The sequence below is a fragment of the Apus apus genome, chromosome 12, assembly GCF_020740795.1.
Source record: "Apus apus isolate bApuApu2 chromosome 12, bApuApu2.pri.cur, whole genome shotgun sequence".
Classification (NCBI taxonomy): domain Eukaryota; kingdom Metazoa; phylum Chordata; class Aves; order Apodiformes; family Apodidae; genus Apus; species Apus apus.
Genome location: NC_067293.1, coordinates 5,122,985 through 5,260,459, shown reverse-complemented (window position 1 = coordinate 5,260,459; position 137,475 = coordinate 5,122,985). Strand labels below are relative to the sequence as shown.

Here is a 137,475-nt window from a genome sequence, read left to right as displayed (position 1 = left end):
CTGTGGAGTTTTGCTGCTCATTGCAAAGTCACAAGAGGAGGGGAGGAGAGAGGGAGTTTGTGGATGGGGAGGGGGACTCTCCGGCAAATTGGGATCCTGACGTCATGGCTGACAACATTAACCCCTGCTGGCTTGCAGAGGGGATTTTTTTTTTTTTTTTCTTTTTTCTTATTTCCCTGGGAGGTGGGAGCAGGGGAGAGGATGGGAAAGGTGATGGCATTTTGGCAAGCAGAGGGATGCGTCTGGACAAGTGCACAACTTGCTCAGCTGCAAGCACTGATGAGTGCTATGGTTGCCTGAAAGAGTGTGATCAGCAAAGGCTGAGCTTCTTTTTCAACCACAGACATAAAAAAGAAGGTAATTTACTGAGAGGCTCTTTATGCTACAGGGCAGAGTGGCCTGGTGGCCTCCTCCTGGGGAGCTGGGGAAGATCTGAAGCCACTGGTGGGGCTGGAGACTTCCCCAGGCCAGGGAAGCCCAGCTCAGCAGGGATGCCTGGCTTTCCCTAGAGGGTGCTGTGCTATGGGTACAATAGAGTCTGTGGGAAAAGGGAGCCTGAGCTTCCAGAAATGATGCTGAGGATCAGCCCCTGGTGCTGTGGTTCTGCCTGCTCAAATTGTGACAGCAACTGCAACCTTCACAGTCACAATCTCCTGTTCACCACCTTCTGATCTGTACCTTAAAAAAAATACTAGAATTAAGGAACTCTATATCTCTACATAAGGCACGCAGCAATTTATTTCCATAGAGGAGTTTTCCTAGGAAAAAGCAGAGACACAGCAGCACTTAGAATGCAGAGCAGAAGCCATGGCCCAAGGAGGAAACACCCAAGCTCTGATGTCAGGACTGTCCCAGATACCATCTCCTCTGTACCTGCCTGGCAGCTCAGAGCAGACCTAAGCAGGTATGTTTCCCTTCCCCTGGTGCTGGCCAACACTTGTGTGTGGATGGTCACTTGTGAGCAGCTGGTCCTGCTGTTTCCAAAAGGCAGTTTGTCTCCTGTGTGGTCAAGTGTGGCTCACCCAGAGTGCCTGGCTCCAGCCAGCCATGGCACAGATATACTAGGGTCCTGCAAAATGTCCCCATGTGCACATGTACCACCAGGAGCCCTGAGCACGGGGGGAGCTGCCTTGGTTCCCCTCACCACCGGCTGCTGTACACATAAGGCATTTACCTCATCTGCTGCTGCCAGAGCACAGGTCTCTTGGCAGCAGTGTGTTCCTGAAGCATTTATACTGAATTAAGCTGCTGGGTACCAGGGAGAAGCTCTTGGGGAGCTTGGCATTTGCCTCTGCCAAGGCTCTGGGCACCAGAGGCCTCATTTTGCCCCTCCCAGGCCCTTGCACTCCTCCTTTTTCAGGCCCCTTCGCACTGCTCTTTCCCACCAGCTGTGATTGTATGTTACTGGCAAAAAGGTAAGTGGAAAGCAAATGTCAGAGGCATACATGAAGAGGAAAAATTATACTCACAAATGTGACATTTGTGCTTTCAAGTTCACCCAGTCAGGAGCAGAAACCGTGTCACATGAATTATCTGACCACTCAGCCACAACGGGAAACTTTGGGAAGCCGATTGCTGAGCAGTGAATGCATTCAAAGAAGCTGTTGTGTGCTCCTGAATAATCTACCTGAAGCCATGTTCATGAATAAAGGACTGCTTTGGAATTAGTCACCCGTCTCTGCTGAGCCTCATTAAGGCTGTTGCACGTTGATACATGATGATGCTCACTGAAGTGTTTGCTTTCTGCTCTCTGGAAGATGGGCATCCTCAAACCCCACTCCAAATGCTGGGTCTCCCTCCCCTGCTGGGGGCTGTCTGCTCTCCTATGAGCTCCCAGCAGTACGTTTTTCTCCAGTTCATATTTTGAGTCTGAAAAGAGCTGTGAGAGGCTGATGGAGATGATGTGCTGTGGCTGTAATCACCCTGAAGAGGCCATAGAGGATTTTGTTCATGGCCATTTGCTGTCCTCCACTATTAAATCATTCATTTTCACTCCTCTCTCACTTGTTGCTATGCTGCAAGCTCCACACACTGACCTCTCTTCTTATCCTGTAGCCACCACTGACTCCAAGTTGCAGTCAATGTGGAAGTGATGTGCCAAAAGCCTTTAGAGATCATGGCCCTCAGTCTACAACCAACAGAGACAGTGCCATTTCCTTTTTTACTTTTTATTTTCCCCCTTCATTTTTTTTCTCCACTGTGTCTAACAGTTGAGCACTTTCTGGGCTTTCATCTGTGTCATGCCTCCATCTTTGGGTTCATGGCAAGGAAGAGAGGATCAGTGGTGTCCTGAGGGGTTTGCATGAGTGAAGCAGTGAGACAGTGAATCAGATCGTCTCTACCTTTTAGCAAAACCAAGGAAAAAGGTGGAGGCTGAGCTTTTCCAGCACCAAGGCATGCTTTAGATCTCTTCTCCAAGCATGAAAAGGTATTCAGCAAATGGATTCTGGCTAGATATTTCCGTAGAAAGTATCCAACGTTAGGAAATACCAGAATTGGAACAAGCACTTGGAAGCATCCAAAATACAGCTCTACCAGTACCACTTAGATGTGTCACCTCCTGCCCTGGGGAAGTGCCATGTGTCCCTCTCACAGCAGGAGGGAATAGGGAGCTCTTTCCCTTGCCATTACAATTATCACAGGTGCTGCATTTTCCAAGGGCTTGCCATCAAGGTGGAAAATCTTCCCAGTCCCCTGTCCCTGCTGGCAGGATGGCTGAAGCTTCTGTCAAGGCAACAACTCCCAGCAGAAGATGGTTGTTCTTCTGAAGAAGAAAAAGGAGAAGAGAAAGCAAAACAAATCAGGCACTAAACAAGAAGTGCTAATGTAATAGAAGATCTGCAGGAAGGGAGAAAATAATCAGCCTGAGCTGAGACTCCTGTGTTCAAAGTGGAAGACACCTGAAAATAAACGAAAAACTCATGAGGCAGAAACAGAGAAGGGCAGAGGCAAGGGAAGCTTTTCCATCTGGTGTAACACACAGCCTCTGCCTCTGCTGCAGTTGCATCCAGGACTGAACTCACCAAGCCAGAAACCCTTTGCAATTCCTGCTCTCGGATCCAGCAAGAAAGGTTTATCTTCCAGCTATCCTCCAGGACAAATGTTCCATCAGCAACAAACACCTCAGGGCTGTAAACACAAACTCCTGGTCTGTGACAAAGGCTGCTCAGGTTTGAGCTTAGCCCATAAAAGGCCCTAAGTGTATTTCTCTTCACATTTTCCAATGGAGCGGTGATGTCCTTTGGAACTGGCATTTCTGATTGTATAATGACTGGCAGTGTGAAGGGCCCAAGGCAAGGAAAAGGCCCTTCAGCCCCTGAAGACAATTAAGAAGTGCCAAAAAAGGCCTCCCTGCTCATTATGATTGATGATGGGGATCTGCTCTGACACAGAGCGTGTCTGTTGGGCCCATGTCTCCCATGAGACATACCTGTTTTAGAGGGTGTAGGACCTCTCACTCCTAGGGATGATCCTTCCCATTTACACCAGCAACTGAACATCCTTCTGAGTCAAGGCTTCAGGTCTGAGTCGTGGCAATCCAACAAAAAGCACTGGAGCAGCAGTGAAATTAATTACAAGGATCTAGGTAAAAAATTCCACTCCTGACCACCACATGGAGGTGCGGATGGTTTCAGGTCCTCTTTCTCCTTGCTCTGAGGATGGCCAGGGCTCAACAAAATGACACAGGAGTCAGAAGGAGCTGAAAAACCCAGTTGCTGGTCCCCGCTGGCCACAGGGACAATGTGTTCCCAGAGCAGGTGCCACCTGGAGCTGTCTCCTCCCAAAGCCCTGCAGCATCCCCCACTTGTGCTGAGGGGCCACAGCAAATGTGATGAGAGAGACCATTCCTGCACACCATGGGGCACCTGCATTTGATTCCCTCATTAGCCTCAGGGAGGTCAAGTCCATGTCTCCTGCATCCCAGACACGTAGGAGAGGGCAAGTCCTTGTCTGTATTTTATCCCTTGACAAAGCTCATGATGGTGTCCTCCACAGTCAATGCCCAGGTGGATGGAGACAGCTGGGGCTCTCTCCTGTGTCTTTCCTTCTCAGCAAGGGCTGGTTGACTTACCAGCTCAGGACTTGCTTGCAATAAGTCCCCCTTGCACAGGACAGGCCATGCACAGGGGTCACACTCTGGACAATGGCAGGGAAAGATGGCCAGTGATGTCATGGGTGAAGGGCAATGTCAAGTGATGATGTCATGGGGGGAAACACACAGAAGGTGCCTGAGTAAGCACATTGCTGAAGGCAGAATCCCAAAGATGTGAGCTGCAGAGAGAGAAGCAAATGCATCAAGGCCCGAGGCTGATGACACCAGTAAAGCACCTTGGTGTCACACACATCGGGGTGCCCATCTGGGCTTTCGACTCTGAGCTGAGCTGAGAGACTACAAAGCTGCCCTCCAAGTTTCCAAGACTGAATGCAGAAGAAACAACCCTACTCTTTTATTCCTTATAAATTCCTGTTTCTATTATTCAGGTAGGAAAGTGAGGCAGATAATAGCTTAGTTACCTACCTACAACACACAATTTAAGTCCTCTAAAATTCCTGCCTCCTTTTTAACTATTAGAGTATTCTCTTTGTAGACAATTTTAAAATGCTGGACCTTCATATGACGACATTTGAGACCAACAAGAAAAGAAAGACAGCAAGAAAGAGAAGTTTTCCCCAAGATGATGCCTTTAATCAAGAGCCAGGACGTTGTCTGTCCAGAGGCAGCTCTGTGAGCCACCAAGAATGCAGGACAGTGCAGGCAGAGCAATGTCACATTGCAAGAGCTTCTCAGCCCCAGACATGATGGACTCGTGCAGTCGAAAAGGCAAAGGTTAGTTCTTTGGGTCTTTCAGTCCCTGGGATATTTCAGCTCATTGATGATTTTATAGAAGTGTTTAATATGTAGCTCTGGTTCAGGATGAAAAGTTAACACTTCTGCTGGTCAGATGTACAAAATACTTCCGATAAGGGAGGAGAGGCAGGTGCCATGTCTGTGTCCTGGGGAAGGCTCTAATTTTGTCCTGAGCTACAAAGACCATGGGCATGGGTGATTATTTATGTGGGGAGTGCAAAACTGGGTGGAAAATCTCCATCAGTGTCAGATGGCACCAATCCCAATGACTGTTGCCTCCAAAGAGATTCATGCCACAGTTGCACCTCCTTGAGGGAAGGTCCTTCCTATGTCCCTGTGCCTGGGGAGCAGTAGGCAGGGCCATGGACAACACCACAGCAGAAAATCCTGCCCTGTAGCACCACTCACCTGCAGCTTCCCAGTGTCACACCATGGCAGGAAGCTGCTCAGATCAGTCAATTCCCTGGAGCAGACCAGGAGTTACGTGCTGGGTTAAGAGGTCCCCACTGGTATTACAAGTGTCCCATTCCAAGCTGGGAGGTCACTGACTTCCCAAATTTGCTCTTTCTTAATTTTGACTGGACACCTGAGCCAACTAGCAGGCTTGTTTCTGTAATGGAAACAGTATACTGAGTGGTTTTTAGTGTGGGAAAGAAGGAGGACATTTCTGAAATGTGCTTTCTGAAGGATTAAGGTGCTTTGGGAAAGGTGTGCTTCTTCTAGGACTTCTCCTGCCTGGGAAGGGGTGTTGTGCTCCTCACTAACCCAGCATTTTATGTGAGACAATATTCATGTGTGGTTTTTCATGGTGTTTAACCACTGCAGTGGTTGCAAGGGGCTTTGGCTGACAGCTCTAAAACAGGTGATTGGGAGCTGAGTGACTTTTACGATCTGAAAAGGGTGATAATTATGCCAGAATTTGCTTTCAGGAGTGTTATATGGCTGTCATGAAATGCAATTTGTACATTATAGGATGGAAGACAGTGAGACATGTCTTGTTCCTGAAACAGGTTGGGAAGTCCATCAGCCTGCTGACAACAAGCTCATGTCATGCCTCAACCTCTGAAGTAATTTTAGCATTCACTCTGTAGATGTGAAAACAAAACTCCCATGTCAGTCTGCAGACTGTTCTGTGCAGGCTGAAGGTGGGGCACCTGTTACACCAATCCCTGTGGGAGACAAGGATCATGCCAGTGTTTCCTTGCTCCTGAGCCTGGCCTGTTGGGCTGTGCCTGGAGGGAGCTGCTGCCTTCAAATCAAACTTTCCATGTGCAAAACTAGCAGATGGGGAGGTAAAAGGAGAGTTGCCTGTTGAGTATGGCTCTGCCTTGGAAGAGAAAACAACTGAGGTAGAGTCTGTGATCCCTCTTACACTGATAAGAAATTTGCATGATCAGAATCAGTGTCCCAGAAAACACAGCACTGGTCCCACAGGTTGGCAGAAGTCTTGTTGCCCATCCCTTGTGACTACAGCATGGGAAGTAGATGTGAAGTGCAAGCAAGCTGCTCAGGAGTGACAAGAAATCCATGGTTGGTCCCAGCAGGAGTTACAGGTGTCTTGTCTCTGTCTTCACCACTACATCTGTCCCAGTTTTCCTGCTGCAGGCAGAGCAACACCCCCAGCAAAACGAGAAGCCAACAGTGACTGCTGGAAACCCCTCATTGTCTCAGACCTGCCAGTCATCATGTCTGTCAAGTCCCTTTTGGAAGAACAGGAGGAAAAACCCCTGAACATACAGTTTGTTTGGAAGCTTGAGAGTGAAATCTGTGTGATGCTGTGTTGCCTGGCAACAGGCTGGGAGTGATGGAGCACAGAGCAAGTCTTCTTCAAGGCTCTTCTTGAGAGGAGCATCTGTGTTCAGCTCTGGGGCCCCTCTCCTATGAAGCACCTCTCTTAGGAAGACAGGCTAAGAGAGTTGGGGTTGTTCAGCCTGGAGAAGAAAAGGCTCCAGGGAAACCTTCTAGCAGCCTTCCAGTACCTGAAGGAGGCCTACAGGAAAGCTGGGGAGGGACTTTTTTTTTTTAGGGGCCTGGAGTGACAGGATGAGGGGAAAGGTTTTAAACTGAAAGAGGGGAGATTTAGGTTATACATCAGGAAGAAATTTTTTTTACATTGAGGGTGGTGAGACCTTGGCACAGGATGCCCAGGGATGTTGTAGATGTCCCATCCCTGGAAGTGCTTAAGGCCAGACTGGATGAGGCTTGGAGCAACTTGGTCTAGTAGGAGGTGTCCCTGCCCATGCAGGGGGGTTGGAACTAGATGATCTTTAAGGTCTCTTCCAACCCAAAGGATCCTATGATTCTGTGATCTCCAGCCACGGTGCCTACACATGTGTACATGTAGCAGAGAGGAGAGTATGATCCAGCAGAGAGGGACATACATGTCTTGGAGCAAAGGCACAGGCACAGAAACATGAGAAGAACCAAAAGGGAGATGAAAGTCTAATAGAGGGTATGGGAAAAGAGAAAAGTCGGAGAGGGAGAGATGGAACAAAAGCCCAGGGCACTCACTGAGCTGCAAGGGCTCTTAGCTGTCACCTCTCAGGTACAGCTGCAGTCTCTCTTCAGATGTGTCCTAGCTTTGAGCTGAAGAACTGCAGGAAAACACAGTTTTCCTCTGAGCATCAGTAGTGTTTCTTCACCTCTAAGGGATTCACGCCCTGCTGCCCTCACAGCCACCAGGGCCTTCAGACAAGTTTCAAAGTTGGTTGCATTGACTTGAGGTAAGGGACTTTCTTTCTGATCAAGGACCATCCACATGAGGCATCACTGGGAATAACACCACTTTTCAAACAACCCCCAAGCCCCAGTTCAGCTGTCCCAGAGGGACAACACTTGGGGTGCACAGAGAGTGTGAGTCTAACCTTCATTTCCTTTGTTTTTATTTTCATCCATGGTAAATGCTTTTGACCTGGTTAATCCCTCTCAAAGCCACTGGTCTTCCTGCACCTCTGTCCTCCCATTTGCACCTGCAACAACTTTTGGGGACATGGAGACCGGACAGGACTCCCTGCCTGAAGATGAGCTATGGCTCAGGGAGGGGTACAGCCAGCACCCAGGGAAGATCCCCAGGGAAGGCCACTGTGCCCACTGAAGTGACACTCAGTCCTTTCTTACCAGGAAATCCCAGCCAGTCAGCAGGTCACTCACTCACCTCCACTCATCCCTCCCCAGGAATGTCTGTCATCACCTTTACCTTGAGCATGGCACCATGAGTCCTACCTGCAGACCTCTGCCCCAAACATCCCAATGACATTTTCTGGAGTGCTCTTTCGTCCCATGAGTGAGGTTTCCCCACCTCCCTCTGCTTGCATTTCAGCTGGTTTTCTGCAGTGAACTGGACAAGAGCCTGAGAGCTCAGCCCTCCACACCAGTCCCCTGATGCCACACAAGACTGCCCCTGCACAAAACACCTCAGAAAATTATGTCAGCTGTCCCTTTGGCCACCCTCTGGCTTCCCCTTTTGCTTTTTTAGAGTAACCACACTATCTCAGTGTCCTCAGGAGGAGGCATTCATCCATGTTGCCTCTGGGACATATAAAACAAGGTATCTTGTTCACTCTCAGTCAGTGAAGGAGTAGTAGGGTTGTGATAGACTGTGGTTTTCCTGTGCTCAGCACTAGAGTCTTAATAATTAAGATAAACCTTTTAGCTCAGTTATTTCCATCCTGATGCTCTGCCACCCAGCTTAACTGAAAACTGCTGTAATAGGACTTCTACCTGGCAGGAAATCCCAAATCCAGCAGTTGATTTATCCCAACCAGGAAAGATGAGCAAAAATACTTTTTCTAAGTACAGATGCTTCTGAGACATTTGAGATAGAGTTTTGGTTTAGCTGCACATTTTTTGTCATTTCTAATATGAGGTACTAGTAAATTTAGACTGATAAGGACTGCAACACTTATCAAAACAAAGTCCATTACAATCTTCTGTCATGAGTATTGAGGGAAAAAATCATTCTCTCTCCACAGAACATTTCCATTTCATACCATAGGTGTTTTCTCAGAAAATTTATCTATAGCTTTCTCTTTAAAAATTCAGGTTCAACAGAGCAGCCAAGAGAGCAAGGGGAGGCAGCATTCCTTGGGGCTGGTGCTTGCAGGATGAAGCAGCTGCGAGACCAGGACATGCACTGGTCACATTGAGTCTTCTGTGTCAGCTGTGTTGCTGACCATGTCTGTCCTTGCCAGACCCTAAGCTTTGTAAGGAAAAGAACTTTAAAGAGCAATGCCCAGAGAATGTGACATAGAAGAGGTTTACAGCATATTCCCTTTGCAGGGTGGAGAGGAGCTATGGATCCTTTCTCAGTCATCCTCATCCTGGGCTGCTCTCCCCCTCACTCCGCTGCCTTTTTCTCAGGCAGAATAGTCTTGTGTCAGGAGAGCTATCTATAATTGAAGCAATAACTGAAACATCTGATTTTCCACCAGCCAACACCTCCTGCTGCAGCTAGCACCAGCCTAAAGAGAGTGCAAAGACATGACACTTTAGTAGCCTGTTACATTTGCTTTATGCTGGTGCCAGCTGCTGCAGAAGGTAGTAGAAAGTGATTGGAAGCAGGCAGAAGAGGTTTTGGGAAGCTATTAACATCAATTCAGCCATAGCTCACAGGTACTGTCCCCTGAGGAATGGATATAGGGGTGCCAGCCTTCTCAGTGCCTGCCCATTTTTTTCTTCACCAAGTTGCTTCAAATTAAATCCATTCAAGTTCCAAACTCGTGTTTTCTGTGCTCACCAAATCCATTGAGGGGAAATGTTTCCATCTAAACAAAGTCCACAGGGAAAACTAACTTTTCCAAAGAAACTGCAGGGAGGCAGAAGAACAAAGCAACTGGAAGGGGAAGCAGAAAGCATTCCTGTAATGCTGCTTGGTGCAAACCTCCTCTAGGAGGGAAAGACAGTTTCCTTTATGAATGGGAAATAAGAATGGCCACAGCATTCAGCCTTCTTGTGGAATGTGCAGGCAGGGGCTTGCAGGCAGGAGAAGCAGCCCAGGCAGGGTCTCTGGGCTGTGCTTTCCTGGGACCCAGCAAACCCTGGCTGGGTCAGTGATGGTTGCTCACACTGGGGTCTTACTGGCCTCTGCCACATTTCCACTGACTGCCATTTGACCCTGAACTCCCACTTCTTGGAAACTTCATCTTTCTCTTTGGTTGCTTTGGACTTCCTGGTCTTCATTTGCAAACCAAGAAGCTGTAGGAGGTGACCTGAGGATAGGCTAAAAAGCAAATATGGTGTGGTACATATTTGGCTTGTCATGACTTTCCAAAGCCAACAGCTAGCCATACTGGGCTTTCAGATACCAGCCTTGCATTTTGTTTTGTGTCTTTAATTGAATAAAAGCAAATCCCACTGCTGCAATCCCTGGGGACCCCAGTGGAAGTGTACTGCGAAGTCTAAAAACCCCACAGCTCAAAGCTAAATCCAGACCTTCACATCTTCTTGCATCCTCCTCAAAGGAGGACACAGCACAACACTGCCCACACTGAAGTGTGGTGACCTGTATTTCTGCTATCCCCTTCCTCCAGTCTCTGTTACCTAGATCAGGGGCCACTTTTCTTCCGTGGTTGGAATGGACAAAGCACTTTGTAGGCATAACCCTAAGGGACAGCCTCCAGAGGCAAGCCCAGGAGCAAAGACAGGACAGTGTCCACAGGGAATCTGCACCTGGTAAGCAACATCCCAGGAGAAGCAGCAGCTTCCCAGCCTGCTTCCCAGCCCACCAGCCCAGCTTCTGGATAGAAAGGAAGACAGCCTGGTGTGAGCTTGGGACTAGGCACCAGATCCACTGTTTCCCTGTCCTTGGAGCCAGCCAACACCCTGGAGAGGCTGTTACCTCCTGGTGGTGGCGTTCACATTTACATCCACAATTCTTCCCCATGCATCTTTGCCCGAGGGGAAAGAAGCCAAGCTCATCAAACTTCCCCTTCTTTGTTTCCTGACAAGCCTTGCAGGACACCTCCCTGGGAAGCTGGTGCTTCAAACATGGTCTAAAAGAAACCATGCTGGCTGCAGGCTGGGCAGCCTGGCTCCACAGTGCCTGGGCTCCCCACTCCTGGGGAGGAGGAGTGCACAGAAATAAGCAGGCTTGGCCTGACCCAGGAACTCCCTCCAGCCCTGCACGCTCCCCTGCAGCATCAGGGAGGGCACAGACACGGTGAGGCCCTGGGGGGAGTGGAAGAGCTCTTTGCTGTATTGTATCTAATTCACAGTGGAAGCGCAGGGGTCAGGAGAAGGCTGTTTTTCATGCTAAGATGTCCTGATTAAGTCAAGCGCTGATGATGACATCTTAAAGGGGCTGACGAGGGGTAAATCATCTCCTAGAACTGGAAGCTCTGGGGGAAAACTACCAAAAAGTACCCTGGTGAGGGGTCAGCATCAGCCAGGCACCCGCATGTCCCTCCATCACTAGCCTGCTGCCCCCAGGAAAGCAGAGCATCCCCTCACGACTCAGGGATGACAGCCTCTGTTGACATGGCAACGTGGGATGCTGCAGCAGGGACAGCCAGGCAGGAGTTTGCAATTGGCAGAACGGGGAAATGTTTGATAGATTAAAAAAACAGCAACCACACGCACTCTTCCTCTCTCCCTCACTCCCTCACTCACTCACTCCACCTTGTGCTGTCAAGTTGAATAACGATGTTATTGTGGTGGGAGAAAAACAGTATCACTTGTGCCCCGGCTGCCAGGAGAGGGGCAGGAGAGGGTTTAACCACTCCTCTTCTTGGTATCTCCCCATTTTCTTCCCAAAATCTCTCCTGGAGAGGCAAAGCCAAGTAGCCAACAGGAGAGCTGGGGTGCAAGAAGAAGACCCAGGCTCTGTTTGTGCAGTGACACCCCACGAATCTCATTACCACCCTGGATTGCTTTACCCTCTCCTTTACAGGATGGGATGGGTGACTCTGAATCACATTTTCTTTTTTTTTTTTTTAGTGATTCCAGATTCTGGGCTTTTCAAGCATTAGGTAATTCTTGTTCACTGTTAGAAATCATGTGGAGTATTCCCCGAGGAACAGAGAGGAGTGAAGAGGTGGAGGGGTTAAAAAAGCAGGTGTGTCTGCGTGGCCTGAACCTTCACTGCTTCCACACAGGATCTCTGAGGTGCTGGAGAAGACATCAAGTCTCAACATAAATGGCAGCTGCAGCAGTCCCTGTTCCCACCCTGGAGGTGACCTCCCAGCTCAAAGGGCTTTATCCACGTGCACTTAACTTGGGACTCTGTGACACACCACTCAGTTTCAGTCAGTTTTGGCTAGTACCAAGATAAATATGCTGCTGCTTCTTGTCTGGGTATGTCAGTGGGATGTTTCAATCTGGTTCTGGGGTCTCTCTGGCCAGGACTGCATTTCAGGTCTCTTGCAAGGGTTCACTGAGGTTTTCTTCTAGCCTCTGAGCAGCATCCAGCTCTCTAACAGCTCTATGAGTAATTTGTGTGCTGCTTCTTCTCAAACCACAGACAACAGCAGAAAGCAAGATGTGATGAGAAGAAAGTCACCTGTGACACCTAAAAATGCCCAATTCCCAGGACACCCACCCCTAGAGGGTTTTGCCTTCTAAGTTTTTCAGTGTGCCAGGTAGCCAAGAAGGTCAACAGCATCCTGGCTTGTATCATGGCCATGGCCAGCAGGACTAAGGAAGTGATTTATCTCCCTGTACTCAGCACTGGTGAAGCTGCACCTTGAATCCTGTGTTCAGTTTTGTGCCCTTCACTACAAGAAAGATATTGAGGTGCTGGAGTGTGTCCAAAGACAGAGAATGAAACCAGTGAAGGGTTTGGAGAACAAGTCTTGGGAGGAGCAGCTGAGGGAACTGGAGTTATTTATTCTGGAGAAAAGGAGGCTCAGGGGATATCTCATTGCTCTCTACAACTGCCAGAAAGGAGGTTCTATTGAGGTAGGTGTTGGTCTCTTCTTCCAAGAAGCAAGCACTAAGATGGGAGGAAACAGCCTCAAGTTGTGCCAGGGGAGGTTTAGATTGGATATTAGGAAAAATGTCTTTACTGAAAGGGTTGTCAGGCACTGGAACAGGCTGCCCAGAGAAGTGGTTGGAGTCACCATCTCTGCAGGTATTTAAAAGATGTGTAGATGTGGTGCTTAGGGACACAATTTAAAAGTGGAGCTGGCAGTGTCAGGTTTATGGTTGGACTTGATGATCTTAAAGGTCTTTTCCAACCTAAACAATTTGCTGATTCTATGATGTTGCACCTGTGTCAGGGCCCTGAGTGCACCAGGCTCCAATTGCCCCAACCAGCCCCACCTGGGATGTCCATTGATACCCACCCACTCATTGGGCCACAACTCCATATAAGCTCAGGTCCAGAGGGCTACTCCTTGCTTTGGGTCATGCTGAAGCTGTCTCTGGGTGTGTCCATTAGAGAGCCCTCATATGTGTTTTGCAGCCTTGTCCTTGGCTTGACTCCCTGGACCTGACCTGTTACCTGGCCTTGTGTGGGAGCCTGCCCTATGGTGCTCAGGTACAGTGGGGCTGCACCCTGGTTGGTAAGAGTACTGCCTGTGCTATTGTCACCTTTGCCTCCTGTTTTGCTCCTCCTCATGGGTCAGCACTGCTCTTGCTGCTTTCCCAGCACTCAGTGGAAGAAGCTCTCTGAGGACCTTCCAGTTGCTTGTACCCAAGGAGGAAGGTAGGTAACAGAGGTTCTCCTGGAAAAAAGGTACTAGTTGAGTCCCCTGCACTGCAGTTTCTCTTGCAGTACTTCCCAGCTGGGCATAGCCTTCCATGGGATTGTGCAGAGCAGGAGCCACTTTCTGCTCCTAAGCAGCTCTCAAGTGAGGCTCCTACCTTTGGCAACAGGGACTAGAAAAGAAGAGTGTCCCAAGATCACTCAGGAGGTTGGTGTTGGAGATTGGTGGTTTGTAACTAAAACTTGAAGTTAAGGTAGGGTTTTAGGCTGTATATTTTGCCCTTAGGCATGGTTGGGTGTGATGCTGAATAGGTGGGAAGATAGTTGTGCCCCTTTTTCACAAGTGGGAAAAGGCAGAAGGACTGGTCAGCATGGAGCCCAGGTTCCCCATCTCCTGAGCTGCTTTGCTTGCACTTTCTGCACATGCAGAAGCACAACAGCTTTGCAAAACTAGCTGATGTCCGTGTGTCTGCTTCAGTGTGGACAGACAGGACCCCAGCATGGCTGTGGGGTTGGGGGAGGGAGGTGTCTTGGTGCCAGCAGCAGATGGAGATGTGTTGGCTCTCACCAGGGACTGAGCTTTTGAATCCTTTCCCCAGTGCTCTGCTGGCACAGCACCCTTTCCCCCTGCATCTTGCACTCAGGCTGAGCACAGACCCCAGCCAATTTCCTTGAAGACAGGTCAGTGGTTTTGTGTGAGTGCTCAGCCCTGGCACAGAGCACCCAGCAGTGGCAGAGGAAGGAATCCTGCTTCTCTGGAGGGGAGCAGAGGAGGACGGGGCTGCTGTTTTCATATACCTCTACCACATACGCAGGGAAGAGAAATTCACTCCAGCAGCTCGTCACTGCACCAGGACCAATAGCAAGCAGCAGAGGGAATCCCTTTGCAGGGGGAAGCACTGCTGAGCTCAGCCAGCTCCTGACAGGGATCCTCTACAGAGCCCCAGTGAGCAGCATCCTACCTTCCCCCCATCCTCCCGGGAGAAGCCTTTTGAGCTTACACTCTCCTCTCTTCTTCTGTCTTCCCCAGCACAGTCACCTCTCTATCCTGTATTTCCTCTGCCTCATTTCACACTGCTCTGCAGCTTTCTCTGCTCAAAATAATTTCTGCTAAGGGAATTCCTCTCCCTCCCTCTCCACCCTTCTGCAGTATTTGTCCCTGGCCTTTGCCCTAGGAGATGTAGTTGAGTATTAGCCCAAACATCATCTCTGACAGGTGATCTGTGGCAGGCTAGATGACTTTAAAGTCCTCCTGTAAAAACACCTTGTTATAAAAACAGGGCATTCGAGAGGAAAGCTTTGCTCTCCAGGTGAGTTGTTTGCTGAAGAATTATTTTAAGCACTGATTAGCTTAGCAAAGTGCTGTATTCACCCAGGGCACTCCCAGCCTAAGCAGGAACAGAATCTGAGCCTGGTAGCAGCAGCCTTGGCACTGCTGCCAGCATCCAGTGTCTCTCCAGCCACAGGCAGGTGCCAGCCTCCAGCAGCAAACATGCCCACCTGTGATACTTTAGGGAGCCCCTGTATCCCCCCCACAGACTGCAGTAAAATCATCTGCAATTATTCACCTGCTGATCACAATCAACATGTTTACTGATGGCTAGGTGCTGTGTTTCTGGGGGAGGTCTCACAGGTTGGGTGTGGTTCGTGCTTGCAGCAGAGCTGTAGGGCAGCCAGAGTGCTCTGGACTTCGGTGAGGGACCCAGTGTCAGCAGAGCAACCAGATGTCCTCAGAGGCAGGTGTCTAAGCCACTAGAGAGCTTGGGATGTTGTGGGTTTTTTGTTGTTCTTGGTTTTTTTCATTCCCTGCTCAAATCAGGTGCTGTTTCTGGCTTCTGCCTTTTATTTTAGCTGGCTTCTTTCTGCAGTGCGTTGCTGAGTTTTGTGATTCCTCTGCAGAGGGGACCTGATCTCCCACTTTATTTAGGGGACCCGAGTAATTACTGCCCCATAGCAAAAGTATTAGGTTTTACCTCTTGAGCTGGACCTAAGACTTGAGCCCTAACTGCAGAATGGTTGCCAGGGTGCTGTGCATGCTGTTGTGTATGTACTGCAGCTGCTGGTCAGAAATGTGGTGAGGTAAGAGAAGGAAGCCCAATGTATGACTTTTCTTTTAAAATAGTGTAACAAACACAAGCTTGTGATGGGGGTAGAATAGCTCTTTTTTAGTAAAATGCTTCAGGTGAGTTGAAACTTCTCCCTTTGTTGCCTGTGTTTTCAAAGCACCTCTTTCAGCCTGAAGAAACAAGGCTAATAAGCACCCCTTGGTTTCCAGAGCTTCTGGCAGGGAGTTTACAGGCTCTTAGATGCTGCTGCAAATCTGGGCATGATGTTCCAGGTGCAGCCTACACTGCTCTGTGTCACAGTGCTAAGTAATAAAATGAGGGGATAGAAAACTATCATGGATGTAAGAAAGTTGGCAAAGCCTGTATTGGTCTTTCCCTGAAAATGGGCTGGGTTGTATTAGCAGCTATTTTCATGGTTTCTATGGAGAATGACTTGGATTAGCTTAAGGCAAAGCAAAGGAAGGTGATGCTCAAGCTGTAGCTGCCATCAAGATGTGGGCTGTGGAAAGGGAGTGGTGGTATGGCCACCCCCAGCCAGGATAATGCACAGAGGGGCTGGCAGTGCCTTCCACCCAGCTAGTGCTCCCAGATGAGGAGGAATACTGGGTTGGTAAAGGGCCATGATCTTAAATACGTTGGGTAATACTGAGGATTGTTTGTTTTTTCTCTAAAAGATACTTCCTCCCCCCCGGTGACTGGCAGAGCACTCCCCAGGGAGAGCAGGCCTCTCTAACCCAGTTTCATAATGTGCACTTATTGCAATGAATCTCCTCACTTTTCTCAAAGATCTTCACTTACAACAAGATCCCTTGGCACCCTTTTTGAAGAAGAAGCCTTGCTGATGTCTTTATTGGGCTGCTCTTAAACCTAGCACAAACAAGCAGCCCAGATAAGAGCTGTTATGCAGTTTGCATTCAGTTAGTAAATATTAATGCTGACTTTTTAAAGGTGAGTGGTGGGTTCCTATGTTGTTGGCAGTTAGCTAGTCAGGTGTAAGAAATGGCTCATAGTGCCTCAACTTTTGATAAGGGTTCAAGAAGTTTTGAGCTTCTGGAGCTTGAGGCCAGAAGGAGTAACTTGGTAAGTTGTTCTATCTAGAGTGTCCTGAAGTTTCAGCTGGTCAGCAGCCCTCAGCCCCTTAACTTTAGCTGGAGAAAAGCAGAGTGGGTGTTTGGCAAGGGCAGTTTGTTAGAAGGGTTGCATTTTGATTTGCAGACCCCTTGTGAACAGAAGCTCCAATGCAACCAGATAGACAAGGAATGCAGTTGCAGGGAATGCAATACTTAATTACCCTTGCTATTAAAACAGTTGAGCTTGTGACTTTTTTCTTTGCTAATTTCAAACCCTAAAGGTCACTCTTCTGATAGAACTGAGGCAAGCAAGGCACCCTCTTCCCCTCTGCTCTTGGCTAAACTCAATCTGCTTTTTGCTGAATTTAGTGCTTGCTTTGTAATGATGGTGAGCACCTGTGGTCTCCTAACATGGGTGCAAGGTGTGGGAGCTGCTTGGCTGGGAGAGCAGGTCTACAAACTCCTAGGAGTGTTTGGCATTTAAGCTCTCCTCACTGGTAGTTGATAAGGATGTCCTGTGTTGGACTCAAGTCCAAGGGATTACAAATGATCCTCTGGCAGACTTAGGGTGAATGCCAAGTAGTCTGTGCTGTCAGTGTGATGGGTTATTACAAATGCAGCTTATTTTCACTCCAAGGCTCTGTCTGGGCATAATGTGTTACCATTTTATGTTAGTCCCTGAAACATCAAATAGGTCAGGTAAGCACAAAAGGGCTGAGGAAATGTGTGGGTAAAGCTCTAACTGGAAGGCAGATGCTGGCTCAAGGCTGCCACGGAAGCAGGTCCTGACCAGTAGCAATCCCATGCCCCATTTGCCACATCTCAGCTTGAGGCTGCCAAGGAGGTCATGAAGGTTTCTTGGCCCCTCTTTGCAACACATCTTCAGTAAGCTCTGCCTCTAGAGAAACCAATGTTACTTGGACCCAATCAAAAACTCACTGATCCAGAAAAAGTGATGTTTGGTGAGACATTGTGTTGTGACACTTTTCATGGAAATACATAATGAAGGCAATTTATGCACCTTGCTCACACCTGATAGTGTATACACATCTAGTGTGGCAGAAATGGCCTGCTCCACAGGTACTGAGGGCTGTGTGGCAAAGAAAGCTCTCTGCCATCAAATGAAGAGATCAGCTATGCTTCCTGGAGACAGCAAGCCTCTGATATATTTAACCCAGCAGTTTTCTCACTGGGAGAGTAAGTAGACTCTTTATTTCTCATTTCTGTGCTGGGTGCCACACTGACTGCAATTGTGACAGAGGTGATACGTTCCCCATTAACACATTTACAGGCTGCTTAGCATATCCGAGGCTCCTGGAGGGTAGGGAGAGGAAAGGGAGGCAAAAGCAAGTGCAGAGCCTGGAGCCTCTGGTTTATAGGCTCTCCTCCCTTGCCTGGCTGGCCTTCTGACCTCCTTCCGGGCCTGCAGGCACTGGAGCAAACAAAGAGGTGAGGTCAGGCTTGGATGTTAGTGGGTGAAGGAAATAAGCAAATGGAGGAAAAGGTGCAACATCCCCATCCAAGAAGTCTGGGATAGCTCTGGAGGTTGAAGTGCTGTCTAGAAGCAGACACTGAGAACCATGCTGTTAATTTCAGCAACGCAGCTACTTAGAGACTTAATTGAAAAGTAAAATTACTAGAAAGAAAATTGATTCTGTCCTGGCAAAAACCAGGGCAGCTTTGATAAGGGTGGTGACTGCTTTCTTTTTCTCAAGCCACCTAGTTCAGACTGGGAGTGACCTTGCTAGACCAAGGCTGATCCAGAGCAAACTGAGCAGGAAGCACTAAGCCCTGTGGTTGCTCTTGTGTTGGCCTGTGCTTAGCAAGGTCAGGGTTAGCACTGCTTCTCTTGGGAGCACTTGGGCTCTGCTCAGGGGCTACTTTCCCAAGAGCATAAAGACAAGAGGGGTGTGATGACTCAACCTGGAAGAGGGAGTTTTCCAGGCCTGGGTCTGAGTGCTGCAGCAGGGAAGGGAGAGCAGTGAAGACACGGGGATGCTGAATCCCCTTCTCACCCCAGAGGTGTGTTGTCCCCTCGGTATAGCCTCAAATGTTACATTGCTCGTTATTTCTCTGTACCCTGGAGGAAGTTGTAGCAGCTGAAGTCTTCAGTTAACATTAATGAATGTGCCATCTTCTCATGGAGAGAACCATGAGTGGAAGCTGACAGGGAGCAGGAGCAGAGCTGGAGTGTTCAGAGTGGCTGCACTGAGCAGTGTGGAGCAGGGGCTTTGCAGCCCAGTCCCTGGGGCAGGCAGTGAGGAAGTCCTGACTGTTGCAAGATTTCTACTGAGCTAATAACATTGCTTTCCATCCCTGGCAGAGTACACAGTAGTCCTTGCAGTTACATCCTGTCACTCCTGCCTGTCAGTCCCATGGGATATCCAGCATGAGCTACTCTGTAGGTGTGTATGGAGAGCTCAAAATGCTTTACAGGAGCAGGCTTATAGCACAAGACTGTTTTTAAAAAATAGGGGAAACTGAGGCATGCTTTATAGCAACATGTTCAATATCTTAGCAAGTCTTGCAGGCTTCCCCAACCTAAGTGGGCTTAGGGTGGCAGTAGTTTTATGGACAGAGTATTTTAGGGTAGGGTTGGGGGAGTTCATGGAGGTTAAACTTGTCACCTGTACAGCAAAGGCAGTATGCCTGCCTGCTGAGGCTGAGGAAAGGGTGTGTATGCAGATGTGGAGAAGCAAGATAGAGTTTTGAAATGACTAAGTGGGAGGCTGCCCAGATACATGCTGCAGAGAGGACAGCATGTGTCCTGGCTGATGGAGAATAGCTATGTGAGAAATGGGATTTGGGGCATGGGGTATAAAAAAGGGGGAATGCTGGCAGTTTCATCTCAGGTTAATGAAAATATGATTAACAGTTGTAATTAACTGATGAAATGGTGGCTAGTTGTCTGCCCCCTCCTGATGATTTATGAGGTGCAGAGACTGCCTGTGTCCATGGTTTCTGCTTATGGCAGCAATCTGCAGCATCTCAAACTTTCTGCCTCTAACTCAAGCCTGGAAGGGGTTTTATGTGGCTCTTTCTGCTGAGACTGGTGTGTGGGGCTGCCCTGTACCCCAGTCTTGCTGACCCTGATCCCAGCCATCCCTGAAAGGAAGGTTTAATAGCAGTGAAGAGAGTGTTGAGGCAGGATTTGAGAGGGAATATTGATCTGTGACAGAGCAGCTGCTCAAAAGCAAGACTGAGAGATGCAGCCTTCACTGCAGCTCACCAAGGGCTGGGGGCTGAGCTGATCAGGCACCTGGGTGGGATGATGTTTGCTGTCACCAAGGGCTGCCTATGGATCTTACTGTGTGCCCTAGAACAGTTAGGCTGTGCCTCAGAGACCAGAGCAGATTGGGGTGTGTTCACAGGTTGGAGCTGATGTCCCAGATTCACACTGTGGCCTGGGCTGGCAGAGCTTTTGTAAGTGATTGCCTCATCAACAGAGCTTCATCTCTCTTCCTCATTCCCCCAGTGCTAAGGTGGTATTGCCTTAGGGGGCGTGTGACCTGGCACATGTGGGTGACATCTCACCAAAGTGCTGAACTGATGCTGCATCATATGCTGAATTAGTGCCCCTCTCCTTTTGGTGGTATGTTTGTGGCAAGGTGCCTACTGCAAAGTACCCAGGGTGACCCTCCCTGCTTCTGTCTTGTCCAGGCAACAGTTAACAGACTGTACAGGAATCAAAGTACCCTTGGAGCTCAACTTGCCAATCTAAATCTAGCTAAATTTGTACAAATATGTGAGAACAATACTGGAGGAAGGCACTGTATGCATGAGCTCCTGATATGAGTAGAGCAACTGCATGGGTGACAGGGAAGCAACTTTCTTTGGTTTATTGTGACATGAAGGTAGCATTTGTCCCTACAATGAAGATAGATGGCATTTCTGGAGCATGTTCCTGAGGCATGTCAGAAGTGGGTGCTCTGTCCCATCTGAATAGCTATTGCTTTCTCTGGAGCAATTGTTCAAGATGTGCTTTTTGTTGTAGAGGGGAAGAACAAGGCAGGTGAGCTATATTTTGTTTGTCTGATTGCATATGCATGATCTAAAAAAGTGACTATCCATTTCTCTAAGGATACCTGAGGAGCATTAAAAATACAATTGCAAGAATAATCAGGTCAGACTTCAAACAAATGCAGTGAAGCAGATCTGTTGAAGAAACAGATACCCTGTTATGTCACACTTTGAACAGTTCTTAAAAGATGATCTTCCTCTTGGAGATGAAATGGAGGTTTTTCAACTTGCTTGCCCACAAGTTGTGAGTAGCCAAGGAGTCCTAATGGGAAAGAAGAGCAAACCCCATGGTTTTCTGGGGCATCTCCAGTAGTGCATGGTTGGTGCAGGTTTTCAGAGAATCTATGGCTTATGATGGGTGCAGACATAGACTTAGGACCACAGTGGGCTGATGGAGGGCACTACCCCAAGGGCAGTGAGCTGACCTGTCTGCCAGTGGGCCCTGCTGCCTGCTTGGCAGGAAGAGTTTGAAACAGAGGCATGAGCCAGTTGCAGTGAGCCCGTGGTGTGTCTGCAGTGGCATAGGCTGGAAAATGCTTAGTGCCAAGTTGCTGTCTAGGCATGGTTGAAAGCTGCAGGGATGAAAAGCTTCAGGGATGAAGTTTGTCCTGAAGCTCTTTCTTCCAGTAGAGCCAGGGTTAGAGGTGCTGCCAGCTCCCTGTGGGGTGTTAACAGGTGCAGGAAGACTGAGTTTCCCTACTCCTCAAAAACAAAACAAATTATTTCTCAGATTTCTGACTGGGCCAGTTGTTTAGGCAGGGAACTTCTGCAGATCTGCAGTTTCTGGGTAGGGGTTTAGCCCCTGGCTTTGCTCCTTACCTTGCTGGGTAGCTTTACAGCAAGCTTTACAGCTTGTAGCTCAAACCCCACCCATGCTGAAAATCAGTAACTTGAAAAAGGAACTATCCATAGCTCAGCTTGTTTAAAAAAACCCACAAACAACAAAAACCCCACCAAAGAAAGTCCAGATACACAAAAATGTCATCTTACAGCCACATTACCTGCAGAGAGGCACTTTCATGCATCCCTGGGATGTAAATGCTTGAATAAGCTTTATTTTAAAATGGAATTTCATCTGGTAAAGCAGAGGCCTCCTGTGGACATGTCTGCTTGCCAGAAATGCACTGGTTGACCTGAATGGCTGAGGCACATGTCTGCAGGTGAAACTGTTATTGCTTTACAGATTTTCTTAGCATGGGAGCAAGCGGGCCTAGCAAAGGCACCCTGGGAACCACGTGCCAAGGGCTGCTACAAGTGCTGTATAAAACAGGCAGGCCAGGTGAGGAGAAAGTCTCTCTGAGAAGACAGGACTGTGTCCATCTAACTAGAGAGCTTGGGTTTTGCTGGAGTCCACAGAGTGGCTCTTGAATCAGTCTTAGAAACAAGGTGCTGGTGTTGCACCGAAATGCCCAGGGAGCTCCCTGCCTGCAGTTTGATCCCTTCTCAGCAGGAATAAATATGCATAAGTAAAACAAATTGTATCTTTGCAAACCCAGATCACTGTTGCTTCTGCTGTGCCATGCTCCCCTGGCAGCCTGGCCCCACCAGTGGAGGTGCAGAGGTTTCTAACAGGTGCTTGATTCTGAAAACTGCTGGCTGAGCGTTTTGTGGCCCGGCTGAGGTGTGGTTCTGGGGAAGCTCCAGCACTTGCAGGGTGGCTGGGGAGCTCAGGGGTCTCCCTGCCGGGTGCTCTTGGAGAGCCTGCTCGTATTAAACGGGGGGATGTTTACACCTGCCTGCGTGACCCAGCCCCGCACCCGAGAGCCCCGCACCCGAGAGCCCCGCACCCGAGAGCCCCGCACCCGAGAGCCCCGCACCCGAGAGCCCCGCACCCGAGAGCCCCGCACCCGAGAGCCCCGCACCCGAGAGCCCCGCACCCGAGAGCCCCGCACCCGGCCCTGCCCGCAGCACCGGCGCTTCCCGCCGAGGCTGCCAGAGGGCAGCAGAAGCCGCGGAACCGGCGGCGGGGCCGGGAACGGGCCGGGCCGGGAGGGCGGAGGGCGGTAAAGCCCCCGCACGGCCCCCCTCCCAGCCCCGGGCCGCTGCGGAGTCACTTGGTTGTGTCAGGGCGGTGGGGACTGGTCGGAGCTGCGGAGATGGGCAGGGTGTGATGCGGGTAGCCCCTTCTGTTTGATGAGCTCCTCCACTGGGTCCATCCAGGCTCCTTCTTCGGGCAAGCCTGCAGGCAGATGCCGTTGCCGCCAGCAATACCTCTTGCCCTGATCTCCGTGCCTGCTGAGAGGGTCTGTGCTATCTGCAGGGGGCCTTCTGCTGGTGTGTAGGCACAGAAAGCAGTGATATCTCAGCTGGAGCAAATGCATTCCTATCCCATGTTAGGAATCCGCCTCATAGCAGCATCATTCAATGGAAGAGCTGTGGCCTGGCTGGTCCTGCAGGTGTATCTGTTACTGCCATTGCTTCTGATACAGCTGTGATTTAGAGAGCTTTCCTTGCTATACAAGTCTCCTTTCCAGTCTTGTCCAAGACTTGGGAGGGAAGCAGCTGTTTTGGACTAAACAAAATTCTAAGATGCTGGTCAGTCTGTGCAGGGATGTCCAGGGGGGCTGCTGCAAGGGCAGGCAGCTCTGCAGCTTGCTGGACACAGACTGTGCTGGGACCAAGGCACAATCCTGCCCCAGGCATAGGGGTGGGAGTGTGACCAGCAAGGGCTTTAGGTAGAGCCTGAGAAAATAGAGGAAGTGCAGAAGGGAGGTAAGCAGGGGAGGAAATCTCAATGCTGTGGTGAAGGGGAAGCTCTGGGAAATGTGGTGCAAAGCCCTGGGCTCCCCTTGGTGTGCTGTTCCCTCACTGCAAGCTAGGCAGGGCCCTAGGACACTGCCTTTTGCTGCCAGGGCAGCACAAAGAGGCTGACTTGAGCTTGCTTTGGGATAGAGCTTTTTCTCTCCAGAGTAGTTGACTCCAGCCTTTCATTGATTTGCATTTGAGTCAGACACTTAAAAGCCACAGAGGGAGCTTGCACAGCATCTGTATCTCTGCAGTTTCCAGAGAAAGCCTCTTGCCAAGTATCTTGGTGTGTCAATAGTTGAGGGAATCCCTCAGTAACCTCCTTTTTATGGATGCCTCTTTGTAGGTCTCCAGAAACAGGGTATTCTGGTGCTAGTCATTGCCAAAGGACAACAGTCCCTTCTGGAAAGAGGTCCTGATGTGCACAGCTCAGTGCCACCCCAGCTGTGGCTTTCCTTCCTTCTGTTTTAGTAAAGTGTGAAGCTGTTCTCACACAGGCTGTAACCTGCCAGTATCTGAGTAACATTCATGGGTGTTTAATCCCACTGTAAAACACCTTGTGCAGATTGTGGTGATGTTCCTTGGCCAGGACCAGCTCTGGGTCTGTTCCTTGCTGTGCAGCAGTCAATGCACTGCTCTACCTGGCTCTGGAGTCTCTAAGGTTTGTCTGTGAAGGGGTGAAGGCAGCATTGCTGCTTCTCTTTACTGTCTCATCACAGGGCTCTGTTTTGCAAACTAGTTGATATCATCAGGCTAATTCAGCAGCAAGTATTACATGCTGTTTTCTTTAGCACAAGTGTGTAAGCTGCTTCAAATGGGTGGTTTCTTGGTGAGAAAAAACCTTCTCTTTCTTTCATTTTTCTCATTCATTTTCACCTGGCAAAGCTGCTTTGTTCTTGTTTAATTTTTTATTTTCTAATGGGAAGACTTATCAGGCTCTTCCACCTTTTTCAAATAATGAAAACTTCTCATTTCTTTTCTAGTTGGTAAAATGGGAGTGAAGAAAGGGACTAAGGCAGTAGCTACTTGCTCAAATATTCCAACTTTTGTCGCTCAGGTGAAGACAGAACAGTAAAAAGGAGAAAAGAACTGAAAGAGATTGTTCTGTTTCCTCTGAAGAATTAATCTTTCTTACTGCTGTTCTGGCTGGTAGAGAGCTTAAGATGGAAATGTGAGACCTCAAAGAAAAATGTAGATTTTCAAACATTTCATTTTACATTTTTTAAAGTAAAAGATGTTTTTTTTTTTTCAAAAAAAAGTAGAAAATCCAGCTGAAACTTTTTTAAAATGTAAAGGAACCAGCGTTGCATCTTTAAGTCTGGATCTTACTAGCAGGGCAGATCTGAAGCCTGGTCCAGCTGATGTGCAGGGAGGTCTGTTTGGTTCTTGGCACTGGCTTCTCAGGTCCATTGTACCTTTGCACCATGTTTCTTCCTACTAATTCTCCTTCATCTCCTCTCAAGGGACTTGGAGCACCCTCACCTGCTAGCCTTGTCTGTGTGCCCCAAAAGCAACAGGAGGGCTGACCACCTGCTTCAGTGCCACCCCACAGGGGTGCTGGGAACATGGAGTCAGGACAAAATGAAAACTAGCACAAAAAGTCATCTAAGTTTTGGAAACTCAGTTGAAGGGGGGTCAAATAAATCAGTTGTACCTTCCCTCATGCCAAGCAGAAAAGAGGCTTCAGATGATCCTGTTTCTAAATGTGTTACACAGCATCCTAAGTGTAAGCTTGAATTCCCTCATGCTAATGGGTAGCACATGAGACTAAGGCAAAGAGCCGTTGCTGGTGACAGCTGTAGGTTGTGCTGCCATTTTATAAATGTGAATGAGGACAAGGCTGCTGTTGGTTTCCAAGGGGTAAACTTTATATAGGAGAAAACACTGGAAAAGAAAGTGGACTCATGGGCAAGGTCCTCTAAAGCTAGGACATAAATTCAAAAAGCTTTGGCTTGCATCAAATCAAACCACCTGCCATTGCTGGGATGGAAAGCAGTCTGCCTGCAGCAGTCTCAGATAGGAAAGACTAAATTCCTTGAATACACCAAGAGCTGCAAGTGGACCAGCCTGGCCTGCTGCAGTGGGTCAGGGGCTCCCAGGCACACAAACACCATGTCCAGTGTTATCAGCTGCCTGCATAGGTGATGGCAAGTGTGGCTGTCTTACACTTCCGATTAAAAACATCCCATGGAAGGCAGTAAAGTAAAACCATATGATGAATTCTTTCTTGGCCAGCAGCAGCAGTTTGCCATCTGCAGCTGTTCCAGATGTGTTGGCTGGAGGCTGAGGATGGCTGGCTGCTGATCTGTGAAGCTCAAGACAGCAGCAAAATGCAAGCCAGGCGAAGACATCAGACAGCTGAAAATTACTCCCCAGAGTCTATGGTCAGACTTCATGGGGGTTGCAATTACAGGACAGGTTAGCAGTGCTGGCTGTGTGCTTTGCACAGCCTTCAGCATGCCTGGAGTCACTCTGAGAGCCCTGCTTTCACATGTCTGAAAGAGACCCACCAAGAGACACAAACCTTTCTACTTGCTCACCTTGCCTTTCCCCTGACCTCTACACTCTGCATCTTGCCTTTTATAGCTGTGGTTTTAAAAGTAAATGAAGTACTGGGTTGCAGATGAACTTTTTCATGCTTTCTTGCAAGCAGCCAAGCTTTTTTGCCAACCTGACATTCTCTACCTTGATTTCATTGGGCTTTTTGGCCAGACTTTTTATTGCTTTGTTTTGTGTTTTTTTGTTTCCTAGCATTGTTTTTAACCTTCTGTGCTTTAGCAAGCTTCTCTGAACCATTTATGCTATGTTACTGAAATGTTCAGGCAGTGAAGCCTGATGTTCAGGATCTGGGAGATGAAAATTCAATCTGCCTCTCTTAGCTTACACTACTCCATATTGTGCATGTGCATTGATGCAGCCCAATTACTTGACTCCCACGGATTTCTCTGAAGCACCTCTGCCTCGCTGAGTGCACAGGACACCCAGTGCTTGCATTCAATGTGGCTTTTAGGTATTTTCTTCTTGCCTGTTGTAGGATCTGCTCCTTTGCTGCACAGTAGTACTCGTCACTATTGTATCAGACTGCTTCACACATGGTAATGAATTTAATTTCACACCACTACCACTACTGGAAGACAGGCTATTTTTAACCTCTCTTTAAATTTGTGAGAATTGACGTGCAGAGCTTAAAGCAGAAAAGCAGTGAATGCTTTTGGCTGTTGAGCTGAAGATATCTATGGTCATGATTTTGGAATACTTAACCCCAGAGGGCTCTCTGCAGTGCAGCTGCTCCTGAGTAACAGAAGGGGGTGCCTGGCACATCTGTAAGGCAGACCCCGGAGACCTTGCATTCCTCTGGGAACCAAACAAGTGGCTCCCTATGAAAACTTGGGTTTGGGTGGTTCTGTTGGTACTCTGTAAGAGCCAGAGGCAGCACCTGCTCCCACAGCTTGCCTTCACAAGATGAGCATTTTCCATCTTTCTGTATCTTTATGGCTGTTTGCTCTTTGTCCCTCATTATCTGCAACCAATAGCAGTTCCCTGTAAACAGGAGTGCTGCTACTTTATTGTGCTCAGTCAGTCTGGGATAGATGCATCTGGCTAGCTGAGAAAGCTGGAGGTCCTGTAATGAAATAATAGGATTATATAATGAAGCAGTATAATAATTTGCTGCTCTTGTATCTGTATGTAAGGGTATCAGGGCTGCTCTGAATTCTGACACTCCTGATATGAGTGCTTGACTCTACAACCTTGTGGGTATTGGTTCTGGAGAAGTTTCACAGACTATTAGCAGCAGACACTTGTGGCCAGAGCAGTGTTTATGAACTTTGGTTCCCTCCCCACATCCTTTAGCTGCTGTTTATGGTTCAGGGTCCTATGTCTTCAACTCAGCATTTGATCAAGGTGGCCTTGCTTCAGTTATTCCTACCTCCCCAGCCAATCTCAGCATCCCTGATGTGACAGGTAGAGCTGACAGCCACTGAATTCCCTCTTGTCCCTTTTAAGCTGGAATTCTTACTGTGCATGTTCAAGAAGTTCTTGTTTTTTGAAGGGCATTCAGAAAGGTTGCCTGGGGGCTGAGTTGTGCCCAGCTCTCTGCAGCAGTATGGGAAATATTTGGGGTTTTGTCCTTTGCTTTCTATTTTTGTTAATACTGATGTTGGCCAACAGTCTACCAGAGATGATGATTGAGACAAATACAGACTTCCTATAACACCATGTGATCGTTTTCCTTGTGGATAGATGCTTGGGTTGGCTCAGAAACACAGCTACAGAGCATCTCTATGGGCAAGAAATGGGAGAGGAATGTAAGAGAAGGAAGGTGGCAACTCCTGCTGGAGTGTGTGACCAATTGCTGTGCTTTGAATTCAGGGAATTATAGAAATGCTCAGGACAGAGGCTGATTAATTAGTGGTGATGTCATCCTGTTAGCAATTCCAAGGCGTGTCAGTTGAAATATCATCTTTGGATGAAAATATACTCTTCCACAAAGTAATCTGCATTAAAGACATTTATAATGTGTAGCAACTGTCAGGCAGCCATAGCAAAGCTGGAAATGCTGCTGCTGGCAATGCAAGGGAGTTAGCCCTTTTATTTTGCAACTTAATAGAGGATGTGTGTGTCTGTGCCTCTCTGAGGGGCAGTCACTTGGGCTCTCTGAAAATCTCTGTCCTGGAGAGGTTACAGATTCGTCCAGTTATTTTGCTGCTCAGCGAAAGTTTTCCTGCAGTATGTCCCTCCCTGGCTTCCTTGGCAGCTGAAGGCTGCTTCACTAAAAGCTTTTTGTGGCTTTTGAACTTCTCAGGAAAACCCACACCAAAAAAAAGACCAAAGTCCTGCATTTTCATCTTTAGGAAGGGGTGAATTTTTGCAAGGATCTTGTGCTGGTCTTGGTGCAAGGCTGTCATGCTGTGCTTTATTGCCATGTCCTGCAGCAGGGGACTTGAATTTGGATTAATCTTTGAAGATTCCCAAAATGCCCCCTTGGTAAAAGTGAGGAAGTTTCCCATCTTCTCTGGAGACAGAGCTTCCATCATTCCCTCCTCATAATGTTGAAGTAAAAAACTTGGGAAGACTGGTGTCCATTCCTACAATGGTGTGTCAAAGCCCTTTCTACCTTGGAGCTGCTTTGGCTTTATGAAAGAAAGTAGAGATATACAAGGGACTTGTGGGGCTATTGCTGTGAGACAGGGTTGAACCTCCTCCTCACCCTCCAGCCTCTCTTGAGTGTCTTTTCCTTTGCTACTGGGTTCTGCTTTCTTCTCAACTGTTTTGGATTTGGTTTTTTTAACCTCCTCTTTATATGCTTTTTTCAGTTTTGTTATTGTCAGCTCTTCTGTTTTAGATCCTCTTCAAACTTAATGTGCTGCTTATTCCCTCTTCCAGCTGGGTAGTTATTATAATAAGACCAGATCTAATCCTGATCTGGGCATTACCTCCTGCTCTCTCAACACTTTTCAGCTTGCCATGATGTTACAGCTTACAGTAACACAACTGCCTGTCAGTTCATGCAAAATGTCCCTACCAATCTGATCAGAATGGCTTTCTTTTCAAGAAAAGAACAAAACCAAAGCAGACCTAAGAAGAGGAACCTCTCTGCTGCTAACCAGAAGGTGGAAAGAAAAGCTGTTGTAGTGATGCTTTTCCTGCTGCAGCTCCTGGCTCCTTGGATGGCTCCAGATCTGCAATCAACAGAGCAAGGTCTGCTCTGCTGCTCCTGGCAAAAAGCATGAGCCTGCTCTCTCTGTGAAAGCTGATTGTGGGCTCTTGGAATCTATTAAAACTCTTATTTCTGTCTTCCTAATGAATATCTCAGCATCTGCCAGTTGTCAAGTTTTCACCACAATCTTGGGAGTTTGTGTGTGGAAAAATTTCCACTTGTGGAAAAAAAAAACCAAAAAACCCTATTGCAAACCTCTGGCTGGGGACCTTTCAGATTTGCTCCAGATTGTGGCTTACTAAACACCATCTCCACAACCTCCTCCAGCTAAGGGAAGCAATCTGGGGGTTGCTTACCTAATGCCTCCCACTGATCACTTACCCTTTTATGTAAGAAATCTAACAAAGTAGCCTGATTAACTGGAATTGAAGGAATTAAGCCTGTGTTTGTGAAGAATAACAATCAGTGAGGTCTCTTTTAACACACTTGTTACTCTGGGCTTGCTTTGATTGGCATATCAGCAGCTACAGATCATCAATTACTTTGATGGATTCTCCTGTGCATCTGAATTTAAAAGAGATGAGGCAAAGGGTTTAGTTAATATTCCAGTGTGTGATTTGCCATGTGCTGTGTGTGCAGCTTCTGTCTTGACTTGTAATCTCTGTTCCTTCACTTCTAAAGTCCTGTCCATGGAAATAGCACTGCAGCTGTCCTTGAACCTGCCTCCGGGCTTTCTGTAGCTCCCATATTCCTTGACCCAAGAGTTCTTTCTGCCTGGACCATTCCTTAAACAGTGTATGCTCACAATGCCTTGAGGAGGGAGCAAGTGCTGTGAGACTGAGGCAGTTTAATTACTGACACAAACTCTTGGCAGGATCTGCCAGGTTCTTCCAGGTGACTGGCTAGGGCTGTTGGTGTGGATCCTAGAGAGAATTAGCTAAAGAACTGTTCCTAGATGCATGTGGGTCCACAGCAGAAATTTTGGTACTCCTCCCTGCAGCCCATTAGGGATGAAGTGAGAGGCTCCCTTCCTTGGATTAGAAAGCACTTGAGGATGTCATTTACTCAGGCAGATTTCCCTGCTGACTGATCATTCTTATTCCACTAATTCCAAATCAAGAGGCTAGTGTGTGCAGTGGCTTCCAGACAGGAGAAGCTCTTCTCCCTAATGGTGGGGCTGACTAGACTGGGAAAAGCAGAATGGATCCTACTAATCATTAACTTCTCCCCTCCTATCAGTTGGAACAAAGTAAATTTTACTCTGGTAAATCCTGCAAAGTTTGAGACTCAGATGCTGCAGCTGGTGCCCTCTAATTCCAGCCCTGCAGGTGAAGTGTATCAGCATGGGGTGTAACTTGGAGCCAGAATCCTGGCTCAGCCTGGCTGCTGTTTTGGAGTCACCTGGGATTAGGTTGACATATCAAGGAAATAATTCACCTGAACCTTTGGTAGGTGTTTGACCAAGCCATTGTAGGACAGTCTTGTTCTGATTTGGGATATGGGGCCAAGTGGGAGCAGTGATGCTTATCCCGGTTCAACCAGCCTTAGAGCTTCCTTCTGTGTGGGGCGTTTCTGGATCATACAACCTGGTCTATTAAGTAATGCTGGTATGGGGGCAGTATCTCTTTTCTCATCTTGAGTGTCCTTTGATTCCCTGGACCTGTTTTTTCCTATCTGGCTGAGGCTGACTGCATTTCCAGAGGTTCCATGTCCCATTGCTATCTGTCTGTCTCTGTGCCCTGTGGCTCTTCTTCCTGTGCATATCTGCTTTGTTCTGCTGTGTGCCTTCCTATCATCAAATGCACAACTCCTCTTACTGCTTGTTTCTGATCTGTTTACTCTAAAAAACCCAAAAACCTCCTGAAGCAGACAGGCCCTGGGAGAGAATTGACTATCAGTGGTCCATCTGTAGTCATAACTTCAGCTGGATTCTCCAAAGCACTGTAGCAGGAAGGAGTCCCAGCTACCTGCCCTGGGACCCACAGCCCAATGTCTCCCATGCCTCAGTGTTGGCCCAATTCTGGCTGGCAACTGCTGTGGTGGTTTCCAATGCGTTTGTCTGAAGAAGTTTGAGAGTGGTAGGGGTCACGGTGAATCCTAATGAAGTCAGGGATGGAGGGGACCTGGACTGATGGGTAAGCCAGCCCTCCAGCATTCCTCTACCCCTGGTATCAGCTGTGCAGGTGGCATATGCATGAGAAGCTGCGAGAGTGACAGCGAGACGGCTCCTGGGCTTTGGGCAGCACCTTGGACAGCACTTTCGTTGTGCTGGACCACACGCAAGGACAAGGCCAAGACACGAACCGTTTCTGAGCAGCTCCTCCTTTCTTTAACTACTGAGTTTCTGGCTCAGTCTCAGCTTGCCAGGTGGGTGCCTTCAGCAGCCATCAGTTGGGATGTCCTGCTTCCCACAGCCACTAATCACCTTTATACAATGAAGAGCTCTTATTACCTGTGTCTCTGCTGTCTTGTTTCAGCTAATTACAGCTGATGAGATTCACTCAGTGTTTAGGCTGTTGACTGTCCCTCAGCTTCTCTGTGGTCCCTGTAAAGTTTAGCAAACATAACAAGATAGTAATCCTTTCAGGGACCACATAGCACAGGTGATGTGGTGGCATTTAGAGCTCTTGTTAAAGTAGCAGGTTCAGCTGTAGTCCTTAGGAAGCTCTGTCCTGCTAACAGGCTCTAACAGGCTTTATCTACAACCATACTGTGTGGCTAACTATCCTGCTTGACAGAGGTTTCTAAAATTGCTACTACAATGAAAGTACAGTCTGTCTTTGGATGTGGTAGGTTGCAGAGTGCACCCGGGTTCATATTTCCCTTGGGATTTATTCTCCTAACAGCCTTTGCACCTGAAGCTCAGCAACATCTTTGCACCCAGAGGCTCACTGTTGTTTGGTGTGTAACTGAGCTGAGCTCAGTTTATCATGCTATGATGAGATCATGGTCTCCTTTGAGTTGACAAAGCTGAGGAAGGAATTTGGACAGAAGGGAAGAACTGGGATAACATATTCTGTTTCATATGAACATAGGGCACTTTGCAAACACTTCAGCTAATGCTGTCAACTCCTGAAATTTTTTAGTGTGGACCTCCTCATATTTGGCCCTGTTTCAAGCCCCAAGTTTTGGCTTCATGCCATTCTCCACTTCCTTTTGAAACAAAAAATAAGTTCACAGCCTTGTGGGTGCAGAGACAAACCCAGAAGGACCCTGGAGGAGAAAAGCAAACAAGCAGAACTGTCAAAGCCAGTCTGCCTAAGCACTTAATTTAGATGAGCATTAGGCACCTAAATTACTTAAACATATTTGGACTTGACAAGCATGCGCAGTGTCAGGAATAGAAATGCTGAGGCATCTAAAACCTCATGGCTCCACAGGGGGATTTTTGAACTGATGATGCTGTTGTAACTGCAGCAGAGAAAAGAAAGAGTATGTGAACAGGTCTTTCTCTCCAGGTTTATTTTTGCCCTTGCTGAGGGACTGCAGGACATATACAGTCTCTTTCAGGCCCATTAGCTTTTATGAATTTGTTCCACTGCCAGCATATAGATTTTGAAATTCAAGACAGCTATCCCTGCTGAAAGAGGTCTGGAACTTCTCCATGTAGTTGGACCTGCCTTCTGGAGAACTGGATGGACATGTTTTGTCATAGAAACAAAGCTTCAGCACTTTGCTGTGCCAGGATCTGCTGAGACACAGACCTCAAGCTCTGCAGTGTCCAGCAAGAAGGGGTTTTTAGCTCTTTGTTGTTGTGTGGGTACATGTGCTGAGTATCTATGTGAAGTGAAGATGCAGTTATCCCAAAGTCCACTTCTGGATTTCCCTGGGTGTGTCTAAGCTATGCGTAAACCCCCAGATATACTGGAGCCCTTATCTAAAGCAGCAAGGATTATGTGATCTTGTATAGAAAAACTGCATTGTGCCTCAAGCATCCTTTGGGATTATATATGTAGATTGGTACTTCTCTGGGAATGTGAAAAGGGGAGGAAAAAATGATCATCTTTCCCACTAGTGCACACCAGGCCTGTTTTGTCATGGATTCTGACTATGATCTCAAGTGAGCCATTTGAGTCTACCTTAGCCCATCATCTTCCTCTTCCCACCAGCACAGCCCTGCAATGGCCCAACAGCTTCTGAAGATGGTTATCTCTTTTCTCACTTACCAGGCTTTTGTAGGCTTTTGGTGGAAGAAGCCACCTTTGCATTTGTGTTGCCAAGATCTAGCCCCAACATTGTTACATTCTTGCAATCTATGGATGAAGTGACAAACATGCACAATGTGGGATACAAAGAAAAATCTTTCTTTTCTAAGTCTCAGGTTTAGAGCTGGAGAGTTTCAGCAGCAAGAACACATTTTTGCTGTGTGTTTTGGCAGGGTGAAAAGAGCAGCATTTCCTGCAGCCCCTTCCCAGTGCCACAGGGAAAATGTGTATGGGGAAGTCTGCTCTTCTGGGGGACCAGCAGATTCTTACCAATCACCTGTTTTTAACTTGTCAGCACATGCAAGATAAGAGCCAGTGGGTTTACTGGTAAGGTGGTGCCCAAAGGACAGTCCTGATTGAGAGAACACTTTGGAGCCTTGCCTTTACACTGTGCTAGGGGAAGGTTGCTCTTGAGCTGTTCCTGGATGCCAAGGTCAGCACAGCGTTTTAGGTGGCTCTTTGTTCCCTTCTGATAGACTTTGAGGGCTTCACCATGGAGAAGGAGGGACGGGGACTGTCTTATAACAGGGGAAGGAGATGCTGCCTTTCTGCCCTAGCCCAGTGCTCTGTACAGGTGGTTCCAGTTTGCCTGTAAACTGGGAAAACCACCAGCATTTTCATACCATTAGGCTGTGCTTAAGGGGTGCAAACGTGGTACCACAGAGGGCAAATAGCTCTGCTCTGCCACCATGAGACAGCCCCAGCAGGGAGGCTGGGGCAGGGGCACTCCCAGCAATATGCAGGATGAGCAGTGACCCCTATTTCCGACCGAGGACAAGGCAGGTGGCTGATTTATGGCCAAGGCAAGATAGGGGTCTCTCTGAGTTAAGCTGTAGGCGAGTTGCCATGGAGATGTGCTAATAAAGCACCAGGCAGCAGCCAGCTCTGCTGCTGCTGCCATTGCAAGGAGCAGGCGGGTGGGCAGAAGTGGCACCTGGCCTGGTGGGGATGGAGAGTGAGAACAGAAGCATCAGTAGAGCAGAGCAGGAGTTGGGTCTGTTGGGCTGTTGAAATTGTCCTAGGTGCTTTGAGAGAGGAAGGGGTGATGGGAGAGAAGAAAGCCCCCTTCTCCCAGTGCTTTGGGTGGGGGGTGTCAGCATGGTGCACCTTGGTAGTTAGTGGGACCAGCATTTTTCAGGGAGAGGGTTGGACCCCTATGCAGCCAGTATATATTTTGCTCTGGTCTCCTGCCTGCATCAATCAGCTGTCTGCTTAGTGACTGCAGGCTGGCTGCTTTGGCCAGCAGCAGGAGAGGGCCTCAAAGATGACAGGGATGTCAGCTTGCAGATATTGCATCTCGGGCAGGACTGGTGCAAAGGTGTGTAGGGTTAGCTTATGTGTGGGGGAAAAGAGGACCTGCTCCATGCCAAGGCAGATGCCTGCACAGAAGGCAGTCAGGACCTTCCTAACTGCAGTACCTTCTCTCTACTGATGAGCCTCTGCCTTGGAGAAGGGGGCTGTGTGTTACTGGGGCATGTCTCCCTCAGCAGGATGCCCCTCTGCCTTTCAGCGCTGGGGGAAGGTCACCTGTTCTCATTCTCCATCCCAGCCACTGCAACATAACTGCAGCCAGCTCCCTTGAATGGAAGGTTTGGGTATTGGGTGAGATAAATGAGGGTGGCATGGACTTGCCTCCAAAGAGGTGGAGGTACTTAGAGCTGCACATCCCTAAGCTTTTGCTCCAGCCTGCGCCTTCAGAAACAACCCTCCTGCTGGGGGTTAAGTCTGGTTAAATTGAGAGATTACTCTTTAGTAATAAGGTGAAAGCCACATTTCAACCTTGGTCACAATAAGGAGAGTTTTGCCTCAAAGCCATTTCCTCCTGGAGTGTGCTAGTGTTCAAGTAGGTGTTTCAGCAGGTAAAGGAGAGTGAGGTGGGAGAGGGAGGAATGTTATATATTTTAAGAAGGAAATAAACAGGTTTATGATGGAGTGATGCCTTAGGAGACAACTGCTTAGAGGTTTCCCAAGATGTTTTTATGCCTCCTAAATGGATGGATGCAACCACAGAGGCTGATGCTCTTAGTGGAGGGTTACCTTTCCTTCTTAACAGAGCAGAGATCAAGACAATTCCAGCTAGCTAATGGCAACTGTCCCCTGTACCCCCAAAAAAAGGCTGTCTAAAGCTGTATTTCTTGAGCTAGCTAATGCCTTCTTTCCTGGCCAAATCCTCTCCTCCCTGTTGTTCAAAGCCATTCTGTGCCACTGCTGAATAGCTCCTGTGTCTCCTGCCATCATGCACTAGCCAAATGGAAGGAGTACTCCCCTCCCTCATGGGTGACTTGGATTTCATCATTGGTTGGGATGAAGGAGGACTTCCACTGCCTGTGTTGGAAGAGAGTCTCCTTTGATGTCTCTGCAGGGTTAGCTGGTGGGCTGAGCCAGCCATCTCTTATTGTTGCAGCCAAACCATAAGGGGCACAGATCACACAAAGCTTTGGAGTCTGTCTGGTGCAGCCTCCCTCCAAGAGGGATTTGACTGGTAGAGGTTTTGACTACTTCTGTTTGAGAGCTTGAAGCAGGCCTTGCTGTGGTACACAGGTGCCTGCTCTGCCAAGAATTTGTGCGAGCTGATGTGGCGTGGATCAGCACCCCTGGAGGGGTGGGAAGTGTTGTGATGTGCATGTACCTTGACCTTCTCATTTAGGGTGTTTTAGGTGCTGTATCTTGCTCTGCTCTTAAAAGCTCACTGTTCATGTGGCTATAACCTTGTAATTCCTTACTTTCTGCTTTCTTTCCTGTATGACCCCAATATGGCCATTTCCCCCACCTTTGTAAAAAGTGGTCGTGTGGTGTGGCTACAAGGGAAGGGATTTAATCTGATTTTTAGGTTCTTGGAAAAACTTTTCCAATAAAGGGCCTCATGCACAAGACTGTGTCAGTGTGCTGGCAGTGTCAGAGGAGGTCTCTGAGTGGAGGAGGATGCCTTTGGAGAAGGCATCTCAGAGTGGAGTGAGATATGGTGCTCCTGGGGAAGTCTGTACGGCTCTTGCTCATGGATGAACAGGCCTCCAGAGAAACACAGTTTCTATTGCCTGACACTATTGTTAGCACTACTTAAATCTGTATATCTTGGAGTGTTTGCAATGAGAGACATTTAAAATCCTGAGTCATTTCTGTCTCCAGATATGTTTGTCTCTACTTCTGTTTCATGCCCGTTCTCATATCCAAGGAATTTCATGCCAGCAACTGAGTCAGTTTGGAAAGGAGGAAGAACACTATTAGGACCTGTTCTGCTCTCAGCCTCCAGGTGACCAATGTTATTGAGTTAGCCAGGTCCTGTGTCTGGTTCCACCTCTGGGCATAGTCATCATGGTGATATTCTCCAGTGGAGTGTTACCTTCCAGTGGGAAGAGGGTGGACCAGGTCCTTGGGGCTTTTAGCCAAGTGAATGACTCTGCCTTGGGACTCCCTCTGAGCTCTTCCCTATTCTCTTGCCAACACTCCTGTGTTCCCAAGCATATGAATCAGGAGCAGAAGCTGGGCCTTGGAGGAAACTTAGATACAAGCAGAAATTCAATGTGAATAAGTATGGCAAATTTGTGTGGCTCACAGTTCTCTTCCTTAGCTGACCATGCTAAGGTAGGAGGTTGGACTAGATGGTGTCCTGAAATCTGTTCCAGTGTGAATTTTCCTATGAGTTGCCCCAGTTATGAAGACCACCAAATAAAGCTCCTCTGCTGGCAAGCACACACACAGCTCTCTTCTAGGGATTGCTGATGCTTCAAAATTGTCTTGTGAGTGTTTAATCTCCATTGTCTAGGGTTGGTTGTGTTCCTGAGGGCTGAAGAAACTTATCTTGATTATATATGGTTTGTGGTAGCTGCAAAGTCTCTGTAAGAGACCCAAGTGCAGTTAACACTAAGGACTGTTCCTCCTTTGGTTTAAGAGAAGCCAGATTTGATTGAGGGAGCACTGTGTTTGGACTAAGCTCAGTTTTTGCTCGGGATGTTGGTCTTCAGATCTTTTGAGGCTCATCAGGTCTTGCATATGGCCCCTATTCAGCAGAGGAAAGCAGAACTCTACTGGTATTCAAGCTGCTGCTATCAGATGCAAGACTGGTGACCTGGATTATTAAAGACCATGCCCAGATCGTGCTTTGATAGACAGCCTATGTCCTCTTCCTACCGTCCAGACACAAGTCATGATGAATGCTCCAATCTCACCACAGGATGGTTGTGATCTGTAGGGATGAGGTAGAACAGCGATTGCCCCCTTCTCCTGGAATAAGAACTAGGTCACTTTCTGATATCAAAATGCAGGGAACTGACAGTTAAACTGGATTTAATCATTCACGCCTTGAGGGCCCTTTGCCCTGAACTATGTTGATGTGTTAGTTTAAGGTATTCAAACCCAAGAGTATTTTAAAGGAATTTTGGGGTGGTCAGTAATGCCTGCAGTCATGAGCCTTCCTCTCATCCCTCCTCCTCAGTGATGGAGGAGTGGTTGTGTGCCTTGGAGTCACAGCTGCGGCTGAGTCTTGCAGTGCATGTTTCCCAAGGAGAGCTCTGCAGGGACAATATATTTTCAGTGCGCCCAACTGTCAGCTTTTGCCTTCCCGGTTCCGCTGCCGTGTTGCTCCACAAAACCTCCGAGCCCAGCCAGCTCTGCCCAGCGCACCTCGCGTCGCTCTTCCTCTGGGAACCCCGCATGGCCACGGGGAATTTGTCCTTGTTTTCTCACTGCCTGCTCCCCGCTGCGTCTTAACCTCTCTTCCTCCTCTCCCTTTCTCTGCGTGTTTTCCTCTGCGTGCCGTTTTATTGCGTTATCAACCTCGGCAATTCCAAGTTGCTGGCTGAACTTCCCTGCCCCATCGGCAGACCCGGGATACGGCCAGACCTTGCAGCGAGGAGGCAGGGTGGCAGGAGCTGGGGTGCAGCACAGCCCTTGGGGTGCTGATCACCTCCTTGCAGAGCACCAGAGCCTTGAGGAGCTTCCCCCCCTTCAACAGGTAGACCTTGGGACCAGCCAGCCTTGTTCTGCACATCCTCCTTGTCGGAAAGGATGGCGGGGGCTGCCGCGGGGCTGGGAGGCCGGCGTTTGCGGGAGGGCTCCGGGAGTCGCTCGGGGTGGTGGCCCCAACCCTGGGCAGGGAGGGCGGCAGCGCCCGGTCCCCGCCACCCGCGCTGCGGGAGGGACGGCTCCGTACAAAGCGGGTGGGTAAACCCTCCTCCGAGGCGCGGGGAGGAGGAGGAGGAAGGCGGGGGGATGCTCTTCCCTCCCTCTCTCCCTCCCTCGTCGCGGCCGGAGGAGCGCGCAGGCGGCTGCTGGCAGCTCCGGCGGGCGGCGCGGCCGGCTCGGGAGCGCGGAGCGGTGCGGTGCGGAGCGGTGCGGGCTCCGGCCCCGGCCCCCCTCGCTGGGGCAGCCGGCGCGGCGGTGAGTGCGTGCGGGGCGCGGCGGCGGCTCGTGTCCCGGTTCCCCCTCCCCGGATCTTGTCTCCCCGGCGGCTACAGCGAGCGCGGAATAACCGCCCCGCCGGGGGCCGTGTAGACCCCCCGGCTATTGTCTGTGGGCCGGTGAACAATAGGGGGAGCGGCGGGGGAAGGGGGGCTCTGCCCTGCGCGCACATCCCGGGCATGGGGGGGCTCGGGAGGGCGGCTGCGGGATCGGAGCGTTTTCGCTTCAGCGGCAACTCCGGAGCGTGTTGCTCCGGAGCAGAGCGGCCGCCCGAGCTGTGCGGGGGTCCCTCCCGCTGGGGACCCCCGGGGCTCCAGCTCGCCCGCCTGCTGCTGCCAGCTGGAGACCGGGGAGAGGTGAGAGCGGCTGAGATGGGAAATGTCTTGATGTGGGCAATATTGAGCTCTGCTCCTGGAGCCGGACGGTGAATGCAGAGAAAGGGCTGAGCAGGGGGAAGGGTGTAGTAAAGCAAAGTCAGTTTTCCCCCTGAATCCTGCAGCCAGGCCTAATGGGCTCTGATGCTCTTGTTGGGGTGGGGAGGGAAAGGAGTTTTGAGGGCTGCAATGTCTGAGGCTGGTATAGGAGGAAAGGAAAAAGAGCTCCAGATCTTTCCTCCTCCCTCCAGAGTTACTAGAACTGAGATATGGATCATTGGAAAATGAGTAGTGTAATGCAATTAAACATTAGGCAGGCCCTGCTGCAATGCTTATCTATTGTTCCATGCTCTGCCTTCTGCCAGAATGGTTCTCATCTGGACAACAGAAGTATAATTAAAGAAATAATTCATTTCCCTGGCCAATTGCATCTGTACGTAGTCTTTCCCCTGAATCTGCTGCTGGCTGGCTGCAAACACAGCAGTGTCCTCAGACAGAAATGGAGAACCAGGACCCTTTGGTGAGATTCCTGCAGTTGTGGTCTAGCTGGCAAGAGCAGCTCTGAGTGGATGCTCACCTGAGTTGTTCTGAGAGCAGCAGCAGAGCAGGTTTGCTTTCTCGCTTCTTGGTCCTCTTAGCTTCCTTGCGGGGAGAGCAGAGAAGAAAAATAACAGGTGGTGAGGCAGGTCCAGCCTACAACTAGAAGATGCTTAGTGTGGTTCAGCCAAGTCCTCTCCTTTCTGTAGTCTTTCTCTTAACTTTCTCTTTACCCTGAAGGATAAAGGATTTGAGGCTGTTTTGAGGTGATGCTGTTTCCATAGTTTGCCAGCCTGCCCTTCAGCCAGTGCCCGCGATGGCTGGCTGCCCTGCAGTACCTGCACATCCGTATGCACACAGGCAGGAGGAGTGCAAGAGCCTGATGCTCCTGCTCTTTCCAAGAGAGCTCGGAGCAGCTAGAGGGGTTGTGGCTGCACCTGGACCCCACAACACATGCTTGGCTGGAGGCTGCATCCTTTCCTCTGCACCTCTGTGAGACGTGGTCAGCACTGGGAGGCTGCTGGTTTTCCTTGCTTTTGGAGCTCCTTATCACAAGTCTGCATCATGCAGCTTTCCTCCTATTCTTTCTGCTTTTCTCTTTCTTCTTTGTCTGTAGACTGTTGCCTGTCCCAATTCACTCCTAGCTCCTTCACCTTTTCCTGCTTAATCCATTCTTTCATGTCAGTTTCTTTTTTTTTCTAGGTAGACCTTGTCCTCTTCAGCCTGCTCCTCTCAACACTGGAGAAGCAGCCCAGCCCCTCATCTCACTAGGAGTATTCCTGTCAACTGTTTACAAAAAGTAGCACAATACCCAGGCTGAACACTGACATAATTATACACCCAACCACAGAGTGTAGTAAATAATCTTGCCTTTTTAAGCTTTTTCCCAATTCTGAGTCTTTTGCCACCTCCTTTGCTCTTGGGCTAAATGTGTTATACTTGCTTTCATTTACTTATATGCTGGAAACACGAAGTCAGTGCACAGATCCGTGGTATCAAAGTGAATGTCTGTTGATGCCTTGCACCATGTTCTCTTACTCTGTCTGTATGGATCGTGTGCCTGAATATACCTCGTACAGCTCTGCTCCTGGGTTCAGGCTTTGACAGTCGTTCTTGGCAAGTGTGAGGGCTGTCGGGGAAGGAGCAATTGCTGAGGTGTGGGTATTGTTTCATCAGTGAAGGAAAGATGGCTGTGGGGTGAAGGACAAGAGTGCTAGCAAAATGCACAGGGCTTGGCTGGCTGTGTTTGCTTCATTTCGGGTGCTAGGTAGTCTTCCAAGGATTTGTGTCTACATATGACTGCAGACTGAGGGTATTGTCAGCACAGTTGTATTTCCAGTTGTGCTTGTGAACTTGATTCTGTCTGCAGTTGCAGTAGCTGTGAATCAGTGTCTGCCTGTAATTATATGGGTGAATCAGTGTTGGCTTGTTACACTTTGAGTGCAAATGGTTTCCTGTAGCGGTCGTGGGTGTGAATCACTCTACAGTCCCTCTGGATGTGTTTTTGACTAGTGAGACACAATACTGGGATTAATTTTGTTTTGATGAGGAAAAACTGTCAAGTGGCTTCTAGTTTTGAAAAATTAAAACTGGGCTGGGAGTTGGGCACAAAGCTTGTTTCTCTGTTACCAGCTTTCTACCAAAGAGATCCACTTTAAGGCTTGCTCTCAAGGTTTCCATGTTGAGCTGAACCTTTAATTTCTTTGCGTTGTGCTTCTCATTCTGAGTGTCCTCTTCTGCTGGCATGTGTTGCAGGATACTGAATGTGTTCGGTAACCATCACATATGTCTCATACCTTATGTGTGTGACAGGTTCATGGGAAGGTTGTTCGTAGGTTGTGCAGTGTGTGTTGTGGGGATGAGCCAATGTGTGCCCCTCAGGTCAGAAAGCACCAATATTTTCATGCTTGTGAGTTGAAGACTCTGGCTCCTCAGCCATGTGCCTCCTGCTGTGAGCCAGTCCCATTTCTTTACGTAGATGATAAACAGTAAGTTTGATTCAAATAGGCAGAGGTACTACTGCCTGTTTCTTGTTCTGATTCCTATAAAACACTGTAATAGCTTCTGTCCTTCAGCAGCATCTAGATTGCACAAAGCAGTGCTAAAATGAGGCAAGTCAGAGAAATCTGGGCTACCTCTGATGGAAACCTCAGTCCAGGATAACAAACTGAGGTTTCCCCTGCACTGGCTGGTGCAAGTAGAGCAAGATGCTGGCAGGGCTGGACTGCTTCCAGTACACACCAGCTGGGGTGTCTCCCCCTGCCTTATGCAGTGTACGTGTGCATCCCAGTTAGCTCATTTCAGAACAAAGGGATGCAAACAACCAGTGGGACCAGGGTCTTGTTAAACACCACAGAGTCTATTCCGTCATTTCCAGGTGTCCAGATGAACTATGTCTGCTCATTGCTGCCCCTGCCCTCAAATAAAAGGATAGCTTTAGGCCCTCATTTTTAGCTGAAGTGATTGAGTACTGAAGCAAAACCTCTCCAACAGGCACAGAAGGCAGCATGTGCGTCGCCTGCATTTATTGCTGCTGCTGCTCTGAGTGCTTGCTGCCTGCCCATCTCTGCAGAGAGAGCTTGGAGCTTTACCCAAAGAAGCACTAGAAGAGGTGCAGCAGTGATCACCACAAGGCTGGTGTGCTCACAGAGCATTGGGAATGGGTGGGCAGACCAGAGCCTGTGTAGTTTGGACAATTTTGGAATCCATGAGAGGTGTCAAAGGACCTCTTCTGATGCTTGGAACCTGTTTTGCAGAGGCTCCAATGCAGTGAGAAAGAGCTTTAAGGAGCTTCTTGTGCTGTGCAAACACCTGAATTTGGGGGTAAATATGCAGGTGTTGTGAGGTCACCCATAGTGCTGTGCTTGACTGCACTACTGTGCAGGTGGGTGGATGTGCTTGGCACCCACCAGGTCTAGATAACCTTCTTCTACCTGCATGGAAGTGCTTGTGTCTGGGCTTTTGGACTGAGGCTGTCTATACTTCCCAGTCTGTTTTCCAGCTGGCTTCCCAGGATCAGCTCCTCATTGCACATCCATCCTTGAGATACCTGACGTGGCAAAGACATGGAGCAGCTGCTGGTCCTGGGGGCTATGGTCTGAGGGAGAGCTGTAAGTGCTCAGCACTCTTTCAGCTGATTCCACTGGTGTAGGTCACAGAGTGTGGGTGTGCTGACCTAATGATACTGCAGGTACACAGCATCTCTGGGTGCATGATGGGGCAAATATGTGCTTTGGGCTTCTTCATAAATACAGCCCACACTGTGAGACTATTGCAAAGTGAATCAGGCTGTTCCCTTGGCTGTGTGTTTCAAGGAGGCAATAACTTGGGAGAAATACTGATTTAACTCTCACAAATGTACTGAGGTTTATGGGCCTCTTCTGTCTTCATTCCTTTTCTGATGCTTGCAGTCTACCCCTTCTCTGGTTTGTGCTCTCAGATTTCTATTCTAGCCTTACCTTTCAGTTTCCACCTCCAGAGCTCTCTCTGTCTTTCCCTTGTCAGCAGCAAACCTGTGCTAATCAGCCTTCCCTGGGAAGGCATTTTGGAATATATAGTGGTTTCTAGAACAAGGGTTTCTGAAAAAATCAGGCTCAGTATCTCAAGCCAGGAGATACCCTGGTCATTATGTTAACATTGGGTACCTTGCTGATCTGAAAGGTGCCAGCACTACTTTGGTTCCTGAACCCACCTCAGTAGGAGCAAGGGCTGGAGCATGGTGCTGTCTTGAGGAGAAGGAAGATTTTCCAATTACTCATTCCTGAACTGCACATCCAACAGGAAAGCTGTATTACTCAGGAGTGTTGTTATGCCGTGATGCTCCGGAGACTGGACAGCCTGCCTGTGTTGGGGAGGAGTGGGTATGTTCATGATGCCTTAAGGTATGCAGTTATAAAGAGACCTGCCAACATCCAGAGTGCACAGAATTGTAAATTTCAAGTATTGCTGGATTCCAGCTGCAAAGTGTTAGCAGGGCTCCTTAGAAAATCTGCATTTGATTCAGCTGTGGAGGTTACCAGCAACTGCAGAATTAGTGATGAATGCGTTTGCTAACTGTGCCATTAAGAAATGAGCAATGGGCAGATGGAGGAAGGAAGTGCAGAGCTGCTTTGAACATGTACCATCCCTACAGGCTCTATCTTGCATAGGTATAGATGAGAACCAGAAGCTATACGGTGATGTCCTATAAGTTACATAAAAGAGGGGTCAGTCTAAGGAGTTGTACCACTCTTTTCTGAGCTCAGAAATCTTTGCTTTCTGCTTTTTTTTCTTCACGAATACTATGCAGTTCGCTTTCAACAAGACCTAGTAAGAGATTTGAGGGCTTTTTCTTCTTTGAAACTGTTACCATCCAATTAGCATTCCTAAACCCTCACTCACTTACATGCAGTTAAATGCATGTTGCCTGCATCCTCCCTCCTGTTCCCAGAGGACCAAGGATCCCTGCAGGTATTCAGGTAAAGATGTTGAATGTTTCAGAGCCTCCCTGAGTGGGAGGTGACAGCTGAATAGCATTTTGTTTAAGCCTTCTGCAAGGACAGCACCAGTTTGAGCTGGAGGAACCCCAGTGTTACCCACGAGTGTGCCTTGGGAAAGGTGTTTCCATTCCTTGCCTTTGCTTGAGATGGTGCTGCATAGCAAGGGACCCCTTCCTGCCTGCTCTGCTGTGAGCAGCAGCTGCTGTGGGGCAGGCAGTCCTCTCCTCTTTTGTGCTAGAACCTGAGGGACTCAGTTACTTGGCTGCTGAAACTGGGATTGATTTTACAAACCTGCTAGGCCAGAAACATGGAGAGGCTGTGGCCAGTAGCCATTTGGCTTAGAAAGCACTCGCATGAGCTGTGACTTTGTGTGTCCCCTTGGTTGGTGCTGGGCCCAGCTAGCAAGAGGCCCAGGAAAGGGGAGAGATGATGCTGAGAACTGCTGTGGCATGGGGACCATACTAACTTCTGACTATGGGGAGCTTTGGAAGATCTCTTACACTGTATGAAGGGTGAAACCTGCTCTGCAAAAATCTTCTTGCATCCTCCAGAGACATGTTTCCTGCCTGGCAATAGGGTGATGAGTACCAGTGCTGGAAGGGGGTTGTTCCTTCTGCTGCTTCCCCAGCACTGCCTGGCCAGCCCTGGCTCAATGTCACAAGGCTACCATGGTTCATCACCAACAGTTTAAGCTCCTGTGTTAATTGGGAGTGTCAGCCACAATCCCCAGGACTGTGTCTGCTTCTCAATCCATCTCTAAAGGTAAAGCAGACAAAGATCAAGGGAAATGCTGTGCAGCTTCTTCTATCCAGTTCCCCAGGAAAAACACAAGAACCAAAGGGAAGTGGTAGAAAACAGTGCCAGCCTATTTTCCTTGCTGTGTTGTCTATCCATGTACTCTTACACCCCATTTTGGGGATGTTCTCTGTGCCAGCAAGCTGAGCTGTGGCTGGCAAAGTAATCACTTGGGGAAGCAGTGAAAACAGGTTTTTTTCTCCCAGCGTAGATATTTAAAACTGGTTCTGATGTTTAAAATGAGATTGAAGCATGTATTTAACTTCATTTGAGCATCCCTGTTATCCTTGGCTAGCACCTCCCTCAACAGAACTATCTGAAGCAGAAAATTAGTCCTTCCTCTCCATATATTATTGAAGGAAGCCTGTACAAACAGGGTTTGGTGGATATGCAGGTTTTGGGAGCTTTTTGGCACAGACAGGCTTACCTTATACACAAATACGTGGAAGGTGTAAATGCTTCTGGCTTTTGTCACTGTTTCTGACCCTATGTCTTTCTGAATTACCTTGCTGCCTCATTTTCTGGTCCTGTTTTCTTTACCTGCTCTGTCCCACCTTTGGTGTGTAATCTCCCCAGCCCACAGTCTCGCCAAACCCAATAAAGAGGGTCCAAATTCCTCTAGAGGAGTAAGAGCAGATCCTGCGGAGCCAGGAACCATCCCCGGCAAAACCAAAGGGTCCTCATTTGTGTGGATATCCCTGGTCAAAATCTGCTGGCTGTGCAAAATCTGCTGGAATAAACCATTTAGTGAAATCAGCAGTTGAACAGAGAAGTGTTGATTTCAATGAAAATTTTCAGTGGTGGTGTGGGTAGGGGAGAAGGAAAGCCAGCAAATTTTTTTGTGTGCTTTTGGCTAGTGTTTGAAATGGTATTAGAAAAAAAAACAACTAAAACCTATTGTATAATATGCAAGCTTGAGTAAAATTAAAGGGAAAAGTTGAAAGGAAATCTGTGGAGGAGCTGCTAATTGAAGGAGTTTTGAATTTGCCTTGTAAGAGACATCAACATTTTAGCTGTCCTTGTTGTGATTTGGAAAGAGTCCCCCGTAACTGTTGGAATTTCACACAGAACAGATGTTCAGCCTCTTAATTTGTGCTTCATCAGCAAATACTTGAATTTCCAAGACTGTGTGTCCCTTCTCAGCTGGAGGGTGACAGGAGCCAGAGGAGCTGTCCTGAATCAGGGCCCATCTCACCAGAGGTGTAGGTGTGCCTGTGCCAGAAGCCTCCTACAGCCTCTGGGGAGCATGTGCTCCTTTGGTGTGAAGGCTGTGCTTCCCTGGCTAGCATCCTGATTAGATAAGGCCTGAGCACACCAGCAAATGCTCACATGGACAAAATTAATCCCCACACTGATATTTGCAAGGATTTCAAGTAAGGCATGGGGAGGAAGATGAAGATAACACATCTGAAGTACACTCTCTGCAAGGCAATGCTAGGGCCCGTCAGGTTTGTTTCTTTTTTTCCCTGTGCCTGCCATTAGTGAATATCTTGCCAGAACAAAAGTTGAGGTGGTTGGATAAGAACTTGCAGTGTCTGGCTCTTACCTTCTGCCTGTGTGGCAGCTCATGTCCTCCTAGAGCTGTACTGAGCTATAAAGGAAAGATCAGGCACAGCATCCAGGGAGGCTGCAGAGCTGAGGTACCTGGGGTGACCATGGGTAGCTCAGTGCAGAATTGTGGTGGAACACACAAGCCTGGCCTTGTATCCGTTCTCTTCTTCCAGGGCTCTGTGGCAAGGTTAGCTACATACACATTGCTGTGTATACATGATCTCCTGCTGGGGTGAGCTCCTTGCTCTCCATGGGATTTCTGTTTGCTGTTCCCATCTCCCATGTCTGTGTGCAGAAATTCCTGCTCCTTGGTGGCACCTGCATAGCTCACTTGTCCCTTCGTCCTGATGCACCCTCTGCTAGCTGAGAAATACTGTGCAGCCTGTGGAGTCTGGCTTTCAACCCAGCTTCTCCTTCATTGCCAGAAGAAACTGCCTGAGGCTCTGTGATGTTAGTGCCTATTGAGTGGGGAAATCCAGAGGTCAGATTTGGCTGGCAACATTTTGCCCTGGTTTCTTCAGACTGTTATTGAAGTGAGCCTTCATTTGCAGCTTTTGGGACTCCCCCTATAGCCAGTTGTGCCTGACTGTCATGGTGCTGAACCTCTGCTAGGCTGAATCCCATGTGTGGCAAGAGGTGGTGTGCTGGGAAGGTGTCACGACGAGCTGTATTTATACAGGCTGTTGCTTGGCAGTGCTGTTCCAAGGTGCATCACCATAATGAGATACATAAAAGGGGAAGGCAGTTAAATGTGCAATAACATCACAATAAAAGTAAAACTGAGCATTAATGAAAAGTCTGAGCACACTAAATGCAGTACAGTTGAACACTCCCACCACCTTGAGCCTCAGTGCCCAAATAATAATAATTTCTGGCAGTGTCATTACCAGAGTAAAATGAAAGCCTAACTGTCCAGAGAAAAGATGTTTGGAAAAAAATAGGTCTTGAGAGTGTGCAAGTGGTTCTGCTGTATGGGTGTCCCCAAGGCAGCACAGATAGTTGGGGGAGGTGGGAGCTGCTGCAAGATGGGGTGAAGAGGAGGAGAAAATGATGGGTGGAAAAAGAACCAGTGCAGTCATTTTGGAAGTGGAGCTATGCACTTGAAGAAAGGTGCTGAAGCACTTGGGGGACTGCTTGATGTGGTATGAACATGGGTGAGGGTTTGTATCTGTGTATATGTGCTTGGCTCTGATCCCATGCTGTGACTTCCCCAGGGCCAGAGGTGGTGCAGGAGATGCTGCTGCTTTTGGTCTCTGGAGCTTCAAATACAGGACCCCAGAAATACAGACTGCTGGCTAACACGGATCAACTGTTAGGAAAAACTGAACTAAGTGCATTGTTTTCCTCCAAGTAAATAAAGTCTCTTTTCTTTCCTCTCCTCTTCCTCTGTGCCCACCCTGGCAGGTGTTGGAGGCTTGCTTGCTGGTCACCACGTGCTGAGGCCATGGCGCTGAGGCTCCCGGGAACTGGGTCGCTCTCTCTTGTTAGCCTTGGAGTCCTAGGCCTGGTTTTGGCTCTCCCTGCTGATGCCGGGTAAGGTGGTAAGCACTGAGGCTGCTGGCCAAGGCTGCAGTCCTCTTGCTGTGCTTAAATATCTCAGAGCTAGTACTTGCATGGAGTAGTCCAGGGCAAAGCACTAAAAAGTGTCTCTGCTGTATGTGACCCTGCCCTTGTCCCCATCCCCATGCCCTTCACCTGGGGACTGTTCAGTCCCTCGTGGCTAAGCTGACTGATTACATTAGCATTATTTGAGGTGCTCTCATTAAGGACAGTTGCCAGCATTTTGTGCATGAATCCCATTTCTGAATTTGGCCTCTGCACAATTCACTCTGGGCACGGAGTTGGCCTTGATGAGTTTTAACCTGGAAGAGGGATTCCCCTTCCCTTTCATTTTTTGTAATACTCTTTTCTTTAAAAGAATCATAGAATCATAGAATCCTAGGGGTTGGAAGGGACCTTGAAAAGATCATCTAGTCACTAGATCATTAAGATCATTAAGAGAATTAAACTGCTTCAGGTGTTTGGCTGTTTATGATGTAATGACCCACAAGTAGCACACCTGAGTAGCAGGGAGGCCAGCCCTGGCTGGGCATGCTGCTCACCCTCTGCCTGGGTTGGTGTTCCCAGGTGGGCTGTCCTGCCACAGAGAGTGCTGCCACCAGCCTCTGGGAGGTGTCAGGAGAGGACAAAAGCCTGTTAGTCTATGACAGGCTCTGCAGTCCTCCTCTGCATCCCACCAGAGCCTCTGCTGAGGCTTGGTGAGCTGGGGGAGCCCTGCAAGGAGGGGAGGCAGACACACCCCCAGCACAGCCTGCCAGCCACAGGGAGGGGGGAGCTCTGTGCAGAGGGAGGGGAATGCAAATAATACATGAATTCTATAAAAAATTTAGAAAAAGCCTTTAGAGTGCCAGGTACGGACACTGAGATGCTGTCTGCCGAGTTACAAGTCCAGCAGTGATCAAGGATTTTCATGCGTGAAGAACTGTCAGTGCTGCCGCTGCTGCTTCACCCACGCACCCCTCTGCCTGCAGCAGTTTACCCAGCTGCGCACACCTGCCCTGCCCACGCCGCTTCACCTGCCTGCCTCCAGCTTTGCAGAAGGAAATGCACCCCAAGGCTGCCTTGGCATGGAGGTGCTGACCCTCGTATCGATGCACGGCTCCCTGCCCTGCCCCTGCCCGCCCCAAGCGCTGGCCTCTCGCCTTCCCCTCCAGCGGGCTGGAGCAGGGTCGCCACCCTGGGCTGGCTGCAGGGGGGTGTCCCCCGGCCCCCTGGGCCCCCCGGCCCTCTGCTCGCTTTCGCCACCGCTGCCCTTTTGCTTCCACCGCAGTTTCCCTGGTGCTGCTGCCGCCCCCTCGCCGCCCGTCGTGCAGGTATCGGGGCTGCTCTGCGGGAGGATTCGGTTCCTAAATTGCAGAGGAGGGGAGCCGTGCTGGGAGGTCAGCACGCCGATGTGGCAGCCAGCTCTCCAGAGAGCGTGTGCACGGGGATGGCTGGGAAGGTAACTGCTTTTCCTCAAGCCTATCCTAATTAAATTGGCTGTAAAGCCCTGCCTGCCTTGTCTAAAGGCTTTAATTATTTTAAAACCGTGATCCTCATACCTCTTTGCCGTTCCTTAAGAGTTCCTCTCCGGGGCTTTGAGAGAGATAAACGAGACCTGGTTTTAACACCCTGCTAAGGGGCAGCTTGAGCTCTATGCTAAGGTTAGATGAGCCCGCTCAGACCTCGGCTGGGCTGGGGAATTAGCCAGGCAGAGGTGCTGCTGGCTCTCCCCTGCCTGCACCTTCCCTCACCCTGCCTGCGTTGCTCTTTCCCTGGTGCTTCCTGAGTGAATCCCACGCTGCTCACGTTAAAAGTTGAAGCCTCAAATGTCAGGCTAAGTAAAACTGCTTTGAAATTTATAAACTCGTTTTTCCCATCACTGCTGAGCCTCCGCCAGGAGTTCCTTCACAGAAATCTGTCCTCTTGCTCTTTGTATTACGGGTAATTTTTAAAGATAGCTTATAAAACATTAATGAATGAGCTTTCATGAACATGCCAGCTATTCATAAGTTATAGATGGTTATATACCCATCAGCAGACACTGGTACAGATTGCTTTTAACCATGACATCTATTGAAAGCTGCTACAATTGAAATCTCACTAATTACAGTAGGCATTTGTAAAATTCATCAAAATTCTTCTTACCTGCGGGGAGTTCCGCTATTTCAAATATTTCAAGTCCAGATGAAAAGCCAAAACCAGTGTTTTGATTTGCATGAGAAGTCTTGAAGGCTGTGATGCAGTTTGTAATAGCAGTGGTGCTTTGATGCTTCAGATCTGACAGGTTGCATTAGGACTGGGATGGGTATTTTCCCAACCTTGCCTCACCCCCTATGCCCCGTGGGAGCTGCAATTTAAGCACTTTATTACCCTCATTTGGCTCCTCTAGGCTGAGCTTCCTGGCTTGACAACTTCTCCCATGATAGCAGGTATTGGTTTGCTAAAAACCAGAGGCCAAGTGGCCTTGTGAGAAGTAGGATCGGATCCCTGGAGAAGCAAACCTCAGACACTTGAAATGCAATTTCCTGGACTGTTTGGTCATTGATGCTGATGCAAATTAATGCCCAAATTGCCCCAAATGGAATCTTTCAATTAGCTGCAGCCTGCTGAATAGTATTGATTCAGCCTGACTCTAAAAATAACCCATACACAGCTCTGTTTTTCCTCTTTTGTGAGAAAATAATTTTTGCTCTTTTATCTTACAGAAGCCAGGGCTTCCATTGGGAGAACAATCTGATAGGAAACTCCAAGCCAGCTCTGCTACTTGTCATCCTACTGACCCTTCACAGAGCATTTACAAATGAACCAGTAGTGTGAGATGTAGCTAGTCTAACCAGATGGGATGGAGCAGGATTAAGCTTTGAATTCCTTAAATGATATTAATCTTTCTGGGTTTCTTTGGTTGTTCCCCCCCTCCCAGTTACCTTCTGATGCATTCTTAAACTAGTGGCTGACACATCAACTGGAGCAAGACAAATGAGGTTAAGGAGAAGGAAAGGGGCAGAAGTGTTTAGGGCTTCTCTTTCCCCAGCTATAGGGAGCAGGACCCTGTTTAAGAGGGTCTTAGGTGCCTTCCCTGGTAAAGGCACCCATGTCTTGCAACGCCAGTGTCTCCCTTGTTTGCTGCATTCATGGGCTTCACCTGGGCAGTGCTCACCAGTCTCTTACCTCTTCAGTTAGTGACATGGATCTGAGTTGCCAGTTGGGGTTGCCTTGCTCCTGAGGGGCTCCTGATGCCACTGCTGAGGATCCCTCTGCTCCCAGAAGCCTTTTTTCCCCCCTTCTGGCTGGGCTTCCTCAGCTATGCTGCTGCCTCTGCACCTCTTAATCATTTTTTGGCCTCATTGGTGTCTCTTATTTCCTCTTCGTCTTCCTTGCTGTCTCTGCATCTCTATAGATTTTTTTGTTGTTGTTGTTTTCTCTTACTTAATCTTCTGCCCTTCCATTTGTTTTTGTCCTAACAGCTATTTTTGCTGTGGAAAGCTAGGAGCCACAGCACTGGTCCTCTGAAATCTTTTACAGACAGCCAGTTTCAGAAGGATTCACAGCCTCCTTTTCTGTTGATTGAAAGGGAGACACAAGATGCAAATTATGTGAACCTTTTGGGCTTGAAGATTTTGTTTGGTGAGATGAACTTTGAGAAATTTACTGCTTACTTTATTCCACCTGGGGCAGAAAATTCCAAGAGGAAATAATCTAATTTATCATAAAATCATTAAGGTTGGATTTTCAGGTCTCTAAGACCATCACATCCAACTGTTAACCCAGCACCCCCATCCAAAGTAACCATATCCTGAAGTGCCACGTCTACATGCATTTCGAACATCTCCAGGGCTGGTGAGTCCACTTCTTCCCTGGACACCCTGTTCCAATGCTTGACTATTCTTTCAGTAAAGACATGTTTCCTAATAGCCAATTTGAACCTGCCCTGGTGCAACTTGAGGCCATTTTCTCTTGTCCTATCACCAGTTATTTGGGAGAAGAGGCCAACATACACACCTTGCTACCGTCTCCTTTCAGGTAGATGTAGGGAGTAAAAAGGTCTCCCCTCAGCCTCCTCTTCTGTAAACTAAATGCCCCCAGTTCCCTCAGCTGCTCCTCATAAGACTTGTGCTCCAGACCCTTAAGCTTTGTTGCCCTTTTCTGAATGTTCTAGTACCTCAATGTCCTTCTTGTAGTGAGGGGCCCAGAAATGAACACAGGATTCAAGTTGCAGCCTCACCAGTGCTGAGTACAGGGGGACAATCACTTCACTCCTCCTGCTCATCACACCACTTCTGATACAAGCCAGGATGCTGTTGGCCTTCTTGGCCACCTGGGCACACTGCTGGCTCATGTTCAGCTGGTTGTTGACAAATACCTCCAGCTCCTTTTTCACCAGACAGCTTTCCAGTCACTCTTCCCCAAGCCTGTAGCATTGCCTGGGGTTGTTGTGACCCAAGGGCAGTACCAGGCACTTGGCCTTGTTGAACTTCATGCAATTGACCTTGGTCCATTGATCCAGCCTGTCTAGGTCTCGCTGTAGAGCCTTTCTACCCTCAGGCAGGCAGGTCAACATTCCTGCCCAGCTTAGCTTCATCTGCAGACTTACTGAGGGAGCACTCAATCCTCATCTAGATAATTAATAAAGATATTGAACAAGACTGGCCCAAAAACTGAGCCCTGGGGGCCACCAGCTGGATTTAACTCTATTCACCACAACTCTCTTGGCTTGTCCATCTAGCCTGTTTGTAACCCAGTGAAGAGTATTCCTGTCCAAGCCATGAGCTGCCAGCTTCTCTAGGAGAGTGCTCTGGGAGACAGAGTCAAAGACTGTACTGAAGTCCAGGGAAACAACATCCATAGCCTTGGATGCTTTTGGGACTTCCAGCTGAGCAAAGATAAGAATGTGAAAACTCATTTGATTTTATCAACAGGGAAAGTTCAACAAACAGCAGAAATGGTTCATAAAGAGTTTTAAAGATGGACTCAGGCTTCAAGCTTGCTTTTCTGGATTCCTGCTTTTCTGATTCCCTTCCTTCTTCCCAGGTGTAGAGAACTTGGAAATAGCTTGATATGGTAAATAACTGGCACCACTTCTTCTATGCTGCCTATAAGGGGATACTGGCACTTGAGTTACTGAGGTTCCCACAGCCTCTGTTCATAAAATGCCATTTGTTAGGGGGCAGGTGAGGGAAGCTGGGGCAGGGGAAAGCTCTCTGAAAAGATAGGGCTCCTAAACAGCTACTCATTGTGCCACTCACACTGAACGTGGAAAGGTGAGGATGAGGCAGCCTCAGCTGCCATGATAAGGGCTGTGGTGGCAGACCCCAGTGGGGAGTTGATTTAAGATGCCCTGTGGGGAGTCCTGCAAGTTGATCACGTTATCAACAGGCTGCATCCTGCACTTCAGGGCCCCCTGGAGCATGAACCAACATCCCTTCATTTCCAGTAGCTGTTCAGACCATGTAAAGAGTGGGTTTCTCTTCTGATGAGATTTTTTCCTTTTTTTTCCCCCATGTGTCAGGCTGTCTCAGAAGCACGTTTCAGATGTCGTTGATGACAGCAAAGACAACATCACCATTTTCACCCGCATACTGGACAGGCTCTTGGATGGATATGACAACCGCCTGAGACCTGGACTTGGAGGTCAGTTGGGTGGAGAGATGTTTTTTTTCACAGCTGTGTAGCTTTAGAAGGGAGAGGCTGCACCAATGGCTCTTTAATAAGTGTCATGCTGTCAGGAGGAGTGGCTGGTTCAGTGCCAGAGTCAGTCTGCCACTGGTTTCCCCTTTTTGAGTCTGTGCGATCTTGTTGTTTGAGATTTTGTAAGATGAGAGGTGCAAGTCTCCGATTGCTGTGGTGTTCTATGGCATTACATTGATAGGCCTGTAGATGGAGCAAATATGATTAAACTTATTCCTGCTACAGTTAGAGGCTTTACTGTTTCAGAAATGATGACACTACCAGCTTGCAGGACCTTCAACTCACGTTGGTGCTGCTTTTTAGACAGTGAGCTTTGATGCAGAGCCTCTATCTCGACATCTTCTCAGTTATTTCTTATGTAGCTCTTACCTGGCAAGCTCTTCTCTGTGTGCCAGTCTGGGCACTGGGTAGTCAGCCTGGCTCTATCTCCTGAGTTGCTTTTAACACCACTGCCATTATAACTCCTGCTGCTGAGATTCTCTCCAAGCACCTACAGATGTTTAAGGTGGTTTAGAAGGCAAAGCCATGGTTGTCTTCCCTCTCAATGCTTATGGCAGAAGTAATCGGGAGTGTCTGGGGAAGAGAGACATGAGCTTTCTTGGTGAGATGGATGGGACATGGGCCTACGTGGTTTCTTGGTGTGTTGTTGCCAAGGGACATTGCTGTGGCAGAGAAGGTGACCCCTCTCAGGTGCTAGTGACTGTGTGCTGTGGAGGCCATGGAGGTGGTGTCCCTGCACTGCTCCGAGCTCTCCTGCTTGGCTGCAAAGGTGTACTGCTGGATCATGCTTCTCACCCAAAGCTGGGGTCATCATGTGTGCCCCTGTTCCCTGAAGGTTCTGCTGCCAAAGGAGGTTGGGAATGAGTTTTCCTGAGCTCTTGCATGCTGATGGGGACTCTGGTGATCCAGTGCAAGCCTGGAATTACACCCTCCATTCCTCAGAGCAACCTCTGTGTCTCTTCTCAGCCCCATGTCCACCTCTGTGACATAGCCCTCTGCCCTGCACCTGCCCAGGAGTATTTTGATCCCAAGCAGAGACCATGCAAAATCTAGGAATAAGGGTTTCTCCAGTGAGCATCCTCACTTCTGATGGGCTGCCATGCTGCAGGACACAGACAGGAAAAGGTTATTGTGTCTGCATAAACCATCTATCAGTTTTATTGCTTTTGTTGCTTGTTTCTTCTCCCCAGAATTAACTGCAGCCCCTCTAATAGCTTTGCTTCCTCAAGTCTCCCTGATGGCTGTATTGATTTAACTGGAATGAGTTCTGAAAGGGGACTGAGGGGGCATTTGTGTTCACCGTAGGCTTGGTTGCAGACAACCCCGTGCAAAGTATTAACAAGAGGACTCCCAGGAGCCCGTTGCTGGGGAAGTTAAAACCTTTCTTGGAACAACTCTGCTCTGTTGCTTTAGATCCTTTAATAACGTGCTTAACATAATAAATTGCCTTTGCCTCAACCAGACATTGCATGTTTAAAGACTCCTTTCACCTCTGATTTCCCCTCATGGAAAGTTTTGACAAGGGTTGAAGGTTTTAGGGGCTCTTAGCTGACAATGAGTGTGTGTGTGTGAAGAGGGGGGACAGACCCCACCTTTCCCTGGACCTGTTTTCCCCAAGTTTGGGTTTTTATTCATTGGAGATCTGTCAGGGCTGCTATTAGAAAAAGTATTAGAAGGAAAGGGCTTACCTACTGCTACTGGTGGCCAGAGAAGCAGACTCAAGACTTAAGGGTTAATGAAATGGCTTGAGGTGATAGTCAGGAAGAGAGGTGCTCCTGCTGTGCCAGGTTATGTGGGATCTGGGAGAGGGATTGCTTTGCTTCAAATCAGCAGCTGTGCTGCTGGGTGATTCAGTGACTTACAAAGGTACATAGTTTTCCTGTGAAACAATATTGAGCATTCTCTGTAGACCCAGCACTGGATCTCCCCATTTCCCTCAGGAATCTCTTCCACTTGCTTTTCTGAAGGCACCAGGTGAGAGGGTCCATTAGCACCATGCAGTCCTGCTTTGGTGTCCATGGAAGGGCAGATGTGGTGGCATTGTGCCCCTGCACAGGCTCACAGAGACGGACTGGCCTAAATTGTGGGTAACCGAGGAACAGGAAACCCTGGCTCCCTTCTTGGCCTTGGTCCCCTTGCTCTGTAGGAGACAGATCCCCCTGAAAACACTGGGTTGGGATGCAAGGGGCAGAGCTGCAGCAGGGCCCCCCCAGGGCTGGATGGTGCTGCCCGTGCCCAGGTGCCTGTGCCCCCCTCCTTCGGCAGAGCGTTTCCCTGCGTGCTGGGAACTGAGCAATGTTTGTTTAAGCTTTGGGAAAAGAGACTGTAAGCAACAGAGTGTTGATGTGGTGACTTCTCCCCTCAAGATAGCCTCTTTGTATTTATTTTCTTATCCCCTCTGTTTCCACCATCTGCTGCCACCCACTCTAATAGCTCTCATGCCAGAGCTCCTCTTCCTACCAGGGTGCTTCAGACACAGACTGAAGCAAACCCATGCTGAGGCTGCTCAGAGTGCCTGGTGCTGCAGGGGCAGGCTCCAGGTGAGGGTGGTCCTGTGCCTTGCTGCTGCACCCCCCAGGAGGTGGGTCAGGACATCCTCTCCAGCAAGGAGCCCTCCCAGTCTTCAGGGCAAGTAGAGGTTTGTGAGCATACTCCAGGCTAGCTTAGAAGAGGAAAGCAGTGAGAGGGACGTGACTGTCAGACCCTTCCTTCTTCAGGAACATGGCCATTGCCTTCTGTGGCTGGTAGGAGGTTTCTTCCTGTCTCTGCTAGGTGAGCTGGGGTTGGCTTGCTCTTAGGGACAGAGCTGAATCTCTTGTTTGGCCCCATGACCACCGAAATACAATCTGGGCTTGGGGAAGGGGTAACTGCATAAATAGATCGTGTTATAGGACTCAGAGTGGGGGAGGAGAAGAAGGAATTGTCAGCAAATAACCTGTGTTTCCCCTGGGAAAACACAGGGCAGATTGGTTATTAAGTCAGAAGAGGAAAAGAACTGGACCCTGAGGGGATGGAGGCATCTGTTGCCATGGCCAACCTTGCAGGATAAGAAAGTCTCCCACTGAGAGAGTTTCTATGGACAGCACTGGCCTCCACTCCTGGTGTGGAGCTGTGCAATCACACAGATTTTTTTGCCCAGCCCCGAGGGGTCTGCAGGGAGGGGCATCTATTTATAGCTCTCACATTCTCTTTGTTGGGGCTCCCTGCAGAGCTGGCGTGTGGAGAGGCCTCAGTTTTGAACCTGGAGCTTGCCTTTGCTTGTATGAGTAGAAGAGAGGAGATGTAGTCAGGAGAAAGAGGTAGAATTGGCTAACAAAGGTATTGTATCCCCCAAAATAAGAGATGCTCAAGGAGTGGGGTGTGAGCAACGGGACCTCCAAGAATGACTGATGTGTAAAAATACCCTGTATATCCTTGTGCTGCTTTCTGTGAAAAGAGGCTGAAGTTCTGCAATCCTTGCATGGCCAGTGTGATGGCCAGCACTGTTACCATGAGGGGAGATGCAGTGGCTGGGTTGTTTGAGGTTCAGTGATGGTCCCTGAGCAGCTGTTACCTCCTGCAGCCTTATTTCTAAAGGGTGAAGTTTGGGTCCATTGCACTGCAACCAAAACACAGCCATCTTGTGAATGGGCAAGGCAGGAGGGGAAGTTTCTGAACTTGGCCCCAGCCTTTTCCTTCCTTACACCTTTGAGGAACCTTTTAACATGCTTTGGTAGTCCAAAAGCTACTCTGCTCTGGTGAGGCTTCACCTGGAGTACTGTGTACAGCTCTGGAGCCCTCAGCACAGGAAAGACATGAAGCTTTTGGAGAGGGTCCATGAGGGCAGGAAAGCACTGGAATAGGTTGCCCAGGGGGGTTGTGGAAGCCCCCTCCTTTGAGGTGTTCAAGGCCAGGTTGGATGAGGCTTTGTGCAGCCTGGTCTAGTGTGAGGTGTCCCTGCAGGGATATTGGATCCTGATGGTCTTTAGGGTCCCTTCCAACTTTAACCATTCTATGATTCTAAAACTACCAGTCAGCATCTTACTGGTCAGGCAGGAGGTGCCTGGGGCCTTTCTGTAGCTGTTTGGAAAACAGGGTAGGGATTTCTTCTGGCTCAGCCAGAGACTGTCTGCTTCACAGGGGCTGGGGGCTGTGTCTGAGGTGATAGTTGGTGTAAGGATGAGGAACCCAGAGGACATCTGGAGCAGTGATGGACAAAATCTCTTGGGTGGTCAAGGGAAACATTCTCCAGAAAGCTGTTGGCTTTTTCCAGGGAATGCCAAGGAGGAAAAGATTTTGCCCCAAGGAAGAGGAGTAGGCTGTTCAGTTTTCTAAAACATGGGCTGTAAACTTTCTAGGTAAACCCATTGCAATTAAAAAGTGATTTGTACCACGTTAAGCAGCTAGGCTGGGATCGATCGGTGTTATCCCTCCTGGATGCAACTCTGCTTACAAAGCAGCTCACTCTGTTTCCTCGAAGCTTCTGCCATGTGTCTCTGGAGTTCCTAAATGGCTGACTCAGCCCTGCTGAGGGAGCAGAGTCTGGCACACATCCTGCTGACCTCTCCCTGCACCATGTGCTTCTGGACAATGGAGGGTTAGGAGCCTACTGACACTTTCAGAGCATGGGGTTTACTGGGACCAGCAAACACTGGCAACTGAATTAAAGCAATGCAGTTCTGTAGGCAGAAGAAGGCCCTTGGCCCCTTTGGCTTCTGCTTCCTTGGGTACAGGCCACAGGGCCCATTCCTTGTCCTCAGGGTTGGCAGCAAGAAGGTCCCAACCAGGCAGAGGAAGCCCCAGTTTGTACTTTCACAATTGGATGTATCTGGAGAGAGAAAGCAACCCAGGCTTGTGGCTGCCTCCTCTTCCTCCTGTGCACTGGGTTGCTCTTTGTGGCTTGATGTCAGCATCTCCCTGCCCACGCTGGGCTTGGCACAGAGGTCCTTGTGCTCAAGCAGGTTTTGGTGCAGTCAGACTCAGCTACTCACAGTAGGACTAAAGTCAGAGATGCCCAACATGGGCCTACAGTGCCTTTTATCTGGCCTTACTACATCAGCTCTGTCCTGCTTTTGATCTGTAGCCACCTGTTAATATTTATTCTGCTGATGTATTCCCTTTATTCTTCTGGAAGTGTAAACTCCTTGGTTGGAGTTTTTCTTATCTCTCCTTTCTGCAGTGCAGTGTGTCTTCCTGCTCTTTTAATGACAGTGTGGTTTGGCAGGATGGCTTCTGAGCAAGCAAGAAGGATCTGTATTCCAGATCTTGCCACCTGTATTTTGCTTATTCAAGTGCTGATGGCCAAGATGTTTTGGAGTTAGAGAGTGGCTCCGTTTAGGTTGAGACATTCCCATGGGATGCTTGGTGTGTTAAACCTCAGTGCATCTGTCACTTTGTCCTGATCTTCTGCAGGTAAGGGCTTGTCTGCTATTATGTGAGCATTAAGGCAGAGGAGCTGAAATAGTCAGAATAATTACATTATAGAATTGCCTTCTCCTGGAAGTACAGTGCTCTTCAAGCTGAAACAGTGAGGGCTTATCTGCCTGGCAAGATCCAAGAAGAAATCTCTTTGTAGAGAGAATAACATATAATAGCAGGAGAAACTGTTAAATCGTCTAGATTGAAGTTCAGAGAAGTTTTATTTCCTACAAACCTTGATGAAATGTTGATTGTCCTTTTCTTCTGCAGATAGGTTGCCAAGCCCTAGGGAAGGGATCCTTGCAAGCTTTTTGGGTACGTGTAAAGTCACAGTGTGCAGCAGCTCAGCTTTTGGGTGCTTGGAGGTGGGCAGATGGGTGGAGGCAGAGCTGTTCATGGTCCCTTAGCAGAACCATCAGGCGCTGCCTGTTGCTGTAGGTACACCTGAGGGGTGGTGACAGAGCCCTGATGCAGTGTGTCCCATTCCCCATTGCAGCAAAGCTGGTCCTCAGGTGTCCAGGGACCCTGGACTTGGTCTGGTCTTGATCTCTTTGACAGTTTTTTCACCTGTGTTTGGTGGAGCTGTCTGCAGTTTGTCATAAACATTATCTAGATCTAGTGTTTGTCCAGGAGAAACATTAGATGACAAACCAAACAGTCCTTCATGGTTTATGATTTCCAGGGTTTCAGGACTTGTGTTTAATCTGTTTTTCTGTCTTAATGTTCTATCACTCCCAACTTCTCATCTCTTCTCTCTGATGTGACTTCATGCCCTGTATTGAATACTCCAGGGAGGAATATGATCATTTCTTAGAAAAAAATCCATGTCTTCTCTCAGATTTTTGTCTTTATCTGAGATTCCTTGATGAGTTTTAATTTGAAGCTGAGGCATTGCCTGAACACTGTTTTCTTCTATTTACCTTTTGGGCAACAGGGACCCTGTTCTGTCTCATCAAACTTCTGAACTTAAGATCTATGAACAAATAATAATAAAAAGGTTGTTTTCCCCTTGGGTGCAGGTCTCCAAAGGCAACTTTGCCGTGGGTTTGCACAGCCCTGATGCTCACCTCTCTCATGCAGAAATCCTGGTTGTACAGGGAGAGGGAGCTCTGTGTGAAAAGGCATGAGTACATCAGAAGGCAAGTGAGGAGTATGGGCTGACAACTCTGCCTAAGGGTGGAAGTCTTCTCTTAAATAAGTTATGAATTTGCTTAGGGCAAAAAGCCTGTATCAAAACTTCAGGGATATCACAAACACTCCAGAAGGGTCAGAATCCTGTTGTGAAAAGAGATTCAGAGCTTTTAGTGTGAAACAGCACCTGGGCTTCAGCTCAGCACCCGGTGCTTTGGGGGCATTGCACAGCTGCCTGTGCCCCTGCAGAGCCATGGGAGGGGTTGGACTACCACAGCAGGTCCCTGCCCAGCCACCCTCTCCATAGGGCAGTTGTGTGGCCAAAGTCTATCACCAGCAACGAGGCTGTCCTTGGGCTGTGTGCTCCCGGGCTCTCCAGAGGAGCCATAACCAAGCCCCCAGGCTGCTGGGGTTGTGGAGGAGGAGATTTTCCTCGTGCTACTTTGGATGCCTTCATTTTAGATGGTGTCTTCATTTGCTGTGGGTAGTTCCAGTGAGGTATCTGCCCAAAGCTGCTAACCCTTCCATAAATCCATGCATGTGGGGAAGAAATAAGATTTTTCCCAAAGGATGAGACAATTTTTGAGGGGAAATGAATCTGTTTGGAGGAATCTTTACGCCAGTAATTTGTACTGGAGTAGCATCTCAGAGCTTCAGTGCTAGATCAGACACCTGCAGTGCAGCAGGGCAAGTGTCAGGCAGCTGATCTCTGCCCAAGGGGAAGCTGATGGGTGCACATTGGAAAGGGATGATACTATTTGTTTATAATGACTTTGGAAGGGGGGAACTGATGCTTAAGCATGTTGAACATGTGTTAGATGGTTTTAAGAACATTAGCAGAAGATGTTATAGATGGCTATAAACTGCTTGCAAGGATGTCTTTATTGATCTGTTGGACTATGGCAGCTATTCTATCATTAGAATTTCCATTCATTTAGTCCCATGTAAAGGATTTATAATGTGTCTTTGATATGGATTGTGAAATAAGGGGGTTTATTAGGGATTATAGAGCTTAAAAACAAATTTAATTGGGTTATTCTTGGAAGCTGGTGGTGAAAAAACTGGTCAAATATTGAAGAAACAGCAGTTATTTTATGCCTTGAGCTAGAGGATAAAATGTTTGCAGCAGTTTGTGTACCAATACAGAGGTGCCAATTATGTCTGATGAGGCAAAGTCATTGATTATGTTGGTAGTGAATTTCAGCCCAGTTCCACCTGGAAGAAGCAATCGAATCACATCTATCTGGGCCCCTTGCAGGGAGGGGATTGCTGCTGCTTCTTAGCTTGTTCATGCAGATTCATTTATTTGAAGTTTATTGTTTGATTAAATAAAAATGCTAGAATGTTGGGGAAGTGAGCTGCTGCAAGACTATGAGGCTAAACTGGACAGGGTCCCTTAACCAAGAACTTAAAAGTCAGAGTGAAATTCTCCCCCTGTTGCAACAAAGGGGGGAAAAAAACCTCATGGTGTCCGGTGAGGCACAAATTTCATGCAACGATTTCTTTGTCTGTATTACTAAGCTGTAGCTTACTTTAAAAATTTGCCTCTGAAGGACATACAGCTAATTTTTATTGAGGAAAAAAAACAGTCTTTGTGGAATACTGGCAATTGTAAGCACAGAGTATAGCCTGGAGGGGGTTTTAATCTGCAATTTGCATTGTGAGAAAAGGGCATACCATTCACCATACCTTGTGGAAGAACATAATTTAAACCCAAGTGAGGAGAAAAGCAGGTTTGGAAAAGGCATCTATTTGAGGGGTTTTTTCCCTCCAAACACACTGGAAAATCCTATAGATGGTAAAGTTCAGACTGAATCAGTGGATGGAATGATTCATGACCAGAGCAGAACAAATTGTGTCTGAAAATTCAAGGCTTTATTATTACACCCTTGCAAAAGTCATTTCAGATGCCTCTTTTTTGGAAGGATCAGTTCTGATACGAGGAACTTTGTCAGAAAAGAAGTGGATGACCATTAAAAAAAACCAACAAAACAACACAAAAAATAACAACAGAAAACCCCCACCCTAAACCAAAACAAAACCCACAGCAATTTGTGAAGGGGAAGGTGGCAAAAGCTCTGCACAAGGCTTACTGCACCCATCTGAATCTTGTTGAGCAAGTTTGTATCCACTCAGGCCTGATCAGACTTTTGCAATCCTGCATTCCCACTTACTGACTTGAAGACATGTCTCCTGGAGAGCTGCCAATGTCACTTTAGCCAGTTAAGGCCACTGTCCTGCAAAAAAAAAAATGAAGGTGCAAACTCTTCTTTCCACAAGTTGTGTTTTCTTTCAGGGGTCTATGCACTTGTGGAAATTGAATTACAGGCTTTTGTGCTTGAAAGATTAAGGCTCTTCCCTTTGGAGACATGCACCTGGTCCCCCTGAGAATTTGAAAAAACCTTCTCCTAGAAAAGGGCCCTGTTTGCTTGCATGAGGAAGAGTTAAAGAACAAAAGCACGAAATCTCCCTTCTTCTTTCCTGATCAATCTTGCCATCATCATGAGAGCAGCATTCTGTTAGCTTCTTGTTGTCATCTAACATTAATACCATTAAGTCCACTTTGGCAAGGAGAGGGACGTATAATTAATTTGCAAATGAGGAAAGTGGATGTGCTTTTTATACAAAAGAGCTAGTCTTTAACTGCAGAAGCTGTGTGGGGCATGGCATGGTGCAGATGGGACCTGTCCTCCTCTCCCAGCAGTGATCTTGGGAGGTCCCAGGCTGGGCTGTGTGCCCCTCTCTGTGCACACACCTTCAGTGGGTCCCAGTTTGCTGCCAGCCAGAAAAATGACTGAAGCTAACAAAAGGGGAACCAGAAGAAATAAAAGGGGAATCAGGTGGGGAAGGGATAAGATTAGAGGCATGGAAGCACCTCTGGATACCTGAGGAGCCAGTTGGTTCAGCCAGGGGAAAGTATCTTTAAGCCTCTGCCTCCATCCACTGTTCTTTTTTTATTTTTCAGAGCCTTAGATCTATTAGAATTGTTATTATTTGGATGCAGAATGTGTTAAAAAGGGAAAAGGAAAAAACCCAAACCCTATCAAGACTGATTTGTTACCAGAAATATGTTTAATTTTATATGTATAATTGAAAGGGGCTAAATATAGCTGTATTAATATTTATGGGCCTTAAGTTGGAGTCAATACAAGAGCTGCTGTTCAAGGCAATTAAGCTTTACCTTTTCACATCTAGGATTTCAGTGTTTGGAGATGACATTAGTTGTGTGACCTGCATTCAAGAGAGAAAATACTAAAAGCCTGCCATTATCTGTTGAATATGATACTCTGTATTAATGCTGTTTGCTGACAGGCAGTTTGTCTCCAGCAAGGAAGATGTCTCAGAAGCAGGGCTGCTGTCTCTAGAGGGGGGAAATGGCAGAAATTAGCAGGAGAACTGTCCCAGTGGCTGATGTTGTGTTTTGGGAGGAACGGAGTGACTAGACCACCTCATGGCAGCAGAAAGTGGACGTTGCCCACCTCTGCTGCATCAGTAGCTGCTGGGGATGAGGGGAAAATTATGATGGTGGCACCTGGTGGGCTCCATTCGTCTCCACACCACGCACATGGGAAATGCAACCCTCCATAGATGGTGTGTGGGAGTGCACAGGGCAAGGAGGGCAGTTTGCACCCTGTTCCTGAGCTTGGGCTATCTCTGCCTGTCTTCGGGGCTAGTCACAACCTTCATGTCATTAAAGCACAGGGAAAGCAAATCCTGTCCAGAGATGTGAGCTGCTGGAGGGAGCGTGTGCACGGGGAATTAGGTCGAGGCTGTAACGATGAAAACAAGTCAGTTTGTGTTAATAACAAAGGCAAAATGATGATGTACTTGATTTCTAAAGCACTGCCTTTCAAGAGGAGGGTATCACTGGGATAACATAAGAGTCCCGGCAGTGGATTAATTGCCCTGCATTTCCTCTTATTGGAAGCTGCAGCTCCTCACTGCTCCAGTTAACAAAGAAGCTGCTAGATGCTGTAAAATCTCTCACTGATAAGGACTGTCTGAATCCTGCCTTTCTACTAAATTTGATCAATGTGTCAGGTTTTTCCTTTCCTCTGTCTGGACTCTAATAACTGCCTTTGGGAAGGAGGAGTGCAGTAAAGAGCTGCTCTGCAGCTTCTTCGGGGCACAGGGCTTTACCTGCCCTCCCTAGGCTGGGTGCCCATGGCCAGGGCTGCAGTCAGAGGTTGTCTCAGCAAGGATGAGCTTGGTGCTTATCTCTTGTCCCAGGACTCATGCAGCCCACAAATTTAGAAGCTTTGTGAGGGTGTGTTTCAGTTCTTTCACTGGTGCCTTGTACATTTTAGTAGCTGGAAGCCTTTTAGCCTCTTTAATAAGCATCAGGGGAATGTGTTTTCAGATGGCTTTCATTAGCTTTTGCTATTGGAGCACAATAGCTGCTTAAACACTGAGGGGAAAGCAGAAATCAAAGGGCACACCTGTGGAGGCAGAAACGGTGGCCATGGTCTTGGTAGTGAGAAATGAGTTTTCAACTCCAAATGGCTCTTCTGAATTCAGCCTTGGCTCTGGGGATTCACACCAGGTGATGCTGACCCCAGCAGTCCCATGTTTCCACTTACAGAATATATTATCCTTGCCAAAAGGTGTTGGCTTGATAGCAAAAGAGTGTTCCTTGGTGTGCCTGAGAGCAAGTCAGCACAGGGCTGAGTCCCACCTTGTGTCTATTCCTGAGCAAGGGCAAGCCGAGATATATATTAAGGAACAAGGAAATTGCAGCAGTTAAATTTAAAAAACTCATTTAGCTAAAGCAGCACAAACCCCCATGAATATTTATCTGATGTTATGGAAGCATGTGGGCTCCCACCTACTTTATTAAATTGATTTTCAATAAAAATGCCAGTGGAAGACATTTGACTAATGGCTGGTGGGACAGCAAAATTAATGTGAAGTCTGGAGTCAGCAAGAAGTGTCCCCTGAGCTCCTGTGTCCCTGCTGGAGGCTCGGCTAAGAAAATGTTTCTAAACTTTGCCAAGGGACAAAAGCAATGTTTGTGCATGTGGTTTCCAAAATGGAGTGAACAGGAGTTGCTGTTTTACTGGTGTTTGGCTGTTGCATGGTTTTGGTGAGGGCTGGTGTCCTGACCTTCAAACTGGTGTGTGGCTTTTGCTCCCAGTGCTCTGCTTTTTCCTCTGCTTTTCACACCCCTCCAAGCAGGATGCACCTGAGAATTAAGCACAGCAGAGAGCTGCAGTCATCATGTCAGGACTGAGCAAGGCTTCCTGGGCCTTTGCATTTCAACATGCCTGGGATTAGCTCCATCAGCCTCCAGATCCGCTCAGCTCCTACTAATTTACCTGCTTGGATTTGTTTCCTGAAAGAAGGCAATTGGAAGCTGTAACCTCACAGCTCTATTAGAGAGCTCTAGCATAGTTTCCCATCAGGAACCCTGCCAGGGCTGGTGCTGACTCCTTGTGAGTTGTGGGGGGCCTGGGTGGGAGATGCTGAGCATGATGCAAGTGAGGGTGGTGGGTGCTGCAGTTCTCAGGGCCCTGCTGAGCTGGGGAGCCTGGAAATCCCTGTGGGGTGAGTGGGGGTCTCCTTGCTTCTGGGCAGCTGGGAGCTGTCTGTGCAGTCTGAAAAGAAAACTCTCCCCAAGAGTCTTGCTAAAAATCTTAGGAAGCTGCTGTGGGTGGGATGCTGCATCTCACCTCTCTCCAGTGGGTTTCTGAGTCAGAGGAGAGGGGGTTTTTGGGTATGGTGGGTAGGCAAGGGCTGCATGGAGGTGCACGGTGTGCCTCAGTGCAGCAGAGAAGGCAGCGTGTTAGGCAGGGAAGCAGGTCCACTTCAGCATCCCTTGGCTCCAAACCCATGGAGCCCAGAGAAAGTACCCCAATGCTGTGAACAGTTGCAACAGGGATGCCCGAGCGGGCAGATAACCAAGAGGTAGGGCATGAATCCTTCCCACTGCCAGAGTGGAAGCCCCATGCATAGGCTCCTGCACTAGGGGAGCAGGATCTGTGCTCTGATGTCCTCAGCCCTTCACATGTGGTGCCCAGCAGACTACAGCCAGATGGCACTGGGAGAGCAGCTGGGGGCAGAGACAGTGCAGATGCTCCTGATGCTGCCCTCCAAGGCTGAGAGGCTCTTGTATAGTCATCTCTGGTTTGCAGTACTTTGGGTTTTTCTCTGCATGCATGTGTATAACAAGGCCTGTCATGGCTCTCTGCCTGCAGAAGTGGGGTTCCCAGGCAGCACCCATGCCAGAATGCAGTGAAGGGTGCAGGTACTTCAGCTGGTATTGAATTGGTTGGGCAGTCCCTTGCAGTGCTTGCATTACTGGGAAGCTGGGCTGATGCTGAATATGGGGGAGAGTGATGGAAAAAGAAAGGGATATAAAAAAATGGAAGCAGTTGCTGGCTAATATGTATGTGGCAGAGAGACAGGGGAGAGTTCTGGTTGAAAATAGAAACTGAGAAAAGGCAGATTGGCAGCGAGCATATTTCTGGAGACAGCTCTCTCCTCTGTTGGCTGTGAGTTGCATAAGAAATGTGTCAATAAAGCACACTTACAGCCCCTGTCTCTAATAAATATATACTTAAGAGAGGCATTTCTTCAAAACTTCTGCTAGGAGGTGTCTAATTCTGAAGGGATGGCATGAAAAATGGCATCTCCAGTAGAAGCAGAGAGTTGCCATGGGAACTGGAATGCTTTGAACACATCACTAAAACAAGAAAACATTATCCCCAGCAAAGGAAATTAAAAACTACATCTGGAGGGATCTGCTGGGAGTACCCGTGTGTTATGCAGCACATTGGAACTCATGTAATGGGCAGAACTGAAAATTTGGTGTTTGTTGACACATTTTTGTGAGTAACTGTGATAAAAAGCCTTCCCGTCTGCAGGACAGGCAGTGCTGGAGTCTCAAGAGTCCCGGGGAGGGGAAAATGTAGAGCCATAATGGAATTTCCTCAAACAGTTTTGCTCACTTGGTGGTAAAACAACAGCCCAAGAGCACAAATAAGCCTGTCTCACCACACGTGGATCACCTTGCTGCTCCTGGAGTTGGTTGGCCCCACTTGCTGGCCAAGGACTTTCCTGGGAGGCACAAGGAAGCCAAGCAAGAGGGGATGTGATGAAGGGTCAGGGTGTGTCCAGGGATTTATCTTGTGCTTCGGAGACTGTTTATCCTTGCAATTCTGGGACAGCAAATGCAGGAGGAGTTATTTCCACATAGTAGAGGTGGACTTGCAGTCCATGGTGCCCAATACAAGTCTTGGTGCCCTGGCAGCAGCATGCTCAGAGCTAACAGGAGAGCTGGCTGAGTCTGGAGAGCAAGGAGAGCTTGCTGTGCTGTGTGACAGGACTCCAGCATCAGAGGGAATGCTAAACTGACCAGTGCAAGGCAGTGTGAATTAAATAAATTCATTTGTACCATGTATTGGCATTGCTGCAAATGAAATGAGCAGTGACCATACAGCCCAGTGACCCATGCATGACAGGGGAGAGACAGCTCGGGGAGATCTTGGCCCTGCGCACAGCTCAGCCATCACACAGGGAAAGAAAACGTTGGGATATGTAAGGAAGCATTTGTCTGTGTTGCCCTGGGGACTGAGGTGAAGGATGCCAGAAGCATCACCAGAGGCACACCATGGCAGGAGCTGATTAAGTTCTCCAGCTTGAAGGAAATGCCAGTCAGGAGCTAATGGGGAAGATAAGGGAACCAGAGTGCAAATTACTGTGTTGCTTCCTGCTATGGTTTTCTTGTATCTTCGTCTCAGTACCTGGCATTGCCCTCAGGGGACAGGCTTGAGAATTAAATGGTCTCTTCCTCTCAGCTATACAGTAAGCCCCAGGCCCCACTTCCTCTTTCTTTTTCTCTTTTTTGCACACTGCAGTCCGTTGGGCAGTCTGGCAGTCCTCAGCCTGCTGAGCCACAGGGTATATCCAGAGGGACAGGAGGGCAGCACTGAAGCTAAAAGGCAGACAGGGAAACTGCGGCACAGGAGATCTGCCCTGCATGCTCAGTGCTGTAGTGCAGATAAGCACCAGTGGTGGGGCTGGAGCTCAGATCTCAGCCCACAAACCCCACACACTTCATTGAGATATCTTGAATATTCTTTCTCTCTCTGCAATGACATAAAATTCACAGAATGCAGTGTGGCTTTCATTTGGTTTTTCTTACATTTCCCTGTTTATTTTCTGGCTTTCCAGTGATTTCCTGTGTATCAATGATAATCAGATTAGAAAGAGCAGTTTTGTATTGCACCCTTGTGCTTACATTTTTCCTGGGGATCTGCAGCGAGCTCTGATGAATTACTGAGCTCAGTAATTGCTTCACAAATGCTGAGGATTTTGCTGGCACTGTTCTGAAGTTTTTTGCAGCTCTTCTTCAAGCATGTGAGTGATTATTTCTGTTAAAGACTTGCTGAGAATGAGTTAACAAAAGGGTCATTGTGTTTAGGAAAGGAAGTAAGGGATGACCTGCCCTGATGGAGAAACTGCAGAGGTACACTATGTCCACACAGGTTCTGGATAAGCCTGGTCTAATGACTGACTCACCCAGCTGAGTTATACATGTGTGAAGGGGTACAGCAAAGGCAGCAGCCAAGAAGCTGCTTTGCTCTGGTGCCTTCCCCTGTGTGTGTGCATCTTCAGCCACAGTATTGGGGCCCAGAACCTGCTGCAGTCTTTGCCTGAGGAGGCTGTTCACAGAGATAGAATAATACAATCAGATCATCGGGTTCCAACCTCCCTGCCATGAGCAGGGACACCTCATGCTAGACCAGGCTTCTCAAAGCCTCATCCAACCTGGCCTTAAACACCTGCAGGGAGGGGGCATCAACAACCTCCCTGGGCAACCTACTCCAGTGCCTTACTTCATGGTGAAGAATTTCTTCCTGATGTCCAACCTAAATCTCCCCTCTTTCAGTTTAAAACCACTACCCTTTTTCCTATTACTACCCTCTGTGGTGAAAAGTCCATCCCCAGCTTTCCTGTGGTCCACATGAACATCTTCCCTGACCCCTAAAGAGGGAAATTAACTGAAGATGAGCTCAGGAAGGCAGGCCTAAAATGAAACAAAGGTGCTTTACAGGTAACATGGAAAGGTTTGCCTAAAGCTGAAGTGCCAGTCTGGCACTTTTACCACCACCTCATTCCTCCCTCCGGTGCACCCAGCCATGCAGGCACCCTGCAGCCTGTGGTCAGCCAAATGTTCCTGGCTTTGGTTTCATTAGGACCACAGCCCAGTGGACCAGCCAGCAACACAGGGTTGTATGAATGTTCTTCCCCTTTCCACTGGGATTGACAGGGATTCCCTTCCCCAAGCATCTCTGGCTTAGCAATCAAGGACAGACTTTAATACTGAATACATTAAAGTATGCATGCTAATCTATATTCACACATTTTCTCATTGTATTTATAATACATAGCAAACATGTTTATGTAGCATGTCACTTCCATTACCACAGAGCCTCAAAGCACTGCAGAACCTCTAAAAGCTTGCTCAGATACACATCTTAACCATTGGATGTGATGATCCTCAAGGTCTTTTCCAAGCAAAACAATTCTATGATTCTATATTCCTCCTCTGTCTTCATAGCATCTGAGGGTGTCCTAAGTCCTTAAAATAGTAACTACAGTAGCTTTGCTCATTCTGTCTTTTCTGTCTGTAGCAAAAATAGCTCAACTAATTTATAGTCTCTGTTTGTAGTCTGTATGTGTGAGAATGAGAGGTGTGTGTAAAGCCTCTGTGGCTGCAGATCTTCTAGCAGCTGCTGCTGGTGATTCTCTCATCTGTTCCTCCTGGATTCCATGTTTATCAATAACTTGCACCACTTCTGATTCTAACCTCTGGATGTGTATTTTTATGTCACTTAATGCAGTAATGGGAATATGTGCATGTCTGCACAGGGCAATGAAGGAAGGCTCAATTAAACTGCAGGACCCAAATGCATAGTTCTGTTGAGTCTTGCAGTAGTTTTTGCCTAATAGAGTAGGTCTTATTCACATCTTTCTTTCTGCCTTTTGCCTTATAAAAGCTTTTGAGCCTGTTGGTTGATCTGAACAAATCCTGACAGAAAGGTAGATATCTCAGATTTTGAGTCCCTGCAAGAATTGTGGCATTATGCAGCTGAGTGGGAAAAGGACCCAAAGTAGAGAGAGGTAACTGGATGGGATCAGCTGGTATTAGGCATCATAAAAACAGGCAGGAAAAGCTGATCTGCGGGAAAGCAGGGTTTGCTGGCCCCACTACTTGAAAAGCAGCCCCTCTCCTTAGGCTGTTCTGCTGGTTAGAGCTCTAAGCTGCATCCCCCTTGGTAAATGTGAGAAAACACCTTTCTCTGAGAGCATGTAAAATCCCTACAGCACCTTCTACAGCAACACAATGGACCTGCCTGTTGTGCCAGGTGTGCCTGAAGCCCCTTATCCATCCTGTGTTGAGATAAAGGAGCAGTGCAGAATGCTCTGTGCAGGGAGTTCGGATCAGAAAACAGGGCTACATGGAAGTGCCAGGGAGGGAGGGCAGTTCCTTACCTCAAAAAGGACAAGCAGATACCCTGTGTGCCTCTCAGTGCTGTGCTGGGACACTGGCTCCTTGCCCACTTGGAAGCAAGGAGGAACAAGGTGTGTCTGACTCCTCTGCTTTCAGCAGTAGTTATGCCTTGATCCAAATACACAGATGTGGAGAGAGCTCAGGGCTGGGTGGGAGCCATGAGCCCATGTACAGCGTGTTTGGAGACTGCTTAGGGATTTCTGTTCCGAGAACTGTGCTGATCTTCTTTACGTAACCCAAGGAGTTTGTGCCCCAGGTGGCCTGTGCTCCAGAGATCATCTGGGAATTTTCCGTCTAGGCATTACGATGTGACTTAAGTCCTAGACAAGCCATGCTTAAGTGGTAACTGGGTCACTTCATGGTCCTGCATCTTGCTCCTGGATGCAGCCGTGTTAGAAAGCTGTGTATGCAGTGTGCTGTGTCGGGGAATAAATCTTTCCATTGCATCAGCTCTCCCCTGACCCTGCTAGGAAGAAGAATCAGAGCAGCAGGCTGTTTCTTTGAGGGAGTTGACAGGCATCTTCTCACTTCATCTGGGCTGAAAAATTAAGCACATGTAATTGTAGTCCATGCTGGTGTCTCACATCAGATGTGAGTAGTTCCAATGTTGGGTGTCTCTTGACAGAGCCCCTGAAATTCTTTTGAACTTCTTGCTCCCCCTCTGCTGAAATATCCAAGTTGGGGGGAGAAAGGAGAAGTGAGCACAGCTGGAAGTGGCACCACATACATATCTATGTTTACAGATTTGATGACTTCTCTCTAGTCTGACTGGAAGACATACAATTGGAGCCACTGATGTGCCATAACACCAGAGAGGAGGTGGTGATTAATCACCACGGCTCACAGAGCAGCTCCTTGGGAACTGGCTGTACAGTAAATGCTGGCACTCCCAGGGAGTTTGAGCAGCAGCAGTGGGTGAGAAATCAACCCTTGTGAAAAGGTGCCTCAGCACCCCAGAATGGGAGGGACAGACTTGATGCTTTCATGGAGAGCAGTAGATAGGCTGTATAAATCATAGAATGGTTTGAGTTGGAGAGGACCTTAAAGATCATCTGCTTCCAACCCCCCTGCAATGTGGTGCCTTTTGATCATAACTCTGCAGAAGTCACTGGGAGTGTAACTGAGGGGGTCAGGTCTGCTCTCAGGGGGAAAACCAGATGGAGTTATTTCAGTTTTACAAGCGAGACAGGGTGACCATTTCTGTAAGCAAGCAAATAGCAGAGCAAAACTGCATCAGACAAATAGTTCATGCCATAGGCAGAGCTAGATATGGATCTGACCCAGAGGTCTCTTTGGCAATCCCCTGCAGGCTTTTACTCACCTCTGCTTTTGCTGAGATAAGACATTTGTTCCAGACATTTATATTGTTTCTTTCCTTGCTGTGTGGTTTATTCTGCAGAGTACAGATTTCCCAGTGCTCAGTCCTTGTCTGACCCCTCTTTGCAGTGGATGAGTGTCCCATCATCTTTAACCATGTTGTCCCAGGTGGGAGCATGAGGCTAAGGTCAGCTGTCATCCATAGGATCCTGGTCATCCTCATCTCCACATTCACTAGAGCAAGGCAGATGCCATCAGAGGGTGTCAAGCCTTGGTGGGCTGAACTATCTTTGGGATTACCCTGTCCCCACAGACAAAATGGGGCTGATAGGGTCTCTCTTGTGTCTTGATGTTTCTGCCCAAGTGAGTTTTCCTGGAGATGTGTTGGTGTTTTAGGTTGTTTGGGGAATTAGACCTGACACCACTGTTTAGCATTGTCTTGCCTGTGAAGGTTTGGGCCAGCTGCCAGCCCTCCTGGCGACACTTTTGGCTGTGATTGCTGCCCTTCAGCGTTGACTTCTGTGGACTGTGTTGTGTGCTACCTTTGCTTCTTAATGATATCTTCTGTTTCAATTCTGTATCATTCTATATTTATTGCACAGGAATAAATTAAAAAGTATTTAATATGTTAAAATTTATTCCTGTGTAAGGAAGGCAGCTGACAGGACCAAGACTTGTGTATGTTCTAGGTCATTCTTCTTCTAAGAACATGTACACACTGCTGTCCACTTTTGGCAAAGATGCCCGGGCTGAACTTATCAAACCTGGCTGAAAGTCTGTGATATGAGACTTGGCTTTAGCTTCTGAACAAATAATTTCTTATTTAAGAATGCTGAGGCACTAAAACAGCCAGGCAACATCTGAAAATACGTATTCTTGACTTTGGGACTGGAAGTTTGAAGAGGCTGACTGTGACCTCTCTCGGTGTTGTGTAAGATCTCTAAGTCAAAACCAGCTGAGGAGACAGAACAGGTGAAACTCAGAACTGCCCAGATCTCTCTGTTCTCCAGCCCTGCTCTCCCTTTTGCAGATGCTGGAGGAAATGCCAGTACCTTCTCGGGTTTTTTGCTGTCTCTGTTCCCCAACCTTCCCTTGCTGACCAAGGTACAGCCTTTGCACCCAGGATACTAGGTGTGAAAGCATCCCAAGAATAGTAGGGATGTTTGTGGTCCTGATGTTAGCGATAGCTCATGGTGCTTTGTGGCCTTTGGGTGGCAGGCAGTCCATCACTCTATGTCCTTGGAGTCAGTTTTATCCTCTAGCTCATCTGGACAAGCCCAGGAGGCATTAAGGGCACTGCAGTCATGTTCACTGAAATGTTTCCTTCTGTGCTCCTAGCTGAGCTGCCTAGCAAAAAAAAATAATGCAAGAAAAGCATCTCTAATGTGTGTGAGAGTCTTGCTGGCCCCGCAGCAGGAGAGCAGCAGTTAAAGCTACATCAGGGGTTTATTGTATGTGGTTGGTGATGTAGAAAATGTCATGTTTCCATTTCTGTAGCTCTTGCAAGGGAGACTGTGGGGAGAGGCAAGGTTACCCTCTCCCCTTGGGCACCTACCCCTCTGTGTGTGCTTCCCTGTCCCCTCCCAGTCCTGGCATGGCAGTCCCAAGGACAAAGTCACAGAGAGGGTGACCCGTGTCACGCTGTCCACAGATGTGCCCTTCCTCCTTCAACGCCTCTCTTCTTACTGAAAGGAGATACAACTCAGCTCCTGCTTCCCAAAACAAGGCAGCACCACAGGTTAAAAGGCCATCTGGAAAACCAAGGTAGGAAGTGGTGAAGGCAGCAGCCCTAGCGTGGTGGGACTGAAGCTGTCAGAGAGGAGGGACTCAAAGGTGGGCTTTCTCTCTGGGAGCTGCAGAGTGTAATCTCCAAAGGAAAGCACTGCCTTGGATTGTGGTGCAGTTCAGCTCCAGTGGGCTCACGGGGCTTGTAGCAAGGGTCATGGAAGCCTCTTTTGTTCCAGAGGCTAAAATTGGCAAGAAAATTAAATCACCCCTTGTCCCTATCACAATCTTATTTGATGAAAAGCCCCTCCCTAGCTTTCCTGTAGCCCCTTTCAAGACCTTTCCAAGGTCTCCCTGGAGCCTTCTCTTCTCTAGGCTGAACATCAAGCTGAGAAATTCTTCAGCTGAGACTAAATGCATATCAGGAAGGTGTTAAGGTGCATTATCAGCCTGTTACTGCACTTTTTTAGGTTGTGACCATGGTTGGGGATAGGATATTGAGCTGGCTGGACTCTAGACCAGCTCATAGGGAACCCACTGCAGAAATATCTCCCTCAAGGAGCTGACATGGAGCAGACTGAGGATTTGTATCCCTAGGTGCAGCAGACCCTGGACAGTACTGGAACACAGGAACACCAGTACAAATGGCTTGCACCTCCAAGCTCCTTAGGTTCCAGCACAGCCCTGGGCCAGAACTGAAGCACTGCCACACAGAGCTGAGCCTGGAGGAGGTCCCCATCCCCCTTGCTCATCCAGCTTATCTCTGAGATAAGGCTGTACAGCCAGGAATCCCCTGCACAGCCCTGCAGTGGCTTTGCCCCTGCTTTCATCGTGCACGTTGCCTGGGAGCCTCCGGCGCGGGGCTGCGGGTCCACGTCACTGCTGCTCGCTGGCGGCACGGCCTCCGGGAACCCCCGCCTGGCAAACGTGACCATGTTCAGCACATCTGCAAACCTCCAGGGCTGAAACACAACCGTCCCAGTCGATTGGATTTCGGCTGAGATTCTGAAATGGACAGCTCGTGATGTTTCAGGAGAGCCTTCCTGCCCCCCGTCTCCCGTAATCGCTGGTCGAGGCAGCCCTACAATTGACAGCTGGCGAGGGGAGAGGCAACAAGGCAGTGTCATTTGTATCCCAGCTCTGCTACTGCTCCTAGTGCTTCCAAGAAGCAAATAAAAATAGCACTCAGTCATTTTGTAAATAATAGCTATCTCCTCACAGGCCCCAGGAGTCACGGGCGCTTAAAAGGGAGAATGCGGGAAGGGGGGGATGTCTGCCTGAAGCCAGGGCTGGGAAAGTGGGACATGGGAAGTCGTGGGGTGGGAGGGACAGAGGAGGGTGAAATGGAAACCCTGAATCACCTCAGCAGCAGCCACTGTTGCTTTACATCTGCGTATGCAAGGGAAGCAACCAAGCCTGCTGGCACAGGGCTCAGGGAGGCAGGATCTGGCCCTACGCAAAGACCTAATAGGGATGTTTACAGCCTGCGTGAGCAGCTAGAGCTGGTACAGAAAATTCCTGGAGGAGAGGGGTAGCTTTTAAAGAGCAGGCAGGTGTAGGGAGTGCCATGGTAACACTGCGGGAAAGGCTGTTGGAGCTTTTGTTTTACATTTGCATTGCAATCTGCCCAGCTGTGGGGGATTTCTGCAGGCAGCGTTGCCTGATAGGCAGGAATGGGGGCTTTGCCCTGCATTGGAGAAGGGGCAGCTCTGATTGACCTGCAACACCTTGTTCCTGCTCACACACTTGTTCCAGATGATTTTAGAAACACGATTGTGCTGAAGCTTGGGAATAAGCTGAGCCTTTAAATGGCAAAGGCCACCAGACAAGGGAATCAGCCTCAAACAAATGGCTTGGGAACATGTAACACCACTCTGGTCTCTAATTTCTGCCCTTGTTCAAATCTTGACCCTGAACATCTCTTGCTCTTCTAGTCTTATGACTGCTTCAAGGTCTTTTTTTGCTTTCCAAGTTCTGAGGTGGCAGTAGTATGGGGCACAGTGAGGTTGAACAGCATGGCTGGAGGGCACTTGTGCAGCATGCCCAGAGCAGTGCCTAGCCCTCTGCTGGGCACCAGTGCTCCAGCCTGTGCCATTTCCTAGGGCAGCTGGAGCTGGGCTCTGGGCCTTGCTCTGCTCTGGCTTCCTACCCAAACCTAGTGTCTCCTTTTTTGTTTCCCCCACAGTAAAAACCCAGCAAGCTTGAAGGTTCAACTCTCTTGTGTTTACAAAAACTTTGAGCCACAGGGAAGGATGATGCTAGGAAAAGGAAAAACACCATTTAACATTCTGGAACAGGTCTAAGGAAAGTGTGTGACCCTCTACAGTACAGTCCTTACTTATTGAGTCTTTGGTGAGAACTGGGCAAGAAAGCCAAGCTGCAGTGTCAGCAAGTCTGCAGGATTGAGATGAGAATAAGGATTTCCCTGCCACATTTCTGAGCAGAGGCAGGATATGCTCCTCTCTCAGATTTATCTTGCTTCAAAAGTAGATGCAGTTTCTTCTTTGGGCTGAGGGTGGGTAGGTGTGAGGGTAAGGAGGGTGGGTGCTGGCCGAGTAGCTCCTGATTTCTCTGGAGGAGAAGGTCCCACCATCACAGAGCTGATGAGCTCAGGTGGGGCTGCAAGCAGTGTGGGTGCTCTGGGGCTGTAGGGTCACAAAGGAACTGAATCTGAGGCTGGAACTCACTCTTTTCTGCAGTGGTTCACTTATCTCTGGATTTCCTAGCTCTGCTGAAAATACTGCATGTGTAGCAATGATTTAATTTCAGAAATCCCTCCAGATCCCAGCCAAATCCTGCCCTTAGGAGCACATATTAGCAGGGAAAGTTCAGTCTGGGTTTTGGCATGAAAGGTGCAGGGAGCCCTTTCTTTCTGAGTGCCAGGGGCTACCAATAATCCAGCAACCGAGCCAGCCCCCCACCTCACCCCTGCACCAGACACTGCCTGGCAGACACAAAGGACTCCCCCCAAGTTGGGGGGGGTTCAGATGGCCTGGCCCAGGGTTGTGTCTGCAGTCTGGAAATGGGGGATCCTCTGCATACCCAGACTGCAATTAATTATTGTTATAATTAATTTGTTAATATTCATCATCTACTGGAATGTATTAGTTCCTTTATCTTTGATTGGATCTGTCAATAGATGGAAGGGGTGGGAAGGGGTCTCTGGAGCTCTGTGACAGCTGGGTTACAGCATGATAAGGACATAAAGGCTCATGTGAATATAGCAAGGCTGTGTCAAAAGGTGTCCAAAACCAGTTCTGCCTTTTTTCCCCCTCAGCACTTTTTGATTCCCTTCCCTCATGTGCAGACCCCCAGGATCATGTTGTAAAGCATGGATCCTTTCATGGACCCCTGTCCCTCTGCCCCCTCAAGTGCAGGGGACAATTCATTCTGCACCTCACAAGGACTGACTTCACTGGCCATGGGTGGCTTGTGGGTCCTGATCTGGTAGCCATGGCTGTAAATCATTTATCTTGGGCAAACAGAATGCCAATAAGGGAGGAGGGAAGGGGAGAGTGAGTTTGTGTTTTCTTTAAAACGTAATTAGCTTTCTCTTGCTGTATGTGTTAGTGGAATGAGCCTCGCTTCACTAAATGTTCTCCTCTCCTGTGTATCTCATTTGGGGACTTGTTTGGATGTAGACAGAGAGAATACCCCCAGTGTTTAAGTCTTACAGAAATAACACATTTTGTTCAGGATGATGTCTTGTTGGCTTCTGGGTGTTTCAGAAAGTGCACTGCATACATATTTCTCTTTAACCTTCTTTTTATCACATCAAGACAAGATCAAGGGTTACTTATATAGCACAATAATATCAGCCACAGGCTGCGTCAGAAGCTTTCCAGCCATAATAACTAAAGACATGTATACGTATATTTCAGCCATTAAGGAGAAAACCCTGCCAGAATGAATTATCTTATTTTTGAATACAGAACTTTGATGCACAAAACTAAGCTTCATAGTACGCCAAAAAAAACTGTCAGGGAACAGAGGATTTCCATAACTGAATTGAGCAATGAGCCATCCAGGCTACTTGCAAAGCTGCTGCAGTGGCTGAAATGTAGTGCTAGGTATAAAATATGAACTCTTTTTTTAATTGTATCATGGGTCATAGAACAGTTTAGGTTGGAAGGACCCTTTGAAGAATGAGAGTGATATGTGCTGCTTGGCACGAATAATACCTGCTGGTAGGTGTGTTCTGCAAAGTACCTCTCTTTGTCTTTACCTGTAGTCATGTGATGAATATTGTCCTTGGGTTTGCTTGAGATTGTCCCTGGTTTTTAGCTCTGGGGACAGGAACTGGGGCTTTCTGGTTTTGCTGGGGCTGTGAGGTGGCTGTTCAGCATCCACAGCCTGGGATGCAGGGGAGCAGCAGCTTGGCAGGAGCAGCCTCTCGCCAGGAGCGAGGCACTTAAGAGAACAGCAAACATGATGGCAGTAAAAGGCAATCAGAATATTGATTCTTTTTACATAGAGATAAGCCTGGAGCTGTAACAAACCCAGGGTTTCCTAAAACTGGTGGAACACTGCTAGGCTGTTTATCAGGCTGGGAGACACAAAGGGATTTTTGATTAAAAGGAGTTTCAAAGCATCAGGGCTTACCTCTGGATTGAAAATGTGGTTCTGTACCACTGTGTGTATCGTGTAGCCACATATATTTTGTAAATACGCATTGTCTGGCTGTGCAGGACATATCCATCCTCAGTGCAAGTGTGGAAAGCAGCAGAGCTACAACAGAGATGAATTTGCCTAATTACCAGTGATAAAACTGGCCATTGTTCGGGCCGCAGCAAAGAGGACGATGCCAGCTTGCTGAGGGCTCACCAGGGAGGCGCCTGGCAGGAAAACCACCACATGACAAAACCCAAACCGTTCTCTAGACAAGCAAATTCAGTTCTCTAATTGCTTCTTTCCCTTTTTTTTTCTTGTCCCAGACAGTGTAACTGAAGTCAAGACAGACATTTACGTGACAAGTTTCGGCCCTGTCTCGGACACAGATATGGTAGGTTCCTCTGGCTTGTCACCTCACAGGGAGGGGTGGCTTCTCCTGCAGTGGCAGCAGATGTGTCCCACCCTTGTCCCTGGACATCTGGACAAAAGCAGGATTTTCCTAAATGACAAGAACACGAGCAAGCATCTCAGCTGCCTGCCCTCATCATGTCACAGGCCAGAGAGCTCAGTGCAGGTGGTGGACAAGGATTGTTTCTCAGGTGGGCTTTTAGAAACCATTTACTAATGCAGCCTTGGAGGGCTGATGCCTTTGCACTGCTCAAGCACACTGCAGGCTTTAGAGTCTTTTTCTTCCCTGCAAGTACAACCTAGTGAAGAGTGGAGGTCTGCCCATGGCACCAAGACCTGTACATAGCATGCTCCGCATATGATGTGCCTTGAAAAACAGCTTCACTGTGGCCTTCTTTCCTTGACCTGACTGTGCATGGAGGAAGGATGGTGGTCCCTGAGAAGAGGGTAGGATGCCAGAATCTGGCCTGTTTTGGTGGCAGTGCCACACAAACAGTTCACCATCAAACTGTCCTTAGTGCTTGAACCAGAAGGGAGGCAAAAGAGAAGAAAGAAGAGTGAAGTGATTGCAGTATTTCAACACGTTCAGGGAAAATTATTAATTAAAATGCCTGAGGTCTGAATTTAGACTTGTATTCCCACAACAGTTTGTCTTCTAATTAAAACAGGACTGTGGAGCATAATTAAGAGTGAGCCTTCTCAACAGTGTTTCATGCAGCTCGTATCCCACACGTGGCCAGGCACACAGAGAAGAGTTGGCTGTTGATGGTTGCCCAGCATTTCAAGGGTGCCACATGAGGACAGTAATGCATTCAGGACTGGGACCCTCCTGTGCATCCAGTGCTAGAGGTGACGTGGTGCTGGCACAGGCCAGGCCAGCAGTGAGCAGTCCTGGCCTTGAAGGGAGCCCAGTTCAAGATTGGGAGCAGGCGTCACTCTGGGTCAGGCAGGAGCAATATCCTGAGGCTCTCATACCTCCTCCAGAGCTGGGAAGTTTTAATTTTCTGTACTTACATGGCCACGAACATCTCTCCAGCTGCCCCACCAACAATCCCGTGCTAGCAAGCAGAGGAGTTGTGGGAGAATAAAACTTCTGTGTTTCACTGAGGTACTAACCCTATCCTGCTACCCCCCTTGGCTTTGGAAAGACCACTCCCTCCAGGGTTGGAAGCTAACTTGATGTCAGCATAGCCAAGAGTATTACTGTCATCTGAGCTCTCTCTCTATCTTGCTTGCTTTCCTACTGCAGCAGAGACCCATAATATATTCAGCAATCTTAGCCCTTGGGGAGTATCTGATAATTACTTGCAAGGTGGAGCATATTTGATTAAGGGAGTGTGTATAATGAACTGTGAAGAAGAAATATGAGGTATTGAGAAGAGGAAGGTATTTTCTGCAGTGTGCTTTGACAAAATGATTCTAAAATTAGGAAGACAGTTAAAGAATAACAAATTATTTCCCCTTCACGTGCTCTGCTCCATGTAGTTTGCAAATGCATAGCAAATGTGTTTTAGCACGCTGCTCTGGAGCTAAATGCACTCAGAAACGTGAGGGAGAGAAAGCCCATCTCCTCAGGAGGTGTGAGGATAGCCTGCTCTTCTGCTGTGGTTCCTTTCATCTCCGGGGTGGGGATGTCCCTCCTTCCCCACTCACATCTGCCTGGTGATCTGGCTCCCTCCCTCCCACAGCCATTACTCACCGTGTTGGAAAAGCCATTGGAAAAGCTGCTCTTGATGCAAATAGAGACCCTAATTATGATGATGGAGGAGAGGCAGGTAAAGCTGCCGTGGAGAACAGAGGAAAGCAGCTGATTACAAAGCGTGGAGGAGGACATGTAGACCTTTTCCTCAAGATGCTCCAAGGGACTTTCTAATCTCTCTTTCAGTTTGGTTTGGAAAGTAGAAACTGATAGGACCTGACATATGCCTGAATCTCCGGTGGTGAGCTCTTGCAGCTTTGCCTCAGTCCCTGAGGAAAAAAAAAGTTCAGGGGAATTTTATGCTTTGGTGGATGGACTCTGGAGAGAGACTCAGTCTTGATGTTTTCGGTCACTTCTATAGAGCAGACAAGAGAAAAACAGAACAAAGTGTGCTCCTTGAAAGGGGTTTCTTGGGACGTGATCCTCTCCTGGAAAGAAATATAGAAAAGAATAGAATATGAACATAATTTCTCTTATTAGTCCTTATGAGTATTATGACTCTTTCTTATGAGTCTTTAGCATAAAAGAAGAAAAACAGGGTGTGGGAAGTTGTTATAAATATTTTGTTTCTTTGTTTGTTGTGTTGTGTTTTTTATTTTTAATAGGAACAGGGAGTTCTGAGTAAGATAGCTCTTCACTTGCTAAGGGCTGTTCCCAAACCTAGCTCCTGGGACTGCACACAGACTCATTCCTTTGGTATTACCTCCTTGCTGAGCTTAAAACCACAAAGTGAAGATCAGTTCCATGAAGTGGCAGAATACCTTGTACAGAGCAGAGCCTGCGGGAACATGGGGTCTTCTCTCTCCTTCCCCCAGAAGGCTCCAGAAAAATCACATTTGAGCAGAAGTAGCTCTGTGGCCAGGGAGCAGGGATGAATTTCTCTAACAAAATGCTTTCATTCATCTGCCATCTGCTGCAAAACCTGTAGGAATTTCTATGACCTCTAGGAAACTGATGCACAGCAGCTTTTAAATGCTGCTGAGAAGAGCGGCAGGAGAGAAATCACTCATGATGATAAGTTTAGATGGTCCTGCAGCCTCCAGGAACCCGTAAATAAAAACTATGAATCTGCTGCAGCAGGGGAAGAACAGCTGGGACAGACAGATTTTCCAAAGCCCCTGTCTCTCTCTGAAAGCCTTGTGAGCTAATGAAATCCTTCATTAGCAAGAGGAGGTGTGTGTCGTAGAGGTGAGCAGTGGTGCAGGTCATGCTGAAGGGCTGAAGACTATCACACAAGTGACATGGACCCTCAGAGGATATGGGGTGGCTCAGATCAAAGGGATCAGCAGTCCCTTATGCCAGGCATTGGACAGATTGATTTAGTTTTGCCTTGAGGTGGTTGTGGAGCCAAGCAAGAAAAAAAAGGGGAAAAAATAAGAAAAAGGAAAAAGAAGAAGAAAAAGAAAGTCACAGGATCTTGTAATGCATGTTTGTCAGGTCTTTGATTCAGTGCTTTTCTAGAGGTGGCCTGGGGAGCAAAATGTCATGAAGCTTTATTTCTTCTTAATTTTTTTTCATGAGTAGGGGTATAATTACCAGTAACCTGGTAAAATTCCATCTTCAGGAACATTATTTTTGCCTTTTTCAATTCCTGTGTAGCTGCACACAATGGTTCCCTCCCCTGAAACATCTGGATAAAGGTGGTGGTGCAGCAGGGCTACCTCTGGACTAGCTACTGGCCATGTAGGCTGTACTGCAGCTTGTCTGCAGTGGTTAGAAAAACTGAAATGCAAATTTTGGTGTCCTGTGTACGTCATTGTACAAAATGTGGTAAAAGCCCTCTGTCCTCCACTGGTTTCTCCACTGCTGTTAATCCCTACTTCTTGTTGCATCACACCTGATGTCAGCCAAGGTGTGCCAAAACACAGCAGGATCTGTGACCCAAGGTATCATTTTAAAACCTTTTAAAAATAATTTTAAAAATTGTTTTAAACTGAAAGAGGAGAGATTTAGGTTAGACATGAGGAAGAAATTCTTCTCCATGAGGGTAGCAAGGCATTGGAATAGGTTGCCCAGGGAGGTTGTTGATGCCCCATCCCTGGAGGTGTTCAAGGCCAGGCAGGATGAGGCTTGTGCAGCCTGGGCTGGTGGGAGGTGTCCCTGCTCATGGCAGGGAGGTTGGAACCTGATGATCTTTAAGGTCCCTTCCAACCTTAACCATTCCATGATTCTATGATTCAATATCTACCATTTCTCAAAGTGGCTTGTAATGAAGAGCTGAGTAAAACAAGACTTACTCTTCTCTCCTTTCTCCACAAAGGAGTACACTATTGATGTCTTTTTCCGGCAATCCTGGAGAGACGAAAGGCTGAAGTTTGATGGTCCCATGAAAATCCTTCCCCTCAACAACCTGCTGGCCAGTAAGATCTGGACTCCTGACACCTTCTTCCACAACGGGAAGAAATCTGTTGCCCATAACATGACAACACCCAACAAGCTGCTGCGCCTGGTGGACAATGGCACCCTCCTGTACACCATGAGGTAAGTTTGTGTCTCCTGGGCCAGGGTCTTCCAAGTCCCTATACACGTGCAGGCAAGGATGGGACCTCCAGGTACAATATAGCAGGGTTTGTGCAGACTTCCACTGACTCTGTTAGCACACTTGAGTCTTATCCTGCTACTTTCCCTGCTCTCCTTCTTTCCTACATATGTAGTATCACTGATCCTCAACTTAAGCACCTTTTTACAGGTACCTTTTTTCTCATCATTCTAGGCTTTTGACTAGATCTTGTTCCTGACCTCCAATGGGATATTAAATCAGGTTTCCAGTATTAGTAGGGGAACATTAGAACTGGAGAATTTGCTATTCTCCAGCAGCTGGAGAACAGATCTAAATTTGTTCAGTGTGTTACTCCAGAGCCATCTGAAACATCTAATGAACCTTGGTTGTGAAAACAACCAAGAGGGTTTTTTCCTACTTCATGGAATCAAAAGTCTGTATAATCAATGCACATCATTAGGAAAAAAAAATATCAGCTTATTAAAGCCTGTTCTCTGTAGGTGCCAGGTTTGAGAGGCCATTGGAAATTCTCAGTTTAACCCAGCCCACACTGTCTTCAGCTGAGCTCTCAGTGGGAGCCCTGAACATGAGGTGGCAGGAGACCCAGGCAGTGATACAGCCTGGGCAACCTCAGTGTGAGCTCCAGCACCTGGAGCCTTCCTTCTAAAATACGAGCTTTAGAACTGTTGGGGAGCCATGCATGGGCAAGTCATCTTCTCTGGACTTCCGAAGAACAGCCCTGGTCCACACATTTGTCACTAAGCTGCAACAGGTAGAGAGCATGAAGATAAATGCCTTTGAGTTATTTGCACATTCATTCCAGAGCTATTCAGCTATTCCTGTATGCCTGTAAACTCTTCACCCATGTAAATAACATTTGCCACCTGGGGCTGATGTACTAATTTTCCTTCTGAGGTAAATGGGCTTATAAATGAAACAATGAGCTTCTTATAGATGCACAAGAGAGGTATTGAGTTGGTTTTAGACAGGTGTAAACCCTTGTTGTCAAATATTTTTTTTCCTCTACCTCCATCTTCAAGCTGATGCTAATTAATGACAGGCTTCCTTGTGGATTCTGTGTGCTGGGATGCTGCACTTTCACCTCTATTTTTTGAGGACAAGACAGAATTTTGCCTCTTCATAGTTAAGCTGGCTGTGAATCTACACAGTGTCAGCAAGTTTTACAGCCTCTGTGGGTAAACAATGCTCTGCTTTTGTGCAGCCATTCTCAAATATGAGCTAATCCTGCCAGTGCCCTGGGGGTTTAGGTCTCCATGCATCAGTGAGCTCACGTTACAGAGGCAGATGGGGTAAATGAAGGGAGAAGCCCAACTTGACTTAAGGGCTTGGTCCTACTCCCAGCTCTCTGACCTGCATGTGGATGACTAACACTCCCCTTGTTTGTATCATTGTCTGACTGTAAAGTATTGTAGGAGCTGCTGCCATACATAAAACAGCAAAAAAAACCAACACAAAAAAATACTCAATTTCAGGGCTTTTATATCATTTCACTTCTCCTTTATTCAGCAAACAGCCATTAGCTTCAGCAACTTTTGTGTGACTGAGAAAAGTATTGGATTTACTTTTCCATTTAGGGCTGGGCAGGTGCCAGGATGGCAGCATCACGAGGCTCTTGGGAATGAGTTTGTTGAAGAAAATGGAGCCATGGGTTTTTAAAATAAATTCAACACATCCTTCAGTTTAGCTGTCTCCCAAAGAAGGTGGCGATGAAGGAGAGTCTGGATGTCCCTTTGTGTGTGCTCCTGCCTTCCTTAAATGTACATCTAAGGCTTGGTAAGAGGTGAAGAGCCCACTCAGAGACACCCCAAGGTGAAGAGGTGAATATAAGGCCCTTTGTCACACATTGTAGTACACAGTACCAGAAGCTGTAGTGCATGGAGATCTTTTTCTTACCCAGCAGAGACTGCTGGTGTGCAGATGAGTGTGAAGCTATCCTGGGGGGGGCTCATGGCAGTATTGGACCAGTCAGATGCTGGAGATGTGTTTGGGGCTGGCCAGACAACCCTCTGGACAGGACAGTTTGTCAGGAGTAAAGCAGGGCTTCTCTGTGTTTGCAGTTCACCACATCCAAGATGGGGTGTATGTCCTGGTGCATCTGATGATCCTCGTTCTCCCTGCTGCTGAAGAAAATGCCTGCTCAGGGCCACGCAGGGTCTTTTGAGTGGGAGCTCAGAAAGGAAGATGCCAGAGCACAGGCTGCATGGTCCAGGATTGTGCCTCAGGCTGAGGCTCAGAGACCAAGTTCTCACTGGCTGTCACCCATAGGCACTCACACTCAGTTCCCCTGTAAAACGATGATGATGATGATGATGATATTGTCTTTCCAGGAAAGGGCTGGAAGGAGACTAATTGTTTATGTCCAAGTGGCACATTTGGTGCTCTCTCCAATGCCCAAGGACATTCTCATGTGTCCTCAAAGGAAGGAGCAGGACCACAAAGCCAATCTCAGCCCCCCACAGCTGACATCCAGCAAAGTGCAAATCCCAAAGGGGCATGCTCTGTCCTGCTGAGTAGGGAGTGAGTTTGGCCCTCCACCAGATTTCCCCTGGACTGCCCATGTGATCCCTTGCAGGCTGGTACATTGCCATGCAGTTAGGCTCCTCAGACATATCCTGCTTCTTTACCTTGTACCAGCCAATATCCTTGAGGGATCAGCTCTGCTGATGTGCAATTAGAACCATGTCTCTCGCTGTTTATCCTGCTGTGAAAGCCAACTTCTCTTAGTCAAGGCTTACATTTATAGATGAAGTTGCTCTGGTGGAACAGCAACTCTGACACATGCATCCAGCAAAGTTACAACTGTTTGACAATATTTGTAGCTCCTGGAGAGAGCCTCTTTATCACTGACCTGAGCTTCAAGGAGTCACACACCAGCTGTAGCTGAGCATCTGGACATTTCCTTTGGTCACGGCACAGACTCCTCATGGATTGGTGCAACAACATGGTGTAAACATCTGATCATTGTCACCTGGGTGACAAGATGGCCTTTTCACCCTCAGCACAAAATTGCCTTTCCCTATTCACCTCCTTCAAGCTGCTGAGGAAGGGAGAGGATTACTGATCCCTCTGCCTTTTCCTGGCTGTTCCAGCTGCCTTAGAGGGCATGGGAAACACAGTTCCTTTGTGTAGCCCTGCCCCTGCAACCTTGTTTGTGGAGCTCCTACAGGATCCAAGTAGTTCACAAAAGCGTCGCTAGGACCTCAAAGCTCTGGTGTCAAACCTCAGTACAACAAACTGAGAGTGGATTGTGAGTGGATTGACATAAGGCACAGACAAAAACTCAGCTGCTGCAGCAGTCTCTGGATGTACTCCCTGGCTCGAGTTGTGTGGGGCACATAGAAAAATGTTCTGGATCTTCCTGGCCTTGAAGCATATGAACATAGCAAAAGATTAATGCTGTGCTTATTGGATTCAACTCAGTGAATCCAGGCTTTAAAGAGCTCTCCTGCTCTTCACAGGGACTGTCAGAGTGGCATGTTGAGGCTTTGCAGTTATTGTCAGAGCAGTTCCCAGACAACGTGTGCTCAAGTCAGGCACTTAAAAGGATATTTTCTTTAACTGCCAGGCTGAGGCAGGCAGCTGCATACCCGGAGACTTTGTTTCAAGAATCTGTATTGCTAAAGACAAAAAGTCCTTAACAGCAGTGCACAGCACTTGGAAAGGAGGGTCAGAGAGCCCCTGGGTAAGGCAGAGCTGGAGGGAAAGCTGCCTACAAAGGCACCCAGGACACTGGGTTGCTGAGCCCTGTACCTACTGCAGCATGCTCAGGGGTTGGAGGTTCTCAGGCTGCTTTTTGAAGTCAGAGCTTCAGCGTATCTCTCCTAACAAAGGCTTTGGGTTGTCTTTACTGCCTGTTTTATTTTTTTTAACCTGTGGGCAACTTGTGAGAACTGTAGGCTGGAGCTTGCAGAACCCTTCCACACAATGGAGGTGCAGCCATCATTCTCCTTTCTTCAAGGGCAGCAGGTGGGAGATCCCAGCACCAGCTCCTCTGCATCGTGTGGCCTGGCAGTTATTTGGGTGCATCCCACAACAGGGCTGATCTTGGTCTGCAGCATAAATGGACCCAAGCAGACCAAAGCTAAACTTGTAAACACACAAGTCAGAGAGATGAGATCTGCACAGCCTGCTTTTCTCTGCCTTACAGATTCCAGAGTGGATCCAAAGGCAGAAATTATCTCTTTTCCAGGCTTGGTTTTGTGCCAGACTTTTGTGAGGAAGCCGTCCTAAGCAGGAGAAATCTTCAGAGCTCACCTTATCTCACTGCATTTGTGCCTTCATGGACTGAAATCTCCAGGGGCCAGGGGAGGATGTAAAGTGAGTTCAGTGATTTCAGATCCAGCACAAGGATCCTAGAAGCAACTCAGCTTTCAAGCTCAAACCCTGGCAGTTAAACATAACCTAGATTCTCACACAGCCTAAACCATAAACACTATTCGGTCTGACTGTGGTTATTAATGAATCTCCTAGAGGAGAAATCAGGACAAAACTCCAGCAATATCCCTGGCATAAACAAAGTCAGTTCTGCTGTGCAGGGTGCTGTCATGTTTTTGTGCCACACGTACACCAAGGGATTATTACATTTGCGTCCCAGAAATTGGACTGAGACTCTCGCGCATCCTGCAGCACGATGCAGGTAACGACAGGGGCTCTAATGACACATCAAAGGCTTTGCTAAGCTCCTGGTAACCATGAGAACAAAGCTGAAATAGTTTGTTGTACCTTCAGCCTTGGCAGAAGTTGTTTTAGCCTGATTCACGCTTCTTACCATTGTGTTGAGCAGTTCAAAGGACTTCCCATGACTTTAAAGAGAAAGATGTCGTTTGTATCTTGGATGTTCCACTTCTGGTGCCATTGTACCAGCAAAATGGAGAGGAAAACAGGAGAATTTTGGGGTTTGATTTCAAGGCAGTTCTGCACAAGTTATTGCTAGTGCCTGGGACAGATGTGCTAAGGGATACAACAGCTGGATTGTGTGATTGCTGGCAGCTTGGCTATTTTTTACATGCTGTTTAGGCTTTGTAATGGCATTTCAGGGCTCAGGTGTCTGGACCTGAACAGGGTATTGGAGCAATGAAGCAAACCTCGGTGGTTAGCTGGCTATAAGCTGCCTTGCACAGGGCAAGGGACAAAGATGATTATTTCTGCAACAGGCTTTTTTACCCAAGTGCTTCAGGGGCAGTGGCAATTGCCTGGGCACCCAGATGCATTCCTCTTAGCTTGACGTTTTGACATTTCATTAGGCAAAGCATATGGTGCTGAGAGGCCCTTCCCCAGCAACAGGAGGCAGAGGGCAAGAGCAGAAGGGGAATGTGGGCACTCTCCTGAGCAGTGGTTGCTTCCACAGCTCAACTAAAAACCTCTGCTAATAAGCTCTCTGAAAGATAAGTGTGTGCAAGACTGGCTGCAGGAAGGCAGTGAAAGCTGAGCGAGGGATGCAGGAGGCAGAGGGGTGAGCAGGAGTGAGCTGCAGTGCATGCCCTGTGGTCATGGGGAGACCATCTTGGGGAGCCAGCCCACCCTAGCATGCAGAGGGGCCGGGAGGGGGAATTCCTGTACTGCTGTGAACTTGTTGGCTTCTGGCTGAAGTTGCTGAACCAGATTAATCTCAGTGGAATTATAGAGCTTTTTAAAGTTGTTTTATTTCATGAGACTTAACATCTCCTTTGGCTGCAGGTGGAGAAGAGACAGATTAGGTTGTTTTTTCAGTGGTGTGTTGATGGATTTATTGTGTTGGTTTTTACTAGCTCAACTTCACCACACACCTACAGAGTTGTCCAGCATCTGTATAAAGTTGTTCCCTTTCCTCCCAGGTGGCTTCTGGGACACAGGACAAAGTGCCCAGTGGAGATAGCACAGTGATCCCTGGCACTGAAAAACAGCAGGAATTAGTATGTGCTGCTGTTGCATTAAGGAGCAGGGAGGTAGCACTGGGACACTGGGCTGGGTTCAGAAGGTCTGCAGGAAACTCTCCTCTTCCCTTTGTGGGCTCATACAAGAATAAGGCACAGAATTCCCCACGGTGGGATCTGCGCTGTGGCACTCTGACCCCAGTGACCATTGAAGGGGGGTCACATGCCTCAGCTTCCAAACATTCCCAAAAGGATTTACACCCCTGCTGTGGGTGCTGCGAGGGCTCTGGGTCACGCAGGAAGGATTTGAGCCCCAGCGCTGCCCATCAAAGCTGCAGCGGCTTTCAGCGATGCTCCTCTGCTGCTTGACCTAATGCCTCTGCCTCAGGGAAACGCCAGCCTCCCTAGGCTGTCTAAAAGAAGCAGATGAAGGATGGACACGAGCCTGAAATCGTGAGGTTCCTTTCCTCACCTGGTAGAGCAAAATCCAAGGCTGGCAGCAAGTTCCCCAGGCCCCACGGAGCTGTGGTGCCAGCATGTGCAGCTCTGGGCAGCTCCGGGCTGGTTGGCCGCTGGTCACAGCACCATCTGCTGCTGCAGCCCCACAGACCCCTCCCAGCCACCACGATTCTGCTTTTCTTACCCCACAGTGGTTTTTTGTGAAGTTGATTTTTTTATTATTTTTTTTTTTATTCTGCTTTGCTTTTAGAGAACAAAATCTGAACCCTCTATTTTTTTTTTCAGGGCTTTTTTTGCATTTGACCAAGTCTCGATATTTTCTATGAAGAATAATTTACCTGAACATTTTTTCAGCTGAAGGAAAATATCTCAATTGGAGCTTTCCAACTTGCATCTTGACCTCAGGTTTCCCACAAGCCACCTTCAGCCTTAGGTCTGTGCACTTGCCCTTTGCATCCACCTGTTCCTCCTGTCATGGTTCATCTGTTAATTTTGCCCTGGCATCAGAAGTGGATCCTTTTTTTCTACAAATGTTTCCTTCAGAGAAGATTGTATTAGACATCTCCTTCGAATCCATCTATCCTGGATCCCCCTCTTAGGCTGCCAGCTTTGCAGTACTTCAAGAAGAAACACAAGCTTAGAGCTACCTTTTTTAGAGTCTTTTATAACGGATCATTTTATGCCTGGCCCAGTGTTCTGCAGCCTTTATTGTTGTGCTTCTCTCACAAAATCACTCCCTGACAAGGTGTCCTGCTGGGATTTGGTGGATTCATAAAGCACACAAGTTGTCCTGCAGCACCTCAAACAGCCCCAGGACATGCGGTTCTTTTGCCCACAGCATCCTCTGCAGTGCCACCAGCAAGGGAAGAGCCAGGGAGGGAGTGATGAGGTACCCCCATGCACAGGGGTGTGCTGTACCGTGGTGCAGCACCCATGACTTCATGGCTCTGACTGACTTTGTTTAGCAAGCCCAGTAGTGCTGTGCCTTCCTGACCAAACAGTCTGCCAGTGCTCAGCTCCTTCCAGATCACGGGAAGAATAGCCCATGTTCCCTGGAAGCCCCTTCCCTCTGCTTTTCAGCATGGCCCACGAGATGTCCCTGGCCCCAGGCATTGACAAGCAATTTGTGCACGGTGTGTGAGCAAAGAGAAGTCCTGGGCTTTGGCAGATTTTCTGATTGCACTGAGTGGGTAAAGATGAACTCATTCAATAGGGTTGAGTTTGTACAACAGGAAAGGTGGCCAAATCTGTCTGCCTACTGTTGTCTCCACAGCTCATGGCCCTCTGCCTGGAGACTGAGAGGATAGTGACTACATTGAGACCTTTGTCATCTTTGGTGGGTGCAGGACACAGAGGCTGTGGCAGAAGGGCCAGGGGGGAGCCTCCACAGCCGTGTGTGTCTCATCATGGCCTGTATTTTGTATTGCAGGCTAACGATTCATGCAGAGTGCCCCATGCACCTGGAGGACTTCCCAATGGATGTGCATGCTTGCCCGCTGAAATTTGGGAGCTGTAAGTACCCTGATCAGCTTCTGCAAGGAAGTGGGTACAGAGCTAAAGAACAGTCCTTTGCTTGGCTGGTTGTTTTCCAGTATTTTAGTAACAGTGTTATTAATGATTGGTAATGAGAAACCAAATTGGTTTCTGGTATCTCATATGTGCAATTCCTAGCATCATCAGAGGTGGGGAACAAGGAAATCTGTGGTCAGTTCAGGCTCACAGGATGGGTTAGACACCCATGGTTTTGCTGTAGGAAGAGCTGCTTCCTGGTGCCCTCCCTGCCTGCAGTGGGCAGTGTTGCCTCTTCAGCATTCAGCAGGACCAGTGTTGGTGGAAACCTCAGAGATGCTTTTCCTTCATGGCAAGCTGATCCTGGTGGGACAGATTTGGGAAGACAGTGGTGTCTGCTTCTAGGTGTCCTGTCCAGCTTCCCCAGTGTCATTCCTGCCAATCTGGAGAGGGTCTGAAATCTCTGGTTGCTCTGGCTCCATGCTCCAATGGAGCTTGCAAACTCCTTGCTCCTCATCAGTCTGTCAAGCAGGCTGCTCTCAAGTAAAAGGCTTGGAAACTCTGGGAATCTCAGTCCCAGTACCCAAGAGTTCTGGTTTAGGGAAGAATTGCAGGCTGCTGGTGAGTTGAGTTGAAAGCTGCTCCCAGCCTCCCAGGTTTGCAGCTGTTCATCTGCCTGGTCTTCCCATACCCTGCCTAGGAACAAGCTCCCTCTTCACTCCCATGTGCGAGTTATATTTCTTTTGGTTTTGTTCCTAAAGTGAGTGGGAACCAAATTCCAAACCACTGATTTGCCATAATGTGCAAATAGATTTTCTAATCCCACTCTGCCTGGAGTCTTCTCCATGTCCAATGACTGAGCAGCATTCCCAATCAATGTCTATGTTAGATAGAAGAGTTACTTCCAATTAAAGAATGAGACCCCACCAGTAATCTCCCTTTTGAACTCTGAGAAAACAGAGACATCACAAACTTTCTAAACTGATCCTTCCTGTAGCCATTTGGGAGTTAGTTAAGGAGAAAGTTGAAAAGGTTGATTGACACCAGAGGAAATCATGTTTATCATGTGCATCTGCTCCTCTGCCTCATGACAAAATGCATCCATGAAGCTGGATTATTCAAAACTACTCAAGCAAAGTTATTTCTTAGGCAGCACCTAATTAAATGTAGAATTTATTGCCACAAGACATCACTAAGGCCAGTAGGTAAAATAGCAAGCCTTAGAGAGGATGAATTATTAATGTTAATTGACTGTGTGAGGAGGGATATAAAATATCCTACCTCAGGCCTAAACTCTGGGATTATTACAAGACTTGCAGGAAGGCAGATTACTCCTCATATAATTGCTTATAATGTTTCTTGGTGAGGAAAAGAGATTAATGTGCACATTTCTGCTGGAACACCCTTTGGGATTATTCTTGGTATTTTTACTGATTTGGCCTCTGAAAGATGGGAGTTTTGACACAACCAACTCAGAGAGCTGTCTCTGATTAATATTAGTGTGGCTCTTTTTAAAGCACCCATCCACACAGCATCTGAGCTCACTTCTCCTGTGTTTGAAGGAGGATTAAAAAAGTGTTTGCACCAAAAAGCTGTCGGCAGCTGGAAGCTACTCATTTGCAAGAAGCTTAGCATGGGTTAGATTTGTAAGCAGAAGGACTATGCCAGGGCCAGACGCGTGCTATTCAAAGTATAGTCAAATTTGCCTAGGTGACCACCTTCTAGTGATCCCCCCCCACCCTGAATGGTTCATCAGTGGCCTTCTGTCCCTGTGCCACCACAGCAGCCACCCAAAGAGGGAAGGCAGAGAGCTTGCAGGAGAAGTAAGGGCATCAGGCATTTTAGATAGTTTCAGCTGCCCACCTGCATCATTCCTTGGACCAAGTGCAGTGAAGGTGATGGCTTTACCTATCACCATACACCCCTAGAAGATGGATGTACTAAGCAGAGAGCAACTGTTTCTAAGCCAGTCATAGGACATTTGTACAGCAGCTGTCTGAGACTAGGCTAGCAGAAGATGCTGCTGAAGTTACCAGCTCCATTAAATGTCAGAGCTGTCCTTGTTTGGATTGGACTAGGCTGCAGTGCAGATGAGGCGTTGAGCAGAACCAAAACAGCTTCCTGGCATTAAATATGCTCCAAGTATCCATGCCATGCCTGTGTGACACCAGATATGCTTCTGTCCCAGATGACCAGATATGTAGACAACTGCATTTTCAGGAATGATGGCAATAAAACTGTGGGCAAGTTTCCTTCATAGACTGAGAGTGGTGCAGGGTGAACCGTGACTGCTAGAGCAGAAGGTGCTGCCCATCAAGGTGGAAGAGCATTGGCAGAGCTGTACAAAGCTAAGCCTGAGGAAGGATGAAGGTGCCCAGAAGCATGCAGAGTGCTGGGAGGAGGGACTGGAAAACAGTGTATTGCACATCAGAAGTGCTTAGACAGCACACTGGCATGCTGAGAAACTTTGGCTGATCATCAGAACCACTCCTCCCCCTTTGCACAGTGCCTGCTTAATATTTAACAAGTTTGCCAAAACCTCCCATGCAGGGATAACAGTGGTTTATTTAGAAAGATCAGAGAAATCTGATTGTCTCAGGACACAATCTTCCACGAAGCAGAAGCTGAGACATTGCTTGACATGAACCCCAGCCAAAGAATTCCTTAATGTCTTAATAGAAGTTGGAGGTAAACATGAATTAAAAACTTGTTTTAGTGAACTTCCTCCTTGCTTAAAAAAAATGGTGTGGACAGGAAGCTTGGGCATTATGGGGAGATGTAGCTCCTGGCAGAGTCTGGAGAGACTCAACTTCTGGATACCATGGGACTGGAAAAATCAAGAGTATGTGGGTGCTGTGGGGAAAGGAAGCCGCTATGAGGACAAGCTGGGGTTGGGTGACAGAGGCTTGTGAAGGTGATGGTGACTGTGCGTGTTAGAGAGAGGTGTTTGCATAAGGGGAGCTGGGCAGGTGGGTTAAAGAGGGGACCCTGGAAGGATGCCCTGGCCCTGGGACCAGCCCTGCCCCATGCCACACACCTCCAAAGCTGGGAGGCTTGCAGAGGGTTGCTTCTGAGGGAGGGTATGATTTTTAACTTTTTAGCCTAAAATTCAATCCCATTTGCATTCAGTCTTTCTTGCCAGCTGCTGCCAGCATGACTCTCTGAGTCCCTGGCATGGCAGGGCTGTGGCTGTCCTGCTGCCCCAGCAGCCTGCTGGCCTGGATGCCTTCCTGTCTCGTCTCTGCTCAGGGCCAGCCCTTGCAGAATCAGCACGTCAAGGGGACAGTGTGTCTCTCTACAACAGTGCTCTGGCCCCTCTTCCAGCTCACTTCTGAAAACCCCAGCTCCCTTTTGCTCATTTGATTTAACGGTTTCTGAACTGCTTTGGTCTCTGGCCAGGCTTGACTGTGCTCAGCCATGTGGCTCTGAGGAGTGCACAGCAGGGATTCATTTGGCTACAGGCTAATTTTGGTATATTTTAGGTCAGGCAGAAGCACGAGCCTCATTCTTCTTTCTTCTCCACAGATGCCTACACAAAGACAGAGGTGATCTACACCTGGACACTGGGAAAGGATAAATCAGTGGAAGTAGCGAAGGGTGGATCTCGCCTGAACCAGTATGACCTGCTGGGCCATGTTGTTGGGACAGAGATGGTTCGATCTAGCACAGGTACTTGTGGGACCACCATGTAATGCGTGGGCTGAGGATACTGGTGGAGGAGGTGGACCCATGGGCTTTGAATGCCATCATCTGGCGTAGTTATAGAGGCAGTTCCTGTGGGCAGTGAGCACCACGGTGCTTCCCAAGACACATACTGTTGGAGATTATGGCTGGGGACATCTGAAGCAGCCACCAAAAAGCAGTAAAGGGTTTAGCTGTTAGTGGTTTTCGCTGAAAGAGCCTTATCAACCATGCCTTCTACAAAACTGATTTCAGGCATCTAAAGATGATTTTTTGTGAGGAAAATTAGCCCCACCTTGCCCAGCTGGTTCTTGGAACTGTGGGTTCATTTGCCTTGGATCCCTTTCCAGTCCCTCAGGAGAGTGTTGCAGGCAGGGGAGGTGAATGCAACATGATGTTCAGTGTGATTTTCACTACATCTGCTTACACAAATATTGTCACAGCTAATAGACGATTATCCCAAACAAATGCTTCCTCTGATTAATGACCAATATTAATCATCTTTCTCTCCCATCTGCTGGTTCCTCCTCTCCCCTCTGAATCCAGGTACCAATAGCTTCTGTTATCTCATGTGTGTCTCTCATTTTTCTTTTTCTTTTTTTTTTTTTCTTTTTATGCACCAGTAGTTCTCTCATTTGAGGATATTTCCTCTCTGGTGCACTTGATTTTAATAGTGTCTGTCTGTAACAACTCATATCACCTCCCTTGGGGAAATGTGGGGAGTCCAGGGAACTAAATGTCATAATATCTGGCCCATCTCTGTACTTCAGTTGTAGTAAAATGTACAGATGAATGACCTGAAGTGGCAAGAAAGCTGCTAAAGGCTCCTGTGTGTAATGGTTCAGCAGAGCCATGCTCACAACAAAAAGGCACCATAATCCAAGAAAATATCCAAAGCTTTGAGTGCAGGAATAGGGCATTGAGGGAAAATAGGGACAGCTGCTTCTTTGGTTTACAGCCCAGACCTTAAACGACAGAACTTGCCCAGATTTTTGAGATGGTTACAGTGAGGAAAAGTGGAATATTTTCAGTATCATCAGAGAAAATAAAATCCTTTGTCCTGAAATCCTACTGAAGAGCTGCTAGGATCTCTCTGAGCTTAAGGGATCTTACCCACAATGTGGCTCTGTGGGCTGGAGCAGGAAAGAGATGGGAGCTGGGTTGGGAGTGACCCATAGTGGTGTCTTGTGCCTGGGGTGAAACAGGGAAAGCCTGTTGCCCAGTGGGTTATTGGCATGGACTTCCTTTGTCCCACAGCTGTTTTGTAGTGAATGAAAGAAATCTCCAGAGGAATGTTTTGAAGGGACAAATGCAGTGTGGAAGTCACCCGGGCTACACTGGGACACACACCTGGTGCAGCACAGCAGCTGTGGGAGCATGTGCAGGACACACAGAGTCAGTGCCAGCAGGGACACACGTGCTGCAATTTCATCCAAGAACTTCGAAGTTTGTTCAGGACAGATCTTTAGTGGTTTAGAGATGGATTGGTGGTCAGTTGGCCCCATCCTGGAAAGAACCAGTGGTTCAGCATCTCTAACTGGCTCTCTCCGCAGGGGAGTATGTCGTCATGACCACACACTTCCACCTCAAGAGGAAGATTGGGTACTTTGTGATCCAGACCTATCTACCCTGCATCATGACAGTCATCCTGTCCCAGGTCTCCTTCTGGCTTAACAGGGAGTCTGTTCCTGCCCGAACAGTTTTTGGTGAGTCTGAGAGCATGGGGCCATCCTCTCAGGTCTGGGGAGAAAGGCACCACAAATGATGGTGCATCAGAGCTGGTTTTCTCCTGGCCTTGACCAGCATCAGTGAGGCAGCTGGACATTTCCCAGAATAGTTCTCGGTGTCTGCTCAGCGCTCCTGCTCCTGCTGGATCACTGCAGAAATACTCCTGTCCATGTTTCTGCTACAAGCCAAGCCATAAATATTAACAGTAATCAAGGTATTGATCTTCTAATTATATGAGTTTGGCTGTGTCTGCTTATCTATATTGGCTTCTGAGTTGAGGAGAGGGTAAGTGCATGGGGAGGCATTTAAAGCTCTACCTTTGAAATTGTTAATGTGCAGAGCTCCACAGAACAAGTTCCTGGGCTAAGGCAGTAGAACTGCAGGGTAATTATATTGTTATTATATTTTCTTCAGCTGGTTTCAGGTCCCCTCTCTGAGGAAAAGTGTCAGGCTGCCATTGCACATACATTAATAGCTTTTACAAACATTTAATAACAGAATTGCTTTGTGCTTTCCTGCCAAGGCCTCTAGTTCAGGACCTGCACACATGCTCTCACAGACCAGGTGTGATGCAGGATTGTACTTTCTGGAAATAATCGTGCCCAGCAGACACTTAACAAAGACTGTGTTGGAAAAAAGTCAGCAAGCAGAGAGGGGGTATATGGTACCACCTGCTTGTGTTTTTGAATAGGGCAGAAAGTGGTGTGGTTTCAAAGGTCACAAAGCACTTTCTCTGTAGCAAGAGTCGTGGTAGAAATACTCCCACAAGCTCAGCAAGGGTGATGTCCTCCTTTCTGGACCCTCTCTGCAGGCCTGGACCTTGTTCCCATGCTGTGGACTGGAACGGGGTGCATGGAGGGTCACAGGTGGTTCTGCACCCTCCTAAATTTACTACAAGGGAATCAGAATGGATTTTGTGCTCACTGGAATTTGCGAAATGTAGATCATGGCTTTCAAATTTGCAGGTGACCTCAGCTTCTCCCCATTAGCACTGGGTTGCCTTCCCCAGGGATGCAAATCCTACAGTGATCCCCAGGGTCTCCTGCAGCTGTGGGCAGCTGGGTGGTTAGTATGACCAAACTGGTTTGTGTCAATGAGACTGCAAGAGCTGTACTGAACAGTGGGAACAGTGAAGAAGAGGGAACATGGCCCCTTGGCTCCCACTTTTCCATGTTTTCATCCAGCAGAATGGAAGAGGGGGCCTCAGACAGAAATGTGGAAAACAGGACTAGCTCAAGCATAGAGAGAATCATCAATGAACTTTCTTCGCTCATCTACCTGTGCATCACGTGCAGCTAAACCCCACGGAGTGCACACCTGGACCCCGTGTCCATCCATGCCCCAGGTGGGCTCTTACACCTGCACCAGTTCTGGAGTTATCTGCACTCCTGAAACCAGGGGCAGGCCCTTCCCTGAGGATATTTGATTCCCTCCTATATCATCCTGAGATTTGCAATTAGGATTCCTCGAGTAGCACCTCGGCTTGCGCAGGAAGGAGCTGACTGAAAAATTAAAACCTACCTTTGTGAAAAATGGCTTTGCTCCCAAATTGCCTTGCTTTCCTATTAAGAAAATAATGAGAACTCCAATTGTTTATTCCTTTTGGGGTTTTTTGGCCCCTCAGAAAATGTTGTCAACAATATTATTGAAACTCTTCAGTTACCAGGAGTATGGCTTAAGGGAAGTGAAAATTACTCAATATTTTTATTATGTTTTAATGCATTTTTAATTGAAAAGCACATTATTGGGGAAAATGGATAGTAATGGTTGCCTGCTTTAATGAAAAAAGCTTTAAAAGGCATTTTGCAACAGATATTTTTTCTAAGATAAATAATAGTCATTCTGGCAGGTTGGGCCACTGACGGGTGCCAGCAGGACCCAGAATCCCGGTTGTCCATCCATGCAGCTCACTTTTCCCAAAGTGTTGAGAGAACTGCATTGGAGTGGCCAGTTCCTGGTCCTCCATGAAGTTCCCAGCCATCTAGCTGTCCTTTTTCTGTTATTTTATTATCTTTATTTTATTGCAAAAGCCACCAGAGGCTTCTCCATGGGGGAGCCGGGTCTAGCATGGTGCAGCTTACCCTACTAGCAGATGAGGAACTGGATGTGGGTGCCTACCTATGAGCTAGGACTCTTATAGTGAGCAGAGATCTAGTCAATGGAGTTTGGGGAAGACTAATCTCATCCTAATGCAGATGTTTGCCACCGATTATATGAACTGGAGATATTTGAAACGGAACCAGAGAAGGTTCTGAGCACCCTGAAGTTGGCCCTGATTAGGACAAGCTAACTTCCCTTCCAACCTGGACTCGTTTGTTATTGTATGAACTGCACCACAGGCTTGTGCTGGGCAGGACTCTTGCTCACTTCAGGAACGTGGGCCACACGCCTTAGAGGATGGCTGCTCCATTTCCAGGGTGGAATCGCCAACTGCGTGGTTGGAGCGGAAGCCAGGCGGGTAGAAATGTCTGGTCTCACCCCATCCCTGTTTCCTGCTGTGTTTCCACAGGTGTCACCACTGTCCTCACCATGACCACCCTAAGCATCAGCGCAAGAAACTCCTTACCTAAGGTGGCGTACGCGACGGCCATGGACTGGTTCATAGCCGTCTGTTATGCCTTCGTGTTTTCTGCGCTGATCGAATTTGCCACCGTCAACTACTTCACCAAGCGCAGCTGGGCTTGGGATGGCAAGAAGGTGCTGGAGGCCCAAGAGATGAAGGTCAGCCCTGTGGCCAAGGCCAGGGAGGAGAGGGGGGTGAAGAAATGCTGCACGAGAGAGCTGTGCTGGGGCCAGGAGTGGGTAACGTGCAGCCTCACAGCATTCCAGGAGGCTGCATGCTACTTACTGGGGTCCCCAGCTCAGGTCTCGACTGGAGCAGTTCTTGAGAATTGAGGGAGGAAGGGCTTGAAGAGCTGGTTGCTGTGCTTAGTTGGAGAAAAACAGCCAGGCATGACTGCTCAATTTTCCCTCTGTCCTTCTGCATGACCATTTGCTGAACATGTGCATGTTTTGGTCTTGCTCCTCCAGTAGTCTTCTCTCTCCTTTCTCCTCCCTCCAATCCATAAATAACCTGCTCCATGTTGCTAGCATGCCACACATTCCCATATATGCCACGGGTTGCCAGCTACGCCACTGGAGATGGTCCCACTCTGCTGTGTCCCCTGCAGCTGGTATCCCTGCCTGCAGGTCTCCCCTAGCACAGGCAAGCATGGTGCAGCAACGGGGAGGTCTGATGCTCAGGCTGGTGGGTCGGCAGCTGCTGCTTTGTAAGCTCAGGCCGAGAGGGTGGGTAGGAAGCAGGCAATCAGAAGCAGCAGCTGGCAGTGAATTAGTGCCTGGCATCACCCACGTTTTTAATTCTCACTCACGGGATCAGCCCCTCTGTCAGCTTCCTTCCTGACAGCCACTGCTACCCTGCTCGTGCCCCCTCCCTCCTCGCTGATTTAATCTCAGCTGTGAAGAGAAATTGCTTACTGTAGCATGCTGCTCCTTGTTTGTATTTATTGAATCAATCTGAAAATCAGGTTTGTCCTTGTTCTTGGTTCCAGAGCCTTTTTTACTCCTTTGCATTTTAATGTGTTGTTTAAAATTGTTCTGGGGCTGTTTGCAAATACCGGATGGAATTGCAGTAACTTTTGGGAAGACAACAGCCAGTCACCTCTCTGGTATGGAGGTCAAAGCAGAACAGAGGCCTTGTGGGGAACAGCAGCCATCACTGGGTGTTGGATGTTTCTCTCTTGTGTTTCTTGGACTCTCTCTGTTTGCTTTTGCAGCTGTGGTCTGAGCAACAGACTCAGGGCAAAAAGGCTCCAGAGGAGGCCTGTTGATGCTCTTCACTTCCATCGTGAACAATAATGCTAATCTGGCCTCTGGAGATGAGAGAAGCCTTTCCTGGGTCATTGGCATGAGTGAAGAATCAGAACAGGTCTTCAAAGCAACAGTGTCCCTTTCAGGGATGGGCAAATCAGCACGAAATCAGGATTCACACAGCCTTGGGCAATTGTCTGAACTAGGCACAGCTGAAAAAGCAGCAAAGGCTCAGAAGTTTGAGATTGTCATAGAAGCAACATGCTCCTTGATTTGTTCATTGACCCAGCACTGCAAAACTGAACAGTGCTGAAAAAATAGCATAAGATCATGTAGAATGTTTGTGCACCTGGTAATCAAACTAGAAAACTAAGCAGGACCAGGAATGTTTCAGGAGGCTCTTTGTGAGTTTGCTGCAATTGGTATCAGTCTGGAGAATCAAGGACTCCAAATTTATGGGTGTTTTTTCAAGCCAACTCTGTTCTTTGTCTTAGAAGGCTAACCTACTCCAGGTCTCTGCAGCTCGGGGAGCTCTCTGAAGAGTGGTGGGCTTTCAGGGAGCTTGGGAATATGGTGTGTCACCATATTGGCTTTTCATCTTTATTCCATTGAATATTTCCAAGCAGTGAATTTGCTACTCAACGAAGGTGACTCATTGGCTCAGTTTCAGATTTTAATTAGCTCTTCTTGAAACAATTCACAAGCCATGTGGTTGAAACCACACAAGGAAGAGGAGGCAGAAGAATAACTATTGGCATTTTAAAGTGTTTGTACCAGGAGTCAAAATACCAGTGACAAGCCCTGTCTGATCCCTGGTCTCTGGAGAGCCTTTCCCCCAGCCAAAAAGAATGCTCTTTATTGATGTGGTGGCAAGGATCCTTCTCCAGAGTTGATTGTTTCCTTGCATGAATGTGAAAAAAACCCAATAAGCATCAGCCCTTTCCTCATCTTAAATGTAGGCAGCAGCAATGCTTCCCATCCCATTTGAAGGAAAGCACTACCTTGCAAAAGCTGTTGGTTACTGACAGGCCCTCTCAGCATGTTCACTCTCTCAGGGCTCAGGTTCTCTCTCTCTCTCTCCATTCTTTCTTTCTCCCCTTTAGCCAACCCAACAGTTTAGATGGGAACAGAGCATTTTTTCCTTGTAGAATCTAACATGATGGGCTGAGCTTGGGGAATGGCTGGTCTCTGCATCATAAAGCATTGTGATGATCATCGGGTCCAGGGAGATGATTCTGCCCCTCTGTTCTTATGAGACTGCACCTGGAATACTGCATGCAGCTCTGGAGCCCTCAGCACAGTGTTGGAAAGGGTCCAGAGAAGGTCCATGAAGATGATCGAAGGGCTGGACAACCTCTGCTATGAAGACAGGCTGAGAGAGCTGGGACTGTTCAGCCTGGAGAAGAGAAGGTTCAAGGGAGACTTTATAGTACCTGAAGGGGCTACAGGAAAGCTGGGGAGGGACTTTTCACCAGAGAGGGCAGTGATAAGACAAGGGATAATGTTTTTTTTAAACTGAAAGAGGGGAAATTTAGGTGAGGCATCAGGAAGAAATTCTTCAGCATGAGGGCACATCATCCTTAAGTCAATGATCCTGTAGTACATGGTAAGAATATTAGGTCCAGGCTTTTAATGTACTTTTCACATGTCTTTTCATGAACAGAAAGTCACCAAGAAGCATCCTCCAAACCTCTCTGTCAATAAGATCATCATGGTTTTCTTTCTTGTACTGTGTAAGTGGCTGGCATGCTTGCCATTTGCACTGAGTGCCTTTTCCCCTGCCTAAGCCTAGCTTTTTGTCCAACCTGCTCTTCAACAATTCTGAACTTTGCCCCTTGATCCAGGTCACTTGGGAACCATTCTTCTTTCTCCTTTGTTTCTTTCTGTTTGTGGCATCTTCATTTCAATCCCCTCCTTGCACACAGAGAGGAACTAGAACCAGCCTTGACAGGCCACCATTTTCAACCAGCTTGAAGTCTTACAGACCCACAGGGTGGTTTGGATCCATCTCTTTTTTTTCTGCCTCACTACAGTAAATATGTTTTTACTCTGACTTTCCCTTGCTGACAAAGCTCTGCAGCCCATGTCCTACTGCACTTGCAATCACCTATAGCTCTCCACAGCACTGCAAGTGATTTATGTTCCCAGCATCTTGACTAGCATCCATGTATCATTCTTTGACAACATTTCACCCTCTTTCAACACTATCTGCGTGGTGTCTTGGGGTGATTATTGTCTCCACCCAGCCTCTAAGGATTTGTCTGGTGGTCCAAGGAGCATAAGTTTTCAAAGCAAATGTGGGGTTTCCTCCTATTTTTCCACTCTTTCCTTCTGTTTTAGCAGGATGTGAAATTCTTCCCAGGTAAAGATGCAGGAGGAAGGCTGGGGGCTACTTTTCAGCTGATTACAATAAGCATGTGTTGCTGTGTTTAATTGTCAAAATCTTGCCTGAAACGTTTATAAAGTGCAGCCCAATAAACTTCAGTCTGAACCATTTCTTCTGACATCACAGGAGCTGAGCACGTCCAGAGCACACACATGTTGCTTTGGTGTGGCCTGTGTGTGTTCTGGATGCTTCCCAAAGGCTAGCAAGGCCAATAGCTGTGGCCAGGGCAGAAGACTCCATAGGCAGCTGGAACAAAGCCCTGGCTGTAGGCTCCCCAGCCTTTGCATTACTTGAGCAGCATGATCGGGGTTCCAGAGAAGTCTAAGCTGATTTTTGGGAGCTCTGAATTACACTAATAGTAGCAGTACCTCGTTATTCTCACCCACAGCATTCACATTTGCCTGACTTTCCTCTGTTTCAGCCTGCTGTGTTCAGGTCATAGAATCACAGGATTATTTTGGCTGGAAAAGACTAAAAAAAAAAGCTAGCCAGGCTGAAAGTGTCAGGACACTTGCAGTCAGCTTATTCCTGTAACAAACAGCATGGCTGATTAATACAAAAATAATCACAATGCACTTCAAATTACATTCTGTGAACAACAATCTGTTTTCCATTTCATTAGTGATTATTAATTATTTTATTACCTCCTGTAGCTGTGTTAATAAGTAATCATACTTAAGCATATTTAAATGGTTTAGAAGGTGAAACGTCCTTAGTGCTTTATTTGCTTCTTGTCAGCTCTTTAGCAGGAAATGTTCACCTCCAGTGCAGTGGGAACAAGTTAACATGGTTCTAATGATTGCAGAAATAAGATGCTCAGTTAATCATTAAAGATCATAACACCTTCTCCCATAAAAGACTATGAATATGGTGTGATCAGTGGTTTAGTCTGATCTTGGGTCAGAAGGTGTTTAGACCTCCTTCTAACAGCAAGTTAATTTCTGTAATTGCTGGCATTTGTATGAGGCTGCAGGCCCAGCTATGGTGTAACTGGAGGGGGATTTAAAGATTGCACAGAAGTTTGCTTTTAGTGTCCCTCTGAAAATCACTGTGGAGAATTGATTTCCTAAGGTACCCAGAAATATCCGTGCTGATGGTGGACACATTTAAAATGGAAGTACAGCATGAAAGCTAAAGCCCTTGGATTATCTCTGCAGAGCAGGTGGGGCAAATCTGGCCTTTCCAGCTCCCAGTGCTACCCAGTGATGCTGCCTGCTACCAGTTCCCAGGCTAGGGTGGGGAAATGAACAGGTCCTGCTGGCTGCATGCTCTTCCTTTCTCCTGACAGTCACTTTGTACGTGGTTCCCTCACACATAGATGTAAGACCATGCCAAGCACCCCTGGGAAATGCCTGGATGAGCCTTACCTTGTGTTTTAGTTGCTTTTGAATAGAATGTGAGATCCAAATTCACACCTTGTCCTGAGTTTAGGTGTCAGATTCCCACCATGAGTCATTGCTGTGTCTAATGCTGGCTCTTGGTGTAATTACAGTGGACATTGCATAGAGTGCATGAACACTGGGACATGTAGGGTGGCTGGTGTCTGCATATGAGTAGATTTTGTTCTACTGGCTTCTCCTGGTAGACCTGGGTTGCTTTATATGATATGGGCTACAGTGCAGCTGGTCTCAGATCCCTGGCAGCAACAGGAAGATCCCCACAATGGGGCCAATACCTATCATGACTTCCTAGCTCTATCTTCCTGTTCACTTACCTTACTAACGTCTCAACTGCCTTCAGCATCTTCCATCATGCTTCAGTACTTCCTGCCTGACACAGAAGTGTCTCTTGTGCCATTTGCTACACAAGCTTTTCTCTCCTCAGCCTGGACAGCGTGGCTATCCTGGAGCCTTGTGGGAGGGGTGCAATTATGTCCCTTCATTTGCAGCAAGCTATAGATCTGCAGGTGAGGTGAAAGGCTTCCCTGGGCCCTGTAGTGCCATGTTAAGCAATCCTGAAATCCAGGGCCAGTGCAGATGCCTCCTGTCTGCTCTGTAGGTAGGTCATGAGGTGCTCTAAAAGGTCCCAGAGGCATCTTGGACATCTTGATCTTGAATTGTATTCCTGTGAGGTATTCAGGGCACTGAGGCAGTGTATGATATGGTCCTGCAATACAGTGCAAAAACACTGTGATGCTGGCACCCACATTCTTAAAGCCACTGGCTTTCTGCTGCAAAAAAAAATAATAATTAAATGGAACTATAATCTTCTTTGTTGCCTCCTCCTCTCACCTGACTTAGGAAGCAGGCCAGCAAAGCAGAAAATAAAGTTCTTCCCCCAGGATGACCACACAAGCTGTCAGTCTTTTCTAAAGGCTACATTCCTGCATCATCTCTCCGTGGTTGAACCTTACATGCAACTTTTTAACGCTGCGTAGCTGAGAGAGAAAACAAAGGAGTCTGTGTAGTTTGAGCCTGCACTCACTCACACTGACATGGCCATATGCAACATGGATGTGGTAGCAGATGGCCAACCAAGGAGTCACCCATCTGGGGCACCTACTGCTCGAGTGCAGATGCATGCACTTTTTTATACCACTGTTCTGATCTAAGGGGCTGCAAGGAGGCTACAAACCGAGCTACATGGCTTCAGTTCTTTAACTTGCAGCAGGACCTAGCTGCCATGCCAGGACCTCTTTGTGCTACATGCTACATGAAGCAGCTGATCCACTCTAGCCCAGCACGTCCCTATGATCCAGCAGCCCTCAAGTGGCAGATATCATGGGCTTTGACCACCTTCTCACATCTTCCTTCCCTTCCACAATGCCTTCTTCTTTTTCTCTTGTTCCTCACACCCTTTTCCACCTTCTCATCCGGGCAAGCAGGTAAAGTCAGAGGACAAAATGTTCTCCGTGCAATTCTACAGTCACTTCACCTCTGTTATGTTTTTTTCTCCCACCTTCCCTAGAAAAAAGAGCCAGTGGCACTAGCGAAGAAAACCAACAACACCTACAACATTGTTGGCACCACATATGCTCTCAACATTGCCAAGGACCCTGGCCTGCCCACCATCTCCAAGAGTGCTGCTGCCACTGCTGCTGCCACCAATGTACCCCCCAAGATGCCCCGCATAGAGGAGAAGATCTCAGAGAGTAAGAAGACATACAACAGTGTGAGCAAGGTAGACAAGATGTCCCGCATCGTCTTTCCAGTCCTCTTTGCCATTTTCAACTTAGTCTACTGGGCCACGTATGTAAACCGGGAGTCAGCTATCAAGGGAATGATCCCCAAACAATAAAACAGGTCACACAAACCTTCCATCACTGAGCACCATCCAGGCAGGAATTCTCCAGGGCTTTCTTCTTCACTCTTCTGTTTAATTATTGTTGTTAATTTGATATTATTATTATTATTAGATTGTTCTTTTATAATGTAAACAAAACTGTAATTTTAATTTAATCCCATTTAGTTTAGTTTTGTTTTACTTTGATGATGAAAAGGGAAACAAAAAGGATCATAAAAAGTTGTGCCTCTAACATCACGAGTCTGATGTCCCCCATCTGTCCAAGTCACCCTGTGCTTCCATCTCTCCTCCTCCATCTCCTGTCGTTCCTGTGGTGTGCATGTCACTGCCATTCCACACTCTGCTGCTGCAGTCCACCCATCTCATCTCCTCATCTTCTGTGATAGACTGCCCTGGCATGGTGGATGCTCCTGGTGGCCTGAGCTGAAGGATGTGGAGGCCTCAAGAGTCAAGCCAGTCAGCCAGGCTGCTCTTCAGTGCCTGGTGCTTTGTGCTAGGTGGTACTCGCAGGGCTGTGGATGCAGGTCAGCTGGTCCACTGGGGGAGCAGTGCAACACGTAGCCCGATGCCTGCTGGGCTGAACCCACCACTGCTGTGGTCAGTGGAGTCATTGCAGGGGTGGAACAGGGTGGTAGCATCTTGAGGGTATCTGTAGTGCTTCTTCCTCTGTCTTCACCAAACCCAGATGACGGTTTGCTCCATATCTCTCCTCAGACAAGAACAGGTAAGAAAGATCTTGTCTGTCTGCCATCCTGCTCTCTTGGGGCAATTCATGGCAGAAGGGTCAGTCAGGAAGTCAAGACAGGAGCTTTATAATGCCTTGGAGGAGACAGCAGCTATGAGGCCACATGCATTCAGCATCAGGACTAGAAGCCATAGAGCTCATGTTCAGATGGGTGATTTATCACTTTCTCTTGGCCCCACCCACTTACCCTGCTTGGAATCTCCTCCCTGTCCCAGCACCTTCATCCAGCTCCCAATTCATCTTCCTGTGGCTGCTCAGAAGTGCTCAGTAGTACTTCACTGCTTCTGGGTGGCTTTAGGCAGAGAAGCCCCTGCCTCTCAGGTAAGTCACACTGACAGGGAGGAGCACAGCCCAGGGATAATCAGATCATGATGCATCCCTGGTACATCAGAGAAGCAGCAATGTTGGCTTAGAACAGCTCAGGTTCAGGCTGTAGGACACACCAGGAGCTGTTCTGCCACCTGTGGGGATGAGTCAGGGAACAGCTGGTCCCCAGGTACCTCCCTGCCCCTTGTAATCAGCACTTTTTGCATGCATGCAGCCAGGCCAAGGCCCCAGCAGCCCCAAGGTAATGCCTTCAGCATCGCTCTGAGCCGCTGTGCCAAGCTCAGTTTCCCCTTGCCTGTGCAGGAGCCCCCGTGCAGGGCTGAGCACAAGGCACAGGATTTGCCCCACCTGGAATATCCATGTGAAACAGCAGGACAGAGTGAGGGAGGCTGGGGGACATTGTCCTGCAGCGTGGGTGGCACTGGTGCATGTCCTGCCGTCCTTTACCAGTCTTGCTGGCTCACCAGCAGTGCCATTGCTCCCCCTTCCTATGGCTGCAGTGAGGAGAGGAGCTCGGAGGGGAGCTGGGAGCTGTTTAGCACAGCTGCCGCATCCAGGAGCGTGTCCACACCAGTAGGCAGCACTGGCCAAGAGGTGGCAGCCCCGAACACGAGCTGATGCTAAGGAAACCAGCTCTCTCCCCACCCAGCCCCTGCACCCCAGCTGCCCATGACATTTCTACAGGGCCTTTCATCCCCAAGGGCTGCCCGCTGGGTGGTGAGGAGGGCAAAGCCCAGGACCCCTCCCACTTTGCAAACAGGATCGAGCTGGAGGAGCAGAGGGAGGGTGCACCATCTCCAGCCCTTGTGCTGGGCAGGGGGTACGTCCCAGCTACTTTTGCACCTGGGCACCCAGTTCCCCTTGGCACTGGCTGCTGCTGCTGCAGCCACCCCACTCCAGCAGAACTGCCCCCACCCCCAGCTTTGTACCTCTCACTGCTGAGACCCCTGTGCTCCCTCCATGCCAGCACTGTCCCCTCCAGCAGCAAGTGCCATTGCTGCCACCCTTCTGCTCCCCAGGCTTTCTGGGGAGAAGTGCTATGCTTAACTGACCGTGAGGCTGTTTGTTTTGAAAACTACTTGGATGTCATTTTCTTAAATAAGCTAGATGAAGTATATCTCATAAAACATTCATGTCACTATAATACTCAGGCCAAAGTGAATGGAACAGAAACCCTATGAAGATAAAAACAAACACAATAAAGTGGTAAGAAAGAGTCTATTGTGTTTACTCACAGAATTACATCAAAGGCAAATTTAAATATGGGATCCAGTGGCTTAGCTGACTTGAGCTGGCCCTGGTGCAGAGGTCATCTCCTCTGCTAGCCTGGGTATTCCCAAAAATTCCTTTTACCCAGAAGGCCACATCCTACCATGCATCACTTCACTATGTGTTCCTGTGTCTGTCAGTGCCTGCTGCATAGAGCTCTCCTTAAATTGTCAGGGCCTGCTGTTGTCTTGTCAGCAACCCAAGCACCTGCAGGCACTGCCTTTGCTGCCCACCCAGGGCCACACAGGCTCGGTGTGACAGGGTGACTGTCAAGGTGCTGGACCTCGGTGTGGTGCCAGGCACAGCATGGGGGCACCACCTGAGCCTCCTCCTCCTGGGAGTGATCACTCTCTTCCCTCCCCAGGACACAGCCCACTGCTCTGGCTTGAGGTGACACCCGTCTGCTGGCTCATCTTTGCTCTTCCTGACTCTAAAAACTTTGCTCTCTGCATCATAAAAGGCTGCCTTCCTGGGTCTGTGTGAGCACGCCTTGAAAGCCAAGTCTATTCCCACTGAAGCCTGGCACTGGCTTCAAGTCTTTTTGCCAGCTGGAAGCAGAAATACTGGCATCCTTTGGTTAAGGACAACAAACCAAACAGGATTTGTAGTTGGGCTTCCAAGCAGGGAAGCATTTCGGGAAGATAGTTATAAATAAGTGGTTTAAAATCTCCTGCCAGCAGACATCACAAAGAAGATAATGTTCTTTTTTTAAAAAAATATAAATCTGTCAGCAGCTCAGATTGGGACATTTCCTTCCCAGCTAATACCAGGCTATTGATGGGGGCTTCTTCTCAGGGCACACAGGGCCAGAGCTAACCCAGTGTCAGTTACTGGGGTTCACTGCTTGCTGTGGTAGCAGCCATAAGGGCTTCATTTTTATAATTGGTCCTGAATAGGAATAGATGACCATTGATTGTCTAATGACAGTTGTGCCCAGTGGACACTTTGTGTCACTGTGAATCTCAGTACTCCAGTATTTCTTCTGGCAAGGCCCAAAGTCACCTTGACTTGATGAGAGTCTCCCAGGCAGGAATTAGAAGTCTTTACTGGTGATAAGACTGATCTGTTCAGTCTGTGCTCCTTGTCTTGTAGCTTTCACCACCTGAGACACACGCAGTGCAGTCCAAGCCTGCAGTTGCGTTCCTCCTAAAAACGTCAGAGGGACATTTTCCCTCTTCCCTTCTCAGAAACTGCATGTGGGCAAAAGCACTGTGGCTTCTGGGAGCTCCATTCCTGGGGAGGCAGGTGATGGTTTAGCTGAGGTCCTCCAAGCTGGCAGGAGAGGCAGCACATGGTGGCTGCAAGTGCTGTGTTAGTGTTGTGACATTTCTGCAGGGTGACATGAGAGGGATGCAGGAGAAATGGTCCCTTGGTGCCATCCGTTCTTCTAGAGGGCTGACAGAATTACTCCCAAACAACATCTCAAAAGCTTCTTGAACACCACTGAGCAGGACTGTGGCACCTGGGACAGAGCTTCCCAGTTCTCCTCCATACACCAAGCTCAGCATAAGCAAAGTAGGCTTTGTCACTCCCTAGGTTTTACAGACAAGTGCTGTCTGTAAGGTGACCCCCATCCTGATCCCCACCAGCTTGGTGGCACTGGCAGGATCCTAGTCTGTTTGCTGTAGGACATCTCCTGTGCAAACTGTCCCTATGCTTGCTGTTCTCAGACACAAACCATGCATGCAAACAAGGTCACAATCAACCTCTTTCTACAAGCTTATCCTATGGACAAAAGGTGCATTCATTGCTCATCTGCTGCCTTGATTTCTTCTGTCTGTATCTTGGATTCCTTTCAGCCATCCCTTGGGGAGGATTATAGGACTGCAACTCATACCAGGAAGGGATTTTCTTGCTCCAGATCACCTCACATGACAAGACCTTCTGTTCTGCTAAGAACCTCTCGCAGACCTTCAGAAACCTGGGGCTGTTGCCTCTCCCACAAGGTGCTGTAGAAACAGCCTCTTTGCAGTTCTCTTTGCAGCTCTGGTGGAACAGAGCAGGTAGAAGCAGACTGCTGGTACAGGAAGGGTCATGGGCAAAGGCAAGTGGCTACTGAGAACAGGTACCACACTCTCCCTGCTTACCAGACAGGACCAAGCAGCTCCTGATAGGCTCCCTTGAGGAATGACTTGGCTGGGACATGTTGATGCCCCCCTTCCATGTGCTTGGTCCTGGGGGTGGTGGAGAGCCAGCGTGGGGCCCTGTGACTCAACCATCACAACACGCTGCATCAGGCCACCCCTCGCTCCAGGCCCTTTTCCCAAATTGTGTGCCACTCTGGGACACCCACCCAATCTGTGTGGATTTTGCAGACTGGAGAGAAACAACATTTTCCTGACTCCTCAGTGGCTTTGGGGGGTGAGGAGGGCTCAGCCAGGGCAAGAGGCACATTCATGAAAGCATAAATGCTCTATTAATGTCAAAGGAGGGAGAAAAAAACCCAAACAATTCAGCAATCCTGTCTCCATATCAAGCTAAACTGATCCTGAAGGCATTTTTGGCAAGAGGCCACAGCACAGATGAGATTGATGGCTTTGAGGTATAAATATTTACTGTTTGACCTTGTTCAGTCAGCCAAAGGTTTCTACATATATATATATATATGCATATGCATATGTGTGTGTGTATATTTATGCTCACAAACTCTTTCTCTCCAAAAGTCAGACCTCATTTTCTTTGAAAGAGAAAATGGCTCCTTTCAGTTCTTTTACTTCACTCATTCTCTTTGCTAAGTCTTCTGGAAGGAGGTGCATCCCTCGCTGCTGGTCCTCAGATGGCTTTGGGAGGAGGAGCAAGGGAGCAATGTCTCTCTCCATGCTGGGGTCCAGGGGCAGGTTTGCTGCCTGGACCAAGGTCATTCCTGGCAGCACTGCTCAATGCCTTTCCAGAAAACTTAGTCCCAAATGTCACAACTTAGAGCTCTAACACAGCCCCTGGCCTGTCCCAGATACTGGGGTGTTCCCAGGAAGGCAGCATGGCTTTTCCACAGCTGAATTCCATAAGGAATTAGTCCTCACCCCATATCACATCCAGAGAATGTATAGCTGAGCAGTGCAAAGGGGAGTGAGGTCTCCACCCAGAGCCTGTTTCTAGAGGGAACACAAAACCTGGTGGGATCCATTCCAGCTGTTCCTGGCCAAAGTCACACCATAGGTAGGGGCTTTGCTCCAGCTTGGGCTCCTCTGCCAAGCAAAGGTAAGTGCTGGCACACGGGTACTGCCTGCTGCTCAGCCAGGTGGGATGTGCTGATCCGTGACTATGTGCTCTTAGACCTTTGCTTCTGCTGTGGCCTGGACCCGCTCCAGGTCTCCCCTCAGCACAAGCAGGACCAAGGACAGCGGCTGCGCAGGCGGTGCAGCCACAAGTGAGCAGTGTGCAGGCCCTAGCAGGGGTAGGCAGCATCAGCTCCCTTGGTGTCCCCCTTTGTCTCCTCCTGTCTGACGAGAAGCCTTTAGGCAGTGATCCTGCAACTGCACTTGTAGCTCCCATCTCCCCTCATCTGCTGCTGGAGAAAGGCTCCTGTGCCGTGTGGTGTCCCAGCCATGGGAATGAAGGATGTCACCACCCACAAGCAAACAAAGCCAGTTGTCTTTCTGGGTCTATGCCTGCCTCCCACCATGGGAATTTGTGCTGCTTTAAACAGCAGAGAGTCTTAGGTTTGGATTCATCCTAACATCTGACCTGTCATCCTTCACAAGTGGGGTTATGCTGGTTTTTGCTTTTGAAGCTGTAGGTCAAAATGTTGTGTTCTAGCTACTCTTTCCAATTCTCCACTCTCCCTAGCAGTGCAGGTCTCTTCTGTGCACAGCTTTAATGATCCCATCTACCTAGTAATGAAAGCCTGGTCCCAGGTTTGCTACATGTGCCAGGATGCTCATGCAGTCTTGAAGTCTTCTTGCTCCTCAAGGTCCGGTCAACTTGACAAGACTCATGTTGCACTGCTAGCAGCTCTCTTTCTCCTGAAAAGTCTATTGACTCCTGTCTTTTTGCAGGGCACCCAGCAAATGTAACAGCAACCATCCATTGAATGGTTTGATTTTTCAATTACAAAGAGGAAGGGCAGAGTTGGGAAACCTGAGTCATTGCCACATTGCCTTTGCCAACCTGTATTTAGAGTTGAAGGGCTCCTCTCAGCTGTCACCAGGGAGTTCCTCAGCCCACCAAATCTCATCAGGTGGCCACAATTATCCCTTCATTAACTAGATTTTCTCTGACAACTGACATGGGGATAGCCACAGGCAAATGTCCTATCTGAAGCCAAGGGCACCTGCTGCTGCTTTAGCTGAAGTGCTGGTGCTCAGGGTAAGAAAAGTTACATGAGCATCATGCTGGGGCAGCCCATCATGGGAAGGAGCACACCACAACAAACCACCAGAGAATATGCTCATTTTTCACTGCCTCAGGTTTAGTCTGTGTCCCAGTATGTCTTCTGCTTTCTTTTCCATCTTGTGAGACTCTTTTTACTCCACTATGAGAAAGAATCTAGCTGGCAGCAGTTTAATGCATGACAATCCTGTTATTACAGCTGTAAATAATTAACAACTAGGAAAAAAAAATAATGAATTTTTAAAACATTTTGGTGGACTTTATTTTCTCTGTTGACTAGCTGGTAGCCACTTTCTTAAGGGATTTCTCATGGAAACTGTGACCTTTCTTCTCTCTAGTTCTCCCTCTCTTTCTTTCTGATATTTGTGTTTCAAATGCTTTTTGGTGCAATGTTCAATGCCTGTTTGTATTTTTGAATCGTATTTTTCAACCTTTGCTGGAAAAAAAAAATAATAATTGCCCCATTCTAATCAGCAGGATTTTGAGTCCTGCAAATTTTTTCAGCTTTTAGCTTTTTCAGTAAGGTAAAGCAACAGAAAAACGTCTGAAAAATGACACTGAAGTTCTGAAGAGAGATTAGAGAATGTCAGAAACAACAACTACATTAATAAGATCAGCAAGCTGAGTGGAGGAGAAGGACTCTTTTGACCACCTACTAACCTCCTGAGATAACACACAAGGCAGGACTAGACATCTTCACTGAATTAAATCACTCTGCTTTTCCACTCTACCCACTCTCTCGAACTCTGATCAAAACAAATAAAAATTCATATTTTAAAAAAGTCTTTGTTGAGGTTTTTTCCATGGTCTGCTTCTCAAAGCCAAATGATGTTGATGTGCAAGGAGATGGGGGGTCCAGGGAGCTGGTTCCCTTGGCTTCAAGCCACCTGCACACCTGGGGCGTTTGTCCCAGGGATGAGCAGACAAGTTACCCATAAAAAACCACATATTCTGGGAGAAAAGAAAAGAGCTTGAAAACATTTCATGGAGTGAGGGCATCAAGGTAAGATCAAGGCAGATTGGCTGGAGAGTTTGGGAACCAGCTCAAAGATGGGTGGTGTGATGAGTGGGCAAGAAGGAGACCCTGAGGTGTGGTCTTTCCCTGCAGTGTGTGGCACATGGTTAGACTTTGCTTTCCCAGTAGAGCTCTTTGACATTTCTCTGTGTATACACGAGACAAGCTTTCTGCTGCTCTAGGGGCAGCCAGAAGAGAACTTGGCCAAGATCCTGGTTTATTCAACCCACCACACACACTTCACAGAATCACACAATCGTTCTGATTGGAAAAGACCTTTAAGATCATCAAGTCCAACTGCTAACCTAACTCTGCCACGGCCAGTGCTAAGCCATATGCCTAAGCATCATGTCTACATGTCTTTTAAACACCTCCAGGGGTGGTGATTCAACCACCTCCCTGGCAGCCTGTTCCAGTGTTCAATAACCTTTCCAGTGAAGAAGTTTCTTTCAAGCTGAATCATACCTTAAAGAGATCCTGGTGTGGAGAAGGACTTGGAGGCCCTTAGCTCAAATATCTTTGGCCATGTGGTAAACCCAATGTGTTCCAAGGTTGTGGGCAGTTCAACCCACCCTGCTGTGCTGTTCAGCTGTTACAACAACCTCCACTGTCACTTTGGTTCACCCAAACATCTTCCAGGTGTGACTTGGGATTTACCATGGTCCAGAGACTTTTTCTGAAGGAGTTTGAATGTGGCTACTCTGATTTAAGAGATTTATTAGCATATAAATGGCCATGCCCTGTCACTCGGACAGTGGGACTGTGTGGGCTGCTGACAAGGAAGTTGAAGGTGTAGGGTCTTCATTTGGACACTTCATTGAATCTTCTCGGATGCATGAGAAGTTATATTTTGCAACCAATAAAAAGAAAGATCTGAAATGAAGTAGAACTATTCAAATGCAAAAGCAGAAGAAAAACCACCTGCAAGAAATGCTGAAGTTCTTCCTGTTGCACTAAGTTTGAAATATCCTGTGTCCTCCTCTGATTTTTTTTCTGCATTTTTGGCTACTTTTATGTTTAAAATATTGACAATTTACCCAAATCTTATTCAACGAGGAGTTTTTTCCCCCCTCAGTTACCACTGGGAAATAGCAGGAGAAGCAAATAACTCCAGTGCCATCGTTAGTTGTTTTCCATGCCTGAAGAAGGAACAAAATGCCCTCCCTCTTTCCCGGATTCCCTGAGCACCATCTGGATGCTGCACCAGGACCTTGCTGGCGGGACAGTATCTCCAAACATATTGCAACCTTGAAGAAAAAATGTTCTGCATTTGAATTAGCTGCATTCAGCTGAATCCTCCTCCTGGTTCAGAGATTCGGATGACAGGAGAGAAGCTTGGGAGCACCAGGGCTGGCAGCTGCTGTGGCAGATGGATAGTTGCCACAGGTCGGAGCAGTACAGGCTGCACATTTATATCTCCCCAAGGAAGGAGCAGAGCTTATGACCTCAGCAAGAGCAGGCAAGGAAGGAACCCACCATTGGTTTAAACCACAGAAGCTGCAACCTGAAGTTTTCACCCCCTTTCCCCGCCACAGCCCCACCCGAGTCTGTCCTCAATCAAAAACCACACAGGGTTGGTCCCATCATGAAAAGATCTTCCTGACTCGGAAGACAAAAATAAACAGCTACATAAAAACCTTCCCTGCATTATCACTTCTCTGTTTGAACATGGAACAAGGGCCCTGAAGAGGAACAGAGTGTAATTGCAGTGTCCGCAGAAAAGAAATCCTAATGAAAACAGGCAGAGCCAGGAGAATTGGCAGAGAAGAGGCAGAGCTGAGCAAGTGTGTATTACTCCAGCACTTTCTGCTCAGGCTGAAAAGTGTCTGAGAAATGCAGTTGCTGGGGTTTATTATTAGAGGCTTATACCACAGAAGTGCTTGGAGGGGGGGGAACCATTGATATCTGGCTCCTGAGGTGCCAGATATTGGGGAGCGGAGAAATGTGTCCCCTATGTCAGGCTGTCACACGGCCAGCAGGGATGGTTTAGCCCCACAGCCCCATAAAGGAAACGGTCCCCTGGGATGCTGTGGTTATACTCTGCCTTTGAAGGGGGGCTGTTCCAGAAACCTCTTCTGCAAACCACCTCCTCATGAGGTGGAGGGAGTGCCCCAAAACCAGCCCTAGACAAGCCTTCATGTATTTGCACGGTATGATCACAAACCCCAGCATTAAGGTAGAGTTCCCTCTGTGGAAGGAAATATCTTCTCTGGCTTCTTCACCCTATAAGACAAATAGGTGAAGCCCTGTGTGACTCTGATCCATGGGGCTCTTCCCAGGACCACCACAGTAGTGGCTGCCTTGTAAACCAACCATGTTTCCTTCTGCAAAGCAATTCCTCCCGACCGAACTCATCCATCAGCAGCTTGTCAGCAGCAACACACTTGGAGACTTTGCAGTTGCCCAAGCTCCATGAAGAACAACCTCACTTGGCAGATTTGTATCTTCCTGGGATTTGTTCTTCCTTACACTTCCATGCATTGGCAGGCTGCAGTCTGCAGGGCCATCACGGGGGATCCCAGTCTTTGCCACACATGTTCACCGCAACTGGAGGTGGGAGAAAGTGGCTGAGACTTTCCTTCTGCCCCCACAACCTTCCCTTTTGACACTCAGTGGACACATGATGTGTTACCAGCAGCTGGAGCAGCAAGGAGGGCTGCTTCCCAGCACAGTCAGCTCCTTCTGCAGATCCTCAGTGTCCTTCATCAGGATGAAAATGTCCTCTTCTCCTCTACCCCTAAGCAGGCAGCAAGCAATGGGCTGTGGTGGGGACCAGGGGATATGCCTGGAGTGGTGGGCGTGTGTCAACCACAGCAAAGCTCCTTCACCCCACAGCAGCAGGGAATGCCTCCCTGAGATCCCTGTCAAGGGTGAGCAGGAGAAGGAGCCTGTGTGGGAACTGCAGGTCTCCTTGGGGTACGTTCTTGGACAACCCTGCAGTGTTACTAACAAAGCAGGTGTCTACCCTGTATGCTGCTGTGATCCCTGCTTCAAAGGAGGAGCACCACAGGGAGGATTCAGGTCTCCTCCTACACCCCAGGGCTACAGAAGGTGTTTTTCAGTGCGGGGTGTGTAAGACCCAGCTGTAGGGCACTAGGGTGAGACAGAGGAGTCTGGAGCCAGCAGGGACTCTGGGACACACAGGGCTGCACCACCTCTATCCCCACAGTCACCCTTGTGGCTAGCAGAGAGAAAACGTCTCCAGAAAATAGCACTGGGTGATTTTCTTCGGAAGGAGAAAGGTGGAGGAGCCAGCTGCACATGAGGTGTTTTATAAAAGCGCTTTGGGGTAGCAATCTAGGAATTGACAGGAGTGGTTTCAGCAGAGGCAGTACTGAGGCCTTGATAGTCTAAGGGCACCAGTGAGACAAGGCTTGTAGGGAAAATACAGTATTTTTTTTATTACACAGACAGCAGGGCTAGGGAAAAGAAGCCAAGCTTTCAGGCCCACAAACTCCCCTTCAGATGTGCTGCTGTAAAGTTCAGGTTTAGGCATGGGAAGGACTGGTCCAGGTTAGCCTTATAATGAAGCAATCAGGACATAAATGCTCCCAGCTCTACTGCAGAGTGGCAAGGTGTTTATCAGGGGAAAGACACTTCTTGGGCTTTTGTGAAGAATGGGATAGAAGAGGAGACACAATGATTTTGCCACGGAGGGAAGAGAGCGAGGAGAGGGAAAGAAGGAAGGGAATGCAGTGATCTGGATTTAAAAAAAAAAACACAAGGAGATAAAAATGCATACAATGCATTCTCTAAAATCAATGCACAATTTTTTTCAGCACAGTTTAACACTTGCTCAAGAAGCCTGGGAGCAGTAAGTCTCCAGTCTGACCCCAGCTCAGCTATACATCAGCCCAGTGTCATGGAAATGACCATACCTCATCAGCCCAGCTCCCAGCATTCGAGGGAAGCTGTTTAGGCTCCTCTTACAATTTCTCTTTGGTATTGCAAATCTTGAAATATCTGTGCCAGACTGTAATCCCCAGTTTGGCTGTACAGTTAGCTTTTGCCCTCGTGCTGCCTTATTACACCCAGCTTAAATCATGAGCGGTAGCGAGACGGGGTTGATAAGGATGATTTATTGTGCTTGAATGACCATCTACAGCAACTCACTGCTGCATGACTCCTTCTCCCTGCTCTAGAGAACAGCCTCTGCCAGTATACACCCATTTTCATGGAATCATAGAATGTATGGGGCCAGAAGGGACCTTTAAAAGCCATCTAGTCCAGCCCCAAGCATGAACTCTCAGCCAACTAGGATCAGAGGACCTCCCTCACATCCTCCTTTGGAGGAGAGAATTGAGTTCACCTGGCGGTGGTTATAAAGGGAAGCAAGTGGATTGTGAGGACCTGGCCCAGAGGAGATGTGGAAGTTGATCTCTTCGTGTTCCTGAACAGAGGAAGCTCTGAAGTGGGGGTCCGTCATCAAAGGGCAGTGTTGTGATGTCCTGGGTAAGGAGCAAAGCTACACAGGGTTCCTTGATTTGGGGTAAGAATGCTCCAGGTGCTGGAGGAAAGGAGCCCTGCTGCATCATGTGATGGCCATGGTGCTCTTCTCGCTCAGCTTGGCAAGAGGCTGTATTTCACCCAAGACAGCAAATCCTCTGCCTCTTTGGGTTTTTCTGTAGACAACATAATGCAGAACAGCTTCCTGGGAGCGTGCTGAGAGTCAGCATCCCCACTGGGAACACCAGTGGCTCTCTGCTGGGATGTGCAGGCAACTGTGCTGCCTCGCAGAGCAGAAATCAAGTCCAACTTATAACTGGGCAGAGCTGGTCCACTTCTTTAGCCCTGCAGGGGTACTGGGAGGAGGTCAGCCTTTTTGCTGTGTTTTTTAAAATAATTATTGCTGAGGGGTTGGATGATATTTTCCTTTGTTTGCTAAGTTTAGAGTGTAATAGTTATGCTGCTTGTTTGTGCTTTTTACAGTCCTGCTGTCTGGGGATCTCATTTGTGTAATTTTGTTGGGTCCTGGCTAATAATGACACCACATAAAAACAATTCATTCTGCTGGACTGAGAGTGGGCTTCGTTGTCATGGTAACCTTTGATTCAGAGACTTGCAGGAAGGAGACAGGTAAGTGCTTGAAATTGCTGTATTTCAGCATGGTTTCAAATGCCTTCGAAGCCTGAGTCCCATTTTCCATAAATGAAATTTCAAGTCTTGTTGGACTACTTAGTAAACAAAATTCATTTGTTGCCTGAAGAAAAAGGAGTGGCATTTAGTTGAAGAAAATACCTTGAAAAAAACGTAAAGTTTCTTGAAGCATTCTACAAAATAACAGGAATCAAATGCAATCAGGATGTGCTAATGTTGCTTTGTTCCCCAAAACTCAGCTCTGGAGAGAATAGACCCTTCCCCTGTGAGGGGAGATACTCCAGTGGTCTGTGGGCTGGTCCAGTAAGGAGACATGTGTGCTGGGAAGGTATGAAGGGGGACAGAAGCAGGTCTGATGGGAGCAATCTTTAATTAGTTTCAAATGTGTTTTCCCCCCCCAAAGTGAGCTGTGTTTTACCCAGTCAGAATGAATGAGCCTCTCTGTTCTCAACGTTCATGTCAATGAGTGGCACATTAGCTAAAATACTCTGGAATACTAACTTAGAGCTAGATATCTGCTTGCTTTTTCTGACATCTGCTTATAAATTCTTGTGGCTTCTCTGAAAATCAAACTGGAATGATGTTGGCCCTTCTGTATATGAATTAGTCTGAACTGGGGTTGTAGGGAGTCATCTCCAGCCCTGGTCTTCTAAAGAGAGATTCCCAGTTTGGAGCCACTGTAAAATGAGCCCAAGCTGTCTAGTGCTGACTTCCCCTCAAAATGAAAATCAGCCTGAACCCAAAGGTGTGCTGCAGAATTCAACATATGGCATCTGGATCCAGCCAACACTTTGGTCAGGAGTCTTTGATTCTGTACCCTCCTAAATATTCTTCAAGGGGTTACCCAAGGATCTGTGAGTGAAGTCTGGCCAGACCATAGTGTGAAAGGAGAACCTGGTGCATTATTGCTGTTTCCAGGGTCTGAGTTGCAGTGTTTATCCAAACCCCCTTTAGCATAACTTGCAGCACTGAAATGCTGGTTCTTCCTTTGCCTGGAATGTGTGGCCGCATGGGAGAACTTTGCTCCAAAGCTAAAAGAATCCCTTGGCACTTGAGCTCTTGCATAAGGAATGTCATTTTCTGCAAGGCAGGTGGGAAAGGAACCTGTTTCAGCTCAGATGCAACTGCTGGTTTGGTGAGGGAGGGGGATAATGAGGTGCAACCCGGGTGTGCCTGTAAACATCAGCTGCCCGGGTACCAGCTTGTAAAGCCCCACAGCTGCTGAAGGTAGAATAATCTCTTGTGTGAAGACTATTTAGGACATGGCCCAAGTAAAGGGGTTTCTGGAGCTTAGACTGCAGGCTGGAGAGGACTGCAGCCTCTGCAGGGACTGTGGTGGAGCTCTGGAACAATCTTGTGCCTGTTCACTGTTCTGCTCCAGCTTGATGAATCTTCAAAGCAGCTTCTGTAAATTGCACCAGCCCTGACAGAGTGGGAGCAGGTTCCTGCAGCAGGATGGAGCACGGCGGTGAGGAGGAAGCTCTGGAGGGATGTAACACCAGGGGAGAGCAGCAAATTGGGTCTGTACTTCTTGGGCTCCCAAGGAGCCTATCCCTGTGTATATGGGAAATGCCTGAAATAGAAGCATTTTGTAAATAGCAAGAAAAGGAGTGTTTCCAAAGAACTCCAGCTCTTCTCCATGTGATTTGCTCAATCCTTCAGAGGGTTTGTCACTTTTTTTGGTGGCTGAAGCTATTCAGGGAGTTTGACCTGAATTTTGCATCACTTTGGATGCCTAGAAGTTGCATTTATTTAAAACAAGTCATTTGCTGGAAAAAAAATTGCCCAGCTATGTGCTGGAGAAAAGGCAGGTATTCCTAAAATTAACCCAGCATTAGTGCAAGTGTCTGGTCTCACAATCTGCAAGTTCAGAAAAGCTGCTACATGAGGAGAGCCCAAAACATTGTCCAAACAGCATCTGATTTCTGACAGCAGTCAAACAGTAGATGCTTCCTATAATCTTAGGCTCTCTTTCACTGTCTTGTATCTTACACAGCACCACCAGGGTACTCTCCCAGCTTCCAGCCATCTGTGGTTCAGGGACTTGACTGTAAAAGCCCCATCCTTATGCTTAACTGTGTTATCCTTATGCCAAGGAGACTCAGGTGTGACCTTGTTTCTCTCTGGAGCTTCCTGAGGAGGGGAAGTGGAGAGAGAGGTGCTGAGTTCTTCTCCCTGGTAGCCAGTGATAGGATGTGAGAATGGTTCCAAGCTGTGCTGGGGGAGGGTTAGATTGAACAATAGGAAGCATTTCTTTACTGGCAGGGTGGTCAAACCCTGCAACAAGCTTCCTAGAGAGGTAGTTGATGCCCCAAGCCAGTCAGTGTTTAAAAGGCATTTGGACAACACCCTTAATCATCTGCTTTAACTTTTGGTCAGCCCTGAATTGGTCAGGCAGGTGGACTATATGATCATTGTAGGTCCCTTCCAACTGAAAATCAATTATAATAAGTCTTGATAGACTGTTGTTGTTCTGTGAGTTGGTCCAGCTGCTCCTTGAACTCTTATTAACTGTATTCACTACTTTCTGCAGAAAGGAGTTTTCTGGTTTAATTGTGGTGTAAAGAACCACTTCATTTAGGTTTGGGGGGCTGTGGTTTTTTTCCCTTCTGTTTGATGTCCCCTTGTGTATGTGCATTAGAAAAAAAGGTGAACCCTTAATCCCTGTCCATCCTCTGCCTGCCTCTCACAATTATGTGCTGGAACTTGAAGCATTATTTCCCATCTCAAGTATCTCAGTCCTGGCTGTGGGGACCGAGGGAGCCAAGGGGTCTGCAGAGCCAGTGATCTGGCTGGGATAAGCTCTGCTGACAGCAGAGGATGAAGACACAGTGTGTTTCCTTCTGCCTGTGTCTCTGACTACAGCAGCACTTGAGCAAAAGCTGAGTGCTAGGGAGCTGCAGCATGGTGGACACGTGGCCAGCAGCAGGAGTTGCCTGTAGCCCTCTCCTCTGGGGAGCAGTCACCTCTCCCCTTGGTCTTACAGGCTGCAGAATCCCAACCCATTGCACTTGAGGGCTTCCCACCTGGAAGAGCAGAGCCTGCTTTGCAGGAGCCAATTGAATGAGCATTGTCATTGCTGCAGCTCACTCTTCAGTTTGCAGCACTTGAGGTAACTGAGGCTCACACACCCTGGGAACAGCTGAGGCTACGTGGGGGCAGCAGCAGCTTGTGGAGATGCTGTCTTTGAGCCTCCCTCTGCAGCGCTGGCCCTCTGCCCTGACCCCAGCTTCCCTGCTGCTGTGGCTCAGGCTGCTAATGATGCTGTCACAGATCTGAGGAGGCACCTCTGTCCCCATCAGCCCCTTCCCAGGCTATTCCAACCCTCTCTTCACCCTTGCTCTGCTGAGCAGGGGCACTTCAAGCTCAGACTGAAGGGCTTCTGTGATGCTGAAGGGCCTCTATGGTTTTGCTCCCAGCTGCTACTGCCAGTCATGCCCAACAATAGCAGGAGTTTTAATGATAGATATTTCTTGAGAGCATGGAGTTCACTTCATTAGTGATGTGGACAGGTTTTCAGGGACAAAAATGTGGATTCAGAGCCAAATCTCTGGCTCCTGCTGTGTTGCAAGCGCTCTCTAAAACCTCTGTGAACACCAAGGCCATTTTGGAACTTCAAAGTTAATCCTTCTCTCCCTCTCCTTGTAAACACCAGGAGGACTGAAGAATCAAAGTCTCAGTTGTGAATATATTCTGCTCCTTAGTTGTCTCACTGCCTTGAACATCCTTGTGTGGCATGACTCCAAATCTCCCTAGTTCATTTCCTGTGTTCAGGGATAGGGCTGGTCAGAGAAGTTCAAAACAATTACAATCCCCCTGGTGCTCAGATATGTGACAAACAGAAGGGCAGTGAATTTTAGCATAAATAAATATTAATTTGTTTTTTTGAAATATTTATTTGCCATCTGTGATTCTTCTGATTAAAAAACCATCCCATCATCCAATCAAAGACAGGAAAGGACTTACTGGGGCTTTGCTGACTGACCCGGAGGGACAGAGATCACCTTGCAGATAGATGGACTCAATGGATAATCTGTGCCTGACAAGCTGAAAATGGTTCATCAGAAGTACCAGGCAAAGAGTTAAAAACTGGGCAGTGAGAATTCAGCTGATGCAGTCAGACAGTGCAGTCACCCCCTTAGAAACAGGGGTCCAGAACATTGAAGCCTTTGCTTTGTATTACACTTTCCTAAACTTCTGGAAATATCCTCCAATTGGAGTAATAAGGTGCTTGGGAAGAGAGAGGGGAAGCACAAAAGGTAACCAATAAAGTGATCTGCAAGGGCAAAAGAAATAAAAATCAGTGGACAAAAGGCTTTGCTTCGCCAGGAGTCAAACCATTCAGCCAACCACAATAGCATCCTGCTTTCCTGCTCCTGCACCCCAGCCCTGCTCATTTGTGGTTATCTTGCCTAGACCAGAGTGGTGTTGACAAAAAAAAACCCAGGTAGCTTTGATTATTTTGTGTGTGTGTGTGTGCATGGTCAAAGGGAAGGATTCATCTGCCCCTTGGTCTCTGGTTCTTCATTGTCCTCACTCTGGTTTGTTCCCTCCGCACTGTGAGGTGAAACAAAGACTTGAATTATGGCAGAAGATGAATGAAGTCTTTGAAAACCTGTTAGAACAATTAGGCACTAAGGCAAAGGGGTCACCAATTCAAGGGCTTGAGTGCTCTGAGTTTTGGGAAGGTTTGGGCTGGTTGTGGAGCTGGTCTTCCGGAGGAGAAGCAGAAGGTGAGAAATGTAGAGAAAAGCCAGGAGTGGTAGCAGCTGCTGCCATCAGCTGTCCCATGACTGGCTACCCAGATTAGGCAGTCTGACAGCAGTTGGTCTTTTTTTGGCTCTGCTTTTCCATCCTGAGCTGCTGTGGGAAGCAATTCCCAGCCCTGCCAAGGGAGAGGGGGCAGTGAGAGCCTGAGAAAGCAAGGAGACAGCAGGACAATGGCAGCTCACATGAGATGACTTGCTGAAATGTGGAGGGTCCTCCTCAGACGGGAGGAGCTGTCTGTACACCAGCCCCTTTCCTTAACATCTCCTCTGGGCAGCCACTGGGAGACAGGCCAAGAGGCACAGTGAGGACTTGGCTTTACCTATTGTGGCCTCTTGTAAAACATGCTATTACTCTGCAGATCTCCCTCCATATGTACTTGGAAAGAAAATTTCTAAGGAGGACAGTGGTCGATGAGAGCAACGCGTTGTTCCTCAGAGCTACTGGCACGTGCTAAAGATAAGGATTATTTCTTCCATTACACAGCTGGGGAGGTGAGCACGGAGAAGTCTCCTGCAGGCTCCAGCCAAGACAGCTTCAGAGCTGCAAATAGCCTTAGACCATGATGTTTTCCAATGGATGATGCTTCTTCACATAATAGGAGGAGTGTCTGGCTATCCCTAGGGTGCTTAGATAGTGAGTGAGACCCACAGAATCAAATCACTGCTGGAAAAAATGTGCTGAAGGTGAAAAGCTAGAAAAAAGAATAACCCTAACATAGCATTGCCAGTAATTTAATGTTCATTAGATGTGACAGGAGATGGGTGATGTATAGGTTTGCCTTCTGTTCTCCTCTCTCCAGAGCACTGCCTTTGTGCTGTAGTCCAGGCTTGGAGGAAAGCTTTTACTCCCCCAAAATTAGACTTTCTGGTAATGGAAAATGAGATCATGGCTCTCTTACTGGCAGAGTGGTGTGAAACAATGGTGATATATTAAAAAAAAAAAACAATCTCTTTAGAAAAGAAAGGTCTGGTCTCACTTGGCAGGTGTTATTTATTTTTCCTAGCAAAAGGAGTAAGAAACTGCAGTTGGAATCTCCGGTTGACTTGCCGAGGTACTACTGTGACATTATAATGATCCAATTCCCCTCAAAGGTGGCATTTTCACTTGCTCCCCTGACCTATCACTGTACATTCTCTGTGAAACAAACTATCACCTATCAGCCCTGACATCTCAGGCTCAGAGTTGGGAAAAAAAAAAAGAAAGGCTCTGATACTGGTGCAATGAATGGAGTCTTCACCCTGTTAATCCTCACGAGGTTGCAGCTGCCTGCCTTCCCCACTTGCTCTAGGGCCACGAGCTCTTTGGGAGCATGTCAGCACAATCCTGTCACCTTCACAGCTCCCACCAGCAGCGACTGTGACTCAGGGTGCATCTGAGTGATGTTTCCTGGACCATTTACACTCTCCTTCTGCATCAGTAAAGGTGATGTTCATGCAACCCTTTTCTTGCTCTGTAGTGCAGCTTTGTCTTGTTCGGAGGAGTTGTACCAGGCTGAAGTGTTGTTTGTGACAGGCATGGCCTGGAGGAGGAGACCTGCAGAGGGTCTAGCTTGCAGGATGCCTTGCCCCACAGCCAGGCTCTGGTTTCCATTCTCTGGAGATAAACTAGTTCACAATGGTGTAAAATAGGTGCAATGAATAACACAACTACAGCAAAGTAGTTTATGTAAAGCACCAATGTGGGAGAGGTTTCATAAGAGGTTTCATACCACAAAAAAGGCCTTTTTTGTCAAAAATAGAAGCATTTTTTCTAACAAAAAGAATATCAAGTTTCTTGCACAGTCTTACCATCTCACTAGTGCTGTTCTTAGCTGCCATGGAGACCCTCTTTTCTTCCAGAGTGAGAGACACTTTTCTGAGCAGGACAGGCTGGTTAGGGGGCACAAATGGGGTCTGGTAGGAAGCAGAGAGCCTTTTAGGCAGCAGTGAGCTACTGATGTGACCTGCAAGGGAGAAGAGATGGGAAAGCTGGCTGGAAAACAGTGTGTGGGGAAACATCCACCTCCACCCTGGGACTGGGTCAAGCAAAAGCAGGTCAGTGCATGTGCTGCTAAACCTGTGGGTAAGCACTGGCACCCAGCACCAGTATTTTGTTTTCTTCCTCTGGGAAGGAAGCAGCAATACAGCTAAACCTCAAGCAAGCAAGTTCCACTCCAAAAGGACAGGGTGGCAACAGGGAGAATCCAGGCAGAGAAACCAGGCCAGGGAAATCAATGCAAATGGCTGGTTACAGAGTTTCAGGCCCATTTGCTCCGCAGGAAGCATTGGCTGTCAGCAGGGATAGGCAGTGAGAAGGGTGGGATCTCGCAGCTTGCAAGATGAAATGGAGAATGTGGCAGATGCTTTTATTCTAGCTTCACAGGGCCCTTAGCAAGAAGCTCTTAGCATGGCTTTCATGGACCAAAGGAGGATGATTTCGAGCTCCATCCCCCTCAATTTCTGTGGGTGGCAGTGGCAGCATGATGGGCAGTGTTGACACCAGGCCTGCACGGTGGTGGGGCAGCAGGTGGTGGACACCAGATGGGACTGGTGATGGGGAGGCTGCTGGGCCCCAAAGAAGCAGCTCTTCCTGGGACATAAGGAGGCTGGGTGCACCAGAGACCTGTGGGGGTGCCCCCAGAGCCCCCTGGCAAAGCAGCCAAGCCCCTTCATGAGCCACAGAGTGGGTAGAAAGTGCTGCCAACAAGCAGGCTCTGTGCCCTGCCAACCCTCCCAGGGGAGCAATCACATGGGGCAAAGCTCCAGTTGTGTCACTCATCATTTCTAGGCATTTTAAAAAAGAAATCCCTTTAGGGCAGGGGTTCTGTTTTCATTCAGAGCTCCACATGATGGGATGTGTGCCTCTGCTCCAGTCTCTGAGTGCCACTGTTGCTGTAGGTTAATTATCATTAGTAATTAATCATCACCACTCACAGAAAGGCTTTTCTCCGCTGGTTGGGAGTTGCATGGAGCATTAACAGCTTTTTTTCCCCAGCAAAAACAGCTCTAGTTTGGCCCAGGGCTTCCTCTGGCCCCATCAGCTGCCTCAGAGCTTGGCAGAGGGTTGGTTGGAGGGTGATTAAGGGAAATCAGGGTTGTCCTGCCTGGTGATTTTTACAAAAAATATATGTATTTAAATACATCTAGCTTAAATCTCTCTGTCCTCATGCAAAGCTTTTCACAGAATCTCCTAGACTAAACCTTGTTGATTTTTTCCTTCTTTCAATAAGTTTCTGAAGCAGTAAGGCAGCTGGAACAAATCTGGTGATATGTCCAATGGTAACACATCAGTTTCCAAAGATGTAGCTGAAAAAAAGCCCTAATAGCTGTAGTTATTGCTTTTACTACACTTTAAAAAAATAAAAAAGAGAAGAAAGGTAATGTCAGGATGTTTCTGCTAGGGCAGAAACAGGGAGGGAGAGACCCTGAGAGACCTGCTGGCCTCAGGGTCATGCAGATAAGGGCACAGGCAAGAGCCAATTCTCCTGGCAGAAGCCACTTCTACTTCCAGCATTGGCCTCTCCACAGCACTTTGAGGATGTTTTTTCTCCTCACAGAATCAGCCTCCAGATCCTAAAACAGGTCAGGCATATGGGATCATGGCATGAGCACATTCAGCTGGCTCAAGTTCAAGTTTATAAGGAACTCGGTTGCCTTTCCCCCTCGACTCAAACCAAATCCCAAACACGAATGATGGGAACCAGGCACTTTCTGGTGCCTGCAGCTGCTCAGCGAAATTGACTTTTCCGTCAGCGCTGCAGCTCCCAGCGCAAACCTGGCAGCTGAGGGCTGGACCCAGTTGGATCCCTGCTTCTCCATTCAACAAACGTTCAGCCAGCTTGGAGCGTTTCAGACTCAGCGAATTATTTTCTGACTCAAATGTGGGTTTATTGGGAAATTTCCGGCTGGCTCTAATTGGGACAGCTGTTGAGGCAGCAGTTTTCACGAGAACGAAGAGGCGCTTGCAGATGAGAACAGCTCTTCAAACGGCTGCTGCTTTGAAAGCTGCTCGTTGCCTTTCTTGCCTGATTATTGAGCTTAGTATCTCCCTCCAAGCTTAAAAAAAATCCACGTTGCCTGTCTCATCTTTCTCTTCACCCAATATTTTCTTCTGCCCCTTGTCCTCCAAGGAGATTCTGTCAGTTCTAATTTGACCCTAGATGTGAGCTTTGCAAAAATTAACATGTAGAGTGTTTCATAGTAAGAGAATCAGTGGGGTTTTTTTCCTTGGTTTTTTTTCCTCCCAAGCTTCCCAGGGTTCATAAATACTGTCAAAAAGTCAAAGCAAACATTTGACTTGTTGTTTTAACATAGGAGATGCTGCCAAGCAAATTAGCAGGGCCTGTCTCCACAAAGGGAACAAATCCCTCTAATTCTGATGGTGGCAGTGAGAGACGTGCAGTTTGCTACCTTTCTGTAATGACTTGGGGTTTAGTTTGATTGCTTTCCTTCCTAATCTCACATCCATTTTTGCCACCAAAGCAAGGAAGTTGAGTAAAGCACATGAAGGTTCCTAAATAGCTCATGCAATCCCAGAGCCTATGAGCTGCATATTTTATGTCCGTAGGGAGCTGAGAGCTGTAAGGGCTTGACAAAAGCCCTTGAGAAAACAAGCCTATGAGTCTTACTCTGGTCTGCTGGGAATTCTCATCAAACCTGCTTTGATCCCTTATTTGGCAATAGGAAGACCTTGGTATGTCCTGGCTTTGTAGTTCCTGTAGGAAGGACAAGATTGGTGATGTGGCACCCCTGGCTATAGGCCAGTCATCCAGGGTGGTGGCAGCCACTCTTGCTTGGGGATGACACGGTGTCTCAGGTAGGGACACACTGCTGCTGGGCTTCCCATGGGACCAGATCCAGGCTGTGTGCTCCCCTGCTCTGCCCTTGGCCGTCTTAATAAGGGGTCTTAATTTCGGCTGGAGTTTTATCTCTGAGGGTCACTATTTCTCTCCCCAAGCTGTCCCCACACTGGACAACTGGTCACTGCTGAGTAGCTTGAGCAAACCTGGCTGAGAGTTGCTTGGACATCCCCTCCATGCCAGCTCCAACTGTGCAGACAGAGAATGTGCAGGGGGCTGGGGATGCAAATCAGCTCTCCAGGGAATACACATTGCAGATACGGAAATTGCTCTGGAGCAGAGTGAGGAATGGATTAAATTTGGTTCAGATTGAATCAAAACATCTCTTTTATTCTTTTTTTTTTTCATTATGGCTTTCCAGTGAAACAGGAAAAAATGAAAAAAATTCATCTTGTCATCTGAGTATGTTGTTCAAACCAAAACAGTGGCTCTTTTTCTACCCTTTTTATTTAAAGAAAGTCGAGTTTTAACTGAACAATGGTGGGCTGAAGTGGAAAAACTTGAAGCATTTAATTTAGAAAATGGATCAATGGAACACTCTGGTATTCTTAAGCAAAAGATTTTATTTCCAAACAGGTTGAAAAAAGTGCTTTGATTGCAGCTGTAGGGTTGTTTTTTTTTTTCCTTGGATTGTGGTTTTGTTGTTTGTTTTTCTTCTGCTTAAACTAATTGCAAAATTCTGCCTAAATTTGCCAATTGTTTAGATGCCTGAGATCCCTGTTGTGCACCAGATTTGTGGTTCATTTAAAATGAAAAATCTTTGCAAATCATGCATATACAAGGAGAGGAGACTTTTGGGTCCTGGTGTGCAGTTTTCAGTAGCTTGTTGTGGGACTGGCTACCTGGCAGCAGGGCATCCCACCAATTCCCCTGTAGGCAATGCCCTGAGGGGTGCAGTTTTGCTCCTGGTCATAAACAGGCTGTTAGAAAATCGTGCCATGCCAGCTCTGTCCCTCCAGGCTCTGTGCTAGTTCCCATTCTGCACAGCCCATTCTTGTGGGAAAAGAGCCCAGCAACAACCCTGGGGTTCCCAGCCCTCCCTGGGCAGAAGGGAGGTCCTTCTGCAGGACTCTGGGACCTCCAGAATGTGTACAGTGCCTTGCACCCAGCTGATAACCACAGGTCCTACCCCCGGGTTGCAGAGGGAAGGAATTGAAATGAAGAGGAACAAAGTTGATACTTGGAGCTGGAGGATGTTCCTTCATCAGATTACACTGGTTTTAAGTAGGTCAGGCAGGAGACCCACGATATCAGAGTCCTTTCAAAGGCATCCGTCCATCACTTATTATTCCAGACATTTCCCCTTCTCTTTCCCTTCCTTTCACAGACCCGGCCCTTTGTCGCTGCTTCTGGGCTGTGCTGGCTCCCGTCGTGCTTCCCAACACTTGCTCCTTTCTTTGCCTTTCCTGGCCCTCATCTGCCCCTGGCTCTGGCACAGCAGCGGCCTCAGCTGTGTCATTAAGCTGGGGGGTGTCGAGGCCACCGTTTCGGGGTGCAGCCCAGCAGCTGGAGGCCAGAGGGGAGGCTGCACACCTGGGGAGCTCCCCCCAGGGCCGCGTTGCCCCGTGGCTGGGTTTTTAACCTGAACGCAAATGGGTTTAGGTGAAAGCAGGCAAAGATAGCAATGAAAGCATAAAAAATGTAAAAGAATTCCCCAGAGATTCGACCTTTTCATTCTGGGAAAAATAATTATTTGTAATGATCAGCCTGAGACTGCCTGCCTGGTGTGCCCAGCAGCAGCAGCATCCAGGCATCCTTTCAGGCCAGTTTCCCCTCTAATCAATCCTAATAGTGAAGGCTCTGGGTACCTACAGGACCCTTCCCGTGCATTCCCAGGCTGCCTCACAAACAAATGCACAGTGAGGAGGAGGAGGGAGCCTTACAGGGTCTTGTCCCATGGCTCTGAAATGCAACCCTGTCACCTTCCATTACCCAGAAAGACTTCAATCCCCTCTCCCTCAGCACGGGCGGGCCTGACACAGGCGAGGGGATGGACACGGAGCAGCCCCCAAGGCTGAAACTCCAGCAAAGCACTTCAGTGTGCATTAAATTGTTTTTTTCCCAGCTGACTGAGGTTATTTGAGTGCTCACGATTACGGGCTTTGTCGGGTGGCAACGGGATGTGGCACCTGGGAGGAGCAGGGCTTTGTGGCTGGTGGGAAAGAGCCTGCAGGCAGGTTGGGCAGCTCAGCAGTGCCTGGTGCTGTTCCCCAGGGAAGCATCTGGCTGTGCTGGGGCCAGGGATGCTCCCAACCCTTCTGTCAGCCATGCTGACAAGTTCCAGCACCAAAATCACCAGCAAGTAATACCTGCTTGTTTTAATCAAGCCATTTTCTTCACTCACGCTCAGCCTGTTACATTTTTCAACTCTCAGTGTTTTGTTTTTTTCAACTCAAACCTTCCTTAGAGCTGATCACAAGGGAATGCTCAGTGCTTGCTTTTCTTTTTTTTTTTAACATTCTGACAGGTGCTATTTTGCTATTTGCTTGTGATGATTCAGGACATTTGCATCTCTTTGTCCTTAATTAAAAAGCACTTCACCCTTGCTGCAGGGGTATGGAAGATTTCTCTTGATCTATTCATTTTGGGGGACCTTTAATCAACATATCCACTCTGTTGGTGCGGGTGCATTTCTGACGGGGGGTGAAGCTCAGCTCAGTGTAGAGAGCTGTGTGGGTGTAATTATGGCTTATGCTTTTTTTGGGGGGTTGAGTTTGACTGCTGTTGAAAGGCATATTCTAGCAGCCTCCTAGAAGACAGGACTCTCCTGTCCACCAAAAACACAGGCAGTAGCAAAGGCAAAATTCACTGCAAAGCCTGAAGCTGGGAGAGCTGCCAGGGGAGTCGGTGCTTGGCCTCCCTGCTGCAGGATCTAGCTAAGAGTCTGCAGACAGGCTGTTCCCACTGTGTGGGACCCCCATGAGATGACATCCTGCTTGCACAGATGCCATCTGGTTCAGCTTATCTACATCTCTGCACCACAACCCCCTCCTGTGAACTCTCCAGGGTTGGGCAAGTCCCTCTGAGGTGTGTGGGACAAAGGTGTGAGTGCTCAGTGGGCTGTGTTGGGAAGCATTTAGAGTGTGCCAGGGATGATCCCTGCTCTTCTTGACACACGTGCAGTTTTTGCAAGGTGAAAGTGCAGCACCTTTCATAGCAGGGCCTTATTATTGGCAACACATGTTGTCTTGGGCTGCCAGGGAAGCCAAAAGTACCTGTGGGCTGAGGAAGGGATTCAGGAGCAGCTTGACAGGCAGGGACAAGAAAATAGTCTGTAAGAAGCTTCCACTGTAAGAAGCTCCCAGGCCTCAGGGGAGGATAAAAGGAGAGGGAAGAACCATCCATGTATGTCCTTTGTGCATGGGGGAGAGGTGCTGACATGGGGCTGTCAGCAGGGATGCTGCAAGGCAATGAGATGCTGGAGGGGTGAGGCAGCCCCAGGCAGGGTGGTGGGAGCAAGGTGCTGGGCTGCCCTGCTTCCTTGCTCTGAGATCCCAGGATGATGGGCAGCAAATGCCCTGCCTGAACATAGCCAGAGGCCAACTGCCTGAGACGATTCCTTCTATCCATCCAAAACAGGTTGTTTCTTTGCAGGTCAGTCCACCTGGCTGGATCCTGCTCACAGATGAGGCAGAGGGAAGGGACCACAGACCTGCCTGGGGAGTCTCACCCAAGGAAAAGCATCCAACCCCTCACATGCTGCTGCTCCAGCTCATTCCCAGCCCAGTGGGGAAATGGGAACTGGGCTTTGCCTTGGGGACCTGAGCCTGCCAGGCAGAAGTGACCCCAGGGATGGGATCCCAGGGGAAGGGGTCAAGCCCTGGGTGCTGAGATCCAGTAAGTGCTTTTCAATACTCCAGTCTTAAATCTTCTGACTCCTCCCACAAAATACTTGACTAAAAAAGCAAGTCTAGCAAGGTTCCCACTGGTGTTCTCAGTGTTTATCTGTTCCGCTTTCCCTTTGAAGATTATTTCTCTTCAGTTTTCTGAAGAGACTTCAGTGTCCTCTTGAATCTATTTACTTTGTCTCCTTTCAGCACATCAGCCCAATTTCCCTGAGACTTAACAGCTAAAACAACATTACGACTGAAGCTCAGTGTGTCTTAGGAGAAGATCTCTCCTTCCTGATGTGCTGGTGATTACCAGACCCTAGTGCTAGCATCTCTCTTCAGAGAGGTGCTGCCTGTGCAGGCATTTCTGCTCCGATGACTTTTTGGGAGTGCAGAAGCTGGAGGGCACCAAGCCATGGCTCACTGTGTTGGCTGCTTTGCTCTTCAGCTGCCACTGATTGATTTTGGCAACTGGAGGGGCTGGGATAGATAAGGAGAAAATGGCAGGTAAGGGGGATGGTGGATGCTGGGCACTGTGGCACCAGCTCTACTGGCCAGATGGTGGCTGGATTTTTGCTTGATGAGGTATGAGGACTATTCTGTTGGAAAGTAAAATTTTGAAGAGAGGGGATACCTGCCTGGGGCTTGCTGTGAAGAGGGGCTGTCGAGCTGCTCCAAGCAAGGAGCAGGTCCTGCTCCTGTCCTGAGCAGGCACGTGCTGGTCCTGAAAATGCCTAAGTAGCTCCCAAGATGGAAAGAGGTGTTAGAATGTGGGCTCACTGCAAGCATCTGTGCCAGGGCTTCAGAGTCAGTCCCGTTACAGACAGCAAAGCAGCACAGCTCAAGTGACCCCAGATCACTTGGTACCTGCCACAGGAGGGACTGGTTCTGCCTTGGCTCTGGGAGCAAACCTTCTGTCACTGGTTTCTCCACTTGCCAACTGCCTGGCATTATCCTCAGGCTGACAAAATGTCAGAGTGCCAGGCAAACAGCAGAGCCAGTGAAAGCAGAGTGCAGGACCCAGACCAGCTGCTGGAAACAGTTGTAATTGCAACAGCTAAAGTCAGCTACAGATGAGCAGTTAACATTTTATTTATTGGTGTATAAACATTCCCGAGCCAGTGTGAAATCCCCACAGCCCTGGACAGAAATGCCTAAGGGCAGTAAGAAAAAAAGGCAACTCTGCCTCTCTCAGTCTCTTGAATCCCGCCAGGGAGGCTGGTGGGTGATGATGTGCCCTCAGCTTTGCCTTCAGAGTGGCAGTACAAAAAGAATCAGGCAGGGATACTGCTGGCCAGCTCCATCCGTGGGGTTTTTGGTTGTGAGCACCATCTTCTGCATCTGATGTCTCTGCTCTGAATCCTAGCATGTTCTCTGGAGAGCTCCAATGCCCAGGTGTTTCCCAGCTATTGAGCAACCCTGGGAGGAATCACTGTGTGAAATACAGTTTGCATCCCAATAACAGTTTTTTGTTGCCTCCATGATCTTCATGGCTCCTATTCTCCTTCCCTAAACTATTGGAGCATGGGTTGACAAAGAGCTAGTGTGTCTTCAACTAGAGGCAGCCACATTTCTACAGTGAAGAGAAGAAACTTCTCTTGTTCCTGCAGCTGCATGTCCCCCAGAGCTTGTGTCAGCGGTTGCAAAGTTGCAAAAACACATGGATGGACTGTCTGGGTGTTACTCTAGGGATGAGACACCAAACTACCCATTCATGGTCCTGTGCTGAACACATGACATCAGATGCATGGGTGGCCTAGGTGCAAATTCCATTTCAAAAGGTATTGAAACACCTGGTGGACAATTTGCAGAGATTTTTTTCCTTTTTTTTGTCAAATACTGCCAGTTCTCTTCCCCTCCCCACCCTTCCCCATGTACATTTTCTCTTCTCACATATTGAGCCCTAAGAGGAATGAAACATGTTAAGCCCTGAGCTGGGCAGAACGCCAGAAGAAGCACAGGAAGTGGCATCTTTCCCATCCCTGGAATGACAGTGAGAACTGTCACAACACCCAGGAACAGATCACCTATCAGTTTGGTGATCTCTTCCCACTAAGAGACTAATTTCAAAGAGGGTCAGTCCACAGTGGAAGGGATGCAGAGACTCCTTCAGGCCTGGCTTGATGTAGCAGCACAAGATGAAAGTCAAGTTCCCACTCCTGTCAATGCTCTTGTCACCTCCAGAACAGCTTGCACCAAGTCTTGCTACGGCCTGGGTTGTCCTCCCACACCCTTCATTCTCCTTGGGTAACGTTCATGTCACAGTTGTTCAGGCTCCAAAGACTTTTTTTATCTGTCAGCACTGCAGGTTCTCTCTAGCACCAAAAAAACGAGCTGTCCCCCGTCTGCTTCATATATCATCGCTGTCCATAATGGTGGGAAGCCAGAGCCCAGCTGGAGTGGTTATTGATGTCGTGTGAGCCCAGATGCAGCATCTGCTTCTGTGCCCGGCCTGCCTGGTGAGCCTGAAAAGGACAAAACCTCAGCTATGTTGAACAAATGCCCTGGTAGAGTAAACAAATGTTTCTGCTGTGCAGCACATGCCCCAACTCGCTGAAAAGGATTGAGGCTTATACAGGATTTTTCATCCTCCGAGTTTTCCAAAGGGACCCCAACACTAGCTTCTCCTCAGATGTCCTTTGCTGCTCTCATCCCCAGCCTGTGGGCACACTCAGCCTCAGAGATGCTGCTGTAGGAGACTTCACAGCCTTACCAGCCTCAGCCTTCTGCCAGAGCCCACAGCTCTGGGCACGAGGAGAAGACTCATGAGACACCTTGGAGTGAAAAGCTGCCTTGCTGTCTGCATTGGACTGGCTAAGCAAGAGCACGAGCCCTGGGTCGTTGCCAGGAGGAGAGTGAGCACCAAGGGCAGCAGCTCTAGCTGTGCTCTGTCCTCAGACAGCTGACATGGAGGAGTAACAGGAGGAGGGGAAGGCAAATTCACTTCCACTCAGCCCTTCAGAGCTGACTGCTGCGTGGCCGTGGCTTCCTGCAAATACCCTGGCATCACCTTGTCCTGGTGTCCCCACTCTGCCAGCAGTGCTCTTAAGCCTGACCTCTTCCTGCAGAGTCCCATGGGATCTGTCTCAGCCCAGTGTCCTCCAGTCCCACTGTGGGTCACTTTGCTCCTCCACCATTGAAAGCTGAGTTGGAATTTGCAGATGCCAACAGCCTGAGTTTTCTCAGAAACAAGCACCTAAACGTCTTGGGTTGGCACTTTTCTCCACTTTTATGTTTTCCCTCGGTACAGCACTCCTGACATAGGCCAGAAGAAGAGAAATCTCCTTGGAGAAAGAGACTCCTTGTCTTTGGCATTCCTTGAGGCAAGGAGTGACCAGCCCTTTGCTATTATTGCCTCCTGCCTTCACCTGCTGCTCCAGCCCACAGTCATAAACACCACTCACCAACAGCACAGATTTAATGTCTGACACTGCAAAGGAGCTTTTGGGAACACAGCAGGATTCAGAAGGGGTTGCAGACATGCCCAGACTCATACAGGACGTTCTGGCTATGGGGCAGCTCCCTCTGAAAACACTGCCAATCTTGCAAGGCTTGGAATCCCGGGCCAAGGCTGGAATCGTCTCCTTATCTCCCAGGACTAAATCCTGCAGTGAGGACTGCATGATCAAGCCCTCACTTACTGTGGTGACTTGTCCTCCCAGGCTGCTGGTGAGGACTCCATAAATGATGGGCTTTATTAGTTTGCCAGTTAAACTGAAATACCAGAAGGGACAAAAAGCATCTTGAACAAAACATTTCATCTCCTGTTTAGTTTTGGAGAATCCAATGATAGTAGGAGCTTAAAACAAATGTCTCTTCAAAGTGGAAAATAGGGGCTGTTTCCACCCAACATACTGATGCAGGACATCTTGTTCTTCTCAGTGTTTGGGTTGAGGCTGGTTTTTCTCCTGATCAAAATAATTCACTGTGAATTTGAAGTAGTTTTCTCCCAGACTGAGCCTGTGCTCTTGATAACTAAGGTGTCTGCTTGAAAAGCAGCCCTCTCCCCTTACTCCCCTACATCATCAACACGTTTCTTTCTTATCCTTGGTCTAAGTGAAAGACTCAGAACCAGTTAAAACAAGAAACCACTGCAGATGAAGGAGAAGGGGGAGGACAGCTGCTCAGATGCTCCTGGTGCATACAACTGCTTAGAAGGTATTCCCAAAACAGCTTCATAAATGGATGTTGTGATTCCCTAATACTGCTCGGACCATCTCCAGCTCTCCAAGCACCTCCCCAGATCTCTCGGTTCTCAGGTAGTAGAATGGGTGGTTAAAAGAAATCAGTCCCATGAATTTCCTCACATACCACTTCACATCCTGTGTCTTGAGGGGGAGCTGAGAGCACATATATGAACCCCTGGATTTCCTGTGCTCTGTTCATGACCAGAATCCCTGACAGCAACGTCCTCCCTGTGGCTGTTCTTGCACCTTTCCCGACTTTGGTTTCATCTAGATCCCTGGAGAACTTCTGGGGCAAGCCAGTGGCTTGCTTTGAAGCTTAAAGGGCTCTTTTCACCTTCACTGCTGCTTTGATATTCATTATTTACTCTTTTGACATGTGCTAAACTCTGCTATCCCAGAGCTGGCTCCTTTGCATGCAATAAAGGAAACATAACCTGCAGCTGCTTAGTTACAGGGAAATGCCACCTCGGAGCTGCAGTGCCTGCAGCTGCATCCCATGGCTTGGAGCCCGTGCTTTTGGGCTGAAGGTGATCATGGCAAGAAACAGCAAAGGAGAGCCTGTGTAGGAAGAGCCTTGAAAAATCAACCCGGTGTGCTGCTGTGATTTACTGCTTGTACTCCTGTAGCACTCCTAGTCCCCACTGAGGCGGGTCCTGGCTATTAGGCACTGAACTTGCCTGGGGAACAGGTATCTCCAGATCCTGCCAAGTCGAGCAGATGAGACAGTGGTTTCCAGTAAACTGCAGTGGAAAGCAGAGGAGCAATTTGCCCATGCTCGTGTGGGGAAGGCTGTGACAGGGCCACGAGCAAGAGAGTCAGTTCTCTGCAGTCCCACTCCAGTTCCAGGGATGGTCCCACTCTGATGGGCTGGCACCAAATCCCCATTTGTCATTTGTGTCATCTGACCCTCGGTGGACAATCTCCTGCAACTCGTGGCTGTTACCAGGTGATGAAGGACAACTATTGGCAGCTCACGTACCTGTAACAAAGTTGGTTCCAAGCACCTCTCACCCAAAACTGGCCAAGAAGGAACCTCTTACTCCTGTTTACGAATCAGATGCCAGCAGTGAAAAGCAACACTCCAGTGCAGGCTGGCAAACCGCGAGAGCGGTGTCAGGCTGCAAACCCACAGCCCACCCGCGCCCCCGGGTGCAAACCCCCAGCCCTCTCCACAGTCCTGCCCACGCACACTCCGGCTTGTTTTGCAGGACAGCAGCCCCAACAGGTGGGAAAGGACCCTCTCCCAGCTGCATGTCTTCTCGCTTGCAGCTCAGCCCAGCGGGGACTGACGCCTCGCATATTTTAACGATAATTACCCACTTTTCTTCTCTTTTCTTTTTTTTCTCTCTTAGAAAAAAAACCCACAGAAGCCCAACTGCTGTGCATTAAAAATAAGCTACTATTAAGAGAAATCAAGCGCCTCGTTACGCAAAGGGGGAGTGAGAGATCTTTCCACCAGCTG

The 137,475-nt window shown here is 48.2% G+C and overlaps 1 protein-coding gene across 1 annotated transcript; it reads left to right on the top strand.

Moving 5' to 3' along the window:
* Window positions 1–22,368: 22,368 nt before the first annotated feature.
* GABRA3 (gamma-aminobutyric acid type A receptor subunit alpha3) lies at window positions 22,369–113,059 on the top strand. The gene is made up of 11 exons (XM_051630583.1): window positions 22,369–22,649; window positions 38,446–38,631; window positions 47,792–47,920; window positions 53,436–53,557; window positions 78,635–78,702; window positions 82,679–82,899; window positions 90,680–90,762; window positions 94,285–94,428; window positions 95,994–96,146; window positions 98,678–98,889; window positions 105,272–113,059. Exons 1-11 carry the CDS (start codon window positions 22,369–22,371, stop codon window positions 105,599–105,601), a joined length of 1,929 nt encoding a protein of 642 aa, XP_051486543.1. The 3' UTR covers window positions 105,602–113,059.
* Window positions 113,060–137,475: the final 24,416 nt, after the last annotated feature.

Coding starts and splice junctions, on each gene's coding strand:
- GABRA3 (XM_051630583.1), top strand. CDS start 22,369: ATGTTTACACCTGCCTGCGTGACCCAGCCCCGCACCCGAGAGCCCCGC. Junction 38,632..47,791: donor CTGGGGCAGCCGGCGCGGCG/GTGAGTGCGTGC, acceptor CCACCCTGGCAG/GTGTTGGAGGCTTGCTTGCT. Junction 90,763..94,284: donor CCCGCTGAAATTTGGGAGCT/GTAAGTACCCTG, acceptor TCTTCTCCACAG/ATGCCTACACAAAGACAGAG.